The sequence below is a fragment of the Canis lupus genome, chromosome 24 (genome assembly GCF_003254725.2).
Source record: "Canis lupus dingo isolate Sandy chromosome 24, ASM325472v2, whole genome shotgun sequence".
Lineage (NCBI taxonomy): Eukaryota > Metazoa > Chordata > Mammalia > Carnivora > Canidae > Canis > Canis lupus.
Window position 1 is genome coordinate 19,046,079 of NC_064266.1, and position 144,179 is coordinate 19,190,257.

A 144,179-nucleotide genomic window follows, 5' to 3' on the forward strand; every position below is an offset into this window, starting at 1 on the left:
GGTCCCGAGCAAGCACCTGGAAGCCCCGGCATATGTCGGCAGGTGGACAGGTAAGTGTGGTCTTGAAGGGTGGTCAGGGCTCTGGAGGGGGGGGCGGGGCGCTGAGGCCCCAGGCAACAGCGTCTGGAACATACCAGGGCCTGAGCTCCTCCCAGGCCCCGGGCGTCCGTGCAGGCTTCTTTCAGGGCCAGTGGGCAGGGTGAATGGGCGGTGGGCCCTGTCGGGGCAATTAGAGGGCACAAAGCTGAAGGGTTGGCAGTTTGGGATGTGGCCTGGGGAAGCTTCTCTGGGCAAACACAGAATAAAGGCCCTGCCTGCCCCTCTCACCCCTGCCCAATGCCAGATTATGTAATGTGTTGATGCTGTGAGTGGCATCCACCCAACCCTCTGAGAACTCTGCCTACACCCCAGGAAATGAGTCTCGGGAGACTGACCCAGCTGGCTCCTGGCTCACCAGCCCCCAGCCTGCCCGACGCACACGCACACGCACATGCACATGCATACACACGTGTGCACACACACACGCACACCACTGTCCAAACAAAAAGTAAAAACCTGACTTTTGACTCAGTCACTTCAGAACTTTGTATTGAGTACCTGCTGTGATAGTGGGTGTTCTTCTAGGCCCCGGGAATACCGTAGAGAACATGACAGGCAGACATGGCTGTCCTTGGGGAACTGGCACGTGGGGGTGATGGGGACACAAAGGACACGACAAACACTTGGAGGGCGAGGTGGTGAGAGGTCCTCGGGAGAAAGATAAAAAAATAAAGCCAGCAGTTTGAGATCCCTGGGTGGCTCAGCGGTTTAGCGCCTGCCTTCAGCCCGGGGCATGATCCTGGAGTCCTGGGATCGAGTACCATGTCGGGCTCCCTGCATGGAGCCTGCTTCTCCCCCTGCCTCTCTCTCTCTCTCTCTCTCTCTGTCATGAATAAATAAATAAAATCTTAAAAAAAAATAAATCCAGCAAAAAAGACATGAGGGAAAAGAGGGAGCTGGGTGGATACTGGGGTAGAGGATGGGAAGGGAAGAATTTCAGGAGAGCAAACAAGTGCAAAGGCCCTGCAGCAGGAATGTGTGCCTGTTATGTGAGTCCTCAAAACTAACACAGTCGTGCGTGGGACTGGAACAGGGTGGGGACAGTAGCCGATTAAAGGCCTGTGAGGGTCTGCATGTGATGGAGAGGGTTTCAGTTGTTACCTGCCAGGAGATGGAAGCCATTGCAGGGTTTTAGCGGATGGACCTTGGGTCAAACGTGGCCCTGGAAGCATACACAGTGTTACTCATCTACAAATGGAGCTGGTGACCTGGTGCCTCCTGAGGGCATCTACAGCCTGCCGGGTACCACACACGGCGCACCCATGCTTTATTTCGAGTTCCCGGGAGCTCTGGGATGGAAGAGTCTGGCCGGAGGGAATAACCATCCTGTCCTGCTGGCAGTGGCCTGATAGGACCAGACTGGGCTATGGCTGTTGAGAGGAGAAAGAGGCCTCTATATTGCCTGGTGGTCTAGCGTCTGAGCCCTAAGGTGACCCTCCAGCTGGAAAAACCCTCTGGGCTACCGACCCCTACTGCTTCTCCTCCCATTTTTACCTGTAGTGTTTTCATACCGATGGAAGAGTTAAAAGAATCATACAATGGACACACCCAATGACGCTTGACCCCACTTATTTGCACGTGATCCCATAGCTTCTCCCATCTCCCTCTCCCTTTCTCTCTTTCTCTGTCTCTAGAGAGCAGGGACAGAGGAGGTATGGTTCTCATAATGTTTCACCCCTAAATGCTTCAGCATGTACCCCCTTACCACCTAAAAATAAGGCCATTCTTCTATACAGCAAAAACACCAAAATAACCCAAATGCTGAGCAGTGTTACAATACGGTCATCATGTGTTGGTACCAGCCCCTCGGCTTCTGCTCTGTCAACTCCTAGCCCGTACCCTGAGTTCTCCAAATAGCTCGACCGTGTCCTCTACAGCTGTTTCACTTTGACTTTCCTCAATCCAGGATTCCATCAAGGATTAGACACTTCATTTGCCTGTTACACTCCTTCAGTGTCAGATGTAGAATGAATAGTGCCCACTGTACCACCCACATCGCCTTTTTTTTTTTTTCCTTTCTTGACACTGACATTCTTTAAGAGAGCCCAGTTGTCATGAATGACCCTCCATTTGGGCGTATCTGATTGTTTCCTTGTGATTAGGTTCGGGTGGAACATTCTGGGCAATAACACCACAGAGATGAGGTCGTGTTCCCCGCACCGACCTTCCCCTTGTGTGTTACATAAGGAGGACATCATGCCAGCTTGTCCGATCTTTAGTGATGTTAAATGTGATCATTCGATTCAAGTGGTTCCAACAGATCTCTCCATTGTAAAGTTAATCTTTCCCTTTGTAAATAATAATCCATCTGTGTAATGAATTATGATGTTTCAGACTGTGTGAATGTCCTGTGTGAATTCCCCCCACAAATTTTCACACAGTGATTTTAGCAGCCTTTGCCTGAGACCTTGCCTGAATCAATGACTGCATTGCTGGCTGCAATGTGGAGGTTTTCCTAATTTTATTAACCATTCTACATTCTTCAGTAAAGAAAGTCCTCCCCCACCTTTTTGTAGTATTACCACCCACTTATGGACTATTTAATCATTCATTGCTATTCAATGTGTTAAAAATCCAGGATGATTGTCCCTTTTTTCATGTTCAAATTGTTCCAAGTTTGGCCCCTGTGGAAGTCCCTTCAATCTGACTCTATATGTGCCCTAACTTTTTTTCATAGTAAATTTATTGAGGCATACTTGACATAGAATAAATTGCAAATATATTTAAAGTGTACAGTTAATACGTTTCGACATATGTCTACACCCATGAACTCATGATTGTGTTCAAGAGAGCGAACATACCTGTCCCTCCAATTGTTTCCTGGTGCAATTCCATCTTCATCTGATCACCCTCCCCTCCAGCCCTTCACCAATCTGCTGAGTCATGTGGATGAGCTTGCATTTGGTAAATGGAAGCTCCCTTCTGCACTCCCCTGCGTTATTTCATTCCCCTCAGCATCGTCACTGCCATCCTTCCCTGTTACTGTGGGTACCCAGACGTCATCACTCTTGTGGCCGAGTGGCATTCCGACGGATAGGCACATCACAGTTTGTCCACGTGTTGATATAATGCTGGACATCCTGGCTGTTTTCAGTTTGGGGCTATTACACATAAAGCTACTCTGAACATTCGTGTAAGTCTTTGCAAAAAACATACACTTCTTTTTCCCTTGAGTAATCATCTAGGACTGGGATGGCTTGATCATACAGGAGGGGTATATTTAATTTTTGAGAATCTGTCCACGTGTTCTCAAGGTGATTGTGACACTTTCCATGCCTGGTCGCAGTGCCTGAGTTCTCACGGAGCACATCCTCCCCCAGACCGTTGTGGTCAGTCCAAAGAATCATAGCCATTCTATTAGGTGTGTGGTGATAATCTTGCTGGGATTTTCCTTTTTAAATTTCAATTTGAAAAACTCAAAACATTTAAATTCCCTTAGTGACAAGTGATGCTGAGCATCTTTTCACGAGCTGTTTGCCATATGTTTGTTTTCACTTGTTACATGTCTATTGAAATCTTTGGCCAGTTTGGTACTGGGTTGTTTTTCTTACTCCTCAGTTTTGGGAGTTCTCTAAATATTCTGGATACAAGTCTTTTATTAAATACGTGCTTTGTAAAGGTTTTCTCCCAGTCTGTGCTCTGTCTTCGCGTTCTCTGAAGGGTTCCTCGAAATGCGGAAATTTTACATTTTGATGTAGTTCAATTCAATCACTTGTTCTTTCATGGATTGTGCTTTGGGTGGCATGTCTAAGGGATATCTGCTCAACTGTAGACTAAAAAGATTTTCTCCTGCGTTTTTTCTGGAAGTTTTATTGTGTTTGGTTTTATCTTCAGGTCTATGAACTGTTTTGAGTTAATTTGAGTATACAATGTGAGGCATAAATTGAAATTCTTTTTTTCTTCCTTCATACGTTTATCCAGTTATTTCAGCACCATTGTTTAAAAAAGATTTTATTTTCATTTTGTTTTTATTTTTTATTTTTTTAGATTTTGTTTGTTTATTCGTGAGAGACACAGAGAGGCAGAGATATAGGCAGAGGAAGAAGCCGGCTCCCTCCAGGGAGCCTGATGCAGGACTCAATCCCAGGACCCTGGGATCACGACCTGAGCCAAAGGCAGACGCTTAACCACTGAGCCACCCAGGTACCCCCAAAATATTTTATTTTTAAATAATCTCTATCAGCAACCTGGGGCTCAAACTCACAACCCAGAGATCAAGAGTCACATGCTCCACTGACTGAGCCAGCCAGGCACCTCTCACTGCCATTTTTAAAAAGGTGATCCTTTCTCTACTGCATTGCTTTCATAACTGTCAAAAATCAGTTGTTCTAATGTGTATGGATCTATTTTTGGACTCTGTTCTGTCTTATGATCTATATGTCTGTCTTTATGTCACTATCCTACTGTTCTGATGACTGTAACTTCATAATAATTCTTGAAAACAGTATTAGTCTTCTAAGTTTTTTTTTTTTTCCAGATCTGTTTTGAGCATTTTAGGTCCTTTTTATTTCCATGTGAGCTTTAAAATAAGCTTGTCAATTTTTACAGAAAACCTGCTAGGATTTTGGTTGGGATTGCACCAAACCTATAGATCAATTTGGGGAGAATTGCCATCTTAATATTGAGTTTTCTCACCCCTGAACAAGGTACAGTTGACTCTCGTTATTCACAGTAGTTATGGTCTATAAAGTCTCTGTGAATGTTGAATTAGTGAATACTGAACTATTGCTTCTAAAGGAAATGCAAGGTTAGGTTCCTAGAGCCTCTGGTCATGGTTTTGTCAATTGATCAATAAACAACCTTATTTTATGTGTGTTTTTGTTTAAAGGGAACTTATGTGATATCTATGGTTGATTTATTAAACATTGAACTCACAGCCAACAGCACTATAACTCATGCCTGAATGAAGTTTAACACACACATTTTCTCAGTAAGGCATATCACAGCCTTCTCGCACAAAGGAACCCCAGATGCACTTCGGCACTATGCTTGGTGGTGATTTTAAAATCACCAACGAAAAAGGCAAATGTGAAAAATGTAGCACTAAAAAGATTGCAAAAAGGACACTTGCTCACTTGCTTATGATATGAAAGCTGAAACAAGAAGGCAGAGCATCACCTGGTTTGACCTCAGCTGGGAATGCACATCAGGCTACTCAAATTTTTTGCTGCCCTGTGCACGTCTGAGTAACTGCAACACCACTGCCACTATTGATTTTGGGGTTCTGGATACATTTTAGCATATTTGTGAATTTCCAAGTGTGGAATCTGCGAATAATGAGGACTGACTTACATTTCTCCATGTATTTAGGCTTTCCTTAATTTCTCTTAGCAATGCTTTGTAAGGTTAACTGTGCAAGTCTTTCATATCTTTTGCCAGATTTATCTCTAAGTAGTTCAGCATTTTTAATGATATTGTAAATGGGTTTTTTTTTCTGTTTCAATTCTTGATTATTCATTGCTAGCATATAAAAATACAATTGACTGTTGTATATTGATCTTATATCCCGGAGCCTTGCCAAACTCAATTAATTCTGGGAGGTTTTTTGTAGATTCCATTGGATATTCTACATAGATGGTGATGTCATGTGCTAATCGAGACAGCTATACTTCTTTCTAATCTCATGCCTTATCTTTAATTGTATTTCTCACATTTGCACTGGCTAATTGAATAGTAAGTATTGAATAGTAAGAGTAGACATCCTTTCTTGTTCCTGACATACGAGGGAAAGCATTCTGCCTTTTACCTTTAGGTATGACGTTAGCTGGAGCTTTTCACAAATGCCTAAGGAAGAACACCATGCAAGGGTTTTAGACCTTGCTGAGAAAGGTATAGCTCAGTCACTGGTAGCAGAAAAATTTGATGCCTACCCAGGCTGGAGCTGACCTGGAATTTCTTGGTGGGGGGGGGGGGGGCTAGCAAAAGGCCACCCTTCAGAGGGAGTGTGTTTGTCAGGGGTGGGCAGCAGGCCTTCAGCCAACCATCATGGGGAGCAGAAGGGGAAGACTGGGTCCCCGAGGGATAGGTGGCCTTCAGACTACCTGGACTGCACAAGGACTCGCAGAGGGAGCATTGTTGCATCTGTGAGTCGCACCAGGCTATGGGCAATTGTGTGCAGGCCATGGAGGGGTTTTGGATTCAGGAGGGCTGTAGACAGATTTTCACCTGGTGGAGGCTGCAAGGTCATGGGTGGATCAAATTCTGGGCCCCTGGCAGGGGTAAGAAACCACCGTGGTTTCTTTTTCTTTTCCCCCACCGCCCCCTACCAGGCTACCTCCCAAGCTGGAAATTGCAGGAAGCTTTTTCCTTCTGCAATGTCCCCCCAGAGTCTTCTACTGAGGTCTTAAAATTGTGCTCACTTTACAGGAGAAATGCCTAAAGGCTTCTGCTGCTCATCATGGAGTATTTATAGAAGGAGCGTTTGAAACAAAGGGGCAATGAATTAGTTACTGACAGGGGTGGGCTGAACCCCAGATTTCAACCACTCTCTGAAGCTGGTAGGGGAGGGCCAGGAGGGTCTCAAAAATAGGTAGGGTTGGGGAAGGGGTCAAAGGAACTGTCAGAGGAAGAGAGCTTGGGGCCCTGAGAGCAGAGAACTGGCAGGCTCCAGTGGGAGGGCAACTGGCTCAGCTCTGCAGGCACCCGCAGCTAATCACCTTTGTTCCCAGATTACTGTTCATTTGATGACCCAGGGAAATAAAGGGCTACTTTTCTGTGCTGGAGTTGGTGGCCTCCTCTCCCAGGCCCCGTCCACAGGCCTGGCCAGGCTGCCTGTCCAGAATCACGGATGTCTGCAGGCTGCATGCCGCCCACAGAACTGGGGCCAGACCCCAAGTGTCCTCCCCCTAGGTCCACGTCTGAGCCAGGGTTCTCAGAGCGTGTCCTCTGTGTGTCCCGCTTCTGACTCCACGCCTCTGCCTAGTTGCCTTCAGGACTCTCCGCTTGTGACACAAGCACACAGTAGGGGCTCAGGGAACATCCTGATGATGAAGGAATGTAGGTCTAGGTGTACTTCATCTTTGAATTTCCAGTGAGCGGCGGCAGAGAACACGCTCAGTGAATGCTCAGCATGGGCAGGAAGAAAGCAGAGTTGGGGTAGAGAAGCTCGTGAGTCCACTGGAGAGATCAGAGGGGGGTTTTTCAGTGTTCAAAGCACTTTATTTGTATTAATTCCTTTGACCCTCAGAATAATCCTGTGATGGTGTTTATCATCTTTTCTCCATCTTAGAAGAAACAACAAAGCCTAGAGAGGTTGTAAACTGCTCAAGATCACACAGGAAGTGGCAGGCCTGGGACTTTAACCCAGGCACTGGATTTCAGACACCACTCTTAATCACCACAAAATACTGTCTCTTCACCCATCTCTGCTGTATCCCCAGCACTAGAAAATGGCACTCCATACGTAGTAACTGAAGAAATGACATATTAACAGACAATGATCCCAAGCCAACTCTCTGCATCAGGTGGTTCTGCTCGTTGCACCATGTGGCTGTTATCCCAGCTCTGAATAAGCTTCCTTAGAGGCCCCCTAGCCAATGTGGTTCTTTCTTTTCTTTTGAACCCAGGCCTGCAGGACTTTTATTAATGATAATGCCTAACCTTTATTGGGGTGATCTAGAGAGGCACGCACATGGCACAGATGGCCACTTGCCTCCCTGACACCCAGATTCCGTCAACCTTGGTAACAGGACTGCTGCCCCCTCTGCTTCCCAGCCTCCTTGGCACCAGACATGGCCATGCTAAGCTCTAACTGATGTGATGTAAGTGGAAAGGTGGTGTGGGACTTCAGGGAAGCTTCCACGGAAGGAGGGGGCTGGCTCTCTTCCATGTCCCTCCTTGATGTTGCCTGGGATGAGGAGAACGTGCCTGAAGCTCCACTAGCCATCCTGGACTGGGAAGTGACCTTGTTTCAGCCACTTGCTGAAGAGGTCAGAACAGGAAGACAGAAGGAGATAGGATCTCCCCATGTATGAAGCTGTGGATTGCCCTGTATTAATAGCCTCTCATTTCCTTTATTTTTTTTTTTTAAGATTTTATTTTATTTATTTGAGAGAGAGTGAATGAGTGGAGGGAGAGGTAGAGGGAGAAGCAGACTCCCCGCTGAGCAGGAAGCCAGAGGCAAGGTTTGATCCCAGGACTCCGAGATCATGACCCAAGCAGAAGGTAGACACTTAACCTACTGAGCCCCCTCAGGCACCCCTCACATTTTTTTTATGTAAGAGAGCTCAGCTTATCTCTTGCTTCACCTGCTGCTATCTGGGATCTCCGTTCAGGCAACCAGAACTAATCCTCACAGACAAGGGTGCGGTTATGATGCCCATTTTTTTCATCGGATAAAATCAAGTCCTAAAGAGCTAGAGCAACTTGACCCCTGGCAGTCTTGCAGAAGGGCCTGCGAGATGCATCCACCACACTCGGGCGCCCCCAGCAGAAGGCTAACTGCTCAGAGTGCTGGGTCAGCGCTAGCTGCAGAGTAGCTGGTCTCTGCCAGACGGGCACCGGGAGTGTGAGGATTTTGGCAGAGGCCTGGTCTGCTGGCTGGAGGAGCTGTTCTCTGTGTTCTCACCACATTCAAGTTGTCTGGGCCAGGGCCCTACAGCATTTTGGCAGGGGATTCAGACTGCGGTTATTAAATTCCTCATATTCTGATCTGCCCTCAAGGAACCGGTAGACCAAGCGGAGGCAATTACTGGAGGCCTTTGCAAGAGGGAAGTCATTCCAGCTCCATGTGAAACAGGATGGAGTGGCTAACATCCCCTGATGGGGAGTCAGGATCTGAGAGCTGCAACAATGGTCTTGTTTAGCTTCTCCTGAGGTAGGCCTCAAAGCATTTCCCCAGAAGCCCAATGTCAGGAGACGTTAATAGGTGTTCAATGTGGAAACATTACTGGTCACAGAAGCTTGAAAAACTGGGCTCATGCAGACCTTCTCAGGGCCTTTATCATGCACTGGGACATGAGCAGGACGAGAATGAGACACACAGAATTCCTTAACAGTCCAAGCATTTTTTCTAGAGAAACTCTTAAAGAATTTTTTTTCCCTTTAAAAATATTATCAATAGATACCATTTATGGATTTACTTCACATCAGGCACTGTGCTATGGATGACACACGAACGATCTCATTAATTCTCAGAAAAACCTATGAGGTGGATACTGGTATTGTTGCTATGTTATATAGCTAAGAGGACAGGCTCAGAGAGGAACATGCCAAGATCATGAGACTGTACGTGGTAAAGCAGTAATCCAAACCCTTCTGTCTGATTCCGGAATCCACCATACGATTAGGCCCCAAGAGGAGAGAGATTGCCACATCCCACACAGCTGGCAGGAGGCCAGGCTGGATCAGGATCCAGGTTTTTTGATTCTTGTTCCAATCGGGTTTTCCTACTTTGCCGCTTCTAGATTTGAACGTATGTCAGATGGTGAGTGATGTCCATCTCCCTATCCAGCACTTCCCTCCACGCACCCAGAGTGGCAGTGGCTAAGAGACCAGCTGGAGATGAAGCAGGAATCCGGGGCCTGGTTCTTGCCTCATCGCCAGCATGCTGCATGGCCCCCTCATTTACCTTTATGAGTCTGACACATGACACAGGGACACAGCCCTGAACTGGATCCGTCCATTGTGGGCCATGCTGTCCACCACAGGCCCTGCTCACGAATGCTGCCCTCCGCCCTGTGGGCTCCCCAGCAAGTTCCTTTCGCTGGGGCTGTGTTCCTACTGATATAATCAGCTCTCATCTATCTACTTACTCGATATGTATGGAATGCCTCCTATGGGCCCTGTCAGGGGCTGTTTAAGGATAGGAGAGACTTTTACATCTATACACACACTTGTGCAGGTATTTATATAGGTATGTTATACAGAAAACGACTTTCTGCTAGTGACAGTGCTAAAATTGCTAATGTTAAAGAGAGAGTGATGGTGAGGAGGCATTTCTTTAAATGAGGGGGCCAGGGAAGGGCTCTCAGGTGTGTGAGTGGAGACCGAGATGAAGCAAGAAATTATGTGCTCCAGGCAGAGGGAGCAGCAAGCACGAGGGTCCCAAGATGGAAATGTCCTGTGTGTGCTTCAAGGTCAGCAACAGGGGTGCCTGGGTGGCTCAGTCGGTTGAGCATCTGACTCTTGATTTTGGCTCAAGTCATGATCTTGGGGTATGGGATCAAGCCCTACACTGGACTCCACACTGGGTGGGGAGTCTGCTTAAGATTCTCTTTCCCTCTCCCTCTGCCCCTCTTTGCTCTCTCTCTCACAACAAGGAAGGAAGGAAGGAAGGAAGGAAGGAAGGAAGGAAGGAAGGAAGGAAGGAAGGAAGGAAGGAAGGAAGGAAGGAAGGAAGGGAGGGACAGCAATAAGGCCCAACAGGCCAGAGGGTAGAGCCTGGAGGTGCTTAATGCTGCAAGCAGGCCTGAGCATTAAGTGTGGGGAGAGGCGGCAGGTGGAGAAGTGCCTTCTACAGGCCAAGGAGAGGGTCTGGGTAATATTCTCTGTGCAATGAAGATCTACTGAGGCTCTTGCACCTTGGCCTGCTCTGCTGTGTGTGGGCTGGATGGAGAGCTGGGTCTCAAATGCCATCAACCCTCGTTTAGCTCCTCAGGGTGGGATATGGTGAGGCATACACCTCCCAGGAGCCAGGGAGGTGCTGCGACGCTTCAAGTGGAGAGGCCAGCGCAGGGCGAGGGACGGTGCTGCGTCCGCTGCGGGCTGTCTGTCTGGGTGCTGCTGGCTCAGGGGCCGCAATGGGGTGGGAGAGGGCTGGGTCCACACGGAGCTTGGACGGATGAGTGTGGCCTCAGGCCTCCCACCTCCAGCAGGTCTCCAGGTCTTTGCTCCAGAGCCCCTGGAGCTTCCCTCCTGCTTGGCCCGGCCCACCAGGATGCCCTGCCTGTCCTGAGGCTCCTTTCTCTGGACCCAGGGCTCCTTGCTAGCAGGGCCTGGGAGGCTTCGGGAGCAGGTTTAGTAGAGGTCAGTGAGGGCCCAGATGCCTGCCTGCTCCTTCCATGGGAGCGAGCTCCAGACACCTAGAGCCCTCCCTCCCAGGGCCTGGGTGACACAGACCTCTCTGCTCGGCGTGTGTCTCGTGTGTCTCGGCGTGCTCGGACCCTGCGTCCTCAACGGAGGACCCTGCGTTACGGTGACCTGTTCCTCATCACCCATGCCGAACCCAACATGTTGGGAGCCCTGAGAGCCTCATTTCGGAGGCCTGCCCTACTTAGCCCCCATGCCTAGGACACAGGGACAAGGAAATGCTCTGAGCAGTGCCCACCACGTAGTTTGCATGACAAACCTTTAGTCTCGCCAGCCACCCTTCCATGAAGTGGGTATTTACTACTTTCTGGATTTGAAAATGAAGTCAGAAAGGTGATCTGTCTCAAGGTCAAGGGAGCCAGTACATAGCAGAGTCAGTCTGCTAGGTACCTAATACTTGCTGGATCAGTGACTGCATCTGACTCTAAAGTCCCTATTTGCGATTCTCCCCTCATCTGCCATTAATAAGTAGTACAATGGTGTCGACATCTCTCTCTAACACCCACCAGGATGACTGCAATAAAAAAGACAGTAGCAAGTGTTGGTGAGGATGTGAAAAAAGGAGAACCTTTGCACCTTGTTGGTGGGAACGTGAAATTGTGCAGCGTCTTTGGAAAGCAATCTGGCGGTTCCTCAACCACTGTAGTTACCGTATGACCAGCAATTCTGCGACGTATGTTAGGTGTCCAAGGCAATCAGAAACACAGGTCAGTGCAGAAACTTGTGCACAAAGGTTCACAGCAGCATTATTTCTAAGAGGCCCCAAACAGGAATAATCCAACGTCCACCAACGATGCATGGAGACAGGGAACACGGTGTTTCCACACGATGGAGTACGATTCAACAATAAACAGGGACAAAGCACTGACACACGGGAGGACATGGATGGGCCTGGAGACTACTGTGAAGTGAGAGGAGCCAGACACCAAAGGCCACTTAGTGTGTGATTCCATTTACATGGAATGTCCAGAATAGGCAAATCCATTTACAAAAGATAGATTAGCGGTTGCCTCGGGCTGGGAGTGAGCATTTGGGAGGGGATGAGAAGCGATTGCTAACGGGTGTGATTTCTTTTCTGAGGTGGGAAGAATGTTCTGGAATCGGACGGTGCAATGGTTACACAACTAACTTTGAATATATGAAAAACGCCTGACCCGTACGCTTCAAAAGGGTGAATTATTTCAGCCAAATTATTAAAGCAAACTTGTGGGTCGTCCTTCTCCAGGCTCCAGGCTAAGCCCAGAAGGATCCTTTGCAAGAAGCTTCGTCCCCAGACACCAAAGCCTGTGCCTGGAATGTGGCGTGTTCACTCTCAGATCAGGGAGGAAGGCAGACTTATCTGTTCCTCTGGCACACATTCCAGAGGCCTGACTCGGCCTCCAGTTTTATGATTCCTGGGTCCACAGGTCCAATCCCCGAGCAGCCCGAGTGGTGGGCCCCAAGTAAAACACTGGGGCCCACCACTTACCTTACAGACTGAGCAGCTTTCCAGAAGGCTGTGCAGGCCCGGGAGCCTGGGCTTAGCGGCTTGCAGACTCTGGGAACATCCCAAACCTGCCTTTCTGGGAGAAGGGAACTCTAGGAGCATCTGTTGAAAGCCTACTAAGTGCTGGGCCCAACAGGAGGTTCCCATTTGGCCTCAACGGTTCTAGAGGGAGCACTGTCACTGCCATCTTGCTCGAGAAAAAGAGATGTGCAGTGAGACTAAATGCCCTGTCCTCACCAGCAAAGGGTAGAAGTTCCCTTTTCCTGGGGCACCAAGCACTCACCCGGCACTCCACAGGACTCTGGGCTTTAGCTGTCTCATCAGCAGAGGGACACACATCTACCCCACCTCCCATGTGGCCTGGTAGCTATTAACAGAAGCACCTGGCTTTTAATGAGTGCCAGGCCTCATTCCTCATGGGCTGTGGCTGCCGCTGGCCAGGCCAGGGGAGATGGGCTAGACGGTCTTTCTTCCACCAAGGTCATCACTGCGGCTTCACCCAGTTAGAGCCCTCTGCTCTCTGGATGTGGGTGTTACCCCCTCAGCCCTCAAAGGTGCTCTCTCCTGCTCCTCCCAGAGCCCACCGCTCCCCCTGAGCTTTTCAGGGATGGCCCTGTTCCCTTCCCCCGCTGCTGTAGTCTGGGGACTTCTCTTATCTCTAGGATAAAAATCCTGAGGGCAAAAGTTGCAGAAGCAGTGCTGGGGCTGGAGGGGAATCCCTGTGACAGCTGCCCAGGCTGGTGTGGATTCCTGTGCCCTGGGCGGGTTCCTCCTTCTGAGGGCCTGCTCCCAGGGTGGGGTGGGAAGGCTAGTCCAAGGCCACCAGGCAGTTTTCTCTGCCAGCAGCCAGGTGTCCCTTGCTCTGGTGCTGCTCAGCCACGAGGACTGGGAGCTGGGGGGCTGGCTTCTCCCTCCCCCCAAGGACGGGCGGCAACAAAAACACAAAGCACTCATTTTCAAATCACATATGGCTTCTCTGACCCCATCAAGTAACTTTATTCACACAAACGTCCCTTAATTTACAAAGCCTCAGTCATTCATACACATTAGGGGGAATCCACAGTGTTCAAGGAACTTAAATATAATGTATCATACCAACCCAAGTAAACCAAGTACAAAAAATATTCATATAAAGTTGTTCACACGAAGGTCCTAGATTACCAGCTTCTGTGCAAAAAAAGAAAATAAAGAAAAATAGATTTATTAACTAGTATTTGAAGCTAACTCTGTGCCTGGGTTACTCTGTGCCTCCCTCACACCCAAGTCAGCCCCATGGTGAGTGCTGAATCCTTGCAACATACTCCCCGGCTCTGATGGGAGAGGCCCCCTTGGGCACAAAAGATTTCTTTAAAGTGTTCCTGAACAAACTCCCTTCCACTTGTGGCCTCTCTTGGAAAAAGATGTGGGGACCTCCGGGCGACCGATGGCAGTGGGTTCACCTCTTGATGGTGGCCATTGGAAGCTGACATTTGCCAACCCTCGTGTCCCACCTCCTAGCTCCCCACTGAGGAGCATCTCCCTGGACAGGAATCCCCATCCTCCGAGCCTGGCAGGCAGGATCAGGGCCAGCCTGGTGTCCCAAAGGCTGTGCCTCAGCCCAGTGTGGGAGGACAGCCTCAGCCCCAAGCTTGTCTATTGTCAGGGGGTCCTCCAGTCACACCATGCCTGTCTGGGGGCCAACACAGGCTAAAGAAGGGGAAAGGAATTGGGGGGAAGCAACAGCCCAAGAGCCACCAGTGCCCCCAGATGTGTGTGTATCGTGGGGCAGGGGTGCAAGGAGGATCAAAGGTGAGAGGCGCTCTTGTTGGGTAGGGCCAGGGGCCCAGGCAGCATGGAGCAAGGTGAGGGCACAGAGTTTAGGGTTCCCTTCATAGGGGGTGGATGCCCAACTTCTGTTGTTCCGAGTTTCCAAAAGATACTCTGAGGCTGAAACCCAGGCATCCATCAAGATCTGTCTTCTAAAAAGGTAAGCTGCAACACAGAAACATAGAACATAGAATGTTCCTACAGTGCCAGCTTTTTAACCTTTTCTTAGAAAAAATGACTCAAGCAAAAATAATGTTATTGCTCCAAACACTGGTTTTCTAGGAGACAGCTGATATGTCAAGGTGCAGAGAACCTTGGAGGAAGGGAATGGTTGAGGCAGGGAATGTCCGGGGGGTGAGAAGGCTGCGAGGAAGGTGGTGAGTGGTCTTAGCACCGCAGGGTCGGGAGCAGAGGGAGTGCTGGGCGCGCGCCCCTCCCGTCTCCACCTTCATTCGCTCTGGGACGACCACTGGCAGTGCTGGACAGGAGGCCAGGCCAGGAGTCAGCTCTCCGCCAGTGTTGGGTACATTTCTCCTCCAGCTGTAAACAGGGTATTTCTTAAGTAAACAATGAATAGCTCCCTCCTAAAGGCAGCCGACAGGGGGCCAAACCACAGCAAGGTGGGAGGCCAGAGTTCTCACTCTCCTGTCCCAATGCCTCTGGGATGAGTGGAGGGGCTAAGGCCTGAAGCCTTAGTCCCCGGTGCCCAGAAAGGGGTCAGCCAGAGCCAGGCTTGAACGCACAGACTGTGGCATCCTCCTGGCTAGAGGTAAGAGGCAGGGGACCTGCTGGGTTGTGAGAGGCAGAGAGAGAACACCTGGTGGAAGCATGGTTTTTCTGTCCCCAGCTAAAGCTGCTGCTAGTACCCTGGTGGTGGCAGGGAGCCCTGTGCCTGGCTGCAGCCTCGGGGAAGGATTGGGCAAGGACTGGGGTGGGAGGGGACCCTTTCCTCATGGCTCTCTGTGGGTGGGAGTGAAGTTTAAGTGCCAGGAGGACAGGTAGGGAGGACACTGCCGACCTCCAGCTGAGCCAGCAGGTCTGGTCAAGGGAGGGCATGGGATAAGGCACTATGATCTGTCTTGCTGAGTCCTCTTGCCGGTGGGGAAACTGAGCTTAAGACCCACTGGGTCTCAGGCCCAGAACCTCCCCACTACGGACTAACTGGTTCACAGATCCAAGGAGAAAAGAATGACCACTATTTTAAGGTTTGGAAACTCCTAGAACTTGGACAGGCCTTACGGATGTGGTGATGCTGAGGTGAGGTGGCAGATGCAGGTGGAGGGAATGAAGGGCAGGAAGAGGCAGGAGGCTGGGTCACAGCGGGACTGCTGGGGGTGGGGTGGCTGAGAAGTGGATGGGAACTAACAGGGTCTAATCACGGCTAGTCCACTGGCTGTGGGCAGAGCCGGTGTTTACTTTGGGCTGCCGTCCACCTGACCACCTGGGCACCTAAGCTGGGCAAAGCAGGGAGCAGGGAGCAGGGATGGGGGGGGTGCAGACAGGAGGGAGAGACAGGCACTCGGGGCTAAGGAGTTGGCCGTGGTGAGCCAGGGAGGGAGGCCCTGCCACCAAGCAAGGGTAGGCCGAGTCCTGCAAGACCAGGGTGTGTAGAAGCCTGCCACCCCTCCCAGGCTGCCTGTCTTGCCCTGAAGGCAGAGAGACATCCTATGACCTACATGGGTTACTCTGATGCCAAGAGAAATAACAGGGGGACTACCCCAGCTCTGAGACCTGATCCAGATGGAGGATAGAGCCCTGGGAGGGCAGAGGAAAAGTCAAAGGAAAGGGAATACCTTGTTAGGCCTGAGCCTTTACCTGGGACCTGCAGACGGGGCTGCAGAAGGGGCTGCAGCCAGGGAGGGCGGGGGTGGGGGGCACAAGCAGAGAAGGGGAGTGAGCTGCAGGCAGGGAAGCTGTGCTCCCTACCCTCTCAGGGGGAGTTCAGGGCACACTCCTGGAGGCCCCAGAAGCCAGAAGGGAGCCAGGGTGCAGGCGGGCACAAAGCATTTCACAAGGAAGGGAAAGGCATGGCTCCCACCCGCTGCCCTAACTGTGGCCAACCGGCTGCCTTGGTATTTAAGGGGCTTGAGAAAGGGTGAGAGGATGCCAGCAAACACGTGGTGAGTTTGCAAGTTTGGCTGGTGTTGCCTTAGTCTGTCCCAAATGCCCAGGGCCAAAGGACTGCCGCTTTGGGGGAAAAGCCCCCCTCCTTGGTCACACACCAACCCGAACAATTTCTGACTGCCTCCCCTATCAATCCTATGCTGGTTTAGATAAAACAAAAAATGAACATAAAAGAATTCCTTTCCCCTTCCCCCTGAGACCCTGTCTTGCTTGACTGTAAAGGGGGGGAAAGCCTTTGGAGATGTCCCAGTAGCTTGTGGGTGAAAGGGACAACATAGGCCCAGCCACTTGCCCCTTTGAGGGACAAACACTCCGGTTCAGAAGCCCGAGAGGAGGGAGCAGTGTGAGAGCCGCAGAGGGCCAGATGGCCACACAGACTGTGGCCACACAGACGCTGGTGCTGAGGTCAATAGGGCCACGCTGGGGAAGCTCTAAGGTGGTGGCAGGCCACAAATGGACACCTGACAGCTGCGGGGGGTGGAGGGTGGGGGTAGTGGTGTTCCTAACTCATCCCCTCCCTGCTCTTGGCAGGTCTATTCTTTTCCCACCAGACACGTTTATGCTGAGGGAGGGCATCTAACAGTGAGTCCCTGGGGGTGAGGGAGATGGCGCTTGACACTGTCGCCGACTCTGACTCCACGGGCCCACGTGCAGGGGACACACCCTTCACTGCAAGGAGATGACAGTGGCAGCCAGTTCAGGACACCCTGTTCTTATGGCCAGGTCACAACCAGATCTCTGGGACTTAGGTGGTCTCTGTGACAACCAGAATGTTTGGCGGGCACACATGGGAAGGAGATGATCCAAGAGGCAGGAGGTGATGGGTGCTGTCCTCACAGGAGTGACAGATGCCCACCGAAGACCCAGCCATGTCCCAGGCAGAGGTTTGGCACGACAGTTTTTTCCTGGGGGTCTTCCTCTGGGAGGGAAACCACTAACAGAAAGGTAGGCTTGTAGAGCTAGACTGGGCTGGCGCTTGACCACTGGGAAGTGGGGAATAGTCACCTCTGTAGGCCCCCCATCGCCTTTCCCTCCCCTCCCCCCCAGTACTCCTGGTTATAAAGGGCAGAAGAGGGAATGGACTCCCACTACTGCGAGTCCTGGTGTGGCCCAGGTCTTCCAGCAGCTGAAGGAGAACAAACCCGCAGTTTAGACTTTCTTTTCTGCGTCCTCCTGGCCAAACCCTGTCTTCTTCCTCTTTCAGGTGGTTCTTCGCCTCGGACCATTTGTAAGGCCCGAGGGCTGGCCAGGAGCAGCCCCCGGGGGGTCCGGCTGCCTCCTGTCTTCAAGTCTCGCTCATGTTCTGGGACCCGGCCTGGTTCTCCACAGAAAGGCAGGCCTTCTCTGGGGAAGTGAGGTGTTCTAAGCAGAACCAAGGGGTGGGTGAAACAAAGGAGATAGAGGGAAAATAAAGGAACAAAACAACATAGCTCCCTAACCCCTTATAAAAATTAACAATGAAATTTATACATATGCTTTGTCCATGTTGTTTCTCTGTAGCATAGTTTCCTGCTCTTCTGAAGTCTTAATCGTTTAAATTAAAAAAGGAGAAAAAAAAAAAGGACAAAAAATAAAATAAGATTTTAAAAAATTAAGCAAAACTAAAAGGAGTGGGAGGGAAACCCAAACAAAAGCTTCACATTGCCGGAGATCCAGCTGTTGGGAGATCACCAACTGACCAAGCCACTGCCTGCACCCTCTGCCGTCCTCTGTGTGAGACACGATGAGACTGTGGGTCCCGAGGATCAACCTGGAAGACAGAAGACAGAAGGCAGGGGATAAATGGACACTAGGCTGGTGGGCTCGGGGTACCTCCAAGCTCCAGATGCCAGACTAGAGGCCAGCACCCATCCCAGAGACGGCAGGAGCTGTGATGGGCTGGGGAGGTTTCTAAATACCTTACAGGGAGTGACTCTAGATTCCCTACAACCGTCCTGCCATTGACACACATTATTCTCCCAGGGAAACTGAGGCACGGGTTAAGTCACATGATTAAACATCATACTGACAGAGAAGCAGACCCTGGCTGGGAACCCAGGCCTGCTGGCTGTGGCTACAAAATCCTATCACGAACCCCATCCCTGCACTACTAGGAAAAGATGCCATGGGACCCTAGCCATCAGTCTTTCCAGACTTCAGCCCCCTTCCCTCCTTGCCCTAATTGTGCTGTATTGAAGCTTCATGCGCACGCTTGTGTTTATCCTATTTCACAGACAAGTGAGACTCAGCCCCCTAAGAACCTGTCTGAGTTAACCAAAGCTCTTAGGTCTCAAAAGGGGCCAGAATCCCACAGCCAGGGGCAGGGGTGATTTGGGAGTTGGGTTAAGAATGAGGTTCTGGGGGCTCTGGGTGGCTCAGTTGGTTAAGTGCCTGCCTTCGGCTCAGGTCATTGATCTCAGGGTCCTGGGATCGAGCCCCACGTTGGGCTCCTTGCTCTTGCTCAGCAGGAAACCTGCTTCTCCCTCTGCTTGCTCACCATCCCTGCCCTTCTGCTCTGTCAAATAAAATCCTTAAAAAAGAAAAAAAAAAAAAAAAAAAGAACGAGGTCCTAGAGCCAGAACCTGTGGCCATTAACAGGTTCTGCCACTTGACTGTGGCAAATTTAAGCCCTTTGCTCCTTGGTCTTGTTTCCTGTACCGAATCACAGGTTATTATGAGGGCCAAATGAATACACAGAACTTGACGCAGTGCCTGGTCCTATTATGATTAGCTATTCTTTGGGAATTGCTGGGTGCCAGCCTCATGAACAAGACCAGCTACCAGCCTTTCAGGGACCCGTCTTAGTGCAGGCCTAGAACACAAGAGCCTATGGAGATCAGCCTCGAGCCAGCGACTGCCACCAGCCCGCTGTCGCAGCCCGAGCTGCTCAATCAGGGCCACGTAGAACCCCATCCTAGGCAGGCACCCAGGGCAACAATGCTTCATCTACGCGGCACATGGACTCATCTTGGGCTTTCAGAGTGCCTGCTCTCACCCTGAACAATGGAATCAGAGCAGTCTTCCATGGCATGCTGGAAATCCCTCCAAATCCCCCCCTGCTCTGGCTTCATTTTTTTTTGGGGGGGGAGGGTATTTATTTATTCATGAGATAGAAGGAGAGGCAGAGACACAGGCAGAGGAGGGAGTCCGATGCAGGACTTGATCCCAGGACCCCGGGATCACAATCTGAGCCAAAGGCAGACACTCAGGGTCCTGAACCATCCAGGTGTCCCCTGGCTTCACTCTTGTGTAAACTCCACGCAGCCCGAAAAGGTGTGCCCTCCCAACCCTGCATCCTCCTCACCATCACTTGGCACCTGTGCAGTCTGACCACATGGGCCTATTGTCCTCAGCTCTCAGGGAGACACTCGGCTAGTCCTCATGGGAGGCAGTGGGGTCCGGCAATGCTGAGCCTCACTTGTCTGTGAATGTTTGCTTCCTACCCTCAACCTGTGCCTCTGTGAGAAATGGCTCTTCTTTGAAGTCTGACTAGAGTAACAACTATCAAGTACCTGGTCCACAGCAGGAACTGACTCACTCCATGAGCCCATCCTGTCCTCGTCCCCAACTGGAGATGATGGATGTGTTAGGTTTGGACAGGATGTAGTCCGCAGTCACTGGACCACCCAAACTGCTCCTAGGTGGGTGAGGGTGGCATGGAAGGGATGCAAGGCCTGCCAGAGAAGTGTACCAGTGCCTTCTGGAAAGCCATCTGGCCAGGTATTTTCAGAGCCTCAGGTAATTTTCGACCTCTAGACCCTAAAATTCCACTTCCGGAGACCCAGCTTGACTGGTCACCTTACATGTGTAAAGGACTTCACAAATAAAGACGTTCATTGAAGGGTGATCTAAAGTACGAGGCAACAACCCACAAATCCAAAAAGAAAAGACTGAAGCAAACAATCTATCCACTCAGTGATGTATTACAGAGGAAATGAGAAGGCAGGTGGCATTCTGACATTACGGCAGAAGCACTTCCCCGGCTTAAGGGGAAGGAACAAGCAGGCTCCGCCTTCCTGCGGCGTACAGTATGGGCAGAACTATGTAATAAACAAAAAACCTCCATGTGTAGGAATATCTGTCAAGAAATGCATCAAAATGTTGTACTTGTCACATGTGTATTTTCTCCTTCCCCTGGTGCATATTGAGTACATATCACATTGCCATGCTTTACTTTGCAATGGCAAAAACAGAGCACTCTAAGGGATGAGAAGAGCTGGCAGCCCCAAAGAAAGGTCCCTGGAATAGCAGGCCAAGAGCCTAGACCCAGGCTCTCTTCTGGGCTCTTCCACACACAGTGGGCAGTGGAGAATTTTCTGTAGCTGTCAGGTGAGGTCAGATTGTACAGTTTCTTCCTCCAGCGCAAGGCAAGGAGTAAAGTGGGGATGAATTATAAAGGTGCCGGAAAAGTATTTCATCTGGAAGAAAACAGTGGTTTTCTCAGCCTCCACCTCTGCTGCTTGTTTCCCTGTCTGTTAAGTCTCCTCAATCAACAACAACAACAAAATCCATTGGTGGGTCTTGTATCCCAGTTTCTGACTTGGCAAAATAAAATTACCAGAAGCACATCCCGGGCTGACCTAGAAGCTATCTCGAGCTCTGGCTTATTCAGCATGCCTAGGCCTTCTTATGCTTTCAGGACAAAGCAGAGCAACCAGGAGCCGGGGGGAGGCTCGAGGGGAACCTCACCATCCAAGTCCTTGTGAAATACAACAAGAAAAGCCCAGGAAACTGTATGCTAACGTGTTATCTGCTAAGATAATCTCTTGGACCAGTTAGGACATTTTCAGCACTGCTTTCCTCCATCCCTTGCAGGACCCAAGCTAAGGACAACCTACTCAAAGGGATGCCCATCAGCAGGAAGGTGGCCCATAGCAGCAGAAAAGCAGTGGTCAGGGAGGCAGAGAGATTCAGAGGCCAGAAGTCTCCTTTTACATAATAAACCAGCAGAACAGAGTGTGCCCACGGAAAGTCAAACCAACAGCAGAGCTCTCTGCAAGAACTCCTGAGACACCAGCGTGTAATGACCGCTGTAATCACTGGGTCCCTTGCCAGGAAGCCAGGCTGACATTTCCCACAGGCTCCTCCACCCTCCCCTGACTTTGGCACTGGGTCCCATCCTCCTGTAGGATGCCTCAGGACAGCCTACAGGTCTGGGTCTGCTTCTCTCCCAGGGACAGGGCCAAGAAAGAGGGCTCTCTTTCTCTCTCTCAGGGAGAGGGCCGGGCCTTCGGGGTTGGTCCTTTTATAGACGGCCCACCTGCCACCTGCCTCAGGGAGCCAGTGGTGGCAGCTGTATCACCAGGGAGAGAGGCTCTACAGCCATGAGAAGGGCTCAGACTGCATGGTCCTGGGTTATAGCAGCAGCCCCTCCCAGGCACATGCTGGGGCAGTAGATGGTTTAAGGGCCCAGCCCGGGGAAGGGAGGGCTCGAGGGCTGGAGGAGCTTCCGACTTCACCTGAGCAGATGTCACCCCTCGGCTCCCTGACTCCCAGTGACCAGCTCCGACCTGGGCCTGCCTTGTGTGATTAACCTCTGCGTGATGTCAGCAGCACACCCCCTCTTTCGCCTTTCTGATCATCTCATTTTGTGAGGATGACTGCCCCATTTTAACAAGGGGATGGGCCCAGAGAGGTGGAGCAGCTGGGCCCATGCACAGAGCTGCTGAGCCACAGAACCAGCGATTCGTCCCCGCAGGCCCAGCGCCACTCACCGCCCGGGCTTCCCGCTCGGACTCTGCCCGTGGTCCCTGCAGCTCCCTCAGCACTTCTGACCTTATTTCTCTGTAATTATAGTCACAGCAATTGCTCACCCAGCATCGAACATTCCAAGGGCTTTGTAGGGAACAACCCTATTAGGGCAACTTTCAGCTCTTCCATGCTGCTTCCCACTAACCATGTTCCCACACGGAGCCTCCGTGTTATGGCTACTGCCCCATCTCACCTCCACAACCCTATGAGGTAGGCGCTCCGGTTGCCCAGTTGCACCGATGCCCAGAGAGAAGGGCTGCACAGCTAATGGGTGGGAGAGGACAGGGTCTGCCCACGGCTCCTACTTTTAGCATTAACTGTCCTGGAAAATCCCTTCCTGGAGAGACAAGAGGTTAAGTGGAGTTTAAAACCCACTTAATCCCTTCATTTATAAACACATTCACTCAGAAAAGGGTTCATGGAGGGCTTGTAGGTATTTCTGCACAAGTCTGGTGTCTAGAGCACATTGGAGGATGTGGAGCCACGAGGCTATGAGCAGACTTCTAGCAAGTTCCTCTGCCAGCTAAGCAGTTGTTTGGGCTCCCATTAACGCCACCAGCAGTTTGGAGAACAAGAAGTGGGGAGAGGATGGGATTCATGGGTTCCCCCACCCACCACCTCCCCTACCCCTCGGCCCACAGACATGGTCATCTAGGGAAAGAGAAGGCTATCCTGTACTCTAGAAGCGTGGTCCTCCTACTTTGTTGATGTCAAAATGTCATTTTTAGATGAAACTAAATGGCGGTGGTTCCCTGTCTGTACCATCCTTCCAAATGTTTAAGTCTGGCAGTGGCAGGGTATAAGAATCTCTAGGAGCCTAGAGATTCAGCTACGTTTCAGTTGAGCGTCTTTCCTCAAGTGCTCTCTCGGGGGAAACAGTACAAGCTGTGGTGACGGTCCTGGGTTCAAATCTGGTCTCTGCCACTTACCAACCATTTATATCATCTGAGTCTCCTTTTCCATACTAGCAAGTGGGGATGCTGCTCTTTACCCTTCTAGGGTCTGCAGTGAGGATTCAAGTAAGCTGCCTATTCCAGCACCTGGTACGGAGTCGGATACTCTGTATGATCTATCCTGTTGTTCACTGTGTTAATGGTCACTCTGGTTCTTAGACCAGAGCTGTGCAACTTATCTAGAGATGAGGCTTAATTCAGGAACTTTCTGTCCTACATCTGCAATATGGAGACGTAAGGGGAAGGCAGCGGAGGTGGTAGTAGAGGGAAGGGGAGCTCTCCAAATACCCTATCTGAAATGAGTCTCTGCCACACCATTGTTGTAACTCCCCCAGGACAGCCAGATGGTGGCAAAGGTATCCTCAGCACCTTTCAACCTGCTCAGGCCTAAAGATAGATTTTTAAAGCCCAGGAACCTCGAAATCTGAAATACAACCTAGCTGTCTGCGAGGACCTATCCTCTGTGGTATTATACAAAAATGTCATAACTACGTTGAAAGGATGGGCCGGTAGCCCAGGTACAGCACATGTCAGAAGGAGGACTCACATAGCAGTCTACAGGTTCTGAGGTGGCACAGAACACTGAAGCTCATGCCACCTGCTGTGAAGGTGTGAAGCAACCATAAGCATGTGTGATGTCAGGTGCCAGTCACTACATACACTCGTGCCACTCAGCAAAATAAAAAGGTTAAATGATTAGTGCATGCTTAACTGGGATTCCAACCTAAAGTCTGGTTTTCTCTGTCCCTCTCATCTATTTTTTAAAAAAGATTTTATTTCTTTATTCATTAGAGACACAGAATGAGAGAGAGAGGCAGAGACACAGGCAGAGGGAGAAGCAGGCTCCATGCAGGGAGCCTGATGCAGGACTTGATTCCAGGACCCTAAGATCACAACCCGAGCCAAAGGCAGATGCTCAACCACTGAGCCACCCAGGTGTCCCCCAAGAACTCATTCTTAACCAAAGCTCCCCGTGCAGTCCTGCAAGCTGATATTATTACTGTACTTAAGGCTATCTTTGACATGCTAGACATCATGCATGCCAGGCTTCATAAGCAAAGCTTCCTTTGTCCAAACAAAGGACTGTGTAGGAATTATCTCCATTTTACAGATGGGCAAACCAAGGCTCAGGTATCCATTTTCTGTGTATCATCTGTGGAGGTACAGAGGCAAGGCGATGGATGTCACAGTCACAGACAGCAGGCCTCTCCTAAGTAGGATTAGCTTCAAAATGAGTCATTCCTCACTTGTTTAATACACCAAAGCAGCTGGATTTTCATACTCACATATTAACATGCCAGCCCTGGGCCGGGGGGGGTGGGGGCGTGTCAGTGGCCCTGGCACTACTGTCCATTCCCATCTGTCAGAGGGACAGAGGCCAGGGAGCCAAGCTTTCTGATACACCATTTATCCAAGGCTTTGCTAGCCACAGTGGGGCTCAGAGAGGGGCAAGACTAGGGTCAACCGTGCTACAAGTGGCCCACAGCACAGCACAGGGGTAAAAAAAAAACAGAGGTGGATGTGACAGATGGGGTAGCCATGCTGTCCATCTTCGGATCTACAGAGGGCATGATGTCAGGGATGCCATCCGCTCTGGACTCTGAGCCCTGACCAGGAGGCCAAAAGAAGGCAGAAGTTTAGGGGTAGGTACTGAATGTGGGGTAAATGTCATTCAAAGAGCATCACGTTCCAAGAGTGGCAAAGAGCTGATGCTCCGTCAAGGGCCTGGGCTTTGAGGTAGGAGATCTAAAACAGGTAGCTTGGCTCTCCCCACTACTAGGTGAGGTCCCCAAGCCAAAACTTTATCAACATTGTAGTCATGTCTGCCGTGCAGGGTGTGACATCCAGTGACAGCGTCTGTACTGGGCACAGTGAGGTACACAGGAGGCAATTAACATATGGGGACAGCAGCCTTATGTCCCACCCCAACCCCAAACCTCACCAGCTTACTGGCCTGGGCGAGACAACTTGGCATCATGCCAGCCCCCTTTCTGCTCTGGGCCTCGGCAAGTGCTGGTCGGCTTGTAAGCGCCGGTCCCTTGACCCGCCCCGTTGCTGTCAGCTGGTCCCCTCCACATGCCTTCCCCCAGGGACGCTGGGCCCTGTGCCCCGGCGAGCACTCAGGGAGTGACCACAGACCTCCACGGGCCATGCCCTGTGCACTCCCCATCTACCCTAAGGACAGGACAGTCCTGTGCTTCTCGAGCATCTCAGGTTTGCCAGACCGATGAATCAAACGCTGGCTGACTGACAGGAACTGGGAGCTAGTGCAGGGCAACAAAAGAATTAATTTACAAGTCCCACAGAGTCATTCAGCATGGCAGGATCTTAACACAAAAATATGGTTATAAAATCCCTGCCTATAGCTGAGTTCCCACGGAACATCCCGCCATGCTAGGTGAAGAGAGAGATGCTCACCGTCACCTCAGAAAACCGGGCCACTTGTCCAGGCTCCAGCAGGTGGCAAGGGAAGAGCTGGGATGTCCTCAGTGCTCATTTCCTATCTGGCCGCACCGCGCCACCTCCCCCCAACACACCTCCAGAGCCCTGTGGGGAAAATGAGGCACATGGGGACCAAGGGTCTCCCTGACAGGACACAGTCCACCTGCTACAGAACCAGGAGGCTCTGCTGCCAATGTCAGCTCTCTGCCACTCCTTCCATGACTGCCTTCCCGCAGGAGGCCACCTTGCAAAGGGAAAGAAAGTAAGGTCTTCTGTTCAATCTGGAGAGGGAAGCCTGAAATCCAGGGGTGGCCAGCAGGACCAGCCTGGCTTCAGTAAGTCCCCCAGGGCAAGCCAGCCACAGAAAGAGGCAAACGAGAAGGCTGGCCTTGCAGACTAGGAGCCTTGGCTTTGGCCTCAATGCTGTGGTCTTCCCCAGATCTTCAAGACCACATGGCCTATCCTTCAGGTCTGACCACCTATAAAATGCAATGATGCCCAACACTGCTCCTCAGCAGGCCAGTGGCTCAAGAGGTGGTGGTGGCGTTCCAGCTGGGGGTGCTGTCAGGTAGGTTGAACTGCACCCCACATTCGAAGCACATGGGTTGCTTAAATAGGTAGTGATGGTGGTATGGGGCAGCAGCAGGGCAGGCCCCCCACCCCCTGCCCTGAGAAACTGAACACCAGCTCTCAAGCAGCCAGGGGCCCTCCCTCCCAGCTTCCACATCCTTTTCACCCACTTCCGCATGTCCAGAGGGGGCAGCCCTGTGAATTCTGAAAAGCGGCCTGTTGCCCAGGCTGTAACAGCACAGATGCAACCACAGGAATGGACTCCCATGTGGCCACCTACTAAGAGACACTGAAGCAGAATGTAGAAAAAACGATGAAGGACCCCGTGTGGTGGTAGGAACCCCCGTTTCCAGTCTCATCTAGCTCTCTCCATGCTCCCTGCTGGGGATCTTGTTTCTTTCTAACGTTTTTTGAAGATTTTATTTTATTTATTCATTCACAAGAGACAGAGGCAGAGACACAGGCAGAGAGAGAAGCAGGCTCCTGGTGGGGAGCCCGATGCGGGACTCAATCCCAGGACCCTGGGATCACGATCTGAGCCGAAGGCAGATGCTTAACCACTCAGCCACCCAGGTGCCCCTGACCTCGTTTCTTCCTATGCAGCTAAGGGGCTTGGGACCAGGACAGGGGTTCTCAATCCGGGGTCCTTAGAATTGTGAGGAGGCATAGGGTCTGCAAATGCCAGAGGGCATATGAAGTATCACAGTGCAGGTCAGTCCCCTTTTTCTGGAGGGACACCCCTGATGCTTGGATTCTGAGAAGGGCCCACGCACAAGGAATCTAGATCCAAAAGCACCTCGCCAAGGCTCTTATCTATCAAGGCAAAACTCTTACCAGAAAGCAGCACAGGAGTGCTAAAAGGGGTTCCCCAGGGCACAGGTGAGCAGGGCAAGCTGCATGGGGGCTGAGGGCTAAGGGGCGTTCTGCGGGGGAGGCAAGCTTCAGCCTCCTGTACCATAGTCCTGCCTACCAGTGGGACAGGGGAGGTCCCTCTCCTTACAGATTCTCCAGGCAAACTTGAGACTCAAAGCAGATAAAGGCCATGGAGAGGAGACAGGCTCTATGCCGAGTCAGCTGAGCTCAGTCGGTGGCCCACTTACCACAGTGAGGACACGCACTCTCTTGCAGCAATCACTGGCAGGCCCAATGTACGGCAGGACACGGTTTACTGAGAGAAGGGAGGCGAGCGGAGCTCAAGCCAAGATGGTGTGCTGCAAACAGACGCCAGCCTTATCTCCAGCGTGTCAGAAAGTTTGGCTGGGGCAGTGAATGCTCCTACATAAACTGCAGCAGGCAGTTACCACAGGAGCTTACAGACTTGGAGACTCGGTCATATTATAGCAGTGCTCATGTTGTCACCATTGTGGACTTGCTTCATATTGTTTTAAACCTTTTTGATTTCTCAAAGTGAGCTGCCCCAAATGCTAGATTCAAAAGCTTGCCAAATGCACAAAAGGAAGAATGGCTGGGGCGCCTGGCTGGCTCAGTTGGTGAAGCATGTGACTCCTGATCTCCGGGTTGTGAATTCGAGCCCTATGGTGGGTGTAAAATCTTAAAAAAAAAACAACCCCCCAAAACCCCAAACACCAAAACTTGAAATCAAAGGAAGAATTAAAGGCAAGACCTAAGAGTCTGAGATCTGGAGGGCTCTCTAGTGACCAGTGAGTGATCCATAGGACTGTACTCTAAGTCATCCCATGGGGGGTTGAGGACGCAGACCTATTTAAACCTGGTCTTTCTGGCCTTGGGACGTCACATCTGGAGCTCCTCAGGGAGCTGGGAAGCACCTGAGCTGGTAAACAGGTACTGGCTGGCACTCCAGACTGTCTGCAGAAACAGCCCTGGTAATTGGCAGTCGGCTACAGGGACATCCTCACTAATTCCCTCCCTCAACTTATTAAGTATAGGGATGAAATGAAAGCTGCCAACTGCCTCAACAGTCCCCAAAGAGACTGAGGTTCAGCTGTGGCTGCTGTGATTAGCAGACAAAGGGCTCCAGGGAGAGGCTGGGCTCCTGGGAGAACCCTCCTCACCGGCCCTTTGCCAGGAGCATGTCTAAGGTGCTGTCCCAACTGAAGGAGAGGTCGCTCTTCCATATGGCGACAGGACAGTCTGTGGTTGGAAAAGGAAAGACTCAAACAAGGTCATGCCCAGAGTGGTCTGGGCAAAGGGAGACCATATGGACTTCTGGTTATAGCAACCAGACTGAAGCACAGTGAGCTGAGGAGAACTCACTGGGGGCACCTGCTAAGGGGCTTGGAGCTCTCTTAGGGAAAAGAAGAGCACTGCAGATTGCTAGTGAAAGGGAATGATTAGCCTGTAAGGATTTGGCAAAAACAAACAGACCGAATGAAGGCAACACACAGAGCTGTCCGTCAGTGAGCTCTCGCGGTGCACGAGGAAAAGCACTGGGGACTTCCTATTTCTTGTGCATTTAGTCTTCACACCAGCAGACAGTGAACGTCAGTGATAAATGAGTATCATTTAGCAGACAGGAAATGGGGACCCAGAGAAGTTAGGGGACTTGCCCAAAGTCACCCAGCTGGGAAGTAAGAGAGTGGCAATTTAAACCCAGATTTATCAACATACCAGGTCCCAAAACCAGTCTCTTACAGACACTAACATGGAAGCACAGCGCTCCCATATGGGCCATTGCTATCTCCCTTTGTGTGCTCAGGAGGGTGCCATCTCACACCTTCTGAAGAAGGCTGGCCCTGTCAGGTGTAGCATCTCTTCCCTCCCGCAGGGAGCCAATAGCTCTTGCCTCACTGTGACCTGCTCATCTGCCAGAAAACCACGGCCTTGTACATACACCATCACCACCACCTGCTTCCGCTTTCTTTCCAGGGTGAAAGTTACCCTCCTTAGGCTGACATTCAAAGCTCTGGACAACTTAGTGCTATTTCGTTCTCCCACTTTATCTCTGCATGACCCAACCCAAAGATCTGCTCTTGACACAAATTCTCAATGTTCTCATGCCGTGTTCCTTGCTTGCACCACCCTTGCCGGCCCTCCTTTCTTCAGGGGTTATCTTAAGTCACAGGTCCTACAGGGTGCCATTACTTCTTCAACCAAAAGCCAGCGTTCCCTCCACTGAGTTCCTGGGAGCATGGAGGACTGCACCACTGCAGACGTACGAATGTGACCTACCTTCAGAAGCCTATGGAAAAAGAGCATGGTCTCCAGGGCTCCAGCCCTGGAGCTGGTACTTGCTAGCCATGTGGCCAGTGGGATAAATCACTTACTGTCTTTGGAGTGGGAAGGACATCCTACCCAGGACCTGCATGAGGATTTCAAGAGGTAAGAAACAGTGGGGTGGGACACACATGGGCGGCTCAGAGGTTGAGCGTCTGTCCTCGGCTCAGGGCCTGATCCCACTGTCCAGGGATGGAGTCCCGCATGGGGCTCCCTGCAGGAAGCCTGCTTCTTCCTCTGCCTTTATCTCTGCCTCTCTGTGTCTCTTATGAATAAATAAGCATTTGTAAATAAGTATAAAACTTGGATCCATTCTCCAGGGAAAGAGAGGAGGTTAACAGGTAGAGCAAGCTTCTACCCCACACCCTACACATAGTTCAAAACAAGGGGTCTGAGGACAGCTGAAGGACTGACTCTGAAATCCCTTTCCATCAGCTTGATGTCAAGTTCAGGCCATGGGGTCGCCCGCCCCTCAGTTCTTCGCACTGACGTGCCTGAGGGCAACTGAGAACAGAGCGCCCTGCACCCCTTCCCCCTTCTCCTCTCCTTAACCCAAAATAAAAAGTTATTTCCAATGCACAAATAGAAGTGGCCCTCAAAGTCTATTTTATAGCCAGCGATCATGATCCTGATGTTACATAACCATGGGGAAAAACAACAACAAAAAAACCAACAACCCCCCCTCCCCCACCACAAAACCCTGAGAATGAGATGCAGGCGCTTCAAAGCTGCTCTTTGGCAGAACCACCAGCCTGCCCACGTGACAGGACACTGCACAGGTTTTCGGCTTGGAAAAGCAAAAGTAAACACAAAAAAACACAACTAATCGCTATGTTCTTGGGACACAATTATAGCAGAGTGCATATGCGAATAAAGACAGAGAAGAGCCAGACACATCAGTCACCTAATGAGAAGCTGATTACAATGGAAACAACAAAACACAGCAAGATACAGTCATTGCATGAAGGCTGTGAATCAGCCCTGGGTCTCAGGAGGGCACCTGGGGCTCAGGAAGGTGTCCTATGCTTAGCCCAAATTTGGGATCCAGCAGCTCCCCAAGAAGATGCAGATAATCCCTTACCCATCCAGAGGAGAGGATGGGTTTGTGGCCCTATGTCTAAGACCCACCTTGTATTTCTCACTCCCCAAATCCCCTCCCTCTCCTGCAGTGTCCACAGTCTCGTAAATGGCTCTCCTCCCCACCCAGTGATTCATGGGGGCACCCTTCCTTCATCTCCCTCATTCAGCTCACTTGCAAGCCCCCAGCAATCTCCAAAGGCACTTTAAATTCACTCTGCCCCATCCCGTGTACCATCCACCCTAACCTGGGGGACTCGACTTCCTAGCTGGGCTCCCACATCCATGCTTGCCCTCTCCGATCCTGGCCGAGTGCTTCTGTAGACACGGAAACTGAGGGGGCAAGCTGCTGTGACTTATCAACACCTCCCCAGCCAGGCTCATCAGGTTCCTGTCTCCTCCCAGCCTTTCCCACTTTGCCCCTGCCAGTTCACTGCCCCTCTGCCTGGCAGACACACCTCATTCCTCAGGTCTGAGTTTCAATGGCATCTCCTATGAAAGACTTTATCAGACCCCCTTGGGGAGCTCCCTGCTATTCTATTTCCTCCATCCATCCATGCCTGGTCAAACCTGTAGTTGTCCCTTAGGATGGGTCTCTCAAAATGAGGTCTAAGTGTTTGGAGGGTGGGGACCAGGTCTGAGCTGCCCCCGATGTGCTGCAAGAACCTACCAGTGCCTGCACCATACTTAGGCTACCCAAAAAATTAATGGGCCCCTATGGGGTGTGTGTGTTTTCTTTATTGGCAGGGGTGGGTGGGAAGCATGCGAACCTGCACATGTTCTGAGACTACTTCCAGCTGTCACAGTGTGGCTGAGAACTAGTTGGAAAAGACAACAGAACCCAAGAGCTATGGAGGGCCTATTCGTGCCTGGCATCCCAAGGCTAGCTTTACATCAACTTTCCATTTAATCCACCTGAAAATCCTATGGGGTTAGTACTATCAGTAATCAGTTGTATAAATGAGGACTCCAAGGCTCAGAGAGATGCTTAAGTAGGTTAGCCGGACTGAGGTCAGGGATTACTCTCATCTCCATGGCCCAAGCTGGGCACAGAGCAGGTGCTCAATACATGTCTGGGGAATGAACAAGTGAAGATTTCTCGTTGTGATTCAAAGCCTATGTCTGAGACTCCACTTAGAGACCTAAGCCAGACCTGTGCATCCTATTGCTTCCATTCCCTATGTGCAGCTGCCTCTCAAGTTCCCCTTTCTGGAAGGGTGATCTCCCATTCTACCACAAAGACCACACAGGGCCCCATATTCCCCTGGTGGTACTTTGCTGGAGATCATCCCGAGATGCTCATTGTTATTATGGCTCAGAAGTCTGCTCTCCCAGGGCCAGGGAAGCCCATGGAGAAATTTAATTTTCTTCCTCCTCCCAGGAACAGGTGGCTGCAGGACCTCACCTCATCCTAAGGATACATGAGCTGAGGGAGAAACCAAGCAAGATCAGGAATCCCGAGTCCCGGAAACTCACCCTCTGTGGGATTCACAAACATAACAGGGCTGAGGGAACAGGGAGAGAGGGGCGGGGGAGTGGTCCCTTAGGTACCCTGGTTTTCTGGACAAGGAAACCACGGCCCACAGAGAAGTAACTTGCCCAGAGTCCCAAAGTTAGGTAGTTATGGAAGGCAGAGACACGATCAGGACCTGGCAGGCCCCTCTTCTCAGCTCTTATACCTAGATCTAAGCTTTTTGAGGGCAAATGGTTAAGAGGTAAGGTATGTGGTTGTGTGTTTAACAGACAGTAATGTGGCAGATTGTGCCTTTACCCTCTTTTGCCAGAGCAGCTCTCAATCCTAAGTGTGCATCAGCATCACTCAGATGGCTTGCTGAACAGCCCCCTCCCCGGTTTTCAACTCTGCAGGACTGAAGGGGGACCAGAAGTATGCACTCGGACAGTTCCCAGGTGATGCTGCCAGTCTGGGGACCACACTGAGAAAGTTGCTCACTGACACTGTGTTAGGGGACGGGAGCCAGGGAGTAGGCATAGGGAGGAGTATGGCAGTAGCTTGTCAACCTCTTCAAGTTCACAGGAATAGAATCCTGATCTATTAAGTAGGAAACTCCTTACTTGTGACTTCCTCAGTTCCTTCCACTGATAAAATGGAAGCAATCTTCTGAACGCTCATCAAACTTTACCCAGGCCACATAACCAGGCTGCAGATCCTAAAGACTCACATCTGGTTCCGCCTATAGCACCACGAGCTTACACCCAACACCCAAGGACACCCAGAGTAGGCAGGAAACCAAAGTTCCAGAACAGCTGTCTCACTGCTCTAGGACTTCCAAAACCCTGGGCCGCAGTGATATGCTCTCCAAAGGCTTTCTGTGCTACACCCGGTAGCACAGTGTCCTGCCCTGAGCATTTGAGGGCGGGGAAGGGAAGAGGATCTCTGGGTCACATCCGTGGTGACATCTGGATTTCAGTTTAGGCAATCTGGCCTAAACTACTAAATAATTTTTTCTAGAAGGTACGAATCACTGTGTTGTCTGGGGTGTGGTATACTCACACTCATTTCTGCTGCCCTATGCAAACCAGGGGTTCCTTCCAAACATTCATTAAATCCTAGTATGCAATCTGGTTACTAACAACAAATGAGTCTTTACTTGCGACTTCCAGTTCTCCTTATGTCTGTACAAGGCTGGGCTGGGCCGGTAAGGTCCACGCACTCTGCCAAGATCTGACTGCACTGTACTTCCAGCCCATGCCTCAGATGTGCCCCAGACCAGAGCCTTCTAGAAGGACATGTCTTAGACATGTCTGAAAAAAGCAGAAAGGCAAAAAATAGAAGGGTGCTGTCCCTGATATATGTAAGGGTTTCCTTCTAAAGGGATGGGAGTAAATGCACAATGAATCAATGGGCTCACACCATCTCTGACTCTGCCTGGAACAGCTGGCTAATACTAAAATCCAACATCATATACCAAAGCCCACCTGCCTTCCATCATTGCCACAATACTGGCGTAGGATGACGTAAAGCCCAGGTTACCCTCTGTGAGATTACCGCCCAGGCTCCACATCCAGCTCCTTTTTGCAACCTAGAAAAACAGACGCCTTTTCATCTTCCTCAGTATGCCCTGTGGTGTGCCTAGGTGGCTCTAATCCATTCCTCCCGAGTCCCTAGACATCATTTTCTTTTACAAAGAAACAAAACACAGAAATCTGACCTGTGTATGATGCAGGCTGAGTTATAGCTTTCCCTTGGCACCTCTAACTGAAAGTGAAATTCCTTTAAAGTTGGGAAATTCATTGCAGTATTTTATGGTATTGATTTATTTTAAACTTGGTTGGCAGTTTTAAGGCCTGCCATGCTTCTGAATCCTAGAAATGCTGGAAGAGGTCTCCATTTCCTTTGATTGTGTAATACTGCAGAGGACTCACCAGTGGCAATGAAAGGAGGGGCTGGGAGCTTGTGTGTCACTGCCCTGGTTTATCAAGATGGAACCCTGGGTTTTCTCCCCAGGTCCAGGGTCTAGAAGGCATCTCTGGTTGGGATCTCACTTACCAGAACAGTAGTACCCTTTCCCCTGGCCAGCTGGATCCTGTACCCGACACACCCTCAGGGACTAAGGTGAGCTTCTGGTGAGGTCTGAGCTATGACCCGCTTCACTTGTCACCTGGCTTACAAAGTGCCTCTCAACTTACCTTCAAAAACCAGCCCAGGGTGCCACCTCCTCCAGGGAAGCTTTCCCTCCACCCTCTGAGGCTTCCTGTTACCTCTCCTAGGCCACAGCTTCTACAACTAAGTATCCAGGTCTTTCTCCCACTGCTACATCGTGAACCCCTGGAGGATAACACTTGTAGTCTACACTGTCACCACCACCACCAGCCAAGTGCCTGCCATATATCAGGAGGGCTCTTGTTCATTAAATGCAGCTTGGCTCCAGCATCTTGCAACCACAGGGCTGAGGGCAGCCATATCAATGATAGAGACTCCCAATGACGACTACTGCCATCTTGCTTTGGGTTCTCAGTGTCAAATGCCCAGGCTAAGTCCACTTGGGACGGGCTTCTGCCAGGATCTGTCCTGGCAGAGGGAAGGAAGAGAGACAACAGGCTGCCAATGGGTCCCATCGGAGTCCCTTCCTCACTGGTGCCACAGGCTGCCCCGTCAGCACTCACTCTGTGCCAGTGCTTTCCCAGAAGCATGCTTCCAGTCTCCCACCTTCCAACCTTTGGGTAGTTTTGACTTCTGCCTGCTACGTGCCTTCTGCCTACTACTGCCTGCCCCCCAGGGGTTAGGTGGGTACCTCAGCTGCCCACATCTGAGATTGTCTCAGTGTACCCCAAGAGGAATCCACAGAGCTGACCTCACCTGAAGGAGGGGATGGTATACATCCTTAGACCCTGAGAGATGCCCATGGGCAGCACCATACACCAATAGCTAGGGGGCCACCTAAATGGTGCTCCTCTGAGGAGGGAGTCCACCATCCACCTGAAATTAGAAGTCCATCAAAAGCTGCTTTTAAAGAGGCTGCAGGAAGCAGAACCGAACAGTGAAAATTTCCAGTCAGCTACCTCGTTTGGAATCCTGGCTCTCAGAACTCAGCAAAGGGATTCTCCACATCCTCATCCGCAGCAGGATGGATGGCCGGTGGTGGTTACGCAGATGCTATGTGATAATTACATATGTGGTGTCAACGATCAAAGAAAGTGTGGAACGTATTTAATTCAGAGCTGAAGAGAAAGAACAAGGCCTCTCTGCTCAGCACAAGTCAGGGGCCCCTTGAAGCAGGTTTTTATAACCAGAAGCTGTTATTGTTGGTAGGAGTGTCCGTGTCCCAGGGGAAGAGGAAATGGGACTTGGACGGACCCCAACCATCAGGCAACCTTGCTTACAGCTGGCCGATTACAAAAGTGATTTTGCTTTGCCCAAAGGGCCGCCGTCTGGGCTGGGAGGAGCCAAGGATGCCAGGGAGGAGTAGAATGTGAGCAACAACAGCCCTGGGGCAGACCTGTCCCCTCACAGATGCTTTGATGTCCTGCAGAGCTCCAAGGGACAGACTATCCCTGGGGGCCACCAGCCCCATTACATAACCCACAGCTCAGACAGCTCAGCTTCCTACCGTTGATACAGCTGGAGCTGTCAGGGGATGACAACTCCAAGGGCAAAAGCTGGCCCCCAGGGAGTCGCCTGGCCTTAAAAACATCAGCCTTCCTGACCTAGGGGAACCCCCAGAAAACATGAGCAGACAGACCAGGCCTCATAGTCTCTCTATATGCCAGTACCTAAGGCCACCAAGTCCTCACAGTAGAGGCAGAGCTCCCAGGGAGAAGAGAAGTAAACCTTCTGGAGCTTCACCCCCATCTCTCTGCTCGTAGCCCTGTGGAGTGCTAGCGAGACAGGCAAGGCAAGGCTAAGAAGTCCACTTTACAGACAGGGACTTAAAGGAGGCTCAGAAACCGGAGATCTGCTTGGGTCAAAGGATTGATGATCACCGGCTACATACATTCCCCTCCCAATTATCACTCAACTTGAAATAAAACCCTTATTCTCTAAGGATCTAATCACCTACTTCAGGGTAAGGATGGCATTTCCCTCCTTCCATACTTCCTTTGGAAAGTTCAAGGCTCCACCAGAGACTAAGTGGGATGAGCCTCTGGGGTGTAGGAATCAAATTGATGCTGGTCTCTTTGGCGGTTAAGGCTGCATGGAGAAGGGGTCGTCCTGGCTTATCCCTCTCGTTGGGCTACCTGGCTGTTCACCATGAGCACATTGCATATATTTTTTTTTTTTTTTTTTTTTTTTTAAGTACAAGAAACCATCTCCCAACTAAATAGAAGGCTACTAACTGCCCCGTGCCTTGTGCCCGCATCATTCATCTCACATGCCACTCCGTGTGCTTTGTTGAATTACAAAGACATGTGATTCCTACAGATGATGCAATGAGGCAACATCCCCTATCAGTGAACACCAGGGCCTTAGACCTGGGTTCAAGTCTATGCTTTGCTCCTTATTGCTGTGACCTTTGGGAAGATGAAATGATGGGTCAAAATGCACTTGGCCCCAGGGATGACCAGTGATTAGGAGCACCTTCGGCCACCTTCAGCACTGTTGCCCTTCTTTTAAAACCTAACCCCTCAGCACCCCCACCCCTGACACAGGTGGGGGGGTCAGGCCCCCACAGCTCAGTTTCATGCAGCTACCTCCCACAAGGGCCTGTAGTCTTGTGGGTGAAGGTCATGTCTTTATTTATTCATGAGAGACGGCGGGACGGGGGGGTGGGGGGTGCAGAGACACAGGCAGAGGGAGAAGCAGGCTCCATGCAGGAATGAAGGCCATGTCTTAGAAGCTCCTGGACTTGTTCATGTCTGTCCTCACGGCTGGGCAAGGGAAGTCACACTCAATTGAGTGAGGGGCCCGAAAACCTATTTGTCCTAGTTCCCAACTTCTCACCGAAAACTTGGTTTTAACTCACCCTCCAGGGACTCTGTTTTGAAAACTGCTGTTTAAAATGAACTAACAATTGGAATTTTTCTTTTCTTTTTTTTTTTTTTTTTTTTTTTTTAAGTTTCTGGGATCACTCTGATGAACTCAACACTTGATAATGTGACACGATTCTGGTGTAATTCTGCCAAAAGTACAGAAACCATCTGAATCGTTTTCTACAACTTCCATGTGAGCAATCATGCTGTTGTTGCCTGTTAGAGGAGCTGAAGCAGCTTGTGAATACTCAGAAGACCATCAGGGACCCAACCAGTGGGTTGCAGACCTCCACCTCCAATCTCAGAAGACAGGAATGTGAAGCCCAGGTCAAGGGATCACAACTCAGGTCCTCCAGCATGTGAGCCCAGAGCTGTGGATGTGGCCTGGAGAACCATAGAAAATATTCTTCCTTCCATACATGAGGTCTTGATGGCCGTCTACCATCAGAGACAAAAAATCCAGCCCAATTTATTGTTGAAGTAATAGAGGATATATTTATCCTTGGCCTGATGTCCAAAGACCCAGCTCTGGGCTGGATAAATATATCCTCTATTACTTCAACAATAAATTGGGCTGGATTTTTTGTCTCTGATGGTAGACGGCCATCAAGACCTCATGTATGGAAGGAAGAATATTTTCTATGGTTCTCCAGGCCACATCCACATCTAATTTCCTTCTGGAGTCCTGAGATGTCTGCTCCAAATTAAGTGTCATCCAAGTGCCACAACTTCTAAAGGCCCTGGTAACCGAGGCTTAGCTATGAGCCAGCAAACTTGGCAGTGAATGCAAACTCTCTCATCTCACAGCACCCACCCTGGGTACCATGGGCGGTGGTCCCTAAAACACCAGTTTAGCTTTACCCACTTTGGGTAAGGTCTGTGGCCGGCTGGGAGGAGACATTAGGAATTATTAAACATCTTCAAAAAAAATGACAAATAAGGGAGAGCTAGAATCCACCACTGAGTAATCTTTAAAAATAGTTAAGTTTTCTGGAACAAGAAATTGGCCAGAATTGCCTGGAGTCCAGCTTTGTTTAAAAAAAAAAAAAAAAGAAAGAAAGAAAGAAAGAAAGAAAGAAAGAAAAGCTATTGGTAATCTTCCAAGGCAAGACTACTAAGGACCACTATCTTCAGAGATGAACAGAAGGCAAGACAATACTTTCACCTCAAGCCAAAGTATGTATCTAAAATTTAGCACTTCGTTTAGGCAGTTTATATAGAGGGCACTTTCACAACCTCCTGTGATTCCAACAACCTCAAAAAGAGGTATCCCATTTTATGGATAATAAAACCTCAGTAAGATAAATATGATCTACCCTCATTTAATGGATGATAAGACCCAGAGAGGTAAAATAACTTGTCTGAGGTCACATGGGGGCCAGTAAGCCACAAAAATGGGACCACTTAGTCCTGGACAGTCCACTAGGCAACACTCCTTTCAGAGGAATCCTATGTTTCCAATCCAAAGTGCATTTGTTCACCGTTGCAAGAAAAACTAAAACCAGTGAGTCCTGATCTGAACATTACTCTGACCTCTACAATCCCAGATTACGGAGGCCTTTCTTCATCATGGGGGCAAGAGTGCTTCCTAAACTCAGGTGGAGCTCAAGCCACAAGGTTTAATGGGAAAGCTGACAAGTAATAAGCACACAAAAATTCCGTCCCTTTATTTAGGGCCTTGAATAACTCCTGCTTTCTAGGTCTCCAGAGGCCCCCTACTCCTCAGCAGCTCTCTTTCAAAGAACATTCCAAGAGTCCTCTATCCCATTGGTTCTCAGAGGTGTGGTCTGGAGTGCAGGACTCCACAAAGCCAAACCTGTTCAAGGTAATACGAAGACGTGTTGGTCTTTTTCACTTTCATCCTCTCAAGTGTACAGTGGAGTTTTCCGGAGGTTACATGCTGAGTGACACAGCACCAGGGTAAAATCAGAAGCAAATAGGAGAAACCAGCTGATTATAAAGGCAGACAGGAAAATGATTTGTAAGAATATTAAAACAATGCCACTCTACTCGTTAAATTTTGAAAATATTTCTCATAGATGTTAACATAAGTATCATAATCTGAGTTATTCATTTGAAAACCTTTAAAAGTTTCTCAACTTTAATTTTTAATACTACCAGTGTCCTTAGATATAACCCAAAACAAGCTTTGTAGAGTCTTCAATTTCTAAAGTATAACTGGGCCTTTAAATTAAACAAAACCTGGAGAATCACTGGTCAATTCTATCTGCAATTCCCTTCCTCTCATTCCCTCTCAAACCTGCTCTGGTTCAAGAGCAGGTATCTTCCTTATATGCCACCAAAATTGCTCAGGAGTGCCAATGACTTTCCAGTTGCTAAAAGTCAAAGGTCAATCGTCAGTCCCCATCTCCCTCAACCCACCAGCATCATATGGGCCATGGCCAATTGCTCCCCCCTCCTCCTGTCTTGTCTTCACCCGCTTCCAGGACACCATACTCCAGGTCTCCTATCTGGCTCCTTTCCCTCTCCCCAACTCCACTATGGGATGGCCCAGAGCCCAGTCATTCTTTGAGATTTCTAGGCCTACTCTGGCGCCTTGGCCATCTCTGAATTTCCATCTCTAGACCAGATCTCTCCCCCGAACTCCAGGCTCATCCAACTACCCACACCTCACCTCTGTACTTGGATTTTTAAATAGGCATTCCAAACTTTCCCATGACAGCAAAGCCTAACCTTCTCCAGCCCAACCTGTTGCTCTCCATGTCCTTCTCATCTCACGTGGTGGCAACTCTATCCTTCCAAAGACTTCCAAGGCCAAAACTTCCAAGTCATCTTTGATTCCTTTCTTTCAGATCTTATATTCAATTCAGCAGGAAGTGGCTGGCTGACTTCAAAATTCACCCAAAATTTATCTCACCTCCCTGGCTCCATTGTTCTAAGCATCCATTCTCTCTCACCCGGCTTGCTATAGTAGTCTCCCACCTGTTCTCCTGTAGTTTACTTTTATCACAGCAGCCAGGATAATCCTCTCCAAGATCAGTTATTCCATGGCTGAATGAACATGTGTTCAAGACTTTCTGTCTTACCCAGGCACAAAACACAAAATTCTTACAATGGCCTACAGGCCTACTCTAGTTGACTCCCAGTTACCTTTCTTTCTTGCTTTTCTTATGACATTCCCCTCCCTGGGTATCTATCCAGCCTTCAAGTCTTTATACTGGCTGTTCCTTCTGTCTGGGAAGCTTTTTTTCCAGAAATCCTCCTGACTCCCTTCCTCAACTCCTAACCTTTACTCAAATGTTGCTGTCTCAAGAGACCCACCCTGATCTCTTGATTTAAAAGTACACCTCCACCCTCCACCTCCCAGCATTCTGATCTCTCTTATCCTGTGGTACACACCCCCCATACTTAGCATTCTCGAACATACTCCTTGTATTTATTATTTCCCCATCAGAATGTAAGTGCGACAACTGCAAGAATTTTTGTCTATTTTATCCACTAACATCTTCTGTTACTAAAATAATCACTGGCAAATAGTCTGTCAATAAATATGCTAAATACGTGGAATTAGCCTCTCTATAAAGTTTAAGTGGGTAGCGCAGGGCGGGGGAAGAGTCTGAAGACAATAGTTCTTTCCAACTCAAGTCTCTCATTCCTTAACTGGCCAGATACAGCTCATTGTCATCACAAATGATATGAAGCTTCTGGCATCACAAGGGCCAGCTCCTTGTGATTAGACCTGGGCCCAGGCCCACAAGTCCAAGTGCCCTGCTGGGACAGGCTAGGCTAGGCTACAATCAAATAGGCACCAACTGACCAAGCATTATCACCACCAGAGGTCAGAACCTGGGACACTCAGCAGAGCTATGTGCCTCATCTTTTCTTATGCCAAGGTCACTTAATTTCTCCTACCTGAAGGAATCAACCTTCTTTTAGCTAAAACTTTGCCCTTCCAAACAGCACAAATCCCAAGTGTGGCTGTCCAAATGGAGACCTGATATCAATTAGATGTGACAACCCCACAATCCTAACCCAAATTCAGGTTTTTCTTCCAATGACGACCTTCATCCTACCCCATGACAAACTTGAATGCTAACAGGTTTTTTTTTTTTTTTTTTTTTAAGATTTATTTATTTTGGAGAGCTAAAAAGAGTAAGCATGTTGGGTGGGGGAGGGCCTAAGGAAGAGGGAGAGAATCTCAAGCAGACTCCATGCTGAGCAAGGCTCAGATCTCCCGAGATCAGGACCTGAGTTGAAACCAAGAGTCAGGTGCTTAACCAACTACACCATTCAGGTGTCCCTCTAGGAATTTTTTTTTTTTTTTTTAAGTGGAAGGGATGAGATGGAAATGAGAGGTGGTAGCATGAGATACAACTACAATGTGGTCTAGCCAACCCTTTCTGGGCTCTAACATGGCACTACCCCAAACCAAGCTCTAGAGAAAATCCTTACTCAGTGGGCTGCAGGACAAATTGACCAGACATCTGGAAAGTGCTCAATGTTTGTGGGAAGGAATGAAACCTAGAGTCACTCCAGGAGTAAGTTCACTGAGAACACTACAGATGTGACCAGACTCCACACCACACTCACCCACAGCACTAGCACTCTCTGAGAGCTAGGAAGGGAAAGGAAGGGACCAAGAACCCACTCAGGTGACGGATGGCTCTGTGCCCAGTGTGGCTCCTGGGAGTGGCACCACCCCTCACCACCTCCTCTCAAGGTTTCACCAAGTATAAGGGTAACTTATTTCCAGCTCACCATAATTCAGAAAAAAGGTAGGAGGGAGGGAGGGTCATGAGTAAGATACACCTATACCTAAATTTGAAGGATAGCAGATAAATGACTTCACCCCTTGTGGGGTGGCAAAGGTGAAACAAAATGCTACTGCCCACCTGGTGTATATGGTAGTCAACATTTTTTTCCCTTCCCACAAAAGTAGGCTGGATTATTTGAAAGTAAGTCAAATCTGACCACTAAGCCAGCCAGCATTTGTGTCTACTGCCATTAACCTCCCCAAATTTATTACTTTCTTTCTACTTCCACACCCGGCCAGCTGCCCTGATGATCCAGGCACTCCTCTACCCTCAATGCTTCTCAGTTTCACGTTCAACCACATCTCCTTGCTGGTAGTGTGACCAAAAGGGTTGGTCCAACTGGTCTCCCAGGCTCCAGCCCAACTCAGGCATCCATGGGCTGAAGTTCTTAACACTGACTGTTCTGCTCTGGTCCTTAGGTGGCTCCCAAATGCCTACACCAAGGTCGCATTCCAGGGTTCCCGTTTCACCTTGTTTCCCTTGCTTACACCTCAGGGTCAGGTCCAACCGCACAACCGCTGCCCTTTCTGGTATACACTTTTTGGATGTTCTGCCTTGGCTCTGCCTACTACTCTCCTGGCAGGTCACTGATTACTAAAGATCTGCCCTCTCCACCACCCCTTACCACTGGAGGCACTCAAATGTGCTAGGCTCCCTCTGGTTTTGAGTCCTTTGCAGAGGGTTGGTCCTTTTTCCTGGAATGCCTCCCTCCTCCCCCAATTCCCTACTCCTGCCTCTGGGCACCAACCTTAAAAGACTAAATGTCCCTTAATACCATTTCTCCTTTGGCCTAGAGCACCTATGGCAAATTCCGACCAATGTTTTTCCCCCTAACTAATTCAACTAAGCTGCAGAATTCATGAGGATGGGGCTGTATTCTGAATTTGCTTCCCACTTGTTAGCCCAGAGCCTAGCACAGCACTTGACAAATGAAAGCCTACGATCCATCTCTTAAATAAGCAGACTTCCATGTAGGAATATTCACTCACACATCCTTTACACTATCTCAAATGGAGGAAACCCATCATATGTCTAAACTAGTAGGAGACATCATGGTACATATAACAGAATGTCAATCACTGAAAACTGCACTTCCAAGGTATCACATGGGGAGATGCTCAGATTAGTGCTGAAAGAGTAGAAAACCAAACTGTATCTAAATATAGCACGAGCTAAACCGTGCAGAATTGGATAGGTGAATAGGAGGAATACATTAAGGATACGGTTTATTCTCTGAAAAAAATTGTCTGTACCTTTTGCACATTTTCTCCAGTAAACATTTATTAATTGATGAGAAGAAGTATTTCTACAACACTTGAGACTCCGCTCAAATGCCATGTCCACTCAGAAAACTTCTCTAGACTTTCCAGCTCTTATTCCACCCCACAGATCTCAAGACTTGTGTGGGTCTCTCATAACAAGCACTTCGTGGTCTTCAACCCTGCATCTCCCCCCAGCTCCACAGGGCCCACCGTGGGGCCCCGAGATGAAGAATCCAGTCCAGGAAGTGGGCATGCAGAACAAAAAGAGTACACTCACCTAGTTTAAAAACACTCAAGATGCTTTGCCCTGAATTTTAAGCAGCACATGTGACCTGGTCCATTCTGGTTTCAAGTTCAAAGGCATCAGGCCGGTCCTGTGGGTTAGCAGCTAACATATCTTTCAAGAGCTGCTTGATCCCCTCGGACATGGAAGTCCTGCGTTTCTGGGGGATATGCAACTCCATCTTTGGGTTTTCTAGCAGCGCCTCACCAACAGGGACGATTTCGGTCCCCTGTTTGATATAGGTCCCCAGGAGCTCCTTCTTGGTCTCAGAGTCAATAAAAGTGATTCTTTCTATCATTGCCCAGATGATAATGCCCAGGGCAAAGATGTCGGCCTTGGCTGTGTAGTGTCCCTCCCAGACTTCAGGGGCCATATAGAAGTCTGAGCCGCAGGCTGAGGACAGCCAGTATTTATTCACATTCACATTTTTATTGTCTGGATGGCCCTCTTTCCCTCGGGGGGCTAACCCAGCACACACCTTGCTGAGTCCAAAGTCTGCCACCTTGAGGATGGGGGTGCCAGACCGCTCCGTGATGAGGATGTTGTCTGGCTTTAGGTCCCTGTGCACGATGTGGTTTTTGTGCAGGAAGGCAATGGCGCTTGTGAGCTGTAGCATGAAGCTTTTGTTGGTGGCGGGGTCCGGCCTCCGGGACAGGACGTACTGATTCAGGTCTCCACCTTCACAGAACTCCATGACAAACCAGAGATAGCAGGGCTCCTCAGCATAACCCAGGATCCTTTCTCCTAAATTGAAGAAGACCGGAAAGAGCTTGAGTGCCACAGACACATCCCCAACACGCTCAGATCACATGCAGGCAGCACAGCCAGGTTTAGCTGGACAATGCTGACGAGGCTCCAAGCCAGGAGGACCAGCAAACCTGGCAGGGAGCCAGCACCGTGCAGAGTGGGCCCATCTCTACTCACTTGGGGTGAGGTGAGGTCTGCCGGGATAAAGGACACGGGTGGCAGACACTGAGGTCGAGCACCCGGCTCTGGCAGTATCGGTGCCTAGGTAAGGAACTGGTTAACTGTGCCAACCGGTTCAATGGGTAACCAGGAGGCACCGGCACTTAGTTCACCTTTCCAGGTTTCTGCCTCTGCTGCCTCACCTGCAAACGCGTGCACGTAATCAGTCACAGAATACCTACACGGGCCCTTGACATTAAGCTAATATTTACCACCCCCACCCCCTGGGAGGTAGGATGAAATAGCCCCATCTTCAAAGATGAAAAACCTGATGCTCACAGAGATGGAGGAGTCCAGGGACTCCAATACATGTGACCGGGAAGCCACTGTGTTTCACTATAGTATGTCCGGACAGACTACTCCATGTCCCGTGGGACTGCTGATGAGGCAAGGTCAGGTGTGCAAGAAGGTCATAAAAGGTCTGTTAATCCACAACAGGCAAAAAGGACCTCTCCTCCCCTCGCTCCTAACTTTTAAGACTCAGCAATGCACCTAGAATGGTACCACAATTGTTTATTTTAGAGGCATACTCCCAGCAGTGTTTCCTGCTTGCCCACTGTATCTGCTTAGCACAAGTTAGTTTCTTTTTAGAGATGAGGGGCTGTTACAGACCAATCTCCTTAGTTTCAAGGAGATAACAGGCTATGTATCTAAGACAGCAAGCATTTTAAGTATCTGCATCAAAGTCAACTTGTACTAGGAGCAGTGAAGGTGGACAGGAGTTGCCAGATCTGGGAGTCAGAAGGCGCAAGACCTGAGTTACACCTTAAAGACAGGCAGTAGATCAGTTGAGAGAAGCAAAAAAAGAATTCTAGGCTGAGAGATGGGATGGATAATGGAACACAGGAGAGGCATAAACAGGAAGGAAATCTGGTGGGAACAGGAGTCCAAAGTAGACACAAAAGTTAGTAGAATCAAGTTGTTCTGGCATGAAACTCCAGCTCTGCCTTTCCAGAAGCCTTTCCTTTTTGAACCACACCAACTCCAGGAAAGCTGGTGACTGACATCTCCAAACAAACCCCAACGTTCTTTATAAGGTAATTAACGGCACACTGAGTCCTTCTGTGGAAGTTATTTGAGGACTGTAACTGCCCCAAAGTCTAAATAGGCAGAGGTCTGATCTTGCTGATGAAAAGGCAGGGCCTGTGGTGGGTGGTCATATGGATCACTCATGACTGAGCCTGAACACCAGTCCTCTGACCCCGAGCACAGGGTCTCCATTCCACCAGAAAACAAGAGCTACACCTCCTTAAACAGCCACTGCCAAAGCAGAGTCTATGGAAACCACTGCCTTCGGAGTTCTAGGTTGAGGCAGGATGAAGAGATGGACAAGGCAAAACCTTTGGGTTTTTGACCACAATCTGACAGACCTCACTTCCCCTGTAATTATATAATTTGTTTGTTTATATTACAATCAAAGCAATACAGGTAGAACCAGTTTAGGGCAGATGGGGTGTTTTCTTTTTAAATTAGCTCTTTCCTATCTCATAATCCTCTTTCTAGGTCACTGGCTCTGGTGGGCTGACACTCTTTATCTGAAAACACTGTAAAATGATGCAGTGATCCAAAGCCCAAATCAAACCTGACTCCAGAGTAAAGATCCATAAAAAGGAGGGCAAGAAAGGTCTGCTGGTGGTAGAGCCAGAAAGGAAGCGATTAAAATGCCATCAAATTCCTTCTGTGAGGGCCACCATCAGAAAACAGTACAACTTTTTCACTGAAACAGTGGGGAAATAAAGGGTGGGGAATGGTGATTACTTTATATACAAAGTTGGTAACCAGGGCAACTCAAGTAAAAAGAAAACAAGTCTGCAAAACAGACTACATTGTAAGTCCAGGTTATGAGAACCCAGGGAAAGAAAAGGAGGGTAAGCAAGTGCCCTGGGGGGGAGGGGGGTGCGCGTGACTGAAGAGCTGGCTCTAGGGGAGCGAGCTGAGCTCAGGAGATGCTACAGGAGGGGGTTTGTGGAGAGAAAGGCACTGGAGGAAGCAGCGGGCTCCAAATCAGAGCAGCTTCAGGGAGCTGAGCTCAGGAGATGCTACAGGAGGGGGTTTGTGGAGAGAAAGGCACTGGAGGAAGCAGCGGGCTCCAAATCAGAGCAGCTTCAGGGAGCGTGACAGAATGGAAAACCATGGAAAGCGGCCACTTGTCCCAGAGGCAAGAAGCACTTCTTCCTTGCATGGGCCCAGGCCGTGGGCTCACTTCAGCAGAAACCATAGCATGTGTTTTCAGGCAGGAATCCCCCCGCTGCCCCCACTCCCCCCACAAACCAGAGAGAGGTGTGAGAATTCCAGTCTTTTCCTTTGGGCAGATTGCCCACCTGGGCCCCTGCCTACCTCAGGGCAGGATGGAGGGAGGGTGCATGGGGCCTGATGTATTTCTGTTGAGAAGCCAGCCAGGGTGAAGTCACAGGAAGGGTTCAGGCTAGAAGGTGACAAGTCTGGGGTTAGATGCCAGCTCTGCCCTCCGGTTAACTGGGTGGTCTCTTAGCTCAAAGGAAAACACAAGGAGACAGACACCACGCAAAGAACCTGGGGCAAAGGTCGGGGAAGATGGCTACAGCTTTGTGAGCCTCTGTCACATCCACCAACATTGAGGGGGCACTGACACCATATACTCCTGGGACTCAGGTGACGGACAAACAGATTTTGCAGAGCCTCCGTTACTTTGGAGGGAATGACATCCTGACCATCAATGACATCTCCAGAGGGCCTCAGCCAAGTCCAAGGAAGCCATGGACTCCAATAACCCCAGTGCTGTAGGCCACAGAATTGAAGCTCTCACATGCTAGGAAACCGAGGACGTTGAAATCAGAAAAGGAGCACTGAGGGGGCACTTGAGGGGATGAGCACTGGGTGATGATACGCTATACATTGGCAAATTGAACTTAAAAAAAAAAAAAAATCAGAAAATAAAAGTGGAGAATTGTATCCTATTGCTCAGGCTGTAAATAGCCAAAACCATGTTTTCTAGCCAGAGCAAGCGGGTTTTTTTATTTTTTTAAGATTTATTTATTTATGATAGAGAGAGAGAGGCAGAGACATAGGCAGAGGGAGAAGCAGGCTCCATGCCGGGAGCCCGACAGGGACTTGATCCCAGGACTCCAGGATTGCGCCCTGGGGCAAAGGCAGGCGCTAAACTGCTGAGCCACCCAGGGATCCCCAAGCAAGCGGTTTTTGAGGTGTTCTCTCTCTAGAAGCCTTCCCTCTCCCCAAATCTCTGCTGGTGCATCCAAATATGTTTCTTTGTACCCTGCCTGAATGTCAATCTACCTGATGCTTGCCTGATTTCCCAGGGAACTTCCCTCTTCTGATGGACCACAGCCCCAGTGTTATAATTTACCAAGGCAACTGCACATCGAGGAAGGGAAAGTGCTCCAACTTTTAGGGATCACCAAACCATGGTCCTGAAATGACACCAATTCCTGGAGACACATCACTGGGGTCCGCCAGTGTATAGGGGCTCGTGAAGGTCAGGTGATCCAAGGGAGCTTCAGTGCCCGCCCAGCTCACAGCAGGCCCAGTGGTCAAAGCCCACCCTGTGGCTGCCCCCAGTTTCAGGACATAGAACTGGAATGCACAAGCATCAACTATGTAGAATCCCCACGTGAAGCTTATAGTTTGAGGAGAGAGAAACAAAATTAAATTTTGTAATTTCCTTGTTTGGTACAGCCTGATGGTCCTGTAGGGTAAGAGTGAAAAATTTAGCTTCCCAGATCATGAGAAAAGATTGAAGTGTTAGGGATTTGAGGTAAATTAACCTGGGAGAGGCCATTGGCTTCCAGGCACCATTTAAAGGCTCACTGCGTGAGCAGTCCCTTCTCCTGGACATGCTTTTACAGGTGGGGAAACCAGGAGGAAGGTTAAGTAACTTGCCCCAGATCACTGCTGTGGCTGCTTGGGTAAGACGTGAGCCTCCACTGCTAAGCCCTTCTATCGCACGATGATGCTGCCTGGGGTCTGGGAGGCTAAGAAACACACTTGATTAGAGACAGGCCCACCTTCAGCACAGTTTGCCCTCAAATCCAACAGCCAGAAGACTACAGAATAAACTCGATTTTGAAACCTATTCTATGACACAGTTTACGGGGAGACAGAGAAAATGGGGGAAAACAAGTCAAACAGGTGTCTCCTAACAAATGTGGCCTGCTTTGTTCAAAAATCTGAGGCTTAAGGATGTCAGCGCAAGCTCTGGGACAGCAGGCAACTCCTAGAAAGGGATACAATATACCCAGGGGTTTATGAGCCTATTCCCAAGCTGCCTCCAGAATATGGGACTTCCTTGCGCTCGTTCATTCCATTTAAACACTTCCTAGGCATACACTGCTTGTCAGACCCTGGAGGAGATTAGCAGTAATCCCTGACCTTGTAGAGGTTTCTGGTCATTAATGACCAGCCACAGCACCCACAGCCATGACAACAGACTAGGGAGCAATTCTGTGCGAGCAGTGGGCAAGGTGGTTAGGAGAGGCAGGCAGGCTGTGGATCACTCAAGGGTGGCCCTTGAGCAGTGTCTCCCAGGATGGAGTGTGTGCACACCACACAGCAGGGTATGAGCTCACAGCGAGGGACCCAAGTTATCGGAGGAGGCTGAGGTGAAGCTGCTCTGGAGTTGGGTCCGAAGGAACGGGGTCTGGCAGACCAAAGGCTTTGAATTTAGGCACCAAGAAATGGGAACTAAAAGTTCTTGACATGTTTTAGAACAATATCCTGCTTGCTGAGTCTTAAGTCACCAATTTTAAGTCCTATCATTTAAGATATCAGGCTGCTAACAACACTACTACACACCCCTGCTTAGGCTTAGTTCTGGTTGTCAAGATGCAGACACGTTGGAGAGCAGGTCTCAGAATCACTACTACAAGTTCCCTCTGAAGGCATGAGGAGTTAAGAGATAAAGATGGATTGGCAGCTGAGAGGTGCATCAGGAGTTTCTGAAACCCAAAGAGAAGTGAGGACTGGAAAGGGAGGTAAAAAGGGGTTGGGGCTAAGCCAAGGGTAGGGGGAGAGGCCTTGGGAGGTTTAAAAGTCAAATGAACTTAGTAACTAATATCACATGTCCTATGTGACAAGAAAGAAGCACAGAGAGTAGCCAATCCTCTCTTCTTACTCCAAACCCCTACCTACTGAGACCATAATCCTATTCCTTTCTACAGGGAGGAAATGAAGGCTCAAGATCAATTACTTGGCTGTGGTCTCACAGCCAGTAGGGGATGGGGTACCCAGGCTCTGCAGTCTGGATTCCTAACCATGATGTTCTTCTACTACTGCCTTTGTGCCAGAAGCAAAACTGAATGCCTATATGTTCTACTGCCCCACTGTGACACAGGTTCTTTGTCAAGTTCACGGTATTCCTCCAAGGACTTTCCTGTTCACCAAGTCCCTCATGTTGATAGTGCAACCACACCACCTGCAGATTCATTTTTCAATAGAGCACCAATGCTAAGATAGTTCAGCAGTGTGTGTCACAAGTTTTATTAATGCTCAACCCATTTGACCAAAAAAAAAAAAAAAAAAAAAAACTCATGAGGAATTTATTCTAAGAGTATCAAAAAGATAAACAGAAACAAACGAAACTCCTATCACAGACAGCAACAAAAAGGGTACACACTAAGCACCCCAAGCACCCAGGGCTGGTTTCCTATATGACAAAATAAAGGCAAGGGATTGAAAAGAAGGGTCCAAGGATAGTTAGTGGCTAATTAAGGTACTGCCACTTAGCTGAATGCTTTAAAGGGCCATATTGTACTTCTAATTTACTTAAAAGTCAAAAGAGAAGGTCACATAAAAGGTCAGAAGGAAGTTTAATGTGAAATGGAAAAATAGAATATAAAATTATAATTTTAAGATAAAAGGTTAGAAAAAAAAAAAACCTAGATAAATGAACTCTGAATTCATTGGGATTAGTCATCCCTGGTTTTGATTTAGTTAAAAACTGTACATTAATATTTTAAAGAAGTGGCTCAGTTGAAAATCAGTCCTGAAAAGCTGAAGACAAGGACCCTTCGCAAGACAAGCTCTTCTTCCCAAAGAAAGATGAGCACAGAGACCAAGCCCTGGGCTCAATGACCTTGGGCTGTGTCCTGTCACTATAAAGAGGCTGGGTCCAGTATCAACACCCAGGGCGCGTTCGAAGTACTTCACAAGAGTAGTCAAATGTCATTGTGCACTAGACAATCAACCCCTTAGGATGGCTGCCAAGATAGATACAGTGTCCTATAGAGGCCAAGGGGCCAAGAACCTGCAGGCCTAATAGAAAGGATGGAACAAGGGCTACAGAGCCAGCCAGGCCCAGGGTCGACACCACAACCCTTCATTTACATGGCTATGTGACCCTGGGCAAATGTCTTAAGACCCTATGAATCTGTTTCATTATCCATAAATTGGGAGACACCTACCTAACTGGGCTATCATAAGGCGTCACTATGATATAGGAAGCATTGTGGATGGCACCTGGACATCAGAGGATACAACTACTGGGTGTGAATGGTTAATGTGTGCGGACACTGCCCTTGGGTAGTCATAAGGCAGCACTATCAAGCACGTGGAAATTGGAAAGAGCTTCTGGATATAGATGTAGAGCCAAATAATCCCTCACTGGTGGTACTGTACAACTTACTGGACCTTGATGGATCTGGATTTTCTCCTATATAAGACCAGGTTACAAAAACACCAACTTCAAGTGGGAGGATTAGATGAGGGAGCAAGCATGAAAATACCAAGCCTAGCTATTAGTACTTGAACGTTACAGGGGTCTTGTTAAAATGCAAACTCTGCCAGCTAGGCAGAGTCGGAAATAACCTCTGGTGGCCCGGACCCATTTTTCTCTCCACATGTGACTGCCTTACCACTTATCTAGGTCTCATCTCTGGCCAGGATTGCTTCTGTTTTTACCCTTTTACAACTTATCCTGCCCTCCCCTAAACTTAGTCCACATTCCTGGCAGCTGTTCCCATAAGAGCACCTCTGAGAGGTTGCAGTGAGGTAACATCTGTTGTTCTCCTCCATGAGATCGCGCACTCACGGCGGAAGGAAACCAAGTCTCTATGCGCCTCACACATAACAGGCGTTCAATAATTGCGTGAAATGAAAGAGATGAGAACTGTGAGCTAGAGGCTTAAAAACGAAACAGGGAAAGTTCTAGTAGTAGGTGTTTTGAATGTCTATGTTAAAGACAACCAGGTAAGAATCTACAATTTGAGTCACTAAGGACCTAATTCTTGGAAGTTTACACTATAAAAAGCCTACCTGGTGCAACCCAATTAGCCCAAACTCTCAATTAAGCCAGTTGTTGTTTCTGTCTCCTGAGGCTGGTATCTAAAATTCCCAGTGCACAGAGAAGGCAGGCAGGCAGGAGGAGAGGTCTGTGTGGCTGTCTCAAGACATTCAAGAGCAGATCAGGAAGGAGGAACAGGGTACTCGGCAGCTGAGACACATGGGAGGCAGTGCTGAAAAAATTGGCAGTGCCAAGTACTGATTAGCACATAATTAAAAAACAAACAGTAGGCATTAGTTTCTGAGTAAAATGTGATTATGCATTTAACTACTAAGAAAAACAGAAGAACCCAGAACTTAAGCCACCTGTCCCAAGAGTGTAGCACAGCTGTTAGAAGAATGGACTCAAGCTTGAATGCTTAGGCTTGGACCCGAGTGGTTATTTGCTTAGCTGTTTCACATGGGGCAATTTCACTAACTTGGTTTCCTCACCTGTAAAATAGGGGTAATTATAACACTGACTTCAAAAGGGGGTTGTGAGGACTGAATCAGTTAATGGGTATAAAGTCTAGAATAGCACCTGGCCCACAACAGAAAGTACGCTGTAACTATTAATAGGGTAAAAGTGGAACCCAAACCTTCAAACTCCCAGTTACTACTACCTCGTTGTATCCCGTTAATTTCCAAGGCCCTTGACACCTCTGATCTATTTTGGAGTAGCCAAACACCACACCTAATTGGGATCCCTTGCCTTTCAGAGGGTTCTCTAAACTCAGGCCAAGCCATAGTAGAGAATTCAGAGCTGCTTTCTGGGGGGGGGGGGGGGGGGGGGGGGGAGGGGGGGTAGCGGCCAGCTCTGAGCCTCCCTTTCCCTAGGCACTCAACAGGATGGGGGTGGCGGGGGAAGGGCAATGTGCAGGCTGACAGCCAATCTACTGCTAAGACCCTGGTTTCCCTCCCCACACTCAGTCCCCCCTTCAGCTTACTCAAGTCCACCTTCTCTGCTTCCCATGCCTGTATATTCCCCAGGGAACCTCTGCTGCTAGCTTTCTAGGTAACATTCAGGACCTTGAATTGTGGTCATCTGGGCCTGAGTCTTCTGTATACCTCGCAGAGGAAACTTTGCACATCCTCTTCTTACAGAGTACCTGGCACAAATGCACAGAGAAGACTTACCAAAGACCTAGATTCCCACCACTGTGAAGCTGCCTGAGGAGCTCTTGAGCACAGAAAACATGAAATAGTTGATAAAGCAGAACTAATATGTTACCAAGATGGGATAAGTTAGATCCTTGGATTTTCCAAACTTCTATTTGGTTTTATGAGCCTTGGGTTCGTCCTGGAGAGGATGTATCATATATATAAGCTTATTAGTCGCTATGTGTCAGAAGAGTCAGTGTGTGCGTTAGAGAGCATGCAGGAATTTGACTGTAGTCTGACCAGGAGTTCAGCCTTGCCTGCAGTCTAAGTGGCAGCAATCTTGAATTTAGTTTTAGATGCATTCAGTAGAGGGTCCTTTGGCAATGGAAATAAGGGGATAAAAGCAAACTGTTGATGCTTTAACTCCTGTTTTTTGTGACAAGTACTTAAAAGCTAAACACATCAACCAAATAATTTACAAGATTGTTAATCTGGTTTTAAAAAGCCTAGGAGGCTGGTTTGAATGCTGCCACTAACTCATGTGGGGCAAGTCCTGTCTTTTTTAGACTTATTTCCTTCCCTGTGAAACAGAAGACCAGATGAGGCTGCCTAAGACTACCACTGACTCTGGAACTTCTGCTCACTACATAATGCTCTAGGTGTTTGGTCTACGTTCAGAGAGAAAGAAGGAGACCTAGAAGCTTATTAAACAAAGTTGAATAAAACCAAGAATTGCATTAAGAAGTTTCTCATTTCTTTTTGATACTGGATTTACAGGTCAAATAATTTAAGCTACCGAAATGCCTTGCTTATTCTCTGGAGCCCTGATACTGAAGAAAGGGGAAACCTCCCCCCCCCAACTGTTCCCTATTTGGGCCAATTGTGAAATAAATCCCACTTCTTCTCTATCTATACAGACCTGGGCACTCTTCTTTCAAGCTATCTTCTCCGCCAACTCGTAGCTAACTCTAGATTATCTTCCTGTTAATCCTGTGCAACACTCTGTAGAAAGCTCTTGTTAACCAGACAACTTGCCTTTTCCTCCTGTGACCCTGATTAGCACCTAAGTCTTCTACAGGTCCTCAAACTTTCAAAATTAAATTCCTTTGGGGCAGACTGCCCTGCCCCTCCCCCCATCTCTCCCCCAGTGAAAAGCTACCATGGGGACTCAGTAAAATTATGTAGATTTAGTTCAATTGAGACTTTAAGGTAGATTAACACTTTTTTGTTCTATTTCAAAATTATTCTAAATTGCAGGACACTGGGCAAAAGGTGACTGCAAAGGAGCTTGTTTAATGACAGGGTTGAACCAGATTATCTTTAAGATTCCTTCCAGCTCTGACATTTCTGAGTGATAGCAGCACACTGTAAATCCAGCGCCCCAGGGCTGATTAAGACTGCTAAATTCTGAAAGCTGAAGGCAGGAAAACTTCACCTACAGCAATGTGGGTCTTTTTGTCCTTCACTTTTAATATTAAAGAGAAAACAATGCCCATTTAGCTGCTAGCTAAATTAACATTTGACATGTAAATTTCAATGTCAGTTTCATCAGCCAGGTTGTGTACATTTCCTTTATTGCTCTGTCTCTGAGCTCAGAGCATTACCTGACCCACAGAAGAGGCTCAAATATTTTCAAAACTGCTTACAACTGAGTGGGACAATTGAAGTGTGTGGCCTAAAGCAACATACTGTTTCGCTAGACCTGTTTTAAATCACAAAGGGAGGAAACTGTGCACACCACAGTTTCTCTCAACCCGGTGTTACCCAGACAATAGGATGTGTTCCATGGTCAAAAGAGTTTGGGAAACTTGAACAAGGACAGAACTAATCTCAAAGGGGATGATGAAAGAGGACTCAAAATGTGGACTTGCTGAGTTTCCTCCTTATCTGAGCACTTAGGGACATTCCCAGGCTGCACAGCAGCTCGAGGACACAGGCACCCTTATCTTATGGATAAAGGAATGCTCCCCACAGGTTTTAAACTTCTTATCCCAAGTCTCATGTAAGTCTGTTGAGACAAGCCATGACTTAAAGTGAGCCTAACTGTAAAGCTGATGGTATTAATCACTAGACTATCCGGCCACCTTTACTGTGTAGTTCTGTCAAATTCTACGTGTGAGAGAATCTAAACAGTATTTATAGGTAAGGAGAGGAAGCCAAGACTTCACACCCAGGTGAAGTTTCAAGATTGGCATCAATGAACTGAGAGTAGAAGGGTAGAGAATTCACTAGCAAAGTGAATTCTCACATCCCAAAGCAGTTGAGTATTATGGAAGTCCAGAATATTGGCTAATCACCTTGGAGAAGACAGGGAGAATGTAAGTGAATAGCTTGTAGGATACAGGTAAGCTCCAGAATCTCCCGGAAAGTCTGCATTCAATCACTATGGGGAGAGGGTGGGCTTTTCAGAATGGATGAGGCAGGGCTGGGCATAAAAAGTGAAACCTGTTTTTGAAAAAGGACTCCAGGTGATACTGCTAATACCTTCAACCCACCGTCGAAGCAACAGACTTGAAATGGGACAGAGCTCTCCTGGGATGGGGTGCAGGAGTTTAAAACTGGGCAAAACAAAATGCCCTATCCAACCCTACCCCCTCAATCCTACTCATTCTTAAAGATCAGTTCCAGTTGATTCTTGGGGAGGTGAGGGCATTATTACCCATCTTGAAAGGATCTAGACCTTAAATCAAGACAGATCTGGGTGTTATGTCACTTAAGCTCTGAAAAATTGCTAAGCAAACTCCACTTCCCTTACAAGCTGATTAACCTCGCCAACTTCTATCTGTTTAACCTCTAATCCTTAGTTTCTCCGTTTATAGAAAGAGGAGAGGATTTACTTTTAAAGTTATTACCTAAAGTCACTCTGTAAGACATCTAGGACATAGCTGGGTCTCAGATTAGTAACCTTTCTGTTGAGGAAGTCTTCTAAGACCTTTCTAGCTCACTGGCCTTCTCCTCTCTTTAGAGAACCTTTGGCTACTTACAAGTCTGAACAAAACAGGTCAACACTGAGCACTCAAGATGAACTCGTGCCCTAAACGCAGCGAAAACTCAGAAATTAGGATTAGCCCTCCCATGACTGCAAAGCTACCTTGCTTCCCTGAGCCCCATCTTCCCTATAAACATGCTAGCCAGGCAGCCTGGGATGGGGGGGGGGGGGGGGGGCGGGGTGGGGTGTTAGAAAAAGATTAAGTATGTAAGGCAGAGGAAAAGAAAAAGATGAAAAAGATGTTACATGTTATGTGACAGCTATAGGCCCACCTGGGGGATTATTATTCAGCAGGACCCAGAGGATTTAGCCAGGAAACCCGCCAGTTTGGTTGACTGCCTTGGGATGGAATGGGCCGTTGGGGGTGGGGGTGTGTGTCTCAGAGGAAAACAGAAGAGTAGGAAGCAAGAGTTTGGAGGTGGAGCTGAAGGGTGTCAGGACATTTGGGACCAGACACGGAGGGGGTGTGGGTGGGTTCGGTAAAGTTCTTTTTTGTTTGCTTTGGGAGGGAAAGAGAAGAGGCCCTAGAGAGGGGGGCTCTGAAGTTCTTCCCACCAACTCAGCCCCGTCCTCTTCACTCCCCCTGTGGAATCTCAAAGTGCTGCAAGTTTAATAGGTTTAAGTTTACTGAGCGCTTAACTAAAAGCACGGTGAGCACTTCCATGAGCTTTTTTTTTTTTTTTTTTTTTTTTTTTTAACGAGAATAGCACCTCCAGTCAGTGCCAGGGGCTCATCCGGGGTGCTGAGGTGCAAGGGGAGCCTAAGCGCCTGGGCCCCGGGGAGGAGGGCGTGTCTGGGCCCAGGCTGACAAGACCCGGGCCGGCCCCGGCATCCAGAGCGGCGGGTCCAGGCCCCGTGAGGGCGGGCCGGCCGCCTCCTACCTTTGAGCGAGGTCTCCACCAGGCGCAGGTAAAGCTGCGAGCTCTTGTTGCCGTGGCTCATGCGCTGGGCGAGCCCGTTGCGCTGCAGGACGCACTCCTCAAACTGCACGACGTTCTGGTGGCGCCGCTTGAGGCTGGTCAGGGCCCAGAACTCGGCCAGCGCCAGCTCCACGTTCTCGGGGGCGTCGCAGCGGATCTTCTTGACCGCCACCCGGGCCCCGCTGCGCCCGGCCACTGCCTCGTAAACCACGCCGTAGCTGCCGCGCCCGATCTCCGCCAACAGGCTGTACCGCGGCCGCGCCGACCCGCCGCCGCTCTCTGGCCGCCGCCGCGCCAGGTAGGCCTCGCCCGGGGCCTCGGCCGCCGCCGGATCCATGGCCTGGGCCGCCGCCGGCCTCAGCTTCGCGCTGGGCGCCCGCGGCACTGGGCTTCGCCTTTTCCGCTCGGGGCTTTGTGTACCTCTGCGGGCGCCGTCCTCCTCCCCCGTTTCCATGGCTGCGGGCGGCGGGGGGAGCAGCAACGGCGCTGCCCGGGTCCCCCCTGCCTCATCCCTCCGTCCGGCCACTGGACGCGGAGGAGCGGGACCTTGGATTGTGACCTGCGGGCGAAAGAGTCGGTTAACCAACTAGGCCGAAGCGGGAAGGCAAGGAGCGTAGGCCGCAGGGCGTCCCACCTCCGCCTCCTCCGGCCGCCGCGGCCCCTTTAAGACGGAAGCCGCCGCGCTGACTGAACGGGGGGAAGGGAGGGGAAAGCGGGAAGGGCGACACCACTAGGCTGTGGCTCAGAGGGGGAACAGGAAAGAATAGCAACCCCCGCCCCGCCTTCTCAGCCAGTTTGTCGCCTGAGACTAGGAAAAACTAGGACCAGCAGTTTTCACGACTTAAGAAAATTGCCTTAAGAGCCGTTCTGACTGCGGAACTCTTTTTCCCCGCCTCGTCCCCTCCGGGATCACCCTCCCCGCATCCCGCCTTGGGTTCTCCCGGGTGTAAACAGTCCATTGAATTAAGCCGGAGCGGAGCCCGGCGGAACGACCCAAGTCCCCGAGGGCGGCGGGTGGAGGAGGTTGGCTCAGAAGTTCCGCGTCCCTGAACCCGCCAACCTGGGGACCCAGCGGCCCTCCCCCAGCGCCCGCGGGGACGGAGGTGGGTGCAGCCTCGGCGCTGGCTCGGACTCCGCAGACTGCGCCCTTACCTGGCCGGCGCCCCTCCACTTCCGGGCGGCCCGCTTCCCCCCTGGCGCCCTGGGCCGGGGATGGTCCGCTCCAGGCCAGGGCTGCCTCGCGTACGGAGCGGCGCGGGAGGCGGCGGCCCGGGCCGGGTGTGCCTGGGAGCCCGCGGCGGCGCGGGTGGCGGCGGCGGCGCCCGCGGGGGAGAAGCGGGTGTCCGGGCTCCCGCGGCTCTCCACGTGCTCGCGCCGGCTGAGCCCTTTACATAACCTGTTTATATAAGCTGCGCCTCCCGCCCGCACTCGGGCCAGCGGGGGCTCCTGGTGGCCCATCCCCCGGGAGGCCGGCCGCGCGCCGCGCCGCCTGGGTCCTGCCAAGGTCGACGGAGCAGCCGCAGCCGGGCGCACCGGGCACGCCGCGCCGGGGCCCAATCACAGGCGAGAACACCCAGCCCACGAAAAATAGGCGCCAAACTCCCGGGACCCGCTGCGCCCCCCTCCGAGGCTCTGCGGCCGCCTGCCCCCTGCAGCCTCCTCCCTCTCCGCCTTCGCTGCTTGAAGAGGGGCTGCGCGCAGTAGGCTCCTAATAAATACTCATTGTTGATTGGCTTGGCGGTTTGATTGATTCATAGGCAGTGCCTGGGAACCTCCCGGACTGGATTGGAGTCCACACGCTGCCGCCCAGGAGCCCGTTGATTCGGGGCAAATCATCGTCAGGTTCTGTGCCTCGGTTTTCTGTTCTGCAAAATGGGTGATTGGACCTTAACCTCCCAGCGCTGATAGAGCCAAATGAAATACATGTAATTTGTGTGTAAATACATATATTAAGAGTGACTAAGTATATATGAGTACACATAGTAAGTGGCTAATTGGGTGCGAGGCTGAAAGTGCTGTTTTGTTCACTGCTTTGTACTCCAGTGGCCTAGTAGGTGCCTGTGATTTTTAAACTGAATCTGTTGAGTATTTATTGGCTTTCTATAATGTGCTAGGCACTGTTCTAAGTCGCTGGGGAAAGAGCAATGAACCAGACAATCTTTACCTTCAATGAGGGTCTATACCCCTGAAGGAGACCAGTGATATGGTGACCTTGTGCAAGTTAATTAACTTTCATGTGTCTTTACTTTCCATCTGTAAGATGGTGAAGAACAGTGTTGGAGGCCCTGTGCTTATACAGTTAAAACACTGAGAACAGGACAAGGTCTTGCACACACTAAGTGTTAGATACTATTAACTAAGCACATAGAATAATTTTTGACATGGATAAGTATGATGGAGAAAAAGAATGAAAAAGTGCTTTGGGTTTGGGACAGGTCACTTCTGATAGTATGAAGGTCATTCATTGAAAGGTGGTAACTTTGGGGGGGGGTAAAATTTAAAATTTACATGTAAGTTACAAGGATAGTAAGGAATTCTCATGTACTTTTTTTTTTTTTTATATAGAACCTTAATGAATTTGTGTGTCATCCTTGCGCAGGGGCCATGCTAATTTCTGTGTATTTGAATTTTTAGTGTATGTGCTGCTGAAGTGAACACAAGAATTCTGATATACCTTTTTTTTCTGTTTTTTTTTTCCTGGTTTTTTTCTCTGATATACTTTTAACCAAAATAACAAATTGTTATGTTTTGCTATGTTTGCATTATCATAGACTCTCTTGTGTATGTGTACGTAATATATACATATTACTTTTTTCCCCCTAAGTCATTTTAGAGTGGGTTTTCAGACATTATGCCTCTTTATCCAATACACTTGTGTATGTGTGTGTGTGTGTATATATATATGTATATATATACACATATATATATATATACACATTTCCTAAGAATGTGGACATTCTCTTGCAGAATCTCAGTTGTAATGATCAAAATCAGGAATTTTAACAATGATATGATTCTTTTAATACACCTTTAATATTTAAATTTTGCTAATTGTGCCAATAATGTAGCCATTCCTCAGGATCCAATTCAGGTTTCATTTGGCTGTCCTCTTTTTAGTTTCCTTTAATCTGGAGAAGCAGTTAGTTACTCAACCTTTGCCTTTCATGACCTTGACATTTTTGAAGAATACTGGTAAATTATTTTGTAGATGTCCTTAATTTGTAGCTGTCTGTTATTTCCTTGTGATTAGGTTCAGGTTATACATTTTTGGCAGGAATGCCACTGAAAGAAAGTTGTGTCCTGAGTGTATCACATCAGAAGGCACATGACATTGGTTTGTCTCAATATTAGTGGTATTAACTTTGATCATTTGGTTAAGATGATGTCCCCCAAGGTACTCCGCTGAAAAGTTACTATTTCCCTTTTGTAATTAATAAGTATCTTGTGGGAAGATATTTTGAGGCTATCCTATTTTTTTTAAGATTTTATTTATTTATTGATGAGAGAGAGGCAGAGACCTAGATAGAGGGAGAACCAGGCTCCTTGCAGGGAGCCTTGTGTGGGACTCCATCCTGGACCCAGGATCATGCCCTGAGCTGAAGGTAGCCGCTCAACTACTGCTCCACCCAGGTGACCTGAGATCCTATTTTTCATCTTACTCTCTGCCCACTTGTTTTAGCATTCATTGATGATTCTTACCTGAATCGGTTATTATTATAATGGTTGCAAGATGGTGATTGGTTTGCAAGAGCCACCATAACAAAATATTAGACTGGGTGGCTTAACAGAAATTCATTTCCTTGGGGTACCCGATGGCTCAGCAGTTAAGCTCTGCTTTCATGATCAGGGCATGCTCCTAGAGTTCAGGGATGGAGTCCCACATCGGGTTCCCTGAGGGGAGCCTGCTTCTCCCTCTGCCTATGTCTCTGCCTCTCTCTCTCTCTGTCTCTCATGAATAAATAAAATATTTTTAAAAATCTCATTTCCTCACAGTTCTGGAGGCTAGAAGTCCAAGATCAAAGTGTTTAATTTTTCTTCTGAGACCTCTCCTCTTGGCCTGATTTTAGTTGCCTTCTTTTTCCCCACAAGATGGTTCCTCTGTGTGAGCATCTTTTCCTTTTCTTATAAGGACACAAGTCATATTGGATTAGGGCTCCACCCTAATTTCCGGGATCCCTGGGTGGCACAGCGGTTTAGCGCTTGCCTTTGGCCCAGGGTGCGATCCTGGAGACCCGAGATCGAATCCCACGTCGGGCTCCTGGTGCATGGAGCCTGCTTCTCCCTCTGCCTGTGTCTCTGCCTCTCTCTCTGTGTGACTATCATAAATAAATAAAAATTAAAAAAAAAAAGACCTATTTCCAAATGTGTTACATTCTAAGGTAATAAGGCTTATGAATTAAACATGAATTTAGGTGGGAGGGAACCTGAAGCCAACCATGCTAAAACTGGTAGTAAGTCATTTAAGAAAGAAGGAAGAAGTATATAGAAGCTGTGAGACAGCAATAAGCTTGATGTTAAACTTTAGCCAGTTGATGAGTGTGTTAAGTGGTACAGCCACTTTGGAAAAAAAAAAAAGTTTGGCAGTTTCTTATGAAATTAAATATACATCTACCCTATGGCCCAGCACCTCCATGCCTAGGTATTTACCCAAGATACATGAAAATTTATCTTTACAAATATATATATTTTTTAAAGGTTTTATTTATACATGAGAGACACAGAGAGAGAGGCAGAGACGTAGGCAGAGGGAGACGTATGTGGGGAGCCGAATGTGGGACTCCACCCCAGGACCCTGGGACCACACCCTGAGCCAAAGGCAGACAGACGCTCAACCACTGAGCCACCCAGGTGTCCCTTCACAAATACACTTTTATAAGGAATGCTTCTAGTGGCTTTTCCCATAAGAGTCCCAAACCGGGAAACACTCTAATGTTCCTCAATAAGTGAATGGATATCTGAGCTGTGGTCTTCCTATACCTTGAGGTGCTGCTGGGGGTGGGGGTGGGGGTGGGGGGACAGGGACAGGGAGGAACATAACAAGGATGAATTAAAATAATGATGCCCAATGAAAGAAGCCAGGCACAGAAGAGTACATACTACACGATTCTGGGTACAGTTCTTGAAAATGCAAACTAATTTATAGTGACAAAAGTTAGAGTAGTAGGTGAGGTGGGGAGGGAGGTACAACAGAGGAAAACTTTTTGGGCTGATAGCTATGTTTATTATCTTGTGATAGTTTCACGGGGGTTTATGTTAAAGTCACTTCAAATTGTACACTTTAAATAGGTGCAGTTTATGTATATCAGTTTTGCAGCTTTACCTCATTAGAGCTGTAAAAAGATGGATTAAAAAGAGTACATGCTGCATGGGTCCATTAATATAACGTCAAGCAACATTGATCTGTGGTGGTAGAAAACATATCAGTGGTTAGCTCTGGGGTGGGAATTGACTGCTGTGGGGCACAAGAGAATTTTCTGGGTGATGGAATTTTATTGTATGGAGATTATACCGCAATAAAATTGATTTAAAAGGTGAAAAAACAACCCAGGTCCTGCCATGCTGTGAACACATGTATCTTTATTCAGAGCTGCTGCTGCTTTTTAAAAATTGTTTTAAAGATTTTATTTATTTATTCGCAAGAGACACACAGAAGCGGAGACCTAGGTGGAGGGAGAAGCAGGCTCCCTGCAGGGAGCCTCAAGCGGGACTCGATCCCAGGACCCCGGAAAAATGACCTGAGCCAAAGGCAGATGCTCAACCGCTAAGCCACTCAGATACCCCTTTACTCAGAGCTTCTAAGGACAGGGGCTGCATGGTGCCAAGGCAGGGCTGTTCCCATTTCTGCCATTCTGGGCCCCAGAGGTTGAGCAAGGCCAATGGAGTCTTTTCTCCCAGCGAGTTCTCCCACCTGAGTCTTAAAAGAGAGATTGGATCTGAAGTTCTGGGAGAACCACAAGAAGACTTCAGTCTTTTTGTGTGTGTGAGAAGGGCCAGGATGCTTGAGACATTGTTGATGGCTTGACTAATTTTTCCCCCTTTACTCCAGCTTTTATTAAATGACAGAAGGAACCTTATACTTCTTATTATAACCAATAGCCAATGGCCATGAAAATTGACAGCCACAAGAATTGGCAAAGTATTCTCATGCCAATCCTGTGAGATGGTTATTATCATTGGCCCCATTTTAGAGACGAAGAGACTGAAGAGGGAGGAGGTTGCCCAGCTAGGATTGGAACTGAGACCCCAGACTCTTCACTTTACATTTCTGGCTCAGCTCTGCCCAGGGTAAGCAATTATATGAAAATTATGGCAAGCCTTCTTCCACGCTGTTCTCTGTTGGCACACGTGCCTAACTCCAAGTCCCTGGAACGTCAGATGGTGCCAGACATGACTGGAGCCCAATATTTAGTAATGGAAGAAATGTAGGAAGAAAGAGGGGGCAGCAGTGAGGCGTAGGCCCTTCCACTAGGGCCCTTGCCTTGGAGGGACTGACATAGAACATGAGATGCAGTGGAATTATGTGGTTCCAAATAACATTAGTCCTACCCAGGACACTAAAGCCATTTGTGAAGAGGTAGCAAGGCACAGAGCAGGTGCTGTTTTAGAAGAGTGCTTTGGGAAAACCTTTATAAGGAGGTGACCATTTGCAGAGAGACCTAATAGAAGTAAAAGAATCAGCCAAATGCCGATCTACTGGAAGAGCATTTGTGTTAGAGGGAAGAGCAGGTACAAAAGAGGCCAGTGTGGCCGAGTGCCGCGAATGGGGGAGGAGAAGCAGGAAACAAGGGAGAGATGTGGCGAGGCAGAGACTTGTGGGCCATGATGAGGACTTGGGATTTACTCAGCATTTGTGATCTAGCGAGCACCACAGAAAGCAAAGGAGCAGGAGAGCTGAGGCTTGCAGACGCTGTTACTCTGAGAACTGCCCAGAGGGAAAAGGCAGAGTGGTGATGCTCCCTGCCCATCCCAGGATTTCAGGGGGAAGAGGACGCCCCAGGGGCAGCTGTGGGGGTGGTTCCTATGGGAAAGTGGGGAACTGTAGCCCAGGAGGGGAAGGCTGGGTGGAGCAGAGGAGTGTGGATGGAATGGAAGCTGGGAGGGGTGTGAGATGGCTCTAGTGGACCAGGGCCAGTGAGTGGGGGGATGGGGTGGGAGGGTGGCACTGGGTGGCAGGGCGCCATGGCAGAGAATGCTGTGAAATGGTGGTTGTACCAGAGGGAGGTGAGGTTCTTACAGGGGTAGAGGATGAGACTTCACTTTGGAGGCCTATGGAGGTGCTGAAAGACAGAGAGGCTCCAGGCGGGTACCTCAAAGGAGGGTACATTCTGAGCAGGAGACTCAGGAAGGCCCAGAGGAGGCTCTGCAGCCATCTTGCATTCCCCTCCCATATGGGAACTGGTTTTACTGGGTGCCAGGAGGGGCATCCCTGAGGAAAACTGGAGTGTGTTATGCTACCCCAACACCAAGGAGCTCAGACAACCATGTAGGAGAGACGGTTTGTCTTCATTTAGTGAGTGGGAAGATTAGGGTCCTGGAAGCTGTTCCAACCAAATAAGTGCAACAGCGGGGGTCTGCCCCAGCAGCCTTGGGTTTGGATATCCAAGCTCTTGACCCCTTATACAGGTGTTTTCAAGCTTGAGTACACACAGGGATCCCCTGGAGGGGTGGTCAAAAAACCAGGTGGTTGACTCCAGCCCCAGAGTGGCTGCTAATCAGGAAGCCTTGGGTAGGGCTTGATCATTTGCAGCTCTAGCTAGGTCCCGGGTGATGCTCTTGCTGTTGCTGGTCCAGGGAATGACCACACTTTGAGAACCACAACATTACGCTATGCTGTCCCTAGACTGAGCACAAAGCTGAAGCCATTATAAAGGATTGGCATTCTGGCAAAGAATTTGGAGATGGATTGGAGCTATTACAAAGAAAACTAAGCAAATAAGACACACAGTGATTATTAAAGCAAAGAAAACAAAAACGATTTATAAGAAAAACATTGTAATCATCATAAACTACAACATTTAGCTGGAAATAATATTACATTGTCATTATAATGTAAAAACAGCACATTGATTTAACCAAAAATTATGCTATAATTATTTGGGGAAAATTGGAGCAAGAAAGTGTGTGTTGTGTGTGTATGTGTGTGTGTAGAGAGAAAGAAGAGAGAGGAAAACTAAATTCTTATTCTCCCTAGCTGTAAGTTAATAGAAAAGTCTACAATTAAAAAATCTTGGAAGTGGCACCATAATTGGGTTTGAAGAGACAACCACAGAATGAGTTATTGCTTCATGGGCAAGGCTTGTGGGTGGCACAGGGGATATTTCTTTCTTTCTTTTTTTTTTTTTTAAAGATTCTATTTATTTATTAATGAGAGACAGAGAGGCAGAGACATAGGCAGAGGGAGAAGCAGATCGAAATGTGGGACTCGATCCTGGCACCGCGGGATCATGCCCTGAGCCGAAGGCCAATGCTCAACCTCTGAGCCACCCAGGCGTCCCACAGGGGATATTTCTTATAAGCCTTGCCATAGGATCTAGTTTGTAATAGTAACTAACTCTTTTTTTTTTCAAATGTTTTATTTTATTGAAACCAGATGAAATTGTTTCAGTTCAAATGGAAGAATTAATATCTGAGAATATTTAAGAAATCAATGAAAATAAGAATGCCTCATGGAAATTAGTTTTACCAGATATTAAAACTTTACTTGTAAAACCATCCAAATAGATGGATAGATATCATTGACCAAACTTTAATCAGACTTCCTTATGCCCTCTTCTAAATGAGACCTTGACCTTGGGTTTCAGTGTCTCTCCTTATTGGGCCTGAATTGCCCACTAACTCTTAAACATTGTGTGTATTTATTACTTGGATTGAAATAAATTGACATTTTTAATGTCAATTTAATGATTTTGAAATTTTTAATTGACATTAAAAATAAAAGTGGGCATGGGATTTAGCTACCACTGAAGCAGCCTGTCAGCTTGGTGGCGCTGTTCAGCTTCTGGCTGTGATGCCCACCTGTTGTCCTGTATCACCTAAAGGCATCAGAAGAGCTGCAAGTCAAGTTAAGCTCTCAAATCATACCCTGTGGATACTGCACTAGAGACATCCCGTCCCCAGCAAGACTCAACAAGGGTGGCCTCTTGTCTCTTTAAGTCACAGAAAACAAAGATGGAAGCAGATACAGGTACCTTGTTTCCCAAACTTAATAGATTGTTCTAATTTCATGTTCTTCCTATTGGCCACCGAAAGGCTCTGAAATTCCAATCTTTCTTCCTCTTCTGTCTGGGGATTGCATAAAAATTCTCTGTGTCAGTCTATGTATCTGAACATTTGCTGCAGAAAATTGGTTGCTAGGTTCTTAGGAGTTGTTTATGATTTTTGGAAAGATAAGGGAATACAATGCAGAGCTAGCAGAGCAAACTCCCTGATTCTGTTAACTACTGGGACATTCAAAATAAATGGTTGGGGAATCTGGTTGAAATGTATATAGCCACAAGGCGACAAAGTACACTCGCTGATCAAAGTGTAAAGAATTCAGCCTTTTAGGAAGGCAATTTGAGATCTCATTGTTTATTAATATAGTTGAAAATTCATACACTGGATCTAGAGATTCCATTTCTACAACTTCCCCTATAGAAATACTTATCCAAGGGTGGAGCAATATATGTACAATGAGGATTTTTATTGTGGTTATTTGAAATAGTAAAATATTAGAAATACTCTGGTGGCAGAAACAAGGATTAGTTACATAAACATTTGAATATAAAGTAGCCATCAAAAAGAAGGAATTAGCTCTGTATATACTACCATGGAACTAGTCACAACATATTATTATATTAAAAAAAGCAAATATAAACTAGGATCTCTAGTGTGACTTCATATTTTGTTTCAATATACATAAATTCATCATTGCTAATCTTCACTGAGTGATTTCTCTGTATTTGTTGCTGTCCTAAGTGCTCTACTTAGACTTATTATTCCGAAAAGCATAGAGGGTAGGCTTCATCATTTCCCTTTTCCATAGAAACTGAGGCACAGGGGTGCCTTTGTGGCTCAGTTGGTTAAGCATCTGCCTTTGGCTTGGATCATGATCCTGGGGGTCCTGGGATTGAGTCCCATGTGGGGCTCCCTGTTCAGTGGGGAGTCTGCTTCTCTCCCTCTGCTGCTCTCTCTGAAAGGAAAGAAAGAAGAAAGAAAGAAAGAAAGAAAGAAAGAAAGAAAGAAAGAAAGAAGAAAGAAAGAAAGAAAGAAAGAAAGAAAGAAAGAAAGAAAGAAAGAAAGAAAGAAAAGAAAGAAAGAGAAAGAAAGAAAGGAAAAAGAAAAAAGTAAGGAAAGAAAGAAACTGAGGCACAGAGAGGTTATGTGATTTTCTCAAGGCCGTGTCACTAAGAAGATGGAGCTTGATTTTAAACCTGGGCATATCTGATTTGAAAGCTAAGGGTCAGACAGCCCAGGTGGCTCAGCGGTTTGGCACTGCCTTCAGCACAGGGTGTGATCTTGGAGACCTGGGATCGAGTCCCACATCGGGCTCCCTGCATGGAGTCTGCTTCTGCCTCTGCCTCTCTCTCTCTCTCTCTCTGTCTCTCATGAATAAATAAATAAAATATTTAAAAAAAATAAAGCTCATGGTCTTTTTTAAAAAAAATTGTTTATTATTATTTTTTTAAAAGCTCATGGTCTTAAACCATCACATCACATGACCTGTGTACTTATATTTTTGTTTCATGCATATATAAAGGAGATATTTAGATAAATAATACTCTAGATGCCAAGAATTCCCTTCAGGTGCTTCTTTTACTTTCAACATATTTTTATAGTTTGACCTTTTAATATGTGTCTTTTGGTTATTAATTTTTAAGTACCTTTTTATAGAGATGAAAAAACAATAAAATTCAGTTAAAAAATAATGTGCAATAATGTTGACTACACCTCATTGCTCATTTGCTCAACAAATACTGATGAACTCCAGTTTGCCAGATAGGGCACTGAGATGAGTAACATACAATTCCCGTCAGGAAGGAACTCATTGGGGAGACACAAAGAAATATCCAATCTATAGCCTTTTATTTTAAAATTGAGGTATAATTGACATTTAATATTAGCTTCACTTGTACAACATAAGGAGTCAGTATTTGTATGTATAATGAAATGAACTCCACAATAAGTCATCACACAGTTACAAAATTATTTTTCTTATGATGAGAACTTTCAAGATTTACTCTCTTATCCACTTTCAAATGTATAATACAGTATTATTAACTCTAGTCACTGTGCTATACATCACCTCCCCATGACTTACTTATTTTATAACTGAAAATTTGTACCTTTGACTCTTCACTCATTTCACCTACCCCCTAATTCTGGCAACCACTAATTTGTTCTCTGTATCTGTGAGCTTGAGTTGTTGGGGTGTTTTGTTTTTGTTTTGCTTTTCTTCTTATTTAGGCTCCACATATAAGTGAGATCATACAGCATTTGTCTTCCTCTATCTGGCTTATTTCACTTAGCATAATGCCTTTAAATTTCATCAATGTTGTCACAAATGGGAAGATCTCATTCTTTTTTATGGCTGAGTAATGTTTCTATCTATCTATCTATCTATCTATCTATCTATAAAATATATATATATCCCTATATATATGTGTGTGTGAGATATATACATATATATGTATATATATCTCAATGTATATATATGTATATACATATATATGTGTGTGTATATATATTTCAGTGACACTTAAGTTGTTTCTGTATCTTGGCCATTGTAAATAATGTGGATAAACATGGGGGTACACATATCTTTTTGAGTTGGTGTTTCAGTTTTCTTTAGTTTTCTACACAGAAGTAGAATTGCTGTATCCAATGGTAAGGCTATATTTAATTTATTGATGATTTACTGATGAATTTTGTACTGTTTTATGTAGTGGTTGCAGCAATTCCAGACTGCAGTTCTGCCCAGGTCAGTTGCACTGTAATTTTTTGTTTGTTTGTTTGTTTGTTTATTTATGAGAGAGGCAGAAACATAGGCAGAAGGAGAAGAAGGCTCCCTGTAGGGAGCTTGATGTGGGATTTGATCCCAGGAACCCGGAATCACAACCTGAGCCGATGGCAGATGCTCAACCACTGAGCCATCCAGGCGTCCCTATTGTACTGTAATTTTACTCTCAATTTTAGCTGGCCAGTGAGGAATGAGGCTGTACCATAGGTATCAATCTCGAAGTGTTCTGCGTTGCAACTAATGAGAGCCAGGTGCTGTGCTGGGCCTGGAACGTTACACATTGCTTCCTTTATATATAAAGGAAGAACAACTCTATAGAACTCATTATTGGTTCAGTCAACATTTATTGGGCACTTAGCCCTGTGTGTGAGTTGGGGATCTGGATGAGCAAGACAAGTTGCCTGCTGATAAACTCTCACTGCATTGTGAGGAAAACTGCCATGTTTATAAATATAGTTCTATGTTGGTGAATGTAATGGTAATAACATTTAAGAAGCACTTTCTAGGCACTGGTTCAAACACTTCTCATGTATACTAATTTATTGAGAGGTACTACTATTATTTCTATCTTATAGATGAGGCACAGAGAGGTTAGGCAACTTGCCCAAGATCGCACAGGTAGGAAGTAGGTCAGGGATTTCCAATCCAGGTAAGTGCTTTGAGGAGCACAACCAGAGCCCAGCCTGCAGTGAAACAATCATAATAAAAATATTAACAACCATAACAGTACCTGTCACAAATCACACGGAGCTATGTTGAGTTTTAAGTGCTTGCACATACTTATCTCACTATTTGGTAGTCCTAAACATAAGGCGACCCTCTCTTTTTTCACAATAAGAAGATTGCAAAAAGGAAAATATTTGGGGGGGCCAACTCGAATATATAAATTCTTAAGGCTGTAGATGAAATAATCAAATGTCTCTATGTGTAATATTTATTATTTTAGGTATGCATATATATACTTTCAAGATTAATCTATTGTTTAAATAATATTTAAATGTATTATATATTAATGAATAATATCTTCAGTGAGAAGTACTGGTTTTTTCTGCTCTCACATTTTTACAAAACAATTTTATTCCTTCTTTTCCCATGTGTCTTTGATTACAGGATCGTTATTATTACTGAGGATGGTCTCTGAATCACCCAGCTCACTTTCTAGATCACATAAATTTCACTCCTATTGAAATAGTGTGTGATGCAGCACTTTTTGAACCTGTATTGATTCTCTCGCTAAAAGATTTTAACCTCAAAGTCCCGATTCACTTAATCTTAGGACACTATTGTTTTTTGGTTTGTCCTATTGGTTTATATTTGCGATCACAACATCCTAGCATTTAATTTGTTGCTTTTAAAGTCATCTGTAGAAAGCTTGCCTCATTATACAGGGTATGAAGCCAGACCCCAGTAGAATAACTATGTCCGTATTAAAATTTTTTTACTTTTTTTTTCTGAGACGACTTCTATGGGGTGACTTCTATAAACTGGTCTTCCTCAAAGAATACTTTGTTGCTTAAAATCAAGTAATTGAGAGCCTAGGGAATATGTAATATTCTGTCAGCTTTTGTAAGAACTTAAATATAAGGCAACTCTCACTTTATGCTGTGGGGTGATTTTTTTAGGGAAAAACACTCTGTCTTATGTCCAGGTATATAGCATCTGTTAACCTCACCTGTTAAACATGGTGAACCTGTCTGTGCAAATCCACATGGTGCCACTATCCTCACTTAACACATGTGTAAATTGAAACTCAGAAGGTAGGGTGACTTACCCAAAGTGCCTAGCAGATGGCAGAGCTAGAACATAACTCAAATCCAAGTGTATCTGGTCCTCTCACCCCCACCTCTCCCATTAAAGCACTGGAAAAGTTTCTAAACCAACTTCCTAATATAGATGGCTGGCCCTGGTAGGTCTGTGGGGCTGTGTTGACAGAATGCTAACACTGATTAATTTATTATTCTTTTATTGCCTTCTGCTTGTATAGCTGTGTGCAGTATTTCATAAAGAGAATGGCAGAGCAATTTGCAAATATAAAACCCAGATGCTTAATTTTAATTTCTGGGTTTCTGTTTCAAATCCACTGCAGAACAAGGCAGGTTATTTATGTTATAAATAAATGCTCCAGCATCTATGTCTAAAGATCCCCGGAAGCTGCTGCTCTTAGGTCCTAAAGTGATATATTTCCTTGCATTTGTTTTGCTCTTGAAAGGCAACAGTTTCAGGTTTGAAGTGGGAAGTCAGTAGTGCCTTTCTGGGGAGTGCAAGGTCTTTTACAGGTATGTGCTGGAGCTGGTTCCTCTGGGCCCAGGAGAGCTGATCATGTGCATCTCTTCCCAGCTTTGCTCAGTGATATCACATTGGCAGCTTGAAATTAGCCATGGTGGGAGTAGCTACCCCATAGGAACTGGCAAACCTTACAAATCAAGGCTCCTTCCTACCCCACATCCCTCCCCCAAATGATTGAATCTCCCCGTGCCTTGGGAATAGTAAGAGCACTTCCCTTCTAGGTTATTCTGAAGATGTAGTGAGATAAAGCTTGTAAAGCACATGGCATTGCTTGTATATTTATTTAAATAAATAATGCATACTAAGAGTTGAAAACAAACAAATGCTACAGTGAGTGAGAAGTAAGTTTCTTTCTCAACCAGGACCTCGATTCCAATTTCTATTCTGAAAGGCAACTTATTTCTCCAAATCCTTCCAGAGATATGTAAACATATATCCGTGTATAGAGGCGTGTGTGTGTGTATATATGATCTTTCTTCTTGACACATGTATATTTTTTTAAATGACAACATAGTATGACATGATTTTGCCCCTAGCCATATATGTATCATATTTATATGAGAAAGGGAGATAGACAGACATACATCTATCTATCTCTATCTCTAGCCATCATCCTCATCCTTATCCTCATCCTCACCATCTATGATGGATAAACAGGCTCATATAGATCTAGCTTGTTATTTTTTAGGACTGCCCATTATTCCATTTGTGGATGCCCCATGGTTTATTTAACTAGCCCTCTGTGGGTGACTTTTAAGTTGTTTCCTATCTCTTGCCAGTATGAACAATGGGCATTGAACAACTTGTCTTTTGCACATAAACATGAGTATATCTAGGCTTATTTCCTAGAAATGGAGCTCTTGGGTGAAAGGCCATGGCCACCTTACATTCTGATTTGATTGTCCAATTGCTCTTCACAGGGAGTGCCAATTTACTCTCCAACCCACAGCGCAGTGGGTCAGTGAGTCCCCATAGCCTCGGGACGTTGTCCAACTTTTTGATCTGTGACATCTGACAGTCCTTGGCACCTGGATAGGTAAATGATTGTCATAATTATTATTGGTGGAAAAACCCAGATCCAGGGAGGAAAGGAGCTTGCCTACCCTCACCCATATGCAGGCTTCTGCACACAATGCAAAGAACTGGTGGGTCCAGGTTGATACAGATGCCCTTAGCCCTGCCAGGAAGCAGGGAGCATCCCTTAAGCAATGGAGTTCTGCGAATTCTGCTTTGCAGGCTCTTTATCTTCCCTGTTTTTCTAGCATGAAATTTCTCAGGAACACTAAGGATCAAGAGGGTGAGAAGCTCTAGTGCTCTGGGAGGCTTTCAGTACAGCTCGTTCATGATCGCTGAATAGAATCAGTTTTCTGAAATACAGACCTCATCATCTCATCCTTCTCTTTAAAACTTTCTATGACCCCCTCCCCCCGCCATTTCCCAAAGTTCCTAGATCAGCAGCACCGGTAGCACCTGGGACCTGATTAGCAATGTGCATTTTTGGGCCCACCATCAACAGGCTGAATCAGACTCCCTGGAGGTGGGGCTCAGCATTCTGGCTTCAGCCAACCACCAAGTGATGGTGATGGGTGCTCCAGTTTGGGCACCAGTGTCTTACAGAATGAAGTGGCCTCTCTTCATCATATACTCCTAACTCACCTTTACTTTTCCCTCCCATGACTTCTAGACATACCTAGCTACTCGCTCCTCAAACCTCCTTATACTTTCTCACCTCTGTGCTTGGGGAGTAGAAACCCCTAGTTGCCCTCCATAAAGCAATGGAAGCTACCATTTTTGAAATCCCATTTTGTAGCCTCCCTTGCAACTGTGTTCTAGCCCATGGGATTTGAGCAGAAGTGAAGCATGCAACTTCCTCTTGTGCCCTCAAAAGGAAAGAACATGTCTCCTGACGCTGGAATACAGACATGATGGTTTGTAACCAGGCAAATAGACAAAGGCCAGGCCTCAGGTATGGTGGAGCATCAGGAGGGAAGGGGCCTGGGTCCCTGACACTATAGGGTTACCACAGGGGTGGGGGGGCCCTAGACCACTTAAGCCTAGACTGTAATAAAAGAAAGAAACTTCCATTAGCCCAGTGTCACTTGAGGTCTGTGTAAAACAACTATCTTCCCTAATACACTACCTTCAGGTGTGCTGATCCTCCATCTGCCTGGCAACAGCCCTCTCCTTCCTTTTAAGGACAAAATCAAATGCACCTCCTTTCCCTGGTCCTAGGAGAGATGATTTCTCTCTCTTTCTTTCTTTCCTTTTTAAAAAATTTTATTTATTTATGAGAGACAGAGAGAGAGAGAGAGGCAGAGGAGAAGCAGGTTCCATGCAGGGAGCCCGACGTGGAACTCGATCCTGGGACTCTAGGATCACGCCCTGGGTTGAAGGCAGGCACTAAACCGCCAAACCACTCAGGGATCCCTGATTTCTCTCTCCACCTCAGAGCTCTGGTTGCTGGCAAGCATAGTGTCAAGTCACACACACACACACACACACACACACACACACACACACCCCGTCCTTGACTTGGGGTGAAGAGGGGGCATGAGCTTTGTCATGGTGGAATATTCCACAGGTCTGGCTCACTGTCTGACGCACAGTGGATTCTAATGAACATTTTTCAGTGGCAACTCTAAGCTTCTGCGTTTTTCTGTACTCCCTGCTAAATTGTTCTTTGGTGAATTCTTTGGATGAGAAATGAGAACCAATTTGTGATCTGGAACGGTGGTTAGAACTGTTTTTCCCTTCCCAGAATGACTGTGGACCAAGTAGGTTGAGACTGGCCATCAGTAAGTGCTTTAGGGATGACCTCAGGGGTTAGGTGTAGGAAGATAATAGAGCAGGGGAAAGAATTCATTATGTTTCTGCCCAACCCATGAAGCCCCCATCTCCCCATGTTTGTTCTGAATGGTGTGGAGAGGTCTCAAGGTCAAGACTTGCGAGAAATTGTGACACAGCGAGACCTTTTTCAAAAGGCCACTCAGTCATTGCAAACCTATGTTTCATGTCCCGGGAGCCTCCTGGTTTCTCAGAACAATGTTTGTTCTTTCGGACCAAGCTATGCCAGAACACTCTGACCTTTATTCTGACTCAGAACTAAAAAGTCTAAAGCATATATTGTCAATCAGATTGGTGATCTCTCTTGTGCTCTCTTGCTCTCTCCAAGGGCTAACAAGTTGTTAATATTCCATTGGTTCATCAAATATTTATTGGGTATCAGCTTTTTGCCAGGCACTGTATAAGGTGCTTGGAATACAAAGATGAAAAAGGTGCTCTCCCTGTCTTCGCTCACTAAGTGCAGGTGCAAATGTATGAAAGAATGATCACAATAATACAAGAATTTCTAAAGTGTGGTCCCAGGACACCTAGATCACCCTGAGACCCTTGAGGGGATCCATGAGGCCAAAACTAATTTCATAATAACACTAAGACATTATTTGCCCTATTCACTCTTAATTTTTCATGTGTGTACAGTAGAATTTTCCAGAGACTGCATGATGTCTGTTATCACAACATATTATAATGCAGAAGCAGACAGGAGAATCGGTTGTCTGTGAAGCCAGACATTAAAGAGAATTTGTAAATTTGTGAAAGTGTCACTCCTCTCACTATTTTTCAAAAAATTCATTTCATAAAAAATGATTTGTCTATATTAACACGAAAATGAGCTTATCATGGTTTTAAAGATAACAAATACCTAAAAAAAAAAATCTCCATTTTAATTTATGAGATAGAAAATACCAATGAATATAGCCCACATAAACAAAATCTCTCTGCAGCCCTCAATACTTTTAAAAAAATTTTTCACTCTGAGATCATTGTAGGTTCAAAAGGGTGGGGGGCGGGGGGGAGAAAGATGACAGAGTCTGTATACTCTTAACCCACTTTCCCCTGATGGTGAACATCCTGTGTAACTTTAGTACAGTGTAACTTTAGTACAACCAGGAGATTGGCAGTGATACAATCCAACTTCCTTATCCAGATTCTACCCATTTTATGTGTGTCTGTGTTTAATTTACACCACTTTATCCCATGCATAGATTTGTGTGACCGCCACCACAGTCAAGATGTCTAACGATTCCATCACAGGGTTCTTTCCTACTACCCTCTTGTCCCTACAGCCACCTCCCTCTCTCCTCTCTGGCCCCTGTTCTCCCTCTCTACAATTTTGTCATCAAGAATGTTCTATAAATGGAATAATGCCTTATGTAACCTCTTGAGATTGGCTTTCTCACTCAGCATAATTCCGTTGAGATCCATCCAAGGTGTTGTGTGTATCCAGAATGTACCCCTTGCTATTGCTGAGTAGTGTTCCATGATGTAGATGTACCACAGTTTACTGAACAGTTCCCCTATGGAAGGACTGTTTCTGATTTCTGGCTATTGCAAATAAAGTTGCTATGAGCATTCATGTACAGGTTTTTGAATGAACAGAAGTTTTTACTTGTCTGGGGTAAATGCTCCCAAATACAATCGCTGGGTAGCACAGTAAACATATTTCATTTTGTAAGAAATCATCACTTTTTTTTTCTTGAGTGGCTGTATCATTTTACATTCCAAATTATAAGTGATCTAGTTTCTCTGCATCTCCACCAGCATTTGCTGTTATCACTATATTTTATCTTAGCTATTCTGATAGTTGTGTAGTAATATCTCATGATGATTTGAATTCACATTTCCTGATGGCTAATGATGTTGAAAATATTTTTATGTGCTTACTTGCTATATCCTTTTCAGTGCAATGCCTATTCATGATCTTTGCCCATTTTCTAATTGGATTGTTTGTTCTCATTTTTGGGTTTGGAGCACTCTTTATGTATTCTTGATACCAGTCCTTTGTCAGATATGTGGTTTGCAAATATTTTCTCCCAGTGTTTTGTCCTTTTTACAGGTCCTTTCTTGGAGCAAAAGATTTTCATTTTGCACTATCCAATTTATTATTATTATTTTTTTATAAATCATGCTTTTACTAAGAACTTTTCACCCAGCCCTAGATCACAAAGATTTAAAAAAATTTCCCCCCAGAAGTTATATAGTGTTGGGGTGCCTGGCTGGGTCAGTCAGTTGAGCAGCCAATTCTTGATTTGGGCTGGGAGCATGGCCTCTGGGTCCTGGGATTGAGTCCTGCATTAGGCTCCTGCTCAGTGGAGAGTCTATTTGAGAATTCCAGCCCCACCCCCCATGCCCCTGCCCCTCTCTCTGTCAAATAAATGGATCTTTTAAAAAAATTGTGTAGTATTACATTTTACAACTAATCTTTTTTTTTGATGAAAAATTGTGAGTTAATTTTTGCATAAGCTGTGAGGTTTAGGTCAAGGTTCATTTGCCTTTAAATGTCAATAATTTCTAAGGGACCCTGGACCAAAGATTTGAGAACTTCTATAGTAAGGTATATGAGGTACTCCAAGAGAGGTACGTGCAAAGTGCTGTAGAAAGGTTAATTTTGAGTGAGGCAGTTCTTGAAGACTTTCCAGGGGAGGTGACATTTGAGTTCTGCTTTGGAGGATGAATAGGATTTTACCAAGCAGAGAAGAAACCTTTTCTTTTCTCTGTCTTCCATAGCCAGTGATAGTCTCAGTGATGAAGACAACAAAGAAAAGGACCTAAAGAGTTTGGCAGACCATGGTTGAAATGCTTCTTAAGGGATGCCTGAGGGGCTCAGCAGTTGAGTGTCTGCCTTGGGCTCAGGGTATGATCCCAGGATCTGGGACGAAGTCCCTATCGGGCTCCCTGTGAGGAGCTGGCTTCTCCCTCTGCCTGTGTCTCTGCCTCTCTCTGTGTGTCTCTCATGAATAAATAAATAAAAACTTAAAAAAAAATGAAATCCTTCTTAATTAGCTAAGTTACTTACTTTTCCTAAGCCTCAGTTTTCTTACCTGTAAAATGGAGAGAATAATTCTTTTCAAGGAAACTGTGAGGATTAAATAAGTAGCTAAACTGGCAAGGATGGTACCTGAGACAGGATAGGCACCCAATAAATTACTTTCTCTTCTTGTTTCATTATTTCCTTTATGTTTTATTTATGTTAAGAAGTTAGACCATTCCTTTGATGTTCAGCCTATATTGGTTTCATTCTTTTTTTCCCCACATTGCTCTAGATGAGTGGTTCTCAGACTTTATGTATCAGCTGTCACGAAGCTGATACTCAATATTTAGGCATGAAGGGCTTTAAAACACATGTCACAGAACTTCTGATTCAGTAGGTCTGGGGTAAGGCCTGGGGATCTGCATTTCTTTTTATTGAGATGGGAGGATTTGCATTTCTTACATGCTTCCAGGTGATGCTGATGCTGCTGGTCTGGAGAACATACTTTTGAGAACCACTGTCATAGGTATTCCCAGTAATTGTCTCAATAAATTGTATAGAAGGAATCAAAGTATTCATGTTCTACTGTAAATAGGTTTTCAAGGAAATGGCTTCTCGTGTATGGTTTTCAACATCCATAGGGATTCCCCAAAAACTCAATGAGGAGATTTCTGGTTTTAGAATAGCTAGGTTTTGGGGATGCCTGGGCGGCTCAGTGGTTGAGCATCTGTCTTTGGCTTGGGTTGTGATCCACGGGTTCTGGGATGGAGTCTTGCATCAGGCTCCCAGTGGGGAGCCTGCTTCTCCCTCTGCCTGTGTCTCTGCCTCTCTCTCTGTGTCTCTCATGAATAAATAAATAAAATCTTAACAAAAATAATATGGCTAGGTTTTGTTTTTGTTTTTAATTGTGGTAAAAAAAAAAAAACACCTAACATGTGTACCATCTTTACCATGTGTGAGTGTGCAGTTCAGTAGTGTTAATGAACTACATTCAAGGTTGGCCTGGTTTTCTATCTTGTTCTCTTGTCATTGAATCCACTTCAAGTAATAAGAACATGCAAACACCCTTTCCATCTTTGCTGAGACCAGGAGACATCTCTAACTGTGAGACACAATAAATAAAGGCAGAATCTGTTTTGGGGAATGACAGAAGGTTTGGTAGAGTGGAGGAGGGTCAACCATCCCGCCTAAGGTGGGGCATATACTGATGGACAGCCCATTCACCCCAGCATCCTGGAAGGTTCTAGAATTGGCAGAACCAGGTTTTGTAGGATGCAGGGGGTAAGGCAATGCTTTGCTGCAATTGCCACTTTGGACTTCTCCAGGCATATTTCGACATCTGCTACTGAAGAGTCGACTTATGGAAATAATCCTTAACCTGAGATCCCCGCTGTCCTTGACAGTGGGAGCTAGTTTCTGTGTAGGTGTGCATATGAGCTCATGACTGGGGTAGAATGAACGTATCAGATTCTCAGAGAGAGGGGGAATGTCTGAGATGCATTAAAGGATGAGCCACTCATTGACTAGATTTCTAAGCTCTCACCCTGGGCTTATCTCCTGGGTATATTTTTGCCTTCTCACACCTTTGAGCTCTGTACACACAGGTACTTTGACTAGAGAATCCTTCCCTTGTCAGTAGAGTGAATTCTCACTCCTTCCAGACTCTTTTGAAATACTGGTTTTCTAGGGGGGGGTCTTCCCTGACCCCCCCCAGCCTCCTGTCTGGGGTGGGGTGACTCTCTCGGTGCTTCCCCAAGCTTCTGTACACCTCCCTCATCTCCTTAAGAGGGATACGTCTGCTGCCTCTGGAGGCAAAAGCCCCTTTTCTCCCAATGCCCTGGTTAGAGAGCTGAGTAATAATCTCCCAGCAGCACCTGCTTGCCCAGTCTCAGGATAAAGTACTTGCTAATTGGGCTGAGAGCTGGACTGGACAGATGCTTGGGAGTAAATAAGCCCAGGCCCCTGAATTACATTTCAAAGCTTAGTGGAAGGCAGAGTGAAATGACTGGAAAAAAAAAGGGGAAGACAGGGCAATCACTAAAACTCTTTTTGCCTTTATCCTTAGGTTACCTACCAGGGCTGGGTTTACTGAGGCTCTTCTGGATACTGTGAACTTGAACCTGAACTTGGGAAAGGGAAGGTGAGGTCAAGGTGTTGCTCTGATTCAGCACCAGGTGCTAGTATCTTCCAGGAGAAGGGTGTGAAGTGTCTAAGTTGGTGCAACCCTAACCCCCACAATATATGGAACAGACATTATTATTTGGAAGCCACCCTGCACCTGAACTCCGATGCTCTATCTGAAGAATTCTTCATGTTACATGTCTTGATGGAAGGCAGACACCCTTTGTTTCTGTTACAGGATTTTTAATCTCTAACATTTTTTTTTCATCTTCGTAAGAATGTCCATCTCTCTGCTCACATTGCCTGTCTGTTCTCACATGTGGTCTACTTTTTCCATGAGCGCCTTTAGTATGGTAATCATAGTTAATTTGAAATTCCCAGTCTGATCATTTCAACATCCTGCTATCTCTAAATCTGGTTCTGATGTTTTCTCTGTCTCTTCAAACTGTGTTTTTGCCTTTTAGTATGCCTTGTGATTTTTGTTGTTGTTGAAAGCCAGGCTGGATCAAAGAAACTTTGGGAAATGGGCCTTTAGTGGTATGGTGGTAGCAAATAAGGGAGACAAGCATGCTATAGTCCTGTGATTAGGTCTCAGTCTTCTCATGAGGTTGTGTGTCTGGGCTGTGGACTTCACAAGCATTTCTCAGTTTCTCCCTCCTGTAGGTAGGACAAGATGGGTGGAGAATGCTGAAGCTGGGTATTTTCTTCCCCTAAGTCAGTTAGGCTCTGATAAAATCCCAAGAGATTAAACTCTGGTAAAATAGTTTCTCCTGAGGGTAGGCATTGGTAAGAAGGACAGAGTGCTTTGGCATATTTCCTCTTGCCCTGGCAGAGAGGCATAAAGGGATTTTCCTCCCAATTTCACTGAAATTCCAATATTCACTGCGAAAACCTGGTCAAGCTCCTGAAGGAAAAACTCATAAAATTCTGGGGGTTCCCCATGACTGGGGGCCCCTAGAGGTTTTATCTCTCAGCCTTACTCACACTGAGCCTCCTACAACTCCTCAGGTCTGCCTATGTGTACACTGGTTCCCATGGAGGTTTCAGCTTCAGTGAGTTGTGATTCTCTGTATCTGCCTGTCTGTCCAATTTTAGGGGCAGCAGTCTGCCCTGGGATCTCATTTCTCTTACAGATCCAAGAAGAGTTGTCGATTTTTCAGTGCTTTCAGCTCTGCACTTGTTAGGACAGAGTGATGATGACTTCCGAGTTCCTTACATGCTGGACCAGAAACTGGTAAGTTGGGTTTTTGTTTTTGTTTTTCTACGTTGTAGTAAAATATCTATAACATGAAATTTATCATTTTATATTAAGGACCATCCTTAAGCGTACAGTTCCAAGGCATTAAGTACATGCACGGTGTTATGCAACCATCACCACCATGCATCTGCAGAACTTTCTTATCACCCCAAACTGAAACTCCATATTTATTGAACAGTAACTCTCCCATTATGTAAGTGCTAACTTTTATACTGTTGTTGATGTCATCATTATTATTACATAGTGAACAACTGCAATTGTTTGGTTAGGAGGCCGGGCATCATTCTCAAGAACATGTTTTGGGTGGGGCATCATGATTTACTTTAAGAAGGGGGCTGATGGGCTCAGTGTGTATATTTAGGGAGGAAGGGGCACCCATGGGGAACAACCGGGGGCCTGAGTGTGCTATGGATGTTCCTTCAAGTCAGAGCAAAGCAAGCCCTGGAAGTCTGTCCTAAATGAAAGCATTTATCAGGGTAAATGTCCTGACTCCACATTGACTTCATTTCACCAGTTTTGTTTTATTGTTTCATCTGCCCAGGAACGGAACCTTGAAACTCCCAGAGAGATGAATGGGAAGATTCCATGTGCTAATCTCATTTCCAAATGTAATTGGTACCTGAATTACGAAGCTCTCTGCTTCCAAAGGCTATGTTAACAAAGCCATCCATTCTCCTCTCCATCCAGGTGGGCCAGCGTGCCCCAGTGATACATGTTCATTGTTCCAGCAGTGGAGAAGTAGCGGAGTTGGTACAACCTTTCTGGAGGGCAATTTGGCAGTATGGATCAAAATTTTAAATTTGTAGAACCTTTGGCCCAGCAATTTCATTTCAAGGATTTAATTCATCTCAAAGAGGTAATTGGACAAATGGGTAAGGATGTTTGTACAAAGATGTTTAATGCAGCTTTGTTTACAGTTGTGAAAAATTGGAAACATTCTAAATGTCCTATATAGAGGACAGTTTATGTCAATTACGGCATCCACGATGGCGTGTTTACTATGTGACTGTTGCCAAAGAGGGGTTTGAGCTGTAAGTAAGGAGAAACCTCCAAGGTATTCATGCATATCCTGCAGAGTATTTCCCTCCTTCACGTTCTCCCGCTAGAATGACCCTTAGTTATAATACCCAAACTGGTAGTGTGGGTGTGTCTCTCAACAACAATGCTGTTGTTGGGGCAAATGCTTATATAGGAAACCATTTATATTTAGACCCCCAAACTCATTAGAACATTTTAACAAAATTATTTGGGAGAAAAAGTTTCACATTATATCCCAATTAAAAAATGGATAGAGGGGCGACTGCGTGGTTCAGTCGGTTAAGCATCTGCCTTTGGCTCAGGTCATGATCTCAGTGTCCTGGGATTGAGCCCCACATCGGGCTTCCTGCTCAAAGGGGAACCTGCTTCTCCCTGTCCCTCTGTGTGCCACTCCCCTTGCTTGTGCTCTCTCTCTCTCTGTATCAAAATAAATAAATAAACAAAATCTTTAGTAAAAAAATTGGGTAGATTAGAAATACATGGAGAAATGTTGAAAAGTAACCAAGTGACCCAGCTCCTAACATGGTAGTTTTAAAAAACATAAATGTATGTGTATGTGTGTGTATGTATATGTATATGCATTTATACGTGTGTGTGTGTGTGTGTATATGTATATACATACACACACACAGAAAAGTCATACATACATTTTACGGAGCTTTACCTTAGTAAAATTTCAGGAAATTTATTGAGGGTTTTGAGGTAATCTGTATTTAATTTTTCCCACTTAATATAATGGGAATTGGTTTCCTTTTGATATTTTTATAAGGACATCTGTTTTTTAGGACCTAGTTAGTAAAATGAAAGGGGATATGCCAGGACTGGGAGGGGACCCTGCTGCCCTAAGGCTGATTCCTACCTCCATGGGTTCCCTGATCCCCAGTTCCAGTTCTACCCCAGAGCCCCCAGGGCTGAGGTCTGCCCACCTTGCTGATCCTTGTAAGGGCTCCTGAACCTGAGTGACCACCTCTGGCACAGCCCCTGGACCCCTCATGCTTGCACCTGAGCTGGGTTTCCCCAATTCTGGCATCTCCCCCTTTAGCTTGCTGGTTCCCCCAATCTGGGGAGAGTAGCTACTTTCCAGGTTCCAAGCTGGAGCCCCTCACTGCCTCACCAGTTCCAAGTCCTTCCCTCTAACAGATGATCCTCCTCAGCAACCAGATTGGGGGGGCTGGGAGCAAGCAAGCAACAAATGCACAACTGTAGTAAAAGTCAAAACCCAAAAACAGATGTTGAAAAGCAGGTTATAAACAGTGGTTACCCTCGTTAAGAAGCTTTTGGCTGCATGTAACTCAAAGTGGTGAAAATGTGAATGAAATCATATTATCTCACTCAAGAAGTCAGATTTGGCAGCACAATGATGTCATCAGGAATCATCAATTTCCCCTCTTTGCCCATGGCAAGGACTGGGTTGTGTGACTCATTCTTAAACCAGTCAGTGCCCACAGGGAATGGGTACTGCCCCGAGAGTTGACCAGCAGATCTCAGCCTAAACTGCCTCTCAGCAATACCTGTGAGGTCTGGGTTCCTGAGGCCACAGCAACCCAGTGTATGGCATCTCTCTGGGGGTGGGACCTAGGGCTTCACCTAGATCTTTTAATTCCCTAGGTGTTTTTGATGGGCAGCACGAATCAGAACCACTCTTTCACACTAATCCTAATTCATTCCCTGAAGGGACCATTTTACCTGAAGCACTTGGCCCCCAGACACCTGAAGAATAATTAGGGTTGTAGCTGAGAAAATGACAGAAAGGCTTCCTTATGTGGACTCATGATAGTATTTCACAAATATGGTGTGCTCCTGTTTCTTTAGGTGAAAACATCATATAAATATATAAAATGACATATATGTCAAGAAAAAATTCTGGAAGACCATAGATCAAACTTGTAATCATGATTATCACGGTGTGGGGTAGGGGAGAATTAATTATAGCTGGTTTTCACCTACTTGTTGAACTTGTACAATGACCATTAATCACCTAAACAGAAAAACAATGAAGATACATACATTTTGGGGAAAAAAAAAGACAAAAGAAGATGTTGTGAGGGATGAAATGCTGCTTTATCCCTGGGAGGTAACCTCTGTGGGGAGAGCCAAGTTCCTTGTTCAATAACTGATTGCTACAGGCTTAACATTTATCACAGATCCAGCAAGTGTTTCACTCTTTCCCAAGGGACCAGGAGGAAGGTAAGCTCTGATCAGGAACACCCACTTCCCTTGCCAGCAATTGGGTTAACCAGGACATATGATGCAATTATGGCCAGTAAGATGTGACAAGGCATCTGTGGAATGTTTCTTTATTTTTCAAAGAGGCACAGGAAGAGAGGGTCTCCTCTTCCCCGAGCCATATTCTTCTGTATATGTGATGCCTTAATATTGAAGGCACAGTTTTGTGATTATGTGGGGATGGCAGTGTGGAAATGCTTGGTAGCAGATTTTTTTCTTTTTTTTTTTTTTTTAATTTATGATAGTCACAGAGAGAGAGAGAGAGAGGCAGAGACATAGGCAGAGGGAGAAGCAGGCTCCATGCACCGGGAGCCCCACGTGGGACTCGATCCCGGGTCTCCAGGATCGCACCCTAGGCCAAAGGCAGGCGCCAAACCGCTGCGCCACCCAGGGATCCCAGATTTTTAAACCGGAAGTGTAATTTCCATTACAGTAAAGTCCGCAAACCTTAAGTGTATATAGCTTTGCAACTTTTTATGTCTGTATACACTCGAGTAATCACTACCGGATGAAGATGCAGAACATATCCAGTACTTCACAGGGTTCTCTTGTGCTCCTTCCCAGGCAATATCCAGCCTGTTCTGATTCCCAGCTCCATACATTATTGTATCTGAACTTCCTATAAATGGATTCATACAATACTTACTGTTTTGTGTTTGGCTTCTTTCATTCAGGATGTTTTCTTTGACATTCTTTTATGTTTTTATGTACATCAGTAATTTATCTTAAAAGTCACTGTGTTGTGTTCCAGGGGTACTGCAATTTTGTTTTATCCATTTCCTGCTGATGGACATTTGAGCTATTTCCAGTTTTTGGCTATTTTGAGAGCGAAAAAATGTGCAATAAACATTCCACGTATCCATCTTTGGGGGGATGAGTGTCCTCGTTTCTCCTGAATGTACATCTTGGAGTGAAATTGCTGAGTCATTGGATAGATAACACTTTATTTAGTTAGTTGATACTGCCAGTTTCCAAAGTGGTTTAACTAACCTATACTCCTGCCAGAAGTGTGTGAGATTTCCAGTTGTTTTTTTTTTTTTTTTTTTTCCTGTTGTTTTGTTGTGCCCAAGATTGCGAATCCGAGAAACCACCAAGGAGCCGACACTGATGCAAGCACACGAGGGTTTATTAGCAAGCTTGAGCTTGGGTCCAAGTATACCCGACACAGCGGTGCAGGGACTTGGACCCCTGAAGTGTGTTACAGCTGGGTTTTTTATAGGCTGGTCTAGGGGATTTTCAGAAGGGGTGGAGGAATTTCTCAAGTTCTGTTTACATTTTGATATGGGGCTTTCAAGGGCATTGAGCTCTGTTCTCATTTTAATATGGGACTTTCTACCACAGGTGTGGGCTCTGTTGTCTTTCTGATATGGGATTACCTGCCGAGGACATTCTGCAGTTTTTCCTATAAAGTTCAGCTCTTCTTCACAGGGGCCTAAGATGGCTGTACTTGTGCTAATGCTAAACTTGAGGTGGAATGGCCTTGATTTTTCTCGGCATCCACAATTTTACGTACTTATCAACACTTGATATTGCCAGTCTTTAGTTTTGTCCATTCTGGTGATGAGTTGTGATATCTTGTAGTTTTAATTTGCATTTCTCTGACTAGTTTTTCTTTTCTTTTTTCTTTCTTTTTTTTTTAAGATTTTATTTATTTATTCATGAGAGCTACAGAGAGAGAGAAAGGCAGAGACACAGGCAGAGGGAGAAGCAGGCTCCATGCAGGGAGCCCGACATGGGACTCGATCCGGGGGCCCCAGGATAATGATATGGGACTCGATCCGGGGACCCCAGGATAACACCCTGAGCTGAAGGCTGACACTCAGCCGCTGAGCCACCCAGGCACCCCTCTGACAAGTTTTTCAAGTGCATTTTGGTCATTTTCTCTTCTAAGAGGTGTCTGTCAAAGTCCTTTTCCCTTCCTAAAGTGGGTCGTTTTGTCTTACTGGCTTGTAGGTGTTATTTATATTCTGGATATAAGTTCTTGGTCAGATATATAGAATGCAAATATCTTCTCCCAGTCTGTAGATTGCTTCTTCACTTACTTAATAATACCTTTTGGTGAACCTAAGTTCTTATATTTAATGAAGTCTAAATGTTTTCAGTATAGTGGGTTTTAGGGAGTTTCTTTTTGTGCTCAGTTTCAGAGATATTTGCCTATCCCTAAGATCATGAAGAAACTTTTCTATATTTTCCTTGAGAGGCTTGATTCTTTTTAACTTTTACATTTAGGTCTGTGATCCACATCACATTAATTTTTATATATGGTGTGAGGTAAAGATTCATTTTTCCTCCATACAGCCTGTTTTCTATATGGATATCCCATTTCTCCAGTGCCACTGAAATTCAGTGGAAACAAAATGAACATACATATTTGGTTCCATTTCTGGACTCTCAATTCTGTTCCACTCGTCTATTTGTCTATCCTTGTACCAATACTGCACTGCCTTAATTATTGTAACTTGATATTAAGTGTTGATATCTGGTAGTGTATGTTCTTCTTCAAGATAGCCTAGGCTTCTCCTTTGTATTTCCATAGAAATTATAGAATTAACTTGATGAGTTCCACACATAAACTGTGTGGGAATTTCATTGTGATTGTATTAAATCTATAAGTCAATTTAAGGAGGATTGACTTGACAATATTCAGTCTTCCAATCTATGGTCTATTTCTCCATTTAGATCTTCTGGAAGACCTTGTTGAACATCTGATTTCATTTCATCAGCGCCAGAGTTACCTCACCTCGGTCTTCTTGTCATTATATAATAGGATCATATAAATGTATTACATAAATATTTTCCTTACTGCTTAAGTAATTTTTTTCCTGGTTACTTGCAGCCAAAAACATCTCAACTAATATAACTAACATAAGCTTGTCCTGTGGTGTGATGGATTAAGCAGAAGACTTGAGTCTGTGCTATATCCTGTATAGCCATGAGTAAGTCACCTAACCTCTCTTGGCCTGCTTCCTTATCCATGGAAACCTCATGAGGTTGGAAAGTTCTTCTCCTTTTCACAAACCAGTGAACACTGGCTCATCCTTTGTGTCTCAATATCATTTTCTTTGGGAAGGCTTTTCTGACTCTTTCATTTAAAACCTAGATATTTCATAAAAAAGAAAAAAAACCAGATATTCTTTTCAGGGTGCTTGAGTGGCTTAGTTGGTTGAGCATATGACTCTGTATTTTGGTTTGGGTCATGTTCTTGAGGTCAGGGGGTCAAGATCCATGTCAGGCTCTGCTGGGTGTGGAGCCTGCTTGGGATTCTCTTTCTCTCTCTGCCCCCACCCTGCTCATGCTCTCTGTCTCTCTCTAAAAAAAGATAAAAATAAAAATCAATAGATATTCTTTTCCTATACATGCCTTTAAAAACATATAAAAGCATGTAATGTAATATTATTGTTTGCATGTTTGTCTCCATCAGTGCTTTACTGGATCAGTCTGGGACTGGGACTTGGTAGGGAACAGAGAGTGCAATTAAAGGGCTTAACTAAAGAGAGTTTAATGAAAAGACAATTATAGAGGAATAGCAAGGATTAAGGAAACCCCTAAGGGAAGATGAGGTGTCCCAGGGACCAGCCACAGAGGCAAGCCATTATCTCTGAAGAATTGAGATAAAGGAAGTATTACTGGAACCCAATGAGACTTGTAGCTATGAAAGAGGGGCTGCCCAACAGATGCTCTGGGCTATAGGGGAACATGCCATCATGAGAACCATGGGCGGATGGAGAGGAGAATCAATACCCACACCTCTCTCTCCTCTCACCCTCTGACTTCAGCTCCCATAGGATCAACTCAACCAGAAGGCAGAGGGTGAAGGAGTCCGGTGATACCATCTATAGAGATCATCCTCTCAGGCCTCAAAGTAGAGCAGCATGAGGCAGAAAATGGATCTGGGAGAAGAAATAGCTAATGGTGAGTATACTCATCTTCAGCATGAGCTTCTTGAGATTGGACACGTATTTGAAAAATACGTTGCCATAGTGTTTTATACACCTGTTACAAAAAATCCAAACATCATAGAAAATTATAAAAACGAAAAGCCTCTATTAGCTCCAGAATAACCATAGCTAACTGTTTGTTAGATAATATTTCAGGTTTTATATGCAGGCACGCTGAATATGTGGGTCTGTGGAAGATTGTGTTTCCCAAAACAACCACATCAGTATTTCTGGTCTCATCTGCTCTTCCAGACATGGCCACTCCTCATCACTAGGCGAGTCTATTTCCCCTCCCATGGAATTGGGAGAGGGCTCTGTGATTGCCTTGACAGGTAGAATGTGGCAGAAGTGATGCTGCATGACTTCTAAGGCCAAATTATGAAAGACAAGATGGCTTTACCTGGAAATCTCTTTTTTCCTGGGATGCTCACTCTGGGAAGCCAGCCACCACATTATGTAGAAGCCCCAGTCACGTGAAGAGACCTCATGTAAGTGTGGTGGCTAATTGCCCAGCTAAGGTCCCAGCTGACACTCAGCATTAATTGCCAGATAAGTGAAAGAATGAGCTTCCAGATGATTCCAGCTTCCAGCATTTTGAGCTACCTCAGCTGATGCTGCACAGAGCAGAGGCACTTATCTTTACCAAGCCCTGCCCAAATTGAAGATCCATAAGCAAAAATAAAATTGTTTTAAGCCACTGGAATTTTGAGTGACTTGTTACGCGTAGTCATAATAACGAGAACCGAGGTCATATCAGGGGGTTAAACTCTCAGGCTCTCCTGGAGTCACACTGGCTGAGTTCTTCTCTGCCACTTATTCTTTGCCTAACTTCGGCCGAGTTGTTCAAATTCCCATTCTTACTTTCTTCACCTGTAAAATGGGCACAGCGACATGAAACCTCTCACAGAGGTTCGTGTATGAAACAATCCACTCAGTTCCCAGCACAGAGTAATTCTTATGATTCTTGATCATTGATTCCCTCAAAGACTACTAGGAAAACTTACTGATGAAACAAAGCCAAGGGTATTAAGCTTCCTGCAGAAAGGGAGAAGGTCACCTTGAGAAAGTTGTAGTGGTGTTGGAAAGGGAAAGTATTTTTATATGTATATTTTTTTATTGGAGTTCGATTTGCCAACATATAGCATAACACCCAGTGCTCATCCCGTCAGTGGCCCCCTCAGTGCCCATCACCCAGTCACCCCAACCCCCTGCCCACCTCCCCTTCCACTACCCCTTGTTCGTTTCCCAGAGTTAGGAGTCTCTCATGTTCAGTCACCCTCTCTGATTTTCCCCACTCATTTTCTCTCCTGGGAAGGGAAAGCATCAAGAAAGAATGCTGCTGGGTGTTAAAGGCTGTGCTGGTCACGTAAGATGGTGCCTCCTTGAGGTGGGTCATAGGGCACAGGTAACTGGATGAGACTGGGCAAAGTTTAGGACCTGAGAGCTTTAGACTGGTGGGCCCAAAGGACTTGAAGTGAGTCTAGATGAGCAAATTTTGTTTCTATAAGCGAGGCATTGGGTTGGTTCTGTCTTATCTTCTGAGAGCAGGTATTTCCTAGAGCAAGCAACGAAAGTATTACTTGGTCGCAGTATTATTTAATGCGGGGACAAAAAAGAGTGTTGCTTTCAGTTCTCATTATTATACTTTTTTTTTTTTTCATGGAAAAGGGCTCCTGGCCTACCCCACCTATTATATTGAAACTTGCCTTTCCTTTGAATGCCATTGCTTGGCTATCTTTCCTTATCAGTACATATCAATTCATTTTCTTCTTTGTAGCAGCTGCTTGATATTTACTTGTGTGGCTGCAGCATGATCCGTTTGCCTTTTCACATATCAATAGACACCTGGTGTGTGTATACAGTGTGTGGCAGGGGGACCCAGACCCGTAGCACGTGCCTGGCGTGCAGAGCTCAGAAAAGGTTTGTGACTGAAGGGAATGTGTATGTGAAAGCTGTAAAAGGCCATGTAGAAGTAAGGTATGGGTGGATGGTTGGGCTCCCCTGTCACTGCATCTTATTTTGTCCTGGCGTTGTCACCTGTGTGAGGAATCATCTCAGGGTATGCATGACATGGGAGAGCCCCAGAGGTTCCTGCATGCCCCCAGGGAAGAATGGAGGAGAAGCATGAAAAATCGTGAGCCTGGAGAGTGGCCAGGTGACAAGCTGAATCAGGGCTGCATGGAGGGTACAGTTGAGACTCTGAACCATGCAGGTGCCCAAGGAAAGAGATGGAGCATTGAATCCATGCCAGTGGGAACAGGTCATAAATTTCAGCTCCTGCCATCAGGACAGTACTGACCAGACAGGGCAGAGGGCACCTCATGGAACCAGCAAGGCCCCAGAGAACCAGACAAGGGCCATTTCTTCCTGTTGCCACAGGACATTTCCCCTACCTCCAAATGTCATCAAGGAAACATCTGAAGACCAAAAAAGCAGTGCTGGAGGGGGTTTTTGACTTATAACCAGACATAACATTTATGAAGAAGAGGCAATACAAGACATAGCCATAGGCTTCTCAATAAGGGATAGTACCTCCACACCAATGGGGGGCATTTGGCATCTGAAAAATGGGGTGCAGGGGATTTCCTCCCACTTTTTGATTATGAAAACATTCAAGCAGAAAAGTAAGAAGAATAACTGAACAAATGCACATGTATTCATTGCCTAGATTTCTTGCTTGTTGTGTTTTTTCCACATAATTGTTTTATCTATTTTTTTGAAGCAGTTTAAACTAAATTACAGATATCCTGACATTTCACCCCAAATGCATCTCTGAAAAACAAGAACATTTTTTTTCTGCATAATGTGGGGGCGTTCTTAACTGACAGTGGGGAGCACTGCTGCCAGTTACGTGGGTGAGGGGCAGAGATGCTAAATGTCCTGCGATGCATGGTCTACTTCAACTCCAGGAAGACTGTCGGCCCAGACTTGTCGGTCTGATAGCATCATTCTGCACAAAGCCTGCTCTATAGAAAGACAAGTTTGTGTAGGAGGATGTGTGGGAGTATGTGGGAAGGCTGCTATCATATATTTATTCATTTAATACATATGTCTTTTTTATTAAAGTAACACATACACTGGTAAGATGTGGGGACACACACAAAAAAAGTTATATAGGAGAAGCAGGAAAAAAAATCAACTGTAGTCTCATCTTCCAGGGTCAGCAACTGTTAACATCTTGGCACATTTCCTCTAGTCTCTGTCTATTCACATATTGAGATCATACTATCTCTATGTACTATACTATATGTCTATATCTGTACTTGTGTCTATATCTATACTAGTTGTCTATCTTAGGAAAGCTTATTTTTAATTGGTTATTTAAGGTCTCCTGACTCCTGCCTACTCTCCAGGGGAGTGGAGGCTAGAGAGAAAGAGGAAATCTGTTTTTGAAATGAAAACTATGCCACATTAGAAAAAAATGAGCCTGATGGGTCACTTGTTAATTTGCTGGCACCCTACCTACTCATGACACTCCGTTAATCCTCAGAATGACTTTGTGATGTAGGGTGTATCATGCCCATTTGTTGAATGAGATACATAAGGCTGAGGGAGCTTAGGAAGCTACCCAAAGGCTCCATAACCTGTGTGCTTTGCCATTCTGACTTAAATCCTGAATACAACCACAGGCTTCCTGACCAGCTCCTGGGAGAGGGAAGCAGAGATACTGGGGATGCAGGGTATGTACTTGCCTGGGAATCCTGAGCCATAAGAGACTCACAGACTCTCTTCTACTGAATCTGGAACAACAAACAGGATGTCTCCAGTTTGGAGGGGGTCCCTCTTCCCCCCTTTGATCATCTATTTCTCAGTTGGGGTATGGTTTGAGAACAAAGAGCTTGCCCACCTATGTGTGTGTATTTGGATCTGCGGCCAGTACCTGGAGTGAAAACACAAATTACCTGTAGTAGTTTAAAGATGGCTGCAAATTCTTTGACATTCTTTCCATTCAAGAGGAGGAATCTATCTTTCTCCCCTTGAGACTGGACAGGCTCCATGAGTGCTTGACTAACAGAATACAGTAGAAGTGAAGTTGTGCCTGCATTCAGGCCAACACCCTTAGAGACTAGAAGCTCCACATGCCATCTCTTGGGACACATGCTCTTACAATCCAGCTGCCATGCTGTGAGGAAACCCAAGCAGCCCCATGGAGAAGCCACGTAGAGATAATATAGGCCATTGGTCTGTATAGCCCCAGCTGAACAGTTAGCCATCAGCTAGCACCAACTGGCTACCCAATGGGAGTGAACCACCTTGGAGGTGAATCCTTCAGCCCCCTCAAATCTCCCCAGCTGATGCTGCATGGAGCAGAGATGAGCCAACCCTGCCAAGGCCTGCCCAGATTGCAGATTTGTGAGCAAAGTAACTGATCATTGTTATTTTAAGCCACTACGTTTTTGGAATGGTTTTTTGTGCAGTATTAGATAACCAGAGTGCCACCACTTTCTGAGCTGATCTTCTAAGGAAATTTATATGTGAAACCTTACAAACATACTATCTCCTTTAATCCTCACACTTCCCTCTTAGGCAAGAAAAATAACAGCTAACATGAATTCAGTGCTTGCTATATGCCTAGTGCAGTTCAAAAATCCTTTTCCTATGCCAACTCATTTAGTTGTCCCAATGACCCTGTTTCATATGTACTTTTATCCTTGTTTCACAGATGTGGAAACAGGTACAGAGAAGCCACGCACGTAGTGGCAGAGCCAAGGGCTCAGTTGTCGGATGTGGAAGCCAGCCATCCTAAGCACTGTTCCGCCACTCAGGCAAGGGCTGATGAGAAGGCTTAGTCTCAGAGAGGTGGAGTGACTTCCCCGAGGGTGCACAGCTCTTGAAAGCCTTTGGAATGCTCATGCTCCAGGTTCCTCCATTGAAACTGCCAGGGTCCTGACAGTGTTGACTGCCCCCTGGGTCTGTCTCTGTGTGATCCTGGCTGGCTCTGATCTCTGACGGTGTCCTCCAGCTTGATCTGCTTCCTTACTCTGCAGCTGTGGTACCCACTGTCCTTGGGCTGTTCCCACACATTCAGTTCCATCTTCAAAGCACTGGATTTTTTCGATCAAGAAGGCGCTTTAGAAGATTGTGCCTCAGGCTTAGGAAGACTTTCCAAAAGAACTTTCTAACATTCCAAGGATAGTTTGTGCTTTGACCACTGCCTGGCTCCAGGCGGATCTCTTGGTCCTTCCTGCTCAGCTGTCCCCTCTCCTGCACCTTGTACCCCCTCTCCTTTGCAAATGAGGGGTGGGAGTGAGCAGGGCAGGATGTCAGGGAGAGGAGAAAGTGAACAGGAGCTCTGCAGTCACATAGATTTGTGGCCTAGGGTGATTATTTAATCTCTACTTGTCTGTAAAGTGGGATTAGGAGTAAGTAGCCTCTTCTTTAAAAACAACAACAACAAAAAAGATTTTATTTATTTATTCATGAGAGACAGAGAGAGAGAGAGACAGAGAGAGAGAGAGGCAGAGACACAGGCAGAGGGAGGAGCAGCCTCCATGCAGGGAGCCCAATGTGGGACTTGATCCCGGGTCTCCTGAGCTTCAGCCCTGGGCTGAAGGCAGCGCTAAACCGCTGAGCCACCCGGGCTGCCCAATAGCCTCTTCTTCATAGGGTTGTTGTGAAAATCAAATGATGTAATGTAAGTGTTTCCTGGAGCCTCTTTCAGTATCAGATTTGTTACCTGTAGCTCCACAATTGCCTGTAGGTCCCACAATAGTAAGAGAATGTCTAGAGGCTTCTGCAGAAGTCTCTGTGGCCATCTGCTGAAGCCCATGTGTCTGCCCACGAGTGCAGAGGAGCAAAGTGTGCCTTCTGCCTCATTTCTGCCTCCCAGATGTAGGCAGAACTTCCGAGAATGTCTCCCAGAATGTGCCAGTAGGATTAGTCCACCAAAGGAGTTCTATGCGCAGGAAGGTGAAGATTCAGGAAGTCTCTGGCTCAGTTGCTGGCTCAAAGGCCATGTTGCATCAGCTGAAATGCATACCTCAGGAACCTGCTACCACTCTTGGTTCCAGGGCCACACTGCCTCTGCCTTGATTAAAGGCAAACAAAACTGATGTCCCATGGCCTTCCTCTCGGTAAAACGAAGTGAAGCCCCAGTCAATGGACCTCTACTGTCACTGCTGCAAGGAAAAATAATGCTCCAAAAACACATGGTTGTTAGTGCAGAAAGAGAAAGGACATTCTCCACCTCACTTCTAGCTTCCAAACAGCACGGCCATTTTTGGAAGACGGGTTCCTCAAGGACCCAATCTGTAGACTTGGGTTTGCCAGCCTCTAGCATGTGGTAAAGTATGCACAGAGGGCGGTAAGGAGCTGACCGAGCCAACCCTTGATGTCAGAAACACATCCCAAATGTAGGAACCATTTTCCTGTTCACTACATTCATTTGTGCTTGATCACTATCCCTTTCCAGTAACTTTCTTTGCTGGTACCCTAAGCGCATGCACCATCTGCTTCCGCTAGCCTATGAGCCCAATGAGAAAAAGAGTAGCAGCTACAGCTTGGGCCTTCCAAGGCAGAAAGGTAGAAAGTAGGCAGAACATCCATTTCTTCTGTGCTCCGACGAACCAGCTTGACAGAACAAAGGGCCTGGCCATGGGAGCCTGGAGGCCTAGACTCAAAATTAATTCCCTGAAGAAAGCCCTCAAAAAGGTGAGGCTATGTGATGGCTCCAGGGCATGTGTGGGCAGAAGAGGACAAAGCCTGAGGCAGGTGGAAAGAAGACTTTCTCCCACCCACCTGAGCTATCTTGGTGGGACACCAATTATGAAGGAAGAGAAGCAGAAGACATGCCAGTTCCTGGCAGCAGCTTCTCCCAAAGCTAATCTGGGTCGCGTCTGGCAAGGGTGGATGCTGTCTGAGGCATCTGGTACCTGAGCTCCTAAATAAGCATAGTTGGAGAGCATGTCAGAAATCAGCCCTGGGTGGTTCCGTGCAACACAGAGGGCTCTGGAGTCAGGCAGTCGGGGTTATGCACACAGTGACCTGAGGGGAAGTGACTTCAACCCTCTGAGCCTCTGTTTCCTCCTCTATAAAGGATGGTTCACACCTCTACTGCAGGTGTGGGTAGCACTCTGTATAGAGCCCAGTCCAGAGTAAGTCCTGCATATAGTGAAGCAGTTACTAAAATGAAAAGGGAGAGGGAATGGACTCATATTGAGGGGCTCTTTGTCAGCTGCTCTCTCTACACCATCTCCCTTAGTTCTCCTAGCAGGTCAGGGCCTCCAAGGCATGAATAGTAACTCCCAGAGCTTGCAGTCGGCAGCACAGAAACAACCCTATGAACTAGGAATTCTCCCCCCGGGTTATACATTTTTTTTTTTTTTTTGAGAGTGGGAGAGGGACAGAGGGAAAGAGAGAGGGAGAGAGAGAATCTCAAGCAGACTCCCAGCAAAGTGCAGAACCCATTGTGGGGCTCGATCTTGTGATCCTGAGATCATGACTTGAGCCGAAATCAAGAGTCAGACACTTAACTGACTGAACCACCCAGGTGTCCCTGTCCTCCCTGCTGTAGAGAGAAGGAAACTTTAGGAGAACAGACGCTTTCAGGGCCTCACTTGCATCCTCCTGCCCTTACTACCCATTCCAACCATGGACACCTGCATTTCTTTGTGCAGGCATTTCCTGTTGCCATTGGCCTGGCAGGCTAGAAAAGCGAGAACATCAACAATCACCAACAGCTTTCAACCACTGACTGGTGGGAGTTTGTGCATAAATAGTCTGTCTGTGTTGAGACGCCTGAGTGGCTCAGTGGTTGAGCGTATACCTTTGGCTTAGGGCATGATCCTGGGGTCCCAGGAGTGGGTCTTGCATCAAGTCCCACATCAGGCTCCCCAGAGGGAGCCTGCTTCTTCCTCTGCCTATGTCTCTCTGCCTCTCTCTGTGTATCTCTCATGAATAAATAAATAAAATCTTTTTAAAAAAATAGCCTATCTGGGGATCCCTGGGTGGCGCAGCGGTTTGGCGCCTGCCTTTGGCCCAGGGCGCGATCCTGGAGACCCGGGATCGAATCCCACATCGGGCTCCCAGTGCATGGAGCCTGCTTCTCCCTCTGCCTATGTCTCTGCCTCTCTCTCTCTCTGTGACTATCATAAATAATAAATAAAAATTTAAAAAAAAATAGCCTATCTGTGTTGACCCTCAAGGGGATAACCCTGAGGTGTTGGTTCTGCTCTGTGTCCCAGAAATTTCCCATGGGATTAAACTTCCCATCTAATAAGATATAGTTATCCTTATTACACATGAAGAAGTTCTCACCCTCTCTCCCAAAAGAGCAGAAGCACCATCCCAACAGACATTGTATCCACTGCTAGCTATACTAATGGTTCCCCCAGTTCTGTCCCAGTCCCACTGAAGATTGTTATCGGAAGACCAAATTGTAAAATTAAGTTTCAAAAACTTGTATATAAAACAAAAATGTGGGAGGAATCAAATAGCTCATGAGATCCAGTTAGCAAAATGTCACTAATGTTGGGAACCGGTATGATATTTTCTGGAATGTCATGACAATCAAGATCTCTAAGGAGTATTATTTGTGGCAGAGAACAGAATTGATGTATTTATGGAGCACAACACAGGGAAGGTAGACTGTTGTCCTTGCTAGGTAAAAGCAAATGAACCTTGCATACACATTGATATGGGGTGCGGTGAAGCATTAGACAATCCAGTAGCTGCATACTAAGTGCTCATGGCCATGTTGATGTATTCTAGTAAAGATACTAAATCAAAACAGTAACTGCAGTGGGAAGCATCACTAGTTATGTTTATAAGAGTTCATACTCAGTTTTCAAGATCTGTCTGATTTCCTTGTAGGTCAGACTCATAGGTGAGTTAATTGGGGTATGTGATAGGTATCACTATCCCTACTTTTCTCATCTTTGGAAGTGACATCAATCTTTGCAATTTCCCCAGCAATTTTGTATTACTTCTGGTTTGCCACTGCAATAAGAGGGGAAAGTTCTAAGAGTTTCCACTCAATCTTTCCTACCATAATGATCCTCCTCCTATTGGTCAGAGAGCCTGTGTGAGGACTCTGCCAGTTGTCTAGTATGTTTATTTAAATGATGAATTTGGAAGCTGAAAAAATGACCTACAGGGTGGGTTTGTGGATGAACTGGTTCTGCTGTGACTCTGACTTGAGCTGAGATTCTATTATCTGACCACTACTAACCCCCACTTTGGGCTGTGGTGGTGTTTTGGGTCTCCAGGAAGAAGCATCAGTTCAGAGCCAGTGTCTAGTTACCTACAAAATTTTCTTTTTCTTGCTAATAAAGTCACTTTAGCAAATGACTGCAGGTCCTTCTGGGGGAATTCTTTCAGGAAGATTTTACTGTGCATATTTGAGGCAATGGCACAGAGCCATTCTTCGAGGATACCCCACCACTCCTTCAGTCAAAGGGCTCTTATTGTGGGAATTGACCTAGACTTCGAAATTGGGTGAGAGATATGGCTCTTTCCTGTGGACACTGGTCAGGCTTTTGCTACCAGACCTTGAATCTTTTCCTGTTGTAGAAATCAAGCAGTTCACTCCTAGAGTGCCCATCTATTTCATCCTTAGGATTCCATGATCAATTAACCATTACCAAAGATCTTTGTGTACCAGGACAGTCTAGTTACTGGTACTTCCCTGCTGCCATTTAAGATAGATATACCTACCTAGTCTTTAGCAGTTAAGTGATGCCATTTGTCTTCCGCTACTTCGTGATCCCATGATTTTCATTGAAATCAGGTATCCCATATCAATGGTGACATTCCGTATAGTTGAACCTATCATTCAAAAAGCAACCACAGAGCTTTCAAGAATATAGGTACTCCCCTCTCAAATGTATTTCTCAATGCCTTAAAATCAAGAGAATGTTTTTTTTAAAAAAGGTTCCATTTATTTATTAATGAGAGAAAAAAGAGAGAAGCAGAGACATAGACAGAGGGAGAAGCAGGCTCCCTGCAGGGAGCCTGATGTAGGACTCAATCCCAGGAACCTAGGATGATGACCTGAGTCAAAGGCAGATGTTCAACCACTGAGCCACCCAGGTGCCTCTCAAGAGAATGTCTTCTGGGTGTTCTCATGGAACATGGTGGGTGGGTGAGCAAGTTGTACAGGATAAACCCAATCAAACCTTCTCATGTCCCTTTATCTTTGAATTTCTTCTTCCATATAATTCCAGGCATGTAAATCCAGTTTGCGGACTCTCAGTTTCATTAATTGTTGGTCACTGTTGAGTTCAAGTTTCAGTCAGTTGCTTAGTGAGCAGTTTGAGACACCTCCATGGGTATGAGATAACATATGAAATCTGAAGTCTTTAGTAGGTTCATCTACATCAATGAATGTGCTCACTGTAGTGTTCTAGCCCACTAGATCCTTGGTCTAACAGTCTTCAAATCCAGACCTACACATGATCCTAGATGTGTGCTGATATATATTAGCAAAATTTTATAATTCTTGAATATTTAAGCTGCTTCCTCCTACGTTATAATTAGTATACTAATATTTCACCTTAGTTATGGGTTTAGTGGCAACAAGAGGTGGTTACGGTGGGTCTAAGGCATTGCCTTAGATGAAGTTATCACAGGGTTCAGGGGAAAAAATATGCCAAAAAAGAAGAAAAGAAAGAGAAAGAAGAAAGAAGAAAGAAAGAAAGAAAAGAAAGAAAGAAAGAAAGAAAGAAAGAAAGAAAGAAAGAAAGAAAGAAAGAAAAGAAAGAAAGAAAGAAAATGCTATTGTCCAAATACACCAGAGGGAAAGTTACTGCCACCAATAATGTGTGCTCAGAATGACGTAGGGGTTCAAGATTGTCAGTTTAATCTGGATTCAATCAGATGTTCTCCTTTCACATTTTATGATCCCATTCTTTCCCAACCCAATTTCACATGAACAACTCTATGAAGATGTGAATTCAGTTGTTATTGAAATTCAGCATCTCACACAATTAAATTCTGTACTTCCAGTCATATCAACCTTATGTCTTTAGGAAATAAAATATTCTTTTAACTTCTATTCCTTTTTTTTTTTTTTTAGAAGGAGGGATAGGGGCAGAGAAGAGGGAGAGAGAGAGAGAATCTCAAGCGGGGCCCAATTCCAAGACCCTGAGATCACGACCTGAGCTGAAATCGAGAGTCAGACGCTCAACCCACTGAGCCATCCAAGTGCCTCTTTTAACTTCTCAGACCATGGTTTGAACTGAACTTGGCATTTTTTCTCTGTAAGCATTCGAGTCTGCTCAAGGAATATATCCCACACTATAATCATTAGAGTCATCATTATGGCCATAGAGTCAACTGAAGCATCTCAGTGGGCTCCCTGGGCGCTTGTTTCAGTTGGCCCTTCATCACAGCCAACCACAAGTGATAGCTTATTTAATCAGCACTGCATGCAATGGATTACCAGCATCTCATTTCCCATTGGTGAGGAGCTCATTATTGCCCTCAAGCCCAAGGGCATGACCACACCAACACCCAAATCCCATTTTTACAGGTCTGTCTCTGGAGACAACTCCTATAGCAGCCAGGGTCCAGTCAAGAGATAAAAACTACACAGAAACTTGAACAGAGAAAGTTTAATATAAAATTAACTATGAGAGAAGATTGGAGTAACAGAATTGGCTAGTGAGAAGTAAAGAACTGTGAAGAATGCAGGAATACTGGCTATAAGGTTCTGAGGGTAGTCCTACCCTTGGGACCAAGAGAATGCCCTAGAGCTGTGATCTAGACCTTAGGGAGGACTAATTGAGTCTCTGAGGTACTGCACCTGCAACAATTGCTGGACATTTGCCCTCTGGGGTCCCAGCAGGGAACCATCTGCCCAGAGATGCCATGCCTTAGTACTTGCTATAAAATTGCCCAAGGAGGTGCTAGGGGAGGCTGTTCACCGGGAGGTACTTGGTCTGTAGCATTCCACTCTGAAGTCACCTGAAGAGGTTCTGGAAAAAGCTGCTTGCCTCTGGGCACTGCTGGCTGCAGTACACTGTAGTTGCTGGCGCCTGCTCTCCAGAGGCCAGGTGTTGGAGAAGCCACTCAAGCTGCTGGAGCCAGGCAGTGGAGAGGCCATAGACACTGCAGGAGAAGCCATGTGTGTTACAGGAGCTGGGCCCAGCAGAAGCCACAAGTGCTGCCAGAGCCTGGTGCTGCATAGACCAGGCTGCGCCATGGAAGCCTACCCAGAAGAGTGGGCTGGAAACAAGAAGAGAAACGCCTTCCTTCTTCAGGATCTGTCCCTTGCCACAAGTGACAAAACTTGACATTGTACCAGCTGACAAAGGAGAAATAATGACAGGGCACACCTTCAGTATTGCAGACCAGGCAATGAGGGGTAGAACAGAGGTGGCAAATTTATAATTGGTGCACTGAGAAAACATTGTGAATTATCTAATGCTGCACTGTCCAATACAATAGCTGCATGTCACATGTGGCTAGAGGCTACTATTTATAATAATTAAAATTAAGTAAAGGTTTAAAACTCTAATCCTCTGTCACACTGGCCACATTTTAAGTTCTCAGTAGCCACGTGTGGCTAAGGGATACTACGTTAGAACAGTGCAGATATAGAATATTCTATCACAGACATCATCACAGAAACTTCTGTCAAACAGTTCTGATCTAATGTATCTTTCGTTTTAAAGATTTGATTGATTTATTCAAGAGGGAGAGAGCAGGGGGAGGAGAAGAGGGAGAGGGACAAGCAGACTCCATGCTGAGTGCAGAACCTGATGTGAGGCTTCATCTCAGGACCTTGAGATCATGACCTGAGCCGAAACCAAGAGTCTGACGCTTAACCAACTGAGCCACCCAGGTGCCCCTGATCTAATGAATCTTGATTGCCTCTTTGCTTTGGCTGCTAGAAATCTTGGAGATAAATTCAATCTCAAGGTCAAGGATAAAATTAATCTCTAGCAGAGTGCAAGCCTATAATCCTGCCCTTGGCCTCCTTCATCTCAATTTCCTAATCAATTCATTTTATCTTGCTCTATTCATTTCGGTAACTAATTTTAACATGCATTTTGGAATTAGGATGGGCAAAATAAAAACTTTTTGAGTAGAACTCACTTATTTTAAAAGCTGGGTCAGTCCTTAGAGATCAACCAGTTCATTTTCCAAATGTAGAAGTCAAAGCCCAGGGAGTGAAAGCAAGTCACCCAAAGTCAGAGTCAGAACCAGGATGATGATTCAGGTCTCATGACTCCCATCCCAGGTCTTACCACACAAGACTTGTTCTATGTCCAAGATTTGAGAGACAGGGTAATGTCGTCCAAAGAAATAATTAGACCTGAGATTTGAACTATGATTCATGGCTCTCCTTTGAGGCTCAAAGGCTCAGAAGAGAAGGAATATATAAGCAGGTGCAGGGAGGGGTCGTGGGAGCCCAGGACAGACCTGTCAGGATTACAGACCTTACATTGGTCTCTCTATTCATCGACAGGACTGGTTGTGCTTCTGCCACCATCACTCAGGACCCTGTTTACACCTTTGATGTGTTTTGACTCCAACCTGCCCTGCTGCCCTCCTGTGAATCTCTGTTCCACTCTGTCCCCAGTGATGCCTCTGTCCCCTCACCTGACCACTGTCCCTTATGTAGGGTCTGATAATTTGCATTTCTAACAAGTTCTCTGGTAAAGCTGGGGGAGGGGGTCGGGGGGGTTGGGAGGGGGCAACCTTTGCCTTCTGGTCTGCTTATTTCTTTAGGCCAGTGGGGGTTCTCACTAACCCTAGGGTCCTAATAATAATAACAATGATAATATCCCACATTTTGTTGAGCTGCTACTACGCGCTTGATACTGTTATGACTTCACACACAATAACTCACTCAAACCCACACTATCCCCATTTTCCATGTGGGGGAAGTGAGGCACAGAGGTGTTAGGTAACTTGCTCAAGGTTTTAGCACCTATAAGAACCAGAGCTGAGCTTTGAACCCAGGCAGTCTGGTTCCAAGCCCACACCTATGAATACCACACTATAGTACTCTCCGCTCATCAGTACCTGCCCTTGCATCAAGGATGAAGGGGGCCAGGCCTACCCAAATGCACTTCAGGGCACAGGCCAGAGGCCATATTCACCATTTGGTTTTCAATCCACGCCCCCCCCCCCACCCCATTTAGTTCTTGGACTACATTTAAATGGAATGCAGACCTTCCCCAGAGTCTCAACAAAGTGACAGTTGACACATCTGCTGGCATTAAGAAAGCCAGTAGCCAGCATAACGCTACTTGTTGACAACTCCTCAGCTAGACGCAATCAGCAATTACGCACTGTCAGAGGCTTATAAATAGCTTCCCCCTTGGAGGTAGTGGCTCCGGAAGGCAAAGGTGTCTTGAAGGGGATTCTGTAGCGACAAGCTAGTGGTGACACACGAGGGCTTGGAGAACAAAGCTTTATACTGAACAGCGGCCAAAAATAACTCCTTTATGTTGGGAGGAAAAGCCATCGGAACTTCATGGCGGTGGAGGAAAAAAAATGCAGATGTCAACTTTCCCGAGGCTGTTATGAGTGGCTAAAAGCGACACATTTAGCTGCATAGTTCCAGAGAACATCGGAGGGAAGTATAGTGTCAGAGCTGGAGAGATTCTAAAAGATGTAGGAGCCACTCCCTTCCCATCAGGAATTTGAGACCCCGCAAGGGTCAGGTCCTGCTTAGAGTCCTACAGAGAAGCAGTTGTTTTGGCCTCTGAGGCAGTGAGTGGGCTCAGGGGGCCGCAAGGTGAGCTGCAGGTTGTCTAGGCAGAGGGATGCACACAGAAGAAGCCAATCAAAGGTGGGCTTGCAGGAGAGACTGGTTTTAGCATACTCTGTCCAACTTGCATAGTTGGGGACATTTCTTTCTGAGTTTTTTTTTTTTTTTTTGTAAGATTTTTATTTATTTATTCATGAGAGACACAGAGAGAGAGAGCCAGATACATAGGCAGAGGGAGAAGCAGGCTCCCTGTGGGGAGCCCGATGTGGGACTGTATCCCAGGACCCTGGGATCACGACCTGAGCCAAAGGCAGATGCTCAACAATTGAGCTACCCAGGTGCCCCGGGGACATTTAGAATACACACATTTTATCAGGTCATTCCCCTCTTCAAAAACTTCCAGTGGCTTCCCATTGGACAGGAAGAAGCCCAAACCCTTGTGGAATGGACAAAGTTGTACAAGCTCACACAGGGCAGTACAGCATGGTGGTGGAGACATGGACCACAGTTTCAGAGAGATGTGGGTTCAAGTCTTGGCTCTGCCACTCATTAGCTGTGTGATCTTCAGGAAGTGACTCAGTCTTTCAGATGTTCAGCTGCAAAGTGGGCAAATAGTATCAACCAAGCTCATATATTTGAGAGGCTCAGAGGCACTAATACAAGTAAAGGTGCCCAGCAGAAAGTTCGACTCATAGTAATCAGTGCTACTAAGATTACTATTAATTATTCTAGATACGACATTCGAGGCCCTCCTTGACTTGGTCCCAGCCTCCGTCTCCAGCCTCATCTCTTTTCCTGCTTCGCTCTCACATGTAGGTGGGAAGGATTTGTCATGGCTCCTCAGCATCAGGCTCTCTATTCTTTCTGCCTTGACAGCCCTTTCTTCTCCTAGCTTTGAAGACTCAGCTATGGTGTCTCCTTGCCTGGGACGTATTTCTTGACTCCTAGCTGGTGCTCTGAAGCTTCTTCTGTGAAGAAGAAGGTCAATCAGAGAGGTTAAGAACAGGAGCTTGGAGTTTTCAGCAGCCTGAGTCTGAGTCCTGATCCTGCCAACTACTCTCTGTGCAACAGGATATGTGCCTCCTAAGCTCCAGTTTCTGTAGGGGGATGACAGCAATGACCTCAGGGTTTCTGTAAGATGACCCCTCTAAAGGGCTTAGCACAGGCTCTGGCACATAGCAAGTACTCAATTATAGTACTTATTAAGTGCCATGAAGTAGTTGTTATTTTAACAAGGAGTAACTTTAAGTACCTGGCTATACTTGGTTGCTTTTTCATTCTGGCTTCACCCTGGGCTAGTGCCTAATCTGTAGGTTACATCTCTTGGGGTTTTTCGTATAAAACAGGTCTGTGTCTTTGTCCATCTATCTGCTATCCCTCCATTCCTACACCCCCCACCCTTGCCACCCCATCCATCCACCCCCCTACCATTCTTCCACCCATCCATCCACTGTACATCTATCTGGCCACCAGCTACCCCTTCTATCCACCATCCTTCTCTCTATCCTTCATCTCCCATTCACACACCATCTACCCTCTCTCCTCGATCCACCCACCATATGCCATCTACCCATCCTTCCATCCTCTCCACCCACTATGTATGCTTCAGAACCATGGAGATGTAGGCAGAAATAAGTGAAGGCAGTGGGACATCACAGAAAGATCAGGAGCTTTGGCATCAGACAGACCTGAATTCTAAGCCAGGCTAACTTCATGACATTTCTTCCCTGTGAGCATTTGGCAGGACATTTCTCAAACTGCATCTAACCAGAGTAAATGTCCTCGTTCTGAACATTTGAACATGTATATGTGTGTGTATGTTCACCTGAGCCTTTCCTGGGGCTTGATTCTCTGCGGATTCCCAGCTAGAGATGAGTTCCCATCTTATCCTGTGAAGCTCATATCAGCACCTGTACTGTGCACCTGTGTGTTGACGCCACCTTGTAACATCTTTTATAAGAGACTCATTTCTAATTGTTGGCATTATTATTTTTGCTTGCTCCTAATTTTGTCCCCCTTTCCCCACCTAGTTGAGAGGTCCTTGAGACCAGGGACAATTTTCTTAGTCCTTGCATCTGCCTCCATGTCTGATATCATGCTTCTCCCTGGAGGCTGTCCTTGATTGCTTTGTCATCCCTGGACCCCCTACAATAACAACAACAATATTAACAACAATAGTAATAGCTAATACTTACTGAGCACTTACTATGTGCCAGATTTTGCCCCTGCATTCGTTATTTCCTTTGAGCTTTACCACCATGCCACAAAGCCGAGTCACTGGCCCAGGATTACAAAGCTGCTAATTGGCAGAGCCAAGAGTGAATGCAGCAGTCTGACGCCAGAGCCCGTGTTCTTCTCCATGACACTACACCACCTCCTCTGCTATCGGAGGGATAGATATGACTATATTTGTCCCACTTGCGTCAAAGGATGGTCTGAACACAATAAAATGAAATAGCTGAAGAATGCTTTAAAAATGAAAAAAAAAAAAAAAAAGGAGTTAGTTCAAAGGAAAAGCATTGTCATTAAGCCTGGGGGATTTCCAGTACTTATTTCATAGTGCAGATCCCCTGACATTATCATCTGGCACCGTCTCCCCTCAATAAAGCCTCCCAAGGGAAAGGCGTTGAGAAACTAGTGGTAATTGGGAGGAAATTGCTTCTTGCAGGTCTTTTTGAGGCAACCTTCAATCTCTGCCTTGCAGATAAAGTAGGTTTCTGAGAAGTTCAGTTTTGGTGCCTCATTTGAAGGAATGACAGAGAAGTGAAAAGTAATTATCTTTTTTGGGATTTGGGTGCTAGGGAGCTGGATCTTTGTGTTATCTGTCTCCCCTTCTAGACCTGAGGATCACCTCTGTCCAGGGCTGGGCTATATCTGTTTCTGTCCTTCTGGTTCATTGTAGGTATTCCATATCGTGCTGGCAAATGACTCCTAGGGAGGAAGGACACTATCTGAGATGAGTAACCAGTATAGCTTTACCCATCTAGGGGTAAAGGGGGGAAAGGGCTTTACCCAGGACTGGGTGGGTGGCTGCCCCACGGGCGGTAGAAGAAGCAAAATTAACCCAAATCATACCACTGATGGGTTTCTTCTGAAAAGGGGGTTCTTAACCCAAAGCAGGTGGGGAAAGGGACAGGTGTCCACTGGTCAGGCATCCAAATTCATCAGTTGGGGCAAGACCTCTTTCTGCTCCAATCCCTTGCAGACAGCACAAACTGTAGCTACTCTTATCTGTCATCAGCAAGAAAATAGCAGAGCTCGTTAGCTGGGCGATGACTTTCCTGCCAAATCCAGAGAAACTCAAGACAATGGAATTATGCATCCATTAAAGAGAATGAGGCAGAGGATCGTGACAGTTAACATTTGCTATGTCAGGAACTCTGATAGGCACTTTGCAGGCATTATCTCATTTAATCTAACAGGCTCATGAGGCAGGTTCTATTATTATCACTCTTGACAGAGGAGGCACTTGGAAAAGTTGAGTCGCCTTCCCAAATGGATCGCATGGCTCAGTCTCTGGAGGACAGTCCCTTATCCTCCAGCTTTTTATTGTGAAAATTTTCAAACTTACGGAAAACTTGCAAGCCTCGTGCAATGAACACCCATATATCCTTTATGTGGTTTTACCAACTGCCAACGACTTGCCATATTTGTGCCATACTCAGGAATTACAATAATAATACTTTGACAAATGCATTCTATCCCTTCTGTATTCAGATTTATGTCCTATATTCAGATTTCTCCAGTTGGCCCCCAACTGTCCTTTATAGCTAATTTCTTTCCAATCTCGGATCCCACTACATTTGGTAGTTGCCTTCAATCTAGAACAGTTGTCAACTTTTTTTTTTAAGATATTATTTATTTTACAGAAAGAGAAAGAGAGAGATTGAGAGAGAGAGAGAGAGAACAAGCAAGGGGCATGGCAGGGAGAGAAGCAGACTCCCCAACAGGTAGGGAGCCCAATGTGGGTTCCCAGAACCCTGGGATCATGACCTGAGCTAAAGGGAGATGCTTAACCGAGTCACCCAGGCGCTCTGCTTTTTTTCTTTTTCCCTCTCATAACATTGACATTTTTGAAGAGTCTAGGAGACTATGTCACATTCTCGATTTGTTTGTTTCTTCCCAGCTAGATTCAGGATGTGCATTTTTGGCGGGAATGTCTTGCAAGTAATTGTGCGCTTGCTAGTACATCACATAAGAAGCGTGTGGTACTAGTGCATCCCTCACCAATGAGGCCAAATTTGATCTTTTGATGAAAGCAGTGGTCATCAGATTTCTCACTGGAAGAGAACCCTCCTCACTCTGTAAATAAGTACGCCGTGGGGTGATACTTGAGACTGCATGAACACCTTGCTCTTCATACAAATCAGCCTACTGCACAGAGACTTGTACATACAGACACGGGATGTGTCCACGGTACATTATTAAATTTAAAAAGCAGAATTGTGTGGGTAATTACAGCCTTCCTTTCTTTGTAAGTGATTACACCTGTGAGTAAATGCATTGGAGGGGGGTGTTGCCTGGAAAAAGATTGGTCTGGCTGGGCCATTTATATAAGGGAAACTGTGAGTACCTGTGCACCTTTTCTCATTTGCTGCTCATTTTTCCACGATGGAATCTTCCAGTTGGTCTAGGAGGACAAAGCCTGACTCTCAGAGTAGGGAGGAGGATGGGGCCTCAGCCTTCAGATTATACCTCTTACTTAACTCAGCTCTTTCCTGGCTTCTGGATTGAGACTTCCAAGGCCAGAGTCTCTTGCCTCAACCCAGAAAGACACCCTTTAATCTTTTGCCTGAGGGCTAGGGGTCCTCACGCAGAGGCCTCTAACAGCTTCTTTTTTATGGACTTCTAACACACCAGCCATTTCCTGCCCTGTCTGTACCCTATTTTAGGAGGCACATGACACCTCCCACTCCTGAGCCTTTTGGGGAATCCAGGCACAAATTAGATGGCTTGCCCGCTCTCTGCTGCTTTGTACAGGTTTCAGCTTTTTTAGCTTTGCTATGTCGGTCACCATTTGTCCATTTGCTACAGAACTTCTGTGTTTGATTGCTGTTGTCCTCTCTTTTGCTTCATCTTTGTGGCTCACTTTTTTTTATCTCTTTCCTTTCACTGTAATGGGAATTTGCAAGGGGCCATGCCTACGTGCTTCATCGGTTATGCTTAACCCCAAGTCCATACCATTCTTAGGTTTGTATGGTTTCAATTTTTAACATGAGCCCTTAGTTTGTAAAATAAACTAATATATATATATATATATATATATATATCATTCAGTTTAATTATATGTAATTGACATATATTTTTATATAATGTATATTACATATAAAAATATATTTTTTATTTTCTTTTAAAAATATATGTGTATTTTAGGGGCACCTGAGTGGCTCAGTGGTTGAGTGTCTGCCTTTGGCTAAGGTCATGATCCCTGGGTCCTGGGATTGAGTCCCTCATCAGGCTCCCCACAGAGAGCCTGCTTCTTCCTCTGCCTGTGTCTCTGCCTCTCTCTGTGTGTCTCTAATGAATAAATAAATAAAATCTTAAAAAATATATACATGTGTATTTTAAAGACACCACATACAAGAGGCATTAATAGTCAGGAGCCTGCTGATTGCAAATGAGAGAAATTCACCTCAAACCGGTTTAAATACGGAGATGATTTACTGGTTCACATAACTGAGATGTCCAGGGTGAGGGCATGGGAACCCCACGGACACCAAAAACATCGTCAGGACTTTTTCTCTTTCCATCTTTGGTTTTCTGTTACAGCCTTTCTCCACTGCTCTGCATTGGCACATTTTTCCACCTGCAAAATGGGGCTGTCAGGAAGCCTGAGTGATGGAAAGGGTTGGCAATTAAGGCACTCAGCAAACAGAGAAGGTTTCTGAAATCCTAACCAGTAATAAGCATAATTGCTTTTCAGAAATCTACCCAAAGCCCCCGCCCCCAAGAACACGCACACAATGAGGCAGAGGAGGACGCTCAGCTTTGCATCAGGAGCTGCCTGAGCTGAGAAAATGGGAAGGGATCTGGTGAATGAGTCAGTTGCCAGCCCTGGTACAGGCTGATCTACCTGCCTTGAGGAGCCATGGGCCACTCAAGAGTTGCTCGGGGTTTCCTCATTCTTCAGGCTGAGCACTGGAGTAGGGGTGGGGGTGGGGTGCTGGCCAGAAAGGTCTCAAGGTCACAACTGGCTCACTTTTCATGCTGATGAGGACATGTGTCCGTGACTGATCTCTCCAGCAGTTAGGGGCTGAGCTCTGTTTTGCCGGCCGCAGGACAGGGATGTAGCCTATTGGCACAGCAGATACTGGGATAACGGGAGATGTTACACTCAGTGAGAAACACTAGAAACCGCAGGAGGCAAGAAGATGTGCTATAAGTTTAGAATGAGTAGGTGCTTCTTGTGGCGGGGTGGGGGGTGCATCCCTGAGAGTTTCTTAGCAGATGTAAGTGTGGGACCTCAGACAAATGATTGTATTTCTTTTAGCCTCAGTTTTCTTATATAGAAAACAGGGCAGCATCAGCCCCTTACCTTACAGATGTTGAAAGCTACAGCACGTTATTTTCCACTTTTTTCCTGTTCCGTGTATGGAAATAAATACCTCAATAAGCCTGTGGAGCAGTGAAGTTGGCCAGACCATGTGTGCTGTAAGCCACTTGCTTATGTCTTGCTGCTGCTGTTAGGTCTGTAAGTGAAAAGGCTGAGTAGGGAGGGCATGACACGGAGGCTTTCCCGCAGAGGGCACAGTAAAGGAACCTGTTGGCAGAAATCCCGAGGGAGGACTTCCTATTTAATTTTTTTTTTAATTTTATTTATGATAGTCACACAGAGAGAGAGAGAGAGAGAGAGAGGCAGAGGGAGAAGCAGGTTCCATGCACCGGGAGCCTGATGTGGGATTCGATCCCGGGTCTCCAGGATCACGCCCTGGGCCAAAGGCAGGCGCCAAACCACTGCGCCACACAGGGATCCCCCGAGGGAGGACTTCCTAACTACGAAACTGAGGTCTGAGCAAAGCTCTTGGTCTACAAGCGGGGACCCCAATGGATGGGGCTACGTATGATGTCCCAGGAGGTCAGACACTGTAATGAATGGACATGGACGGTGTTGGGACAAGGCTTGCTCATTGCAGAGGCTTTAAAACTGTAGCTACTATTATTTAAATTATCACCACAAAAAGCCCTCTTGTCACTCTCTGCTGCCCCTCAAGAGATTGGAAGCTGTGGGTCTTGAGCTAGGCTACCCTCACAGGTGTTTTGTATCCTTCCTGGGAAATGCAATTAATAGAAGGAAGTGAAATTCATTGAGCCTCCTTAGCAATATGGGAACAAAAAATACAAATGAAAACCACAAAACAATATTTTGTCTATTTGGCAAAGATTTTGTTTTTAAGGTTTTAGTATCCAGCATGGGTCTGAGTGGGGAGAAATCAACAGTCTTAAATCATGTAGGTGGGAGTAGACATTGCTACTACTTTTCATGAAGTCAATATGACCCCCCCCCAAAAAAAAAAAGGCATCAAGAGCATTAAAAACATGCATGTCCTTTGACATAGCAATTCCACGTCCAGATACAATATTTAGTGGATACTTGCAAAGATTTAATTAAAAGGTATGCTAGACTGATGGTTGCAGTGCAAAATGTAAAATAATGTTCAGCACCAGATTCTTAAATAAAGGTGCATCTGCTCATAGGGCTAAGCAGCCATTCTAAATGATGTTTTTAGAAGTGTGGTCATTGGTGTGAATATAAAGTTAATTGGAGGAAACCAGGGAAAAAACTGCAGGTGTTGTATGATCCCTGGAATGGATGTGAGCTTTTCATCTCCCCAGAATGTTCAGGGCAGGCCATGTCATGACAGGCTGCCCTGGACTCCTGAGTCAAGCTGAGCCACTGAAGGCCATCCCTAGGATGATGCTAAAACCCTCAGAAGAGAAACAACTATCCTTCTATAGGCCTAAGGCCTGCCAAGAGTTGTGGTATCCCCTTTTGCCATCATGTGGGAGAATCTGCCTGAGATGAAATCAAACAACAGAAAGTAGAACAAGGAGATGTGGGAAGACAGATTCAGATGACATTCATTGAGCTCCTGGATCCACTTGCTCCTGAAGTCAGACCCCTGGGATTTTCAACTCTATGAGTCAATGCATCTCTTTTATTGCTTACATTGGTTTGAACTGGATTTCTTTCCATTTAAAGAGTCTTGGCTAAAATAAGCCCTGTTTTTTGAAAACCAGTAACAAGAAAGTACTCCATAAAAAAGAAGTATTCATAAAGGTAGACACCAAGATGTTATTGTGATTTTCTTTGAGTACCCAAGGCTATGTTGTTGCTTATTATTTTCTTTTTGTTTGAATATGTAGTAAATTTAAAACATGCCCTCCCCCCAAAAAAACCTCCTCCAAGCCCAAATATGTCCACAAATTCTTTGATACCTCTGCCAACAGAAGATGGGGTCTCTGTTCTCTCCCACTGAATCTGGAGGACCTGAGTGACTGAATGCCCTCTAGAGTGTGGTGGAAATTATGCTCTGTGACTTACAATGCTAAGTCATAAAATGCCATGAAGCTTTGGTCCAGTTTTTCTGGTACACAAGCCTTGGAGCCTGGAGCTTCCACATAAGAAGTCTGAGGCAGCCTTGCTAGGAGGAAGCCCAGGCCATATGGACAGTCCCTGTGTATGTGTTCTTGCTGACAGCCCCAGCTGACGTCCCAGCAAATACCCAGCATCTATGACCAAACATTTAAATTCAGATACTTCTAGATCATTTCTCCCCCCACCAATAAAGTCAGTCCCAGACTTTGGTCTTCCCAGTTGATGGTCCATGCTGGTGCAAATATGCCATGGCTACTGTGTCCTTTCCAAATTGTTGACCCACAGAATGTGGGAGCATAATAAAGTTATTTTAAGCTGCTAAATTCTGGAATGGTTTGTTACACAAAAATAGATAGTTGAAACATAGATATTTTCTGATTATTCTGCAACAAACAAGACTTGTTTAATATTTAAGAATTTAAAAAGAAAAACTAATAGGAAATATTACTCTTAAAAGTTGCATACATAAAAACAAACAAAAAAACACAGCACCATCTAGGAACAGAAATTGGTCTCCCCCCTCAAAGAAAGAAAGAAAGAAAGAAAGAGAAAGTTGGTCTCCCACCTGCCTGTTTCTCTAGGTCAAGGTGATAGATATCATTTGTCTTTATAGTCTACTGCTTGCTGGATGAGGGGGTGGGGGCAGCATGAATGAGTTAATGTCCTAGAGTCTTTGTGACCCCTGATATCCTAAATTTGAATTCTTAGAAGCAGCTGTCTTATCAAAAAGGTTAAAGCAATTTCAGCCTAATTGCAAATGTCGACAAATCCTCGAAAAATAATCTAACAGCATGTAGCATATGCATTAGGATGCTTATGTTTGAAAGTAAAGATAAAATGTAACTCAGGGGCACCTGGCTGACTCAGTCAGTAGAGCATGTGACTCTTGATCTGGGGGTTGTGAATTCAAGCCCCACCTTTGGGGCAGATATTACTTTAAAACAAACAAACAAACAAGGAACTTAATGTGGTTTAAATGAGAGAGAGAGAGACAGAGACAGAGAGAGACAGAGAGGCAGAGAGAGACAGAATTTATTGAGTAACTAAAAAGCTGAGGGGGTGGGATACCTGGGTGGTTCAGTGGTTGAGCATCTGCCTTTGGCTCAGGCCGTGATCCCGGTGTCCTGGGATCAAGTCTTGCGTCAGGCTCCCCTCTCTGCAGGCTTCTCCCTCTGCCTATGTTTCTGCCTCTCTCTCTCTCTCTCTCTCTCTCTCTCTGTGTCTCTCATGAATGAACGAATAAATAAAATCTTAAAAAAAATAAAAAGCTGAGGGATAGACAAATTTCAGGGGAGGCTTATTCCAGCAGCAATGTGACCCAGGTCAATTTCTTTTTGTGTATTTCTCTCCTTTGCTGCCTCGCAGGAGGGGGCGGTGGTGGTGTGCTAATTCTTATTAAGCAATGGGACCTCCCCTTATGGCCACAAAATTGATGTTAGCAGCATAGGAGCTATATGCTTTCTGGCTCTGGTCATAGCTATGCATTTTCCTGTTGGTGGAAAAAAGAAGTGTTGAATCTGAGTCTAGTTGGTCCCACGGGTCTAGCTTTGATCATGTACTTATCCTTAAATCCATCGCCGTGTGTGGTGGTGGGTGGGTGTGGGGAGTGATAGAACATCCTGATTGGATTAAACGAAAATTTACTCAAGGGATTAAGGGTTGATCAGTCCTACCTAAACTCTATGGGTGGCATATTCCAGTTCTTTTTTTTTTTTTGAAACTTGGAACTTTTATTTATATTCCAGTTCTAATGAAGAAAGGGGAAAGGAAAAGTATGGAGTGAGACACATGTCTCTGTAGCAAGAGGCACATTAATCTTTATGTCCTTGTCCCAGTAGCCCTACTTCTGGGGAAATGTTCTAAAATACTAGAAAAGGCTTATTTATGGAGATGCTCACTGTTATTTACAAGAGTAAAATTCTAGAAGCATCCTCAATGTCCAATTCACCCATTTATTTCAGTTATTAAGGTCTTTTACAATGGGGTAGACATTTGTACTAGACTCTGGGGACACATGCAAGTAATAAGACACAATCTGGATGTGACACTCAAGGTTCAGAGGGGAAAATAAAGTAAATGTGCAGTTTTACTAGGGCAGTAAGTATGAATACAGTAGATGCACAACGCTGTGGAAACCCAGAGGAAACACACCCAACTTGGGTTTTGAGAATGATGATAGGAGGGCTTCCTGCAGGAAGAAAGACCTAAAGGACCAGTGAGAGTTGCCACACAAGGGGAGTGGAAATGATGTAGGGACGGTGGGGGGAAAGAGGGGAAACATTTGAAAACTACCAATGCCTAGGTCCTACCCCCAAAAGATTTGTTTTCTGTTAGTCTGGGGTAGGGCCTCGGCATAGTTTGCCTTAGGGGAGTCCTGTCAGTGTTTAAAATAAACAGCTGGATAAACTGTATGGGGTGGATAGGATATGAGATCTCAAGACCATTGCTTAACTATGGAGAGGTGATTGCTCTAATGTGGGAACTGAGGCAAGGAGAGGCATCTATTCTGGTTCTGAAATAAATTAGGAATGGTGATGGCGTAGGGTGCTATTCAAGTGTTCCCCCCTCTCCTGCTTCTTTCCCTCCCTGTTCCTTCCCTCTCTCCCTTCTCATTCCCTCTCCCCCCTCCCCCCTCCTCCCTTCTCCCTTCCTCTCTCCCTTCTTCTCTCCTTCCCTTCTCCCTCCCTCCCTTCTTCTCTCCTTACAGAGTACCTAGCAGGGTCAGGCTGTTCCCAGCCAGCACAAAGCCCTTCCAGACACCTTCCTGTGGACGTGCCTCTGGATTTGTTGAACACTTTCTGTGGTTGGACAGCTTGTGGAGTCCACAGGGTGACAGGGTGGGAGGATGCATGTGGGGTTTGCCGAGATATCAGAGACGGTGGCTCCCAATAAAATCAACCGAGGGCACAGCCCCATGGAAGTCACAGGAACTGGGGGTGGGGGGGTGTACTTCTGGTTCCATGGGCTGTGGAGTGGAAGGTTCCAAGCTCTTTGAGGAAGCAGTGGGGTAGGATACCAGTTGAGCTGGGATAGAGGGTCTGGCATCTTTGGGAGCTGCATGTCATTCATTTGACTGTCTGGTGCCAGAGAGAGAGGTGAGTGACAGGACAGGAGAGGGTACCGGTCGTCAGGTAGGCCTATTAGAGTACTTGGACTTCATCCTCAGGGCAAGAAGGAGCCAATGCCTATATCTGATCGGAGAGTCTCATGATCAGATCTGCCCCCCAGGAGATCCCAGCGCTGCTGTGTGGAGAACACCCCACCCGTGGCAGACCTGGCCTCTGTCTTGGAGCTTTGCCGCTCACAAGTGAGGAAGTGGTTTCACCTCTCTGAGCATCAGTGTCCTCATCTATAAAGCAGAGATGAAAATGTTTACCTGCTTTGGGTTGTCAGGAGGATACATACAATGTAATAAGGCGAATAAAGCCAGAGAGCACCATGCTTAAGAGGACTGACGACCAGGGAGCCAGATTACCTGCTTTAAATCCTGGCTCTGTTGTTACCAGCTGTCTGACCTTGGAAAGTCTCCTGACCTCTCTCTGTTTCAGTTTTCCCATCCACAGAATGGAGATACGATCATTCATCCTTCCTAGGATTGTTAGGAAGATTAATATTATTATAATATTAAAACAATGATCCGTTATAGAATGAATAAGTCCCGGAAATGAAAGACACAGCATAAGGAATATAGCAGATGCTACTGAAATAGCGACATATCCACTGGGACAGGGGGTCGCTGTAGTTGTGATGAGCATCGCGTCATATATAAACTTGTTGAGTCACTATGTTGTACACCCGAAACTAATGGGACATTGTGCGTCAGCTGTACTCACAAAACCAAACCAAAAAACAAAACAGTGACCAGAGAAGTGTTTGCTAGTAAAGTAGCTGAAAGGGCACAGGAGGGGCCCAAAGCCGAATGGCAGGTAAGGTGTGTCAGAGCCCGATCTGAGTTAAAGCCTCTCCCTGTACAGTGCCTTTCCAGTTAGACTGTTCATCTCCCCACTATTGTTATGAATCTTTTCTCTAATATGCGAGGAGAGCACAGACCCGAACCACAAACACCACATAACACTGCTCCTAGGAAACACCTGGCGCTTAGCAATGATTAGTGATCAGAGAAGCAATGTCCCCTCTGCCATGCAGTGTTGAGTGGGAGGATCAGCACAGTTAAGAAAAGGGTGTGCGAAGGGGGCTGAAGAAATCCTGGGGTGGGTCTGTGCCCCCCCGGATCTGCGTTTGTATTCTGAGTTTGAGACTTGGCCCTGCCGGTTAATAGAAGTGTGACCTTGAGCAAGTCACTTAATGTCTCTGTATCCCACTTTCCTCATCTGAAAACTGGAGGGAATGTAACAGTATCTCCTCTAGGGGCGCTTTGTAAGAAACACTTGAGCTAGCACATGTACCCGGCACATGCTAAACGCTGAAAAAGCTTTTAAAAGCTACGACGATGATGGAAACGGTGATGGGGGTTCTTGAGTGTTTACTCTGTGCCTGCCTTTACCTTCATTGTCTTATTCCAGACCCACACAGACTCCAGAAGGCAGGATTTATATCTGTCTTTTTCCAGAGAGGTGAGAACTTGGGCTCAGAGACTTGACACACCTTGCCAAGGTCACACAGCAAGTAAAGGTCAGGCTGGGATTTGAATCTCCATCTGTTTGATTACAAGAGTCTAAACCTTCAACCACCCACCATCCTTTCTCCTGTCAGTCAGCAGCACCCCCAGACTTCAATGGGGGTGAAAAGCATATCCTATTATTTTCATACCCTCCACCACTCTACTCCACACCCAAGGGCTCGTCCCAGAGTGGGCGCCAGGAAGTGTTTGCTGAGTGAATTGATGATCTCCCACACCTCGCAGCCTTCCATCTCTACATCCTTGAACCAGCAGCCTCTACTGGAACACAAGAGGAAGAGTGACGAAAAAAAAAAATCTTGGTCCCCAAGGATACAATTAATCAGAATGCTTCAGTTGCGTACATACCTCTGTCTGTATAAATATGTGTATTTGTATCTATATAAATAGTAGCACTCACAAAGGTTGCTGGCTCAGTGATGTGGTTGAATGGGAGACTGACAGCATGATTCATGGCTCAGGTCAAATTTAACTCTAACCTGTTGTGCAAGACAGATTTACTCTGAGAACCCTTTCTGCTGCATAATTGCCATGGGCCCACCTTCTCCCCAGGGAGAGGATATTTCCAAACCAGCCCACACAGATTCTTCTGCTGGAGTCCTTGGCTACTTTCCCAGCAGTGTGGGCCCAGGTGAGATCCAACCAGGCAGTCGTTGTTGGCAAAGGTAGAAGAAGCAATCAAAAGCCACAGCCTGAGACATCCTGCCAGGAACCTGGAAGGTGAGATGGAGACCCCTCTGGGATAGGTGGTCTAGGAAAAGCTTCTCATCTAGCCAGGCCAGCCAGCTGTCCTGTTCGTACAGCTGTCCTGTCTGTTATTTACCTAGAGCATCCATCCAAATGTGTCCCTCCAGCCATTGGTTAATTCATTCATTAACAAATCCATCCATCCATCATATTCTCCCATCCATCAGAGCCTATCCCTCCAAGCTTCGAATGTGTGTGCAGCATCTGCTATGTGCCAGACACAGTGCTGAACACTGGGAATATAGTAAACAAGTCAGATATTTTGCCCTCACCGAGCTTATGTTCTAGCACAAGTTCAGAAAATAAGCAGATAATCATGCCTGTGTTTTTTTAGTTATGGGCTCCAGGAAGTAAATGTAGAAAAGGGGTAGGTGGTATTTAGGGATCCAATCCCGTGGACAGACGTTGACTTAGTCTTGGGGTCAGAGAAGGCTTCTGAGAATTGATGGGTGAGAAAGAGCCATCCATCTATCTGAGAGCTGAATGGAATTTTCAGGGCGGAGAGGACTTCTGAGTGAGCATGGAGGAAAGGCAATGGAGTGCACTAAGGACATTACAATGACAAACGACTGGTGGGGGAGGTGTTGGGAGGCTTGATCTGGAGGCTCTGGAAGGATTTGGTGACTGAAAACGTTCCAGTTTCCCTGTGGTTCCATTTTCTCTGAAGAAGTGGGAGTTTCACAGCTTTGTTTAACAGGAAGGTAGGAAACCATGGTGGAAAAGCACAGAGCTAACCTGAGCAATTGGCTCTACGGTTCTACAGGTGTAGGACCTTGTGAGGCAAGCTCTTTAACCTGAACCTCAGCTCAGAACCTCAGGGGCACCTGGGTGGCTCAGTCGGTTGAACGTCTGACTCTTAATTTTGGCTCAGGTCATGACCTCAGGGTCATGAGATTGAGCCCTAAGTAGGGCTCTGCACTCACTGTGGAGCCTGCTTGGGATTCTCTCTCTCTCTCTCTCTCTCTCCTTCTGCTCTTCCGCTGCCTCTAAAATAAATAAATAAGAATTTCTCTGAGCCTCCGATTTTTCACCTATAAATAATAATAATAATTCTGCTGGTCTTTCTTCCTTTGTTTAATATTTAAAGAGCCCCTCTTATGTCCCAGGTGCTTTTATGGACACTGGTAATATTCCAATGACCAAAACAGACTAAAGCACTGTGTTGTTATAAAGATTAAATGAGATAATGCAAATGAAACATTAGATACCATGCCTGGCCCGTTGCCTATGACTATTAGATGGTGGCTGTTTTAACTAGTATTTTAAAAAGTCAATCAAGGAACACATTCCTAATATGGCTCAGTATACTGCCACCCCCCCCCCCATGGAGGTAGCCGGTAGCATATTCCCCTGCAGTCCTAGCACCCCCACTCACCTGTTCTACCAATTCAGAAACCGGAGAGGCATCTTGCATTCCTCTCTCCTCCTCATACCTGACAGCCAGTCGTCACCAAGTTCTGCTCTTCCTGTTTTCTAAATATCTCATATGTACCCACTCATCTCCAGCCCCCTTCATTGACATAGCTTGGGGCTCTTAATGTCACACTTGTCTGACAGACATTGTTAATTAATTACTTACCTGAAATGTACATTCTCGTCGTCTTCTTCTACACTGAAAACATCATTGTTTGTGTCTGTAATATCTGTGTATCTCAGGTTACTCACATTCCCAGCCTCTCTTGCATTTAGGAGTGACAGTTGTGACGAAGAGGGAAACAAAAATCTCGTGGAGGTAAAAAGGATACGGCATGGAGCCTTGTCTTATACCTGTTCTGAATTTTTCTTTCTTTAAACATGCATGTGATGTCTGGAGCTGTGGCAGCTATCTTGGAGCTGTGAAGTAATAAGCTGGAACGGAAGGACCCCACCATCACCACCAACAACAAAAAGATCCTGGATCTTTGGTAAAATAGCTAACTGCTGACCTCTAAATTTTGTGTGGAAAGAAGAGGAAACCCCTCCTTTGTGTAAGCCGCTGTCATTTGGGGTTTCTGTTATTGGGTATAAATGGATTCCTACATGGTCTGCATGTTGTGTTATCAGCTTCCCAACTTGCCAGCTTGCCTCCCCTGGGGCGAGCCCCCCAATTCATTCCCTGCGTAGCAGCCACAGGTATGTTTTGAGGCATACAAGTCAGTTCCCTTCAGTGCTGAAAACTTTGCAAAGGTTTCTCATCATCTACAATAGTCCCTGGGCATGGTGTTATTTTCTGGCTAAATAAGGGTTTTCAAGCATCTCAGCACCTTGATGAGTTTTTTCTGATGAATATTGAGATATTAATCTCTCACTCAACTCATATGACACTGCTGTTATTGCAATAGCATTTCAAATAGAGTATTAAATTTAACTTTACCTGACTTTAAAGAAAAAGAAGAAACGGAAGTAAAATTGAAGTGCTTGATGATTTTCAAATAGTTTTTCTTCACACAAGGGTTATTATATCTTAATAGATCTCTCTAAGGAAATTATTAAGGAGACATGAAAACTGAGTACAATGTGGGATTGGATCGGATTCTGGACCAGGAAAAGGACATGATTGGGAAAACTGGCAATATTTTAATAAGATCTGTAGTTCTGTTGATAGTATTATATCAGTGTTGATTTCATGGTTTCAATGACTGTATAGGGCATATAAAAGGTTAACATTAGGGGAAACCGGTGAAGGGCATATTGAGTCCTCTGCATTATTTTTTCAAATTCTCCGTAATTCTAAAATTACTTCAAAATAAAAAGTTTTTTTAAAAAACCACTTTAAGGAAAAAATTTATAAAACACAAAAGAGTAGAGTAAGTTTTTTATTGAATTACAATTGACATACCAGATGAGTAGTTTCTAATTATGTTCTGATTCAAGAGAATATGGAGCACTCCCTGGTGTGAAATGTGATGGCATGAGCACTTCTAGAATTCCTTTCATTTTCTCTTCCTAAACTTCCAAATTTTTGTTAATTATTTTTATGTTGTCAAGATTTTAGATCATTGACTTGTTTGTGGGCTTCCTCATTGCTACTGGAGCTGTTTAATCCTAATTATGTATTTAACTAATTCTGCACTCACCACTCTGTTTCCTGAATTCTTTACTTTGGTTTATTTCTTTATTGGATTTCATAAATGAATACTTTAAAAAAAATGTCTCTGACTCTTAAAGATAGAGAACTGAGGGTTGATGGAGTGAGGGGGGGAGGGATGGGGTAGATGGGAGAGGGGTAGTAAGGAGGGCAATTGTGATGAGTACTGGGTGTGGTATGTGATGAGTCACTGAATATTTCTGAAACCAATATTGCACTGTACATGAACTACTGAGAATTTAAATAAAAATTTGAAGAAAAACCCCACACAATGTGTCTTTGCTCCTAGGTTCACGTGTACTTGAAAATGTGTATGTGCTGCCATTTCATTTATACAAATGAAAACTTGACTGGGTATAAAATTATGGGATTTTGGTTTGGAACTTGTAGACATTGCTCTACTGTTTTTCTGTCATTGGTGTTTAAAGCAATTTATATACAGTGCCGTTGACTTTTCGGTATATACTGTTTTATGAAGTTTAATGCGTGTAATGTTGATATAACCATAACCGGAATCAGAATGCAAAACAGTTCTGTTATCCTTCAAAATTTCCTTATGCTGCCCCTTTTTGACAACTCTTGCCCCATCCACTGACTTCTGACAACCAGAGATCTATTCTTTGTCCTTATCATTTTGGCCTATAGATGTCATATAGTGGCATTATGTAATATGTAACCTTTTAAAAATTTTATTTATTTATTTATTTATTTATTTGAGAGAGAGTGAGCGTGAAGGAGGGAGGAACAGAGGGAGAGGGAGAGAATCCTCAAGCAGACTCCATGCTGAGCAAGGGAGGGACTTGATCCCAGGACCCTAAGGTCTGAAGCTGAAGACCTGAGCTGAAATCAAGAGTTGGAAGCTCAATCGACTGAACCATCCAGGTGCCCCACAATATGTGATCTTTTGATGCTGACTTCTTTCATTCAGCTTAATGCTTCGGAGTTGCATCCATATTGTTATATGCATCAATACTTTGTTTTTATTATTTCTTACAATGTATTTAGTATTACATTATGCTGATGGTACACACTTCATTTATCCCTTGTTGAAGGACAGAGTGGCTATACCATTCTCCTTCCCCCAACAGTGGATGAGAGTTCTAGTTGCTCTGAATCTTTATCAGCACTTAATATAGTTAGATGGTTCCCTCCCCCCTTAGTTGTAGCCATCCTATTTGGTGTATAATGATGATGGTTTAATTTGCATTTACATAAACAAATGATGGTTGAGTATCTATTTGTGGCTTATGTACCTCTCATATATCTTCTCTGGTAACATGGCTATTGAAATACTTGACCCATTTTTGGTCTTATTACTGCTGAATTTGGAGCATTCTTTATATATTCTGAATAAAAGTCCCTTACAGACTATGTGATTTGGAAATATTTTCTCTCCATATATAGCTTGTTTTTTCATTCTCTTAGCAGAAAAAAGTTTTCAATTTTCATGAAGTCCAATTTATCAATAATTTTAATGGACTATGTTTTTGGTGTCATATCTGTGAACTCTGTCTAACTAAAGGTCATGGAGAGTGCTTCGATCTTTTCTTTTAAGTGTTTTATGTTTTATCTGTGATATTGTTGTGTTAATTTTTGTATAAGGTGTGAGAATATAAGTTGAGGTTCATTTTTTTTGCACATGAATGTCTAATTGTTCCACCATCATTTGTCAAAAAGACTGTCTTTCTTCTATTGAATTGCTTTCACAACTTTGTTGAAAAACAATGGACTGTGTTTATGTGGGTCCGTGTCTGTACTCTCTATTTTGTTCCATTGATCTATGTGTCTGTCCTTTGTTTAATACCTCACCTCAATGTCTTTGTTACTGTGGCTTTACAATAGATGTTAAAATTGGTTAGTGTGAGCCCTCCAACATTGTTCTTTTCATCAAAGTCGTTTTGGCTGTTCTAGTTCTTTTGCATCCCCATATAAATTTTAGAATTATATTCTAAATTCTATATTTAGAATTATATCTACCGAAAAGTTCCTGCTTCAGTTAGTTTAGGGATAATGGGTATCTTAACTGTTGCCTCTCAATCAGTGAGCATGGTGTGTCTTTTCATTTAACTTCAGTATTTTCATCAGCATTTGGGAATTTTCAGCATACAGATCCCATACATGTTTTGTTAAATTTATACTTACATATTTTACTTTTTGAGGACTTATTATAGATGGTACTGTTTTTAAAACTTCAGTTCCTAATTGTTCACTGATAGTATATATAGATACAATTAATAATCGTATTTACAAAAAACAATTTACACTCTGACCTTCTATTTTATGAACTTGCTAAACACCCTTGTTAGTTCTGGAAGTTTTTTCTTTTTGTTGATTGTTTGGAATTTTCTGTATAGACAATCATAGTATTTATGAATACAGTTCTTTTTTTTTCAATCTGCATGGCTTTTATTTTTTTTACTTGCCTTTCTGCAGTGGCCAGGACTTATAGTACAATGTTGAGTCAGTAGTGAGAGTGAGCATCCTTGCCTTGTTCCCAGTCTTAGGGAAAGCATTTAACCTTTCACCATTATGTGTGATGTTAACTGTCAGTATTTTGTAGAGGCCCTTGATCAGGTTAGGGAGAATTCCCTCTAATCTTAGTGTGCTCAGAGCCTTAAAAAAATCACAAATGGGGGGATCCCTGGGTGGCGCAGCAGTTTAGCGCCTGCCTTTGGCCCAGGGCGTGATCCTGGAGACCCGGAATCGGGTCCCGCGTCGGGCTCCCCGTGCATGGAGCCTGCTTCTCCCTCTGCCTGTGTCTCTGCCTCTCTCTCTGTGTGTCTCTCATGAATAAATAAATAAAATCTAAAAAAAAAAAATCACAAATGGATATTGAGTGCAGTTTAAGTGCTTTTTCTGCATTAGATAATATGATCATGTGGTTTTCTTCTTTACCGTGTTAATGTGATGGGTTACATTGATATTCAAACATTGACCCAGACTGCACTCCCCAGATAACCCTCACTTGGTAAAGATATATTATGTGTACATGTGTATGTACATACGTTATACACAGACACACACACATTGCATGTATGTGTACATATATGTGTGTATACTTTGCTAATACTTTTTGAAACCATGTACTTGTGTGTATATATACACGTGTGTGTGTGTGTGTGTGTGTGTATGTGCGTGTGTAGTTTGCTAATATTTTGTTGAAACCATAGGGGCCTGGAGTTATATTGTTCAGAATATTTTAAACTACTTATTTGATTTCTTAGACATGGGAATATTAAGGTCATCTATTTCTTCTTGGGTGAGATTTGGTAGTTTGCTGCTTTCAAGAAATCAGTCCATTTCAACTAAGTTGTCAAATTTAAGTGGGTAGAGTTGTTCATAGTTTTTTTTTCTTTATTATCCACTTACGTCTATGGAGTCTATAGTGATAGTCTCTATTTCATTCTGGATACTGATAATTCACATCTTCTCTCTTTTTGTTAGTCTGGCTAGAGATTTATCTATTTTATTGACAGTTTCACAGTAGCAGTTTTGGTTTGATCAATTTTCTCTATTATTACTTGTTTTCATATCATCGATTTCTGATCTTTATCATTGTATCTATCTTTTTTATTTCCTTCCTTCTGATTGTTTCTGGTGTATTTTGTTCCTTCTTTTCCTCATTTCATAAGGTGGAATCTTAGATGGTGGATTTTATACCTATATGACACCTGCCCACATACATGCATTTAATGATCTACATTTCCCCCTACACACTGCTTTAGCTATATCCTACACATGTGGAGAGGTATTTTCATTTTCCATTATTTCAAACTGTTCTAATTTCCCTTGATACTTCTTGTTTGATGCATGGATTATTTAAAAGTGGTTTTTTGTTTGCTTGTTTTTTAATTTTCTAAGTATTGGGGGGCTTTTCTAGGTCACTTTTTAAAAAATATTTTATTTATTTATTCATAGAGACAGATTGAGAGGCAGAGGGAGAAGCAGGCTCCATGCAGGGAGCCTGATGTGGGACTCGATCCCAGGACTCCAGGATCACACCCCAGGCTGCAGGCGGCGCCAAACTGCTACGCCACCGGGGCTGCCCTTCTAGGTCACTTTTTCTTGTGAATTTCTGATTTAAGTCTGTTATCTGCAGGGGTATTTTTTGGATGTTTTCAAATTTTCAATCTTGTGAAGGCTTATTTCGTGACCCAGAAGATGGTCTATTTTGGTGACTGTTCTTTGGACATTTGAAAAGAATATGTATTCTGCTGTTCTTAAATGAAGTATTCTGCAAATGTAGAATCAATTCAGTTCCTTGATGAGGAACCAACTGTTGTTGGTTCTTCTCTATCCTGCTGACTCTCTCTGTGCTTGTCCTGTCAGTTACTGACAGAGTAATAGTCACATCTCCAAATATAATTATGGATGTGTTCATTTCTCCTTTCCAGCTCAGTAGTTTTTACTGATTTTGAAACTCTGTTGTTAGATACAGGCACTTAAGAATATGGGACACCTGGGTGGCTCAGCGGTTGAGCACCTGCCTTCGGCTCAGGGTGTCATCCTGCGGTCTCAGGATCGAGTCCCACATCAGGCTTCCTACCTGGAGCCTGCTTCTCCCTCTGCCTACATCTCTGCTTCTCTCTTCTGTGTCTCTCATGAATGAATAAATAAAATCTTAAAAAAAAAAAAGAATATTATGTCTTGGGGTGCCTGGGTGACTCAGCTAGTTAAGTGTCCAACTCTTGATTTTGGTTCAGGTCATGATTTCTCAGGGTCGTGAGATTGAGCCCCACAATGGACTCCTCGCTGAGGGTGGAGCCTGATTACAATTCTCTCTCTCTCTCAATCTCTCTCTCTCTCTCTCTCTCCCTCTACCCCTCCCCCACACATGCAGGCTCTCCCCCTCTCTCTCAAAAATGAAGGTTGTACCTTTTTTGTGAAATGACCCTTGTATCATTATTTAGTGGTACTTCTCTCTTCTATGAGGCATACTTTGATAATAATAGAGCCACCCCAGTTTTCTTTTTCTTAGTATTTGCATGATACATTCTTTTTCATACTTTTACTTCTAACCTACCTACATCATGAATTTAAGATGGAATTCTTGCATGCAGCTTATAATTGAGTCTTTTTTAACTTCAAATCTGATCATCTCTGTCTTTTAATTGTATGTTTATACCATTTTCATTTGGTGTAATTATTGAGAAGTTTGAATTTAGGTCTCCTATTTTATTTTACTTTTTTCATTTTTGACTTCTGTTTTTTCTTTGCTTTGTTTTCCTTTTCTGACTTCTTTTGGATTTTTTGAAAATTTTTTTAGTATTCCATTTTTCTCTTTTTATTTACTATATCTCTTTGTATGCAGTTTTTAGTGGTTGCTGTATTATAATATATATGCTTGATGTAGGGAATACAATATATATACTTGACTTTTAATAGTTTACTAGAATCAAGAGGATGTGGTAATTAATTTAATATGAGGATAGGAAAAAATAAAGGATTAAATATGACACTGAAGTTTCTGGATCAGGAACTGAGTATAAAGTAATGTCATCCACTACCAAGGTGAATTTAAATGGAGGAGCAGATCTCAGGAAAATGAGTTTTGTTTGGAACATACAGAGTTTGGGATGCTTGTGGATCAATTGAGTGGAGATGTCAGAAGGCAATTTTTTAAAAAGATCTTATTTATTTATTTTAGAGAGAGAGGACATGAGTGAAGGGAGGAGCAGAGAGAGAGAGAGAAGGAGAGAGAGAGAGAGAATTCCCAGGCTGACTCCCAACTGAGCACGGAGCCTGATGCAGGGCTCTATCCCAGGACTCTGAGATCATGACCTAAGCTGAAATCAAGAGTCACATGCTTACCCGACTGAGCCACCCAGGTGTCCCATCAGAAGGCAATTTATCACATGGATTTGAAGTTAGGAGAAAGGTCCTGAGCTGAAGGAGAGATTTGGAAGTCCTCATTTGAAGTTGGCATCTGGGGATCCCTGGGTGGCGCAGTGGTTTAGCGCCTGCCTTTGGCCCAGGGCGCGATCCTGGAGACCCGGGATCGAATCCCACGTCAGGCTCCCGGTGCATGGAGTCTGCTTCTCCCTCTGCCTGTGTCTCTGCCTCTCTCTCTCTCTCTGTGACTATCATAAATAAATAAAAATTAAAAAAAAAAAATTAAAAAAAATTGAAGTTGGCATCTGTTGTTCTTGACACTTAACATCTATTGGCCTTTAGTATCCCATCTGCAACTCTTGGCCACATGAAAGGGACTAACCCACTCTTAACTCTAGAAGTGGGAGTTGAGTGGACTCAACTAATTATCATATCCCATTCCTCCTGGCCACAGGAGGGGATTGGCTTAGGGCTAGTTAGATCTGTAACCAAATTTGACCAATGAGAATAAGGTCCAATATTTCTGTCCCATTGTCTCAGGGAGACACACTTTGTTTCTAGTTGAAATTACTCTGATAGGAAGTAAGATCTGAAGATACTGCTGCCATCTTTCTTCCCTGAAGGAAGAATCATCTGCAAATACATGAGCAAAAGAGGGAGCAGAGCTGAGGGATGCTGGGAATGAGTGGGTCCAGGGGATACTATTTGAGCCTCTGGTCAATCTGTGCTCAATCTCTGGACTTATCAATCATGTGAGCCATATTTCTTAAATTATGTGTGATTGGGCTTTCTATTCTTTTTGAGTAAAGAGTTCTGACTGATATATAAGCATCTAGTGAGTGTGGAAGCATGGTGGTGAATGAGAGTGTGGAATAAGAGTGGGTCAAGTGTTAGTGAAGAGGGAGACCCATTTAAGGGATAGGTAGAGGAAAAGGAGACCATGAGAAAGCATGAGAGGAGCACTCAGAGAGACAAAGGAAGGGCTCTTTGTCTTAGAAGCCCCAGAAAAAGAGTGAGTCAAGAAATAGAGAGGAATTAGCAATGTAAAATACTTACGGGGGATCAGTCAAGATAAGGACTGAGAAGGGCCCTTTGGATCTTCCAACAAGGAGACTGTTGACAAAATAGTTGTAGTTAACCAAAGTAGAAGGATTCTCTGAAATAATCATTACTTTATACCCTCTTCTGCAAATGAGGAAATTGAGGCAATGAGATACTTATTTTTTTTTTTAGTAACGGATATAAAATTACAAGTAAAGAACAGAACTCTAAGGGTCCTTGAAGGTCACTTGATCTAATTACTTATCCAATACTTGAATCTCTTATACAACATCTCTGAAGGCTCTGCTTAAATGCAGCTACTGAGAAAGAACTCATTACTTCCCAGATCCTATGAGAACTCCCCAGTTTCTGACTTCTTAACTATGTTCTCTTTACCCCACAGAGCAGACACATGCCAAGAGATTGTATACATCCTGAGTTGAGCTGTGGGAAAGCTTGTTGGATTTGAGGTACTCAGAAGATTAAGTCAGATTTTGAATGTTAAGAGGGATTTTTGGCTGAGATGGAACCCTCTTTTCATAACTCCGTCCATTCCTTAAATAAAGCCAAATCCCAGGATGCCTGGGTGGCTCAGCGGTTGAGAGTCTGCCCTCAGCCCAGGGTGTGATCCCGGAGTTCCAGGATCAAGTCCTGCATCGGGCTTCCTGCATGGACCCTCCCTGCTTCTTCTTCTGCCTATGTCTCTACCTCTCTTTCTCTTCTCTCTCTCTCATGAATAAATAAATAAATAGAATCTTAAAAAAAAAAAAAAGCCAAATCCCTTGGGAGTTTCAGGACCAAGACTTCCCAGGGCCAGCACTAGATTTCCATGGGCATGCTCACAGGCAACATAAACATAGTATACCAAAAGTTGAACTCCTCACCTTCCTCCACTAAAACCTGCTTTTACTCTTGAGATTCTGACTCCCCTTACATCCAAGGGCTCAGGACGGAACCCCAGAGATCTCCTTGACTCTTCTCTCTTCCTCCACTCTCCATTTCTTATGAATCACTGGTATCCCTGGAATTTGTTAATTTCTCCTTGATCCATCATCACATCCAAGCAGAGGCCACCGTTACCTCCTGCCTAGACCATGATCAGTCTCCAGCTGGTTTCCTACACTCAGTGTCTTCACCTACAATCTGCTCTCCACACTGAAGCCTTATCAGACCCAGGCTCAGCACCCTTCAGTGACTTTCCACTACCCTGAGGAAAAAGTACAGGCTCCCTGACATGGTCTAGAGTTGGTCCTTAACCCTGAGGCTTCTGCTTACTCTTCAGCCTCACTTTCTCACACTCATGCCTTCTACCTCCTTGAAGAAGCCATGCTATTTTTCTCTTTTATTCCCTTGTGCTACATGCCATTCCCATTCTTAGTACTTCTTTGTGTCCCCTCCTTCTTCTCTTTCATAAATACCAATGAATTCTTTGTTTGGATGTCAACTCCCCAAGAAAGCCTCCCCTAACTACTCCCACCACAGGCAGAACTGCCCTCCCCGCCCCGTTCTCTCAGTAGCCACTGGAACTCCTCTCTTACACAGAACTTATAGTCTTCTCTACTCATTTTGGAATATTTCTTGCCTCTTTGACTTTAAGACCCATGAGAACAGGAAACTCATCTTCCCTCTTTATCACTGTATTCTTACTGCCTGGCACAGTGCTAGCACACAGTGTGTGTTGTGTGTACAATTCTGTGGTTTAATTATTCGTTTAATGCTTATGGTGTTGTTGGCACCATTTGACTGAAAAGAAGCTGAGCTCAAATGAGTTAATGTTGAGACATTCTTACTGCACCTTATAAAATCCAGCTGGAAATCCTCGAAATTCTCCACTGCTGTCTTAGAAGGTGCTAGATGTAACACCGAAGATGGGAATCATTAAAGCCTCTCCAAGAGACCAACCCGCAAAAATTTATCCTCTTCAATACTGGAAATTTCTTTCCTGAAGACCAGTAAGCCCCATGATGACATCAAAGCCAATCAGATCTTCTGATTAGGGACGCCTGGGTGGCTTAGAGGTTGGGCGTCTGCCTTAGGCTCAGGGCATGATCCTGGAGTCCCGGGATCGAGTCCCATGTCGGGCTCCCTGCATGGAGCCTGCTTCTCCCTCTGCCTGTGTCTCTGCCTCTCTCTCTATGTCTCTCATGACTAAATAAATAAAATCCTTTTAAAAAAATCTTCTGATTAGCATGAAACTAATTACTATTAGTCAGTGATTCAAGCCCACATCTAAAGTCTTAAAGGTCCAACCATCTATTCACTCATTTATTCAGCACATATTTATTGAGTCTTTATGTCAGTCTCTCTGCTAGATGCTGAGGGCACAAGAGACACAGGGTCCCTGCACATTAGTTAACATAATTGTTGCCAGTTAGACCATGGGGAAAGAAATGCCTTCTTTATTTATTTATTTGAGAGAGAGAGAGATGGAGCAGAGGGAGAGGGGTAAGTAGACTCTGAGCTGAGGGCAGAGCCTGATGCGGGGCTCCATCTCATGACAATGATATCATGACCTGAGCCGAAATCAAGAGTTGGACACTCAACTGACTGAGCCACCCAGGCACCTCAAGAAATGCCTATTAATTAAATAATACCTTGTGATTGTGTGCTCGCTTCGGCAACACATATACTAAAATACCTTGTGATTGTGATTCGTGCTATGAAGGAAAGCATTGAGTACTCTAGGAGCATATAAAGAGAAAGAGAAGATTGGATACAGGTCTCAAGAATCACAGTTTCCCTGAAGTAGTAACCTAAGGTGTATGTGTTTTTTTTCCTAGGCAATAAAGTGAGCAAAGAGTGTTCCAGGCAGAGGGAGCAGCAGAGCAAAGAGGCTTAGAAAATGGGAAGGGGCATGATGCCTTTTAGCTGCTGAAGGAAGGCAGCTGGCACGGAATTTGAGAGAAGAAATAGGCAAAATGAGGCTGGAGAAGAAATTACATCCAGACCATACAGATCCTTGTACACCAAGGTAGGGATTTACAGTTTTTATTTAAGAATAACGAAGAGTTCTCACAATGAACTAGTCAATGCTCTGAGAAAACAGGAGTAGCTGGTGTCAAGTATTTGCCATGCATTTAATTGTTACAATATCCATGCATGGTAGATGTGGTGATTTTAAAACTTGATTGCAAATTGACACTCTTCATTTAGAGATAGGGCCTATATCCCCTCCCCTTAATCTGGGCTCATTTGTGATGGTTTTGACAAAGAGAATATAAAGCAAGTGATACTGTGTGACTTCCAAGAAGTTGCTAGGTCATTAAAGGTCATGCAACTTCAGCCTGTTAAGTGGAACTCTAGCTCTTTGGGTCCTGAGCCACCACCCTGAGGATGCCATGCTGGAGAGGCCACTAGTCATTGTTCCAGATGAACTCAGCCTTTAATCACCCCAGTATAGGGACTATATGAGTGAAGAAACCTCCAGGCCATTTCAACCCCCATCATTTGGATTCTCCCATTTGAGGCCCCAGACTTCGTGCAGCAGAGACAAACTATAACTCTTATGTCCTGTCTGAATTCCTGACCTAAGAATCTGTGAGCATAATAAAATGATTTTGTTATGCCATAAAGTGTTAATGTAGTTTTTTATGCAGAAATAGACAGCTGAAAGAGTAAGTACTATTATTCCTGTCCTGTTTTACAGACGAGGAAACTGAGTTTCAGAAAGACAAAGCAACTTGATCCGGGTCCCACAGGTAGTCAGTGGCAGAGCCAAGATCTGAACTGAGGTCTGGCTGATTGATTGGAGCTTACTCTCTTCCAATTATTCTAGATGACTCTGACTGAGTCAGTCTCTTTGACAAAATCTCCCAAGTCCCCCATTACTTTCTTCAACCCGGAGAGCCTCCTTGGCCAATCTACATTTCAATGACTAAGATATGGTTAGAGAAGCAGCCTTTATGAAATATTTTATTCACATCCTTTTCAAATAATTGAAAGATATTCACTCTGCAATCAGTTCTTTCCTGATTTTATTTTCTCCTCTGCACTCCCAGGCAGGAGCCAGATACTTCTGCCAAGCCTGACGGATCTGCTCCTCCTCTCCCCACACTGCCCCCAGTGCAAATACCCACTGGCCCCCATTAAATCCCAATCAGGCTTGGAGATAGCTGATTCAGCCCCCTCCCTTGCCTCCCAGGAAGAGTTAGGGATGAGCAAATCACTTATTGGAGTAATTCTGGGAGCTGAGGCAGAGCCATGGCTGGAAGCCACCCGCTAACTAGAAACCCAGGACATCAATCAACCAAACTGATTTTTCCGCTGCTGCAGCCATTTAAACAGTTATCTTTGCTCAGGGCTTTGTCCAAAGTTACTCAACCAGTGGGTTCCTGGGCGATAAGTCACCACAACCTCACTCCACTGTCTCTGTGTCCTGGGGCTGCCTCTTTACTCACTTCTCAAGAGGGGTTGAAGTTCATTTGTTGCACTCTAAAAAGAAAAGAGCCTGCACTTCTTGTGCACACGTTCTGGTTATAGCAGGAAGATGAAAGGGGAGCCCAAGGTCTGTTGGGATATCAATATACTTCTCATTTGACGCCCTGCAGAGGCTGGGGGAAGAGATTTTACATTCATTTTTATACCGCCCCCTGCTGGTCCCATTGCTCAACTGCAATAGTTGCATGATTCAACTGGGGGATGGGAGTTGCTGGGAGCGGGGTGCTTATAAACCAGGTTCAGGGGGGAGGAGAGTCTTTAGCCATACCAACCTCCTCTCCACACTTTACATATGGGGAAACTGATGCCGGAAATAAAAATGTGATATACTCAAGGTTGTGATTTAAAGTCATGTTAAGGTTATAACTAGTCTCTCCATGACTAGTACTTTGTCTAGTTTCTAAGGGTGCCCAGGACATAGTAAGTGTCTCTGGTTGCCATCATAGCATGAAATCAGAAGATCCTGGTTTCTAATCCAAGCTCTGCCACTTAATAGCTGTCATGAGAAGACAATTCCCTGAGTCTCAGATTTCTCATCTGTAAGCTAAGGATGAAAAGACAAGGTATAAAACAGGGTTTTGTAAGAGTTCCTTCGTCCATGCGTCTATTTAAAACCGGCTGAGTAGGGCACCTCCGGTGACTCAGCAGTTTAGAGCCCGCCTTCAGCCCAGGGCATGATCCTGGAGACCCGGAATTGAGTCCCACATCGGGCTCCCTGCATGGAGCCTGCTTCTCCCTCTGCCTATGTCTCTGCCTCTCTCTCTCTCTCTCTGTCTCTCATGAATAAATAAATAAAATCTTTAACAACAACAAAACTGCTGAGTATCTACTATGTGCCAGGCACTGTGCTGAGTATTTGGAATATAACAACACATAGGATGGTGCACTACCTATTCTCCTTGAGGGTGGCAGTCTAGTGAGACATGTGCCATCACATGGGCAGAAATTCAACAATTGTTGAAAAAGGAAACATTTTCCGTTTGACTCTCCAACTTTTCAAGTATCTGGAGGCTCAGGGCCTTGCCCCAGCTGTATCAGTCTAGGAATGTTGATGACTTGAAGGGATTAAGTTATTTGAAGGTCAAGACCACGTAAATCTTTATATTCTCCAGTGTGCCTGGCCCCAGGATGTGCTCAGTAAATATTTGTTTGGCTGCGTAGATGCCCCAAGTTCTGGCTCCCTCTGCCTTACCGGCTGCCAGCCGATTGCTGTCCGTGGTGCTGAAAAGCAAATTCCTGCTACTCAGCATGAGGCAGCGCAGGTGCTGAGGCAGAAAATGGAGCCCAGGGGAAGTGAATAGAGAGGGGGAAGAATGAGCCAACTTTTCACTGGCTATTAGTGACATCTTCATTTTGCCATATCTTGGAAACCAAAGCTGGTATTTCTTTTTCCAGCTGTCCTCATTTGGCATTTCTTGCTAGCTGAGAACATTAGGTAGGTAGGTGTTCTTTTTGATAACCACACAAGGTAATAATGTCTAAGATGGATAAGGGGGTGGCTCCTGGGTGCCCATAGTCCCATAAAGCACTGTTTGAAAATGTTATTGAAAATTGGTGGTCTTGGGCGCCTAGGTGGCTCAGCAGTTAAGTGTCTGCCTTTGGCTCAGGTCGTGATCCCTCGGCCCCAGGATCCAGCCCTACACTGGGCTCCCTGCATGGAGCCCGCTTCTCCGTCTGCCTCTGCCTCTGCCTCTCTCTGTGTGTCTCTCATGAATAAATAAATAAAATCTTTAAAAAAGAGAAAATTGGTGGTCCTTTTTCCAGTCTCTTCCTGAGCAAGTAAAAGGCAGCAGTCATAGATGCTCCCCACCCCTAGTTGATTTCACCCATGTCTGCCCCCCAGGAATGTGGGAATCCCTGAGTCAGAAGTGGCCATAGGGAAACCAGAGATAGGCAAGTCTGGAGCTGGTGAGTTTCCAATTGGCCAAGGATTCCTTTTGACCAGTATTTTATGTGATAATATGTTCATTCATTCATTCAGTCTATGAATATTTATCATGTGCGTACCATGACCTGGCATTGCTACAGGAGCTCCAGATAGAGTCGAGTTAAGAAAATCAAGGCCCCTGACTTCCTGGAACTTACATTCCGGTGGGGGAGATAAACAATAAACAACTATAGAAATGAATGTGTTGTATAAATCCAGGCAAGAGGGAAGATAATGAAAAGGAACACTCTTTTAAGTAAGATGATCGTGGGAGGCCTCTTTGAAGAGGTGAAATCTGAGCATAGATGTAAATTAATTGAAACAATAAGACATGTAAATATTCGGGTAGGACAATGTTCCAGGCAGAGGGAACAAAAGAGCAAAAGTGTTGAGTGGGAAAAAGATGTTCAAGGACAGCAAAGAGGTCAATGTGAGTGGAACAGATTTATCAAAGGGAACGTTAGAAAGGGTTGGATAAATACACAGAACCCAGATCCCATGTTTTGAGGAGGAAAATCAAGATGCTCAGAATAAAAGAAACACAGAATGACAGTTGTAGCCACACCTTCCATGGATAAACCAAAATACTCTGGATGTCACTAGAGATATAAGGATAATTAGAGCTCCTGCCGAGATAGATCTCACCATGTCTAAAGATCTAATAAATGGAGGCCAGCGGGAGTTAACAATTTACTATTTATTCAGTCAACATTTTTTGAGCACCTGCTACGTACCCAAAGACCATTGTCTAAAGCAAGTCTCAGGTTTAGAAATGGAAACAGAGGGAATGAAACACTGGATGAAACCAGAATATCTAAAGGCAAGTAAGAAGCTCCACATAGCAGAGGGCTAGGTAAAGCCACTTCTTTCTGATACTTATCTGTTCTCCAATAGGGCCTCTTGAGGAACAGCAGTGGTCTAGAGTAGGCTAATCTTAGAAACAGGTGCTTTAGAAGCCCCAACCATTGAGTCTGAGTCAAGCAGCATGGGCTACTTCCTGCCAGATTACATAAGGAAAGCAGCTCATATTTCAGGCATCTTTGCTAAGAATTTCACTTAGTCTTCCATGAGGTGGTTGGAGTTTCCTTATCACCCCCATTAGGAGACTCCCAAGTTCCCAAAATAAATCCTGCCAAACAAAAAGAGTCCCTCCTTCACTGATCTTGGGTTGCAAAGGAATTTTATACACCCTGCCTTGTAGCTGCAGGATCCTCAGCAAATTTGAAATGTTGGCAGAGTAACGTCTATTCTTTTGACAAAGGAGAAACTGAAGCTTGGAAAAATTAAATGACTTCTCCAGGGTTACAGAATGCTTAAAGTGATGAAATAGGACTCAGTCCTGAATCTGCCTGACCCCAAAGCCATTTGCAGTCCTAATCTGTTCTTGGATCTCAAGCATGGAGATCATGTTTGGCTTTTTATTTTTTTAATTTTTTTATTTTTTATTTTTTGGCTTTTTAAAAAAACAATCCTCCATTTGGCTTTTTTGAAAAACAATCATCCTCTGGACATTTAGAACCAAATTTATAATGGTAGCACCAGACATCTCTGCCCCTTCTATGGCACAGTCTCATTCTTAATCTCTCTTAATCCTCCCAACAATATTGGAAGGTAATAGTGATGAGAATAATAGTTAACATTCACTGAGCACTGAGTATGTAGTAGGCACTTTCCTAAGCATTTTACATGTACTAGTTTCATATTTGCAACACCTGTGAAGTAAGCACCATTTTATTCCCGTTTCATAGGTAAGAAAATTGAATCCCAGAGAGAGAGAAAAATAACTTGCCAAAAATCACACAGCTAGTCAGGCAGAGCCAGGTGGTGTGGCTCTGGAGCTCTTGCTCTTAATCACTGTACTCCACTGATAAAACAACCATTACTCAGAGAGGTAATCAACTTGCCTAGTTATATACAGTCCAGAAATGATGGTTCAATACAAGCCCAGGATCAAACTCCAGATTATTTCCATTGCCCCACACTGCCTTTCTCAATAGTAAAGCAGAAGAAAGGAGAGAGCTTGTTCTATGACACCTTCATGGAGCACAGAGTGATTTAATGCTGCCAAGGAGTCTCATGGGGATTTTATTTAAATGATGATCTGCATTGTGCAGTTGTCTGATATTCCCTCCCACTTACTTTTCTCAAATGTGGAAACCATGTCACTCTGTTCACCCTTCCCAGTGCATAAATACTTCACTGGGGAAGGGATTTGGGGTGTTCAGAAAGTTTTCTCCTTAAGTGCTGTTATTGCAGGGACCTGTAAGGATGACTCAGAGAGGGAGAAGCTGTAATGGAAAATTAATTATTTTACCAGAGATGGGACCCAGGATGAATACTCAGAATTAAACCAATAAAGGCCTTTTAATGAGGGCAAGGAGGAGTCCTGAGTGGTCATTGACCAGTTAGTTATTCAAAGGGAAGTCAAGAACAGGGCTTCCCATCTTCCATTTCCCAGAACTTTAAATATCTCTAATGTGTCCCAGAGCCGTGAGGTGTGCCTATTGGAGAGTATGTTTCCTTGTGTCTGCTGTGTGTACATTTGAGTGTGGTTGTGTTTCTGTGAGTTTGTGTGTCAGCCTGAAGGCTGGTGAGGGTCTGTGTATGTGATTGTGTTTGTGTGTGTCTGCTCTTGTCCTTGTGTGTGCATCAGTGTGTGTTTGGTGTGAATCTATGGGTGTGGGCTTGAGGATACTTGTGGGTCTCTGGCTCTAAGTCCCTGAGGGCCTCCAGGAGGGGATATTGGGTTAGAAATTGACGTGTTGGTGGGGCAGGGATGGAGGAAGCACTTACAGAGCAGGTGTTTTGATGCTCCTGTGATGTAGGAGAAGAGATGGAAATAGAGGATAAACACTATAAAACCTTGAAAAATTTTTTTCTCCTGAACTGGGGAGGATGAGCTACCATTAATAATAATAGAAGGTTATAAATTAACAATAGTATCGTAGAACTAGTCATATGAGCTCCATTTAGCGAGTACCCACTCTAAGCTTTTTTTTTGTACGTTAGCTGCGTTCTCATCATTACTCTGTGCTACCGTTATGTCCATTTCAAAGAGAAGGCAGCTGGAGCTCAGAGAGGTAAAGTAACTTTCCCAAGGTTGCACAGCTAGGAGGACTGGGGCCAGGAAGAGCATTCAGGTCTGCCTAACTCCAGGGCCTGAACTTTGCCCCCCATCGTCAGACTGTCTTCCTTGGCCGGCATCAACCACTACCCCCAGCTCTAGCCAAGCCCCTGCCCTGGCAGGATGAGCCTCAGAATAGCAAGGAGAGGGGGGCCGAGGCTGGCTGGTAGAACAGATGTGATACAATGGGAATAACTAAGTTCTAGGCCCCGCTGGCCATGCAGTGGCTGTGTGGCCCTTATAGCACTACCTCTTCTCCGGACCTTACTTTCCTCACCACTAAAACAACGATTCGAATTCATCTGGTTCCATAGGTGTTCTCGCTCTATGTGGGTCATAGGGCTGAGGCTCCATAGGGGCCCCCACATTACCTGGGGAGCATTGATGTGGAAAATCGGCTCTGCGTGAGGGCAGAAGAGAAAGCTCAAGACATGTGTCCACCCAGCCTAGGACACTTGCCTTTCCACATACAGTGGCCATGCCGGCTTGGCCCTCAGCACGCCTTCCCACCACCTTCTCCTACTTCTCTCTCGCGTGCCTCCCTGGACCGCAGTGGTGAAAATTGTTTTGCCCAGACTCCCTTGCAGCTCGGGTTCTGGATGCAGATTACATTCTGCCAATTAGCAGAGGTCAGGCAACCAAAATGGAACAGAGGTCATCTTTCTGCTGCTTGGGCTGTCTCCTCCAACAAGAGCAGTCATGGAGGTGTGGGGGGCTACACAGCAGCATTTCAGGGATGAGGGGCCACCCCTGGGAGTGGAGGGGCTGCTGTGATGGCAGCATGGTGGCTTTCTGGATCATAATGTTGTGGTAAGTTCTTGAGCTCCCTGTTTGCAGGGATGGCGTCTATCTGCCTACTTTCTGATAGTGTGACTGGTGTCATACAGTGTTCTCAGATTCATTCCCAGAAGCCCAGTCTAGTCCTCCAGCACATGTCCCCCCAACCCCAACAACATCTTTTTTAAATTCCCCAATTTGCTACATTAAATCTCTGTTAGTGAAAGTTCGGGATAGTTTCTTTCATCCACACTGAACCTTGACTGATCAGCATGGTGTATCCCTACTTAGCCTTCAAAACCCAGCCTAGGCCTTCAGCTCTGGGATGACCACCCTTAAGCTAGGCTGACTTAGGTACCTCTCCCCCATGATTCCATAGTCACCAAGTCGCAGACTTTGCCACATGGTACTGAAATTAACTGTTCACTTTCTATCACCCCTATCAAACTGTGATCCCCAGATGGCAGGGATTGAGTCTTCTCAGCCATGCCACTGGGTGTTTAGCAGAGAACCTGGCCTATGGCAGGCAGTCTGTAAGCATTTTGTGGGATGAATGCAGAAAAGGTACCAACTTGCCAGTTTAGGAGAAACTGTGAGATTTACAGACTGAAAATAAAGCAATTTAATCTCCCCCTTTGGCAAAAAGAAACTTACTTCTCATTAAGAGCTATTATTAGGGGTGATGGACCTCATGGAGCTTGTGGGATGATGAGGAGCATTTCAGATCAAATATCCAGAGTCCCTTGGTAGAGTTGTCCTCCCACTGATGTTCAGACTACTCCTGAGGAATATAAGAACAGGTGGCTTTTGAGAAGCAGCGTGATGAGTGAGGAGCCCCGGCTTTCCAGGCTGACAGACTGGGGTTCATATACCAGCTCCTCTACTTCTTACTGGCTGTGCAGCCTCAGGCAAGTGACTGCACTCCTCTGAGCTCGGTTTCCTCCTCTGAAAGGTAGACCTAATGGTCTCTATGTCATAGGGTGGTTGTGAGCGGTACATAGGGTGGTTTAGGAGAAGAGATGAGTGCCTGGTGGAAACTTGATACATGGTGACTGCGATATGATTTGGGTGATTGGAGATGTAAGGTTTTTCTCTTCTTCATTTGAGCAAAACATTTCCCACCATTGACCTCCTGTTTGACTGGTGACAGAGGTCAAGAGTGGGCTCCAGGTGTGGGAAGTTCTCTCCAATTTCTGTTCATCGACTCCGCTCTTGGCACTGGCCTGTGTATCTCAGCTAGGAGAAAAACAACCACTTCCTTCCTGTTGTTACCCGAGAGCTCTCCTCAACCAGGAAAATAGACACCTTCTTTTGTCTGTCCTACCCCTCCATTTTTAGCCATTTGAAAGTGTACAGTTCAGCGGCCTTAAGCACATTCATTATATTGTGCATCCATCACTGCTGTCTATTTCCAGAACGTTTTCATCACCCTAAACAAAAACCCTGTGCCTTTTAAGCAGTAACGCGCCCCTTGGTGGCTTCTGTTCCCCTTTCTGTCTCGGAGTTTGCCTGCTCCAGATGCCTCACTGAAGCAGTGAGATGGGGACAGTTCAGCCGAGAGCGGGTCCTGCAAGTAAGGAGTATGGGTCTTCTTCCAAGCTGGATGAAAACCACTGGAGTGTTTTAAATAGGGATGTAGCACAATTGGAGGTGCATTTTAATTTTCATTATTTTTTTAAAAGATTATTTATTTATTTAGTCAGGGGGTGGGGGCAGAGACACGGGCAGAGGGAGAAACAGGCTCCATGCAGGGAGCCTGATGTGGGACTCGATCTCGGGACTCCGGGATCATACCCCGGGCTGCAGGCAGCGCAAAACCGCTGCACCACTGGGACTGCTTAATTTTCTTTTCTTTTCTTTTCTTTCTTTCTTTCTTTCTTTCTTTCTTTCTTTCTTTCTTTCTTTCTTTCTTTCTTTTTTTTTTAAGATTTTGTCTATTTGAGAGACAGAGAGAGCACACAGAGGGAGAAGCAGACTCCCTGATGAGCAGGGAGCCCTATGTAGGGCTCAATCCCGGGACCTTGAGATCATGACCTGAACTGAAGGCAGATGCTTAATGGACTGAACCACTCAGATGCATCCCTCCGAGGTACATTTTTAAAAGAATCTCTCCGGCTGTGGAGGAGCCAGTAGTAGGTAGGGGTAGGAGTGGAAGCAGAAGCCAGGTGGGGAAGTGGTGGGTGCTGGCCCAAGGCGACAGAGCCATGGCAGTGAAGACCTCTGATGAATCAGAAGGGGGGCAAGAGAAAGGGGAGTGAAGCATGAGTCCTCTGGAGGATGACATCCTCCTCAACTCTCCTTGCCTCTAAGCCCTCCTCTGAACTGTTCCCTCTGCCTGGATGTCCTTTCCTCCCCTTTGCCTGGACAACTCCTACTTGGGATCATTTCTCACTTAGCTTTCCTGTCCTCCAGGAAACCTTCCCCTCCTCAAGTACAGCTTCGGAACTCCTTGGCCCTGTTCCCGTGACAGCCAGGTGCACACATGGTGGCTCCAGCATCAGAGGACACCACAGCCGGGACACAGGAAGCCAGTTGGAGACGGGAACTGAATCCCACGGGAGTGCTCCGTGTGCTCCATGTCAGCTGCTCCCAAGTTCCCAGTGCAACAGGTGAAGCAAGAAAATATGTAGAACTTCAAGATGAGATAGAAGCAGGGCAGGGAGAAGCCAGGAAGCAATAGGACCCCTGCTTGGGGCACAAACCCTGGTCCCCCTGGCCTGGTTTCAGGCGGTGCTCTGCCCTCTTCTCCCTGCATGGCTCCGTGCCAACAACGTACCCTTCCCAGCCTCTCTTCCTGATCTGTAGCGTGGGGGTAGCAAGTGCACCTGATTGCAGGGTCACTGGGAAAATCAGGTATTATCATTAACTGGGAACGATTTGCTACAGGCCTGGCATGGAGGAAGGCCTTAGGAAATGCTGGTTTTACTTATCTTTCTTCTGCCAAGTTCTTCCTTTTCCTTCCGAACAGAATGATTCAGGGGCTGATTGTTGCAAATATTTTCTTCTCTTCAGTGTTTGCTTTTGGCCCACTTGGAGATCTGAATTAGAGCCTTGTCATGCCAGGAAGAGAGCATGACGGAGCTTTGGAATCAGTTCTGACACCTGCATGGAGCTGGTGCTGTCCGCCTATGTTCAGATGACTCAGGAGCCCAGAGAGGCGAGGGACCCATCAGTTACCACACGGCACGTAAGTAGGAGCATTGGGGTTTGAGCCCAAGTGGGCCTGTGATTCCACGGTTTCCCATCCCACGTGCTGCTGCCTGTAGAGCTGAGATGTGACCCTGGGCATCACTGAGACTGTGTAAAGGACGCTGCAGAAGGAAACGAAAAGCAGATGAATAAACCATTTGTTTGTCAGGCTCACAATTGGCTCCGGGAGTGAAGAATGTCAAACCCTGATGGTGTAAAGCGGGATTATCTGTGGTGTCTCTACTCCGTCTCTACCCTGGCTGTCCTTACTCCTCTTTGTGATGAACAATGGTTGAAAGATGCCTCCACTCCTCTATCTGGTGCCTGCTGACTCCCAGGAATGGGAGCTGTTGTACTCCATCTCTTAGAGCCTTTGTCTGTTCCAAGGTTATTACCAAGAGCTTATGGAGGTAGAGGTGAGGGGCTGAGCAGGAGGTGAAGAATAAGGAGGCTGGAGACAGACTGAGGATGCAGTTGGCTTTAGGGAGGAAGAAGCCGCTGCAGCCCCAGGTTCCCAGATCCCTGGGGTAGCAGTGAGTGGACTCCACCCAAGTCCCCTGGGTCCCCTGGTGGGAGGGGGTGCACAGCTTGACCTGTGGGCAGGTACTCACTGAGCCTGGGCCGTGGTCACTGGACACTGGGGACAGGGGCTGCCACACTGACTCATGAAGTCCTTTGCAGCTGCCCATCAGACCCCATGTGCTGCCTGAGAAAATGGACAAGGGGGAAAAGAAAGGCAAATTCGGACCCCCAAGAGTCCTCTCTGAAAGGGAGGAGGTAAAAAAAAGAAAGGGAGGAGGTACAATCATCTCCAGGCTGGAGGGGAGCATGAGGGGGCTGAGCCCTGGGGCCCAAGGGACTGGGTTCAACTCCTCCTCCCTCCCTTCGAGACAGACTTCCGCTGTCTCATGGGTTTGAGGATACATCATAATGTCTCTGCCACACACCTGCTGGTGGTGAGGGTGCAGCGTAACATGCGGACGTGTGTGGAACATAGTAGGTGCCCAGCAAACGGCTCCTTCCATCTTCCTCCTTGTCACGAATCAGGTGCAGGGAGAGGACAGCGCCCCAGAGAACAGAGAATGCTGGTGCGTCAGAGCGCAAACGATGGCATTCATCACACGGACAGATGGTGACGGAGCACTCATTAAGTGTTGACTGCGTGAAATGATGCTGCCCACGTCCTGTTTCACTCTTCACAAGAGCCCGATGAGCTAGAAACTTATCCCCATTTTATAGATAAGCAAACAGGAGCTGAAGTTGGGAACTTGTCTCAGGTCTCTCCACCCATGAGCTGGAGATGTAGGCAAACCCACTTTTTCCTCACTGGGGAGATGGGGATAATATTCACTACCTGACCAGGTGGTGAGGACTAAGCCCGACAACTCTGGCTGAGTGCCTAGTGCAGCATCGGCGCCCAGGGAATGGGCAGCCCCCGCCAGACTTCTGAAACAGTCCTGCCTCCCACCACAAACTGTGTGTCTGCTGTTGAGTGAGGAGAGAGGCATGTTCTCTTCCAGACTCAGAGACCACCCCCCATCCCCACTCCCCACCCCACCCATGTTTTGGAAGGTATTCATAGCCATGAGAGTGCAGCCTTCACGCTGCTGCTGGCACGGGCCGAGGGCGCACAGGAGGTAGGGATGCCCCCCACCCGGAGTGCAGGCAAAGGCACATCGCAGCCCATATTTTGAGGGGGATTTCAAGATACTCATTTTGTGTTGCCACCAGAGCAAAGTAAACCGCAGCTCCTGGCTGCCGGGGAAGGGCTGAGCTCCTGCCAGGGCTGGTTGTGCCTGGCACCAGCCCAGGCATGTACCAGAGTCGGCTGTGGGTGCAGGCAAGTGTACACACAAAAACATTCCAGGACACGCGTGACCAGCCACACGCGGAGCTGCCGTAGCACCCAGCACCCGGTCTGCCTTCCCCTTCTCGTCGCTTCCCTTGTCTGGGGCTCTCTGCCTTTTCTGTGGTCTCTAGATCCCTGTAGGTTCTGAGCCTGTCCTCTTGCCTGGTTTCCTTCTCTCCTTCCTCTGACTGTCCCTCCACCCGCCTCCCAACGCCCTCTCTCTGGTGGCCCCATCTCTGGCACTCTACGTCCCTCCGTCCCTCCGTTTTCCTGCGGGCTCCTTGTCTGGATCACGCCCTGTCTCTCCGACAGTGTCTCTTTCTCTTTCTGATCCTCTTTGAATCTTCTGTTTCAGCTTCTTTCTCTGTGTCCCCATCTGTCTCCAGATCTGTCCTGTCTGACTCTCTCTCTCTCTCCCTTTCTCTCTCTCTCCCCATCTGTCTCTGTGTCTCTCTGTCTGCTGGTCTCTGGCTCTCTTTCTCTGTCTCTCTTTCTCCAACACTTTCTGTCTCTGCCCTTCCCTACCTCTCTCTCTTTATTCCTGTGACTCTCTCCTGGAAACGCATCAAAGACTGAAGTGGCCGGATTTCAAGTGACAAACAGCACTACACCCAGGATCCAGCCCCCTCCCTGCACGGCTGCCTTCCTCCTCCACATCCCCTGTCACGAAGAGAAGCCTATTGTGTGGGGCCCAGGGAGTTTGAGTTGAAGGGCCCGGGGGTCTGCGCCTCTGACTGCTCTGAGCTACTTCCCCATTGGCTCCCAGCAGCTTGTGCTCAGCAAGGGCTGAGCGACAGGGGAGGCTCTAGTCCATAAAAGGGGGGGCGAGGCACCAGAACTGCCATTCTGAGGGGCTTTGGTGGTGCTCACGGCCGCCTCTTTGGCACCTCCTTCGGAGCCCGAGTCTGGGAGACCCCTGAGTCCTGAGCCAGCCACCTGCCACCACCCTGCGACCTGCTCAGCCAGAAGCTGCCCGGGGACAAAGCAGGACACAGGTAATGTCCGGAGGGGCACGAGAATCTCTTTTTTGATCATATTTGTTTTTCCTGGTCCTCTGGACCTGAGGGTGGTAGGAGCTCGGGCTGGGGGATTTCAGGTCTGGGGCTGATAATCTGGCAGATACAGTTACAGTTACGAGGCTGGGTTGCGAGCGCCAGATCCGTCCGTGTGAGACGGATGGTTCTTCGGAATCCGCCCTCCGCACAGCCCCAGCTTAAACAGGTGGGTTCTTCTCTCCCAAGAGGACCACCCCTCCGTGTCAGCTCCAGGGTCATCTTCTTCCCCAGCAGCCTGCACACACAGTTCCCATCTGAGGATGGGATGCCCTGGGTGGAAGAAGTGAGTTTGGCCCCTCAGGAAGGTTTTAAAGGTCAGTGATTCTCACTGGACTCACAGAACAAGGTCTGAGGGGACGTTAATGAGATTCAGGGCTCTGGCATTTACCAGGTATCATGTACATCACTGTACAGCCAAGTTCAGCCTTTTCATCCCTTTTTGGATCATGTTTAATTTTTGACAGGGTACTGGCTTGAGTGGTTTCCTTTGACATCATTTACATGGAAATGAAGTTTGGGGCTATTTTGTTGGGAGGGAATGGGGAAAGAGTGACAGCATGCCACGAGACTCAGGCTTCGCAGTATTTTTCTTGTCACTTTTACTTTGAAAGGACTTGTTGCTCTCATGTAAATTAGAGCCTGAGAAGTCCAAGTTGGGCAGGGAAAAAGATGCTCAGAGGGGAAAGCCATTTGCTCACTAGTAAAGACATCCCTGTCCAAAGAAGAGTATTATTGAATCCCAAAGTTTGACTCTAGCAAAAAAGCTGGTGAGCTTCAGAGAAAAGAGAAAAAGGGAGAAAAAATGCTTGGTGACAACACAGAGGTTGAATAGTAGATTCTGTGACCCTATACTTTTTCCTGGGTATCTTTTATCTAGAATCTCTCCAAGCTTTACAAACATTCCTTAATTAAGCCTCCAACCTTCCCAGGGGAAACAAGCTCTTCAGGTTATTGGATCTGATTTCAATTCCCTTCCCGCAGACTGAAAGTCTTCATTACCGTCTTTCTTCCAAGGGTTGGTAAAATATACAAGTCTTTCTAATTTGACAGGCATTCCGGTCAAGATCCATTGCAAATGTTTCAGAATGTCAACCCCTGGCCTCCCCCTCCCACTGCCACAGCTCCCTCTCTTTCCCCTTTCTTCCTCCCCTCAATCCCACCCCACCTTGCCTTTTGTTCTATTTTTTGCAGGTCATTTATCTCCAGGCTTTGAGATCTGCGTGGGGGAGCTGTTGCAGCAGCCGAAGGGTGAGCTGCGCTGCCTGGGGGAGGTTTGCGTTTGCTGACGGGATCTCAAGCCCACTGCTTTGCCCCAGATGAGCTAGAGGTGTGATGGGTGGCGGGCGAATCCCGTGTCTCCGCTGGCAGCTGGGAGTGGGATGTCGCAGTGCTTCCTGAGGCATGTTTTAGCAGAGCAGGCAAAGGGACGGGCTTGGGGGCTATTGGAGGCAATTTGCAATCACCATAAAGCAAATGGAAAGGGATGAGGGTCTTGGGATAACTCCTGGGAGCCAGGAATGTTCCATAGATTGTCTAAATGTGCGTCTCACAATACCCAGATCTGGGTTCAAATCCCAGTCTCACCACTCATTTGCTGTGTGATTTGGGACAGCAGCTGAAGGTTCATTTCCTCACCCACACGGTACGGATAATAGTATTCACCTCATTGTGAAACTCCCGTTGGGTACTCTAATATGCCTGGCATTCAGTAGGTACTCAATGAGTGCTAGTGTGACTGCTCAAGTTCTCACCGTCTAGAGCGCAGAGTTGGGCCCCCTTCCCCTCAATCTGTTATAATATCCCTCATCATTCCACACCATCCAACTGTGAGCTACGTCAGTGTCTGTCCGTGTCTGTGGGGGGGGTGGGGGGAATAGGTCCAGGAAATAGGTCTCGTATTTCAGTTTGCGGGGCTGGCACTCCCCTCCCCTCCCCCTCCAGTCCTCTCCACACCAACAGAAGACCATTTCTTCATCTGTTGCCTCAGGATCATGAAGTCTTCCCAATCGATCCTCCCTAGCCCCCCTCCCACTGCCTACCTCCTTGGGCCATTCTTGCACAATTGTTGTATTTA

At 46.1% G+C, this 144,179-nt stretch overlaps 2 protein-coding genes, 1 long non-coding RNA gene and 1 other non-coding gene across 10 annotated transcripts in view; 2 read left to right on the forward strand and 2 right to left on the reverse strand.

The window, feature by feature from the left end:
- Positions 1-13,566: 13,566 nt before the first annotated feature.
- On the reverse strand, positions 13,567-57,944 carry STK35 (serine/threonine kinase 35). Its single transcript, XM_025469522.3, has 4 exons — positions 57,639-57,944; positions 56,448-57,045; positions 43,254-44,003; positions 13,567-18,293 (listed from the first exon to the last, which is right to left on the reverse strand). Exons 1-3 carry the CDS (start codon positions 57,942-57,944, stop codon positions 43,291-43,293), a joined length of 1,617 nt encoding a protein of 538 aa, XP_025325307.1. The 3' UTR covers positions 13,567-18,293; positions 43,254-43,290.
- Positions 56,644-120,245, forward strand: LOC112673700 (uncharacterized). 3 transcript variants are annotated; one of them, XR_003144982.3, is made up of 6 exons: positions 56,646-56,784; positions 78,648-78,722; positions 79,837-79,937; positions 80,649-80,817; positions 87,002-87,137; positions 117,621-120,245. It is a non-coding gene; the product is annotated as an uncharacterized LOC112673700 (long non-coding RNA). The 3 variants fall into 3 exon arrangements; XR_003144983.3 differs by lacking the exon at positions 56,646-56,784 and adding an exon at positions 58,136-58,411; XR_003144984.3 differs by lacking the exon at positions 78,648-78,722 and having other exon boundaries at positions 56,644-56,784.
- On the reverse strand, positions 59,040-59,144 carry LOC112674323 (U6 spliceosomal RNA). The gene has a single exon (XR_003145374.1). It is a non-coding gene; the product is annotated as a U6 spliceosomal RNA (small nuclear RNA).
- Positions 120,246-141,109: 20,864 nt separating the features above from the next.
- PDYN (prodynorphin) overlaps positions 141,110-144,179 on the forward strand; it is a 13,888-nt gene continuing 10,818 nt past the window's right edge. For 2 of the 5 annotated variants that reach the window (XM_025469527.3, XM_049100441.1), the window contains exon 1: positions 141,110-142,045. The gene's annotated coding sequence lies outside the window, so the exon portion shown is untranslated. Of the gene's footprint in view, positions 142,046-143,226; positions 143,354-144,179 lie in introns of all 5 variants that reach the window. The other 3 variants (XM_025469524.3, XM_049100439.1, XM_025469523.3) reach the window with 3 other exon arrangements.

Excerpts from the sequence above, each read along its gene's own strand:
- STK35 (XM_025469522.3), bottom strand. The coding sequence starts at position 57,944 with ATGGGCCACCAGGAGCCCCCGCTGGCCCGAGTGCGGGCGGGAGGCGCA. Across the intron at positions 57,046-57,638 it reads AGTGGAGGGGCGCCGGCCAG|GTCACAATCCAAGGTCCCGC; the intron begins GTAAGGGCGCAG and ends TTTCGCCCGCAG. Across the intron at positions 44,004-56,447 it reads GGTGGAGACCTCGCTCAAAG|GAGAAAGGATCCTGGGTTAT; the intron begins GTAGGAGGCGGC and ends TCTTCAATTTAG.